Source organism: Pipistrellus kuhlii, unplaced genomic scaffold (genome assembly GCF_014108245.1).
Source record: "Pipistrellus kuhlii isolate mPipKuh1 unplaced genomic scaffold, mPipKuh1.p scaffold_m20_p_15, whole genome shotgun sequence".
Classification (NCBI taxonomy): Eukaryota; Metazoa; Chordata; class Mammalia; order Chiroptera; family Vespertilionidae; genus Pipistrellus; species Pipistrellus kuhlii.
This window is the reverse complement of record NW_023425460.1, coordinates 4,817,207-4,948,325: the sequence shown is the minus strand read 5'-3', so window position 1 is coordinate 4,948,325 and position 131,119 is coordinate 4,817,207. Positions and strand designations below refer to the sequence as shown.

At 46.2% G+C, this 131,119-nt stretch overlaps 2 protein-coding genes across 11 annotated transcripts; one reads left to right on the top strand and one right to left on the bottom strand.

Annotated features, from left to right (window-relative positions):
• Positions 1 to 24,516: 24,516 nt before the first annotated feature.
• Positions 24,517 to 70,113, bottom strand: POLR3A (RNA polymerase III subunit A). Of its 4 annotated transcripts, XM_036438093.2 has the most exons (31): positions 69,932 to 70,112; positions 67,204 to 67,339; positions 66,810 to 66,947; positions 66,040 to 66,211; positions 65,487 to 65,641; positions 63,133 to 63,372; positions 62,849 to 63,011; positions 62,527 to 62,663; positions 60,887 to 60,990; positions 60,335 to 60,476; positions 57,715 to 57,855; positions 53,577 to 53,646; positions 52,702 to 52,829; positions 52,376 to 52,514; positions 49,936 to 50,100; positions 46,871 to 47,043; positions 45,294 to 45,405; positions 43,989 to 44,107; positions 42,260 to 42,397; positions 40,130 to 40,300; positions 39,170 to 39,283; positions 35,674 to 35,760; positions 35,506 to 35,588; positions 34,819 to 34,989; positions 33,028 to 33,121; positions 32,016 to 32,108; positions 30,544 to 30,708; positions 29,933 to 30,097; positions 29,577 to 29,708; positions 28,434 to 28,566; positions 24,517 to 26,446 (listed from the first exon to the last, which is right to left on the bottom strand). In XM_036438093.2, exons 1-31 carry the CDS (start codon positions 69,973 to 69,975, stop codon positions 26,298 to 26,300), a joined length of 4,173 nt encoding a protein of 1,390 aa, XP_036293986.1. In that variant the 5' UTR covers positions 69,976 to 70,112; the 3' UTR covers positions 24,517 to 26,297. The 4 variants fall into 4 exon arrangements, with proteins under 4 accessions (XP_036293986.1, XP_036293988.1, XP_036293987.1 ...); XM_036438095.2 differs by lacking the exon at positions 29,933 to 30,097 and having other exon boundaries at positions 69,932 to 70,113; XM_036438094.2 differs by lacking the exon at positions 39,170 to 39,283.
• RPS24 (ribosomal protein S24) lies at positions 69,970 to 79,532 on the top strand. 7 transcript variants are annotated; one of them, XM_036438099.2, is made up of 8 exons: positions 72,153 to 72,239; positions 73,743 to 73,808; positions 73,901 to 74,110; positions 75,627 to 75,737; positions 75,859 to 75,861; positions 76,353 to 76,370; positions 78,933 to 78,954; positions 79,451 to 79,532. In XM_036438099.2, exons 1-6 carry the CDS (start codon positions 72,237 to 72,239, stop codon positions 76,356 to 76,358), a joined length of 399 nt encoding a protein of 132 aa, XP_036293992.1. In that variant the 5' UTR covers positions 72,153 to 72,236; the 3' UTR covers positions 76,359 to 76,370; positions 78,933 to 78,954; positions 79,451 to 79,532. The 7 variants fall into 7 exon arrangements, with proteins under 7 accessions (XP_045437645.1, XP_036293992.1, XP_036293994.1 ...); XM_036438101.2 differs by lacking the exon at positions 75,859 to 75,861 and having other exon boundaries at positions 72,154 to 72,239; XM_036438100.2 differs by lacking the exon at positions 76,353 to 76,370 and having other exon boundaries at positions 72,154 to 72,239.
• Positions 79,533 to 131,119: the final 51,587 nt, after the last annotated feature.

Genomic DNA, 131,119 nt, shown 5'->3' with positions numbered 1-131,119 from the left:
GCATTATGCTAAGTGAAATAAGCCAGTCAGTGAAAGAAAAATACCACATGATCTCACTCATTTATGGATATAAACTGATGAACAAAAACAGATACAGAGGCAGAGAAGCACTGAACAGACTGTCAAACTACAGCGGGAAGGCTGGGGAGGGTTGTATGGGGGAGGTAAGAGATCAACTGAAGGACTTGTATACATGCATATAAGCACAACCAATGGACACAAGACACTGGGGGGTGGGAGGGAGAGGGCATGTGCTGACGGGCAGGGGAGACTGGGGGAAGGTTAATGAGGGGGGAAAGGAGACATATATACTACTATTTGCAATACTTTAAACAATAAAAATAAATAAATAAAATCGATTTTTAAAAATCCATTCATCTGCTGGTGGAGACTTGGGCAATTTCCAGATCTTTGCTATTGTAAATTATGTTGCTATGAACATAGGGGTGCATATATTTTTTCAAATTAATGTTTTGGGTTTCTTTGGATATATTCCCAGAAATGGGATCATTGGGTCAAAAGGCAGTTCCATTTTTATTTTCTTGAGGAAACCCCATACTTTTTTCCACAGTGGCTGCACCAGTCTACATTCCCACCAGGGTGGCCTTTTCTCCACATCCTCACCAGCACTTAATGTTTGTTGATTTAAAAGCTGGTGTACACAATGGAATACTACTGGGATGTAAAAAAAAAAAAAAAAAAAAAAAAGGAGCTAGAGCATTGGCCTGCGGACTTAAGGGTCCCTGGTTTGATTCCAGGCAAGGGCACATGCCTGGGTTTTGAGCTCCATCCTGGTAGGGTGGGTGCAGGAGGTAACTGATCAATGCTTCTCTCTAATCATTTACATTTTTATCTCTCTCTCCCTCTTCTTTCCTCTCTGAAATCAATAAAAATTTATTTAAAAAATAAAATAATTTTTAAAGGATATTTTACCTTTTGCAACAGCATGAATGAACCTGGAGAGTATTATGCTAAGTGAAATAAGTCAGTCAGAGAAAGACAAATACCATATGATATCACTTATATGTGGAATCTAATGAACAAAATAATTTAACAAACAAAATAGAAACAGAAGTATAGGTATATAGAACAGAGTGACAGTTGTCAGAGTGGAGGTGGGGTTAGGGGCTGGGTGAAAAAAGGTGAAAGGATTAAGCAAAGTTCACATATATATAAAACACATAGACACAGACAACAGTATGAGATAGCCAGAGTGGAAGGGAGGTGGGGGGAGCTGAAAGAAGGCAAAGGTGGGGTATGTGGGGATGGAAGAGACTTGACTGGGTGCATGGCGCAGTGTGCCCATGAGGTTTTTTTGATTGTATGCTTGAAACCTGTATGGTTTTGTGAACCAATGTCACCCCAATAAATTAAATTTAAAAAACTAAATGAATAAAAATAATAGAAGCGTTCCTTAAAACAATGAACTCCTCCAGGATTCTGAAAATGAAGTACTACTTATGAAAATGCCATGTTTCCCACAACCATTTTGGGCTGCTCTGCCAATGAAATGAACATCCCTGTTTAGAAAAAAATTAGTTTACCCTTGGCTATTCTCAAGTCACGAAGACATTTTTCCTCGGGGCTCCTTTTGTTCTTAGTTCAGGAATAGCCCAGAGGCAAATGCCCTAAGATTTTAAAACTGGACATCGGAGAGGGCTCATATCTAGTGATGAATCTGGCTCAGAGTACCTAGTCAGGGCAAAATTACGAGTTCAGAAATTCAAAGCATTTGGGAACCTTAAAATGGATTAATTAATGATTAATAAATAAATAATTAAATAGTTATTGAATGCCTACTGTGAACCAGGCGCCAGGCTAGGCCCTAAGGCTACCACCTCTTTTTATCAATGAAGAGCCAAGGAATTGCCCAAAACCACACAGAAGCCCAGAAAGGATTTATACTCAGCACCTAGATTCATTCACTGCTCTTCGTCCCGGATCCAGGCTTCGGAGTTCTTAATTTCAGTCTTCCTTATTTCTGGATACCACCCAAACTGCCTGCAGCAACCCTGCAAGGCTTACACCCAGCTCCTCCCTCCTCCAGCTCCCATTAAAATACTCCTAAGGTGTAGCTCTTCTACAGAAACCAGTTGGAAGCCGTATTTGGAAAGGATCTGATACTAACTGATAACTTCCTGGTTACTTCTCCCAACGAGTTGGTAGTTTGACAACAATTCGACTGAACCTCAGGTCTGAACAGCCATCTGGGTGAACCCTACTGGGTCAGACTGGCCACACAGTCTCAATCCATGCTCCCTCCACCATTCTTCAGGTCACAATGCTACTTCCTCAAGGGTCTTCGCTAGTTCCCCTTTGCCTGTGGGTGGGTCTATGTGCAGCTCCTTAGGTAGATATCCTAGGCTTGCTTTCTGCTAACTTTATCTCCTCACCTCCTCAGTGCTCCAGGGACCTTCCCATTCTGCCCTCCCCTTGGGAGCCCATTCCTTCTGGCTCCTCTGCAACCTGTACAACCCCCTCGAATACTTTGGGGCCAGGAACCACTCCTGCTCACTTTACCTGTCCCTCCCCAGAACTAGAGATGTGCTTACACCTTGAAGCTCTCTCTCCCATTGCCATTATCTATTGCTTTGCGTTGTTCATCAGTCCCCTGGGATGTGTTTCGCCACCCAAACACACTGGGGCAGTGGCCTAGTCTGCCATTTCTCTCCGATCCCTCGCAGTACGGCTAGGATAGTGAAGACCTAGAGGAGGAACTTCAGAAATACTTGCGATGGAAAGACCCCAGGCAACGGAAAGTGGGCAGAGCAGAGCTCATCTCCAAGAGGCCTCAGTTTAAAGGTCTCTTCTTCAGAAGCCTGCCTGTCCTGGCATCTCCCCAAATGATCAAAATTGGGTTCTATTCCCTTTGAGCAGCCATTTTTCCTCCTGGCATTCATCACATTTTACCTTATTTCCTATGTGATTGTGTTGAGCCTCCCACTGAGCACCTATCCAGTTCACCTCTGCATCCCAGTATCTAGTCTGATGGATGATAGTCTCAAAACTACCTGTTGAAAGAACAGATTAGAGAAAGAGAGGAGATACCTGCCTCTGGTGCCTATAATTGTGCTCAGGAACTCCCTAATGGAGCCCTCCATCTCTCTAGTCTAGGCTTGACTCCAGTCTGGAAGGCCCATATCTGTGGGGTTGCAACAACTCCAGCCACAGAGAAAACTGGCAGTTCCCTTTTCCCCAGTGTTAAGTGCATGGCAGGCACTGCACTGAATGCTTCCCCCTCAGCCCCCAGTGATTCTGCACCACGCCCAGAGGTGCGACCATCAGCTCCGTTTTTTTACGTAAGAGGAGCCTGAGGCTCAACACTCCTACCCCTCCAATCCCCCCTGGCTGTGGTGTCTCCCATCTTTCAGGGAAGAGGATCTGAAGAGCAGGGAGTGGCCCAGAAGCCTCAGAGATGTTTTAAAAATGCACCCAAACTACCTCTTCCCTCAAAGGAATGGAATCCAGCTGCTGGAGAACAAGCTAGAAATCAACAGGGGTCCTGTCTGTGCAGACACAAGTCAAGTAGATGCAAATGGCCCCTGGGCCTGGTCAAGCCAGAAACAGTGCTTGGGGACTCTGGTTTGGATAAATCAGAAACCCATCTGTGCCCCAACCCTTCTGGGGCATTCAAAGTCCTTGAACCCACTCCCTCAACTGTCTCTCCCCTCCACAGAGTGGCGAGTGGCGGTAACGATGCCTCAAGTCCACATGCAGCTCAGAGAAGCAGCCCATTCAGACCCAGGAAGATGGGAAGTGATGGAGTCAGGGTGACATCAACAGCCTCAGGAGCAACTCCCCCAGGTGTGGGCAGAGCCAGACCTCGTTTGTGCCTTTGTGCCGATGTAGCAGCTGGAGAAACAGCTGCAGGTGGAACACTGGCATCCAGGTTCCAGCTGGAGCCACTAGCTTTCCTGGGACGCTCCTTGGTGGGAAAGCCCCGCCAAGGCTGTTCCCCATGCCAACAGCCTCCAATCAGAGCGCACCCCAAGTCCTCCCCTTTTCTACCATGAAACTTGACCACCCCACAAGACACCAAAAGCAAGCCATGGTGTCTGGCTCCCTTGCTCTACCCTGTTTCCCCGAAAATAAGACAGTGTCTTATATTAATTTTTGCTCCCAAAGATGCCCTAGGTCTTATTTTCAGGGGATGTCTTATTTTTCCATGAAGAAGAATACAGTACACATTTATTGTTAAATGAAAATAAAGGAAATTTATTACCTGTATTCGATAGTTGTCAACACAAACCAGACAAACTGTGAATCCTACAGTATCAAGAATTTACTCACTTATTCAATGACAATCATGTCATCATCTTCTGGAACGTCATCATAACCATCCAATTCCTGAATTTCCTGGTGAATTTCTTGTGACTCCATTTCTTTCAGAATCAGTGGACCAAATCTCTCATGTTTAGCCTGGGGGGGGGGGGGCGCTTATTTTCGGGGGGATGCCTCATATTTCACTCAGAAGGAAACCTGTAAGTAGGTCTTATTTTTCAGAGGATGTCTTATTTTCGGGGAAACACGGTAGCAAACTCAGAATGGAGGGCCTTCGCTTATTTCCCTGTGGGTGATCTTCATTTATTTCCATACCTCCTAATTGTCTAATTGCTTTGTGACTCAGTTTTCTTACCTGTAAAGTAGGACAATAACTCTGGGCATCAATAAATCTTTGGGAAGGAAACTGCCTTGGACTGGGGGGAGCTTCCTAATATTAGCCCCTCCCTGGGTCACCTCTGATCTCAATTCAGCTGCCACGTAACCGACGTCCTCTCGTTCTTAGCACACCTGGGGATATTCATAAGTCCGGCTCCTTCGTTGTCCTCAAGAGAGGAACCTAAAGCGCAGGCAGGGAAAGTGCGTATGAGGCCTCTGAGAAACCAGTCTGTCTCCAGTTTCTCCCCACCTGCTCCCAGACTCCAAAAGCAAGTACATGAGCCTTTTCTGGAACTCCACGGGTGTCGGTGTATACACATGGTGAAACGAAGCAGGCTCCAGAGAGCCCAATGCACCCAGGATGAGTTACCAGGAGCCACGGAAGCATCCCAACCAGCGCAGGCCCGTCGTGGCCTGTATGGAACTCTGCCCTCAGCACGCGTTCTCCCTCCTTGGTTCCAGGGCGCCCTCCACAGCCTCCAACCATCTTTTATTCAAGGAGGCTGGCTGGCTCCAGAGAGGTCCCTTCTCCTTTTCCGAGGTCAGCTTCACTCAAGGCTGCCCCACCTTCTCACTGTCAGACAAAAGCGAGAACACAACGGTAACAGTTACCATTCTTTCTAGCACCACGCAGTGCACTATTTTAATAGCTTCACATGTCAACTATTAATCCTCAGAACAACCCTCAAAGTGTGTACCATTATTAGCAGGCCCGCTTCACAAACAGGATGTCACAGAGAAGTCAGATGGTTGCCCAAGGTCACATGACTAGCAAGAACAGTGATGAAAAAAGCATGCCCAGAGCTGAACTCTTCCCGCCTCACTGCACTGCCTCTGGATGTTTTCAGGTTAACTCAGATGCTCACAGAAGAATCCTTTGGGTGTTTCAAAGTTGGGAGCAAGATTTATTGACGCTTCAGAAAAATGCTGGGTTCTATCTCATTCGTTCTTAGCTCACTTTGGATCCACAGATAGAAGGTGGAGAGGATAGAGGCGAATAAGGCCTTCTCTACTGTGGCGGGCCCAGCACTTTCCTGGGAATGAAGAGGCCACCCTGCTGGTTCTCCCATCAATCACGTCTAGGCCTCCCAGATGGTGAGATGTGCCTCACATTCAGAAGAGAAGAGGGCAGAATGTACGTGTCACTGGACAAAACGTGTGACACCAAAGAGGTGAATTTGACATCCGATTCTTGAGTTCCATACTAGACCTGTGAAGCCAGGCCTTCCAGGGCAGAGAGGTCTGAGAACCTGCACCCCAGATGAATCTGGAGACAGTGACCCCAGGCCTGGAACTCTCTGAAGCCCCTTTCTAGGGACAGTCAATGCAGCCTGTGTTTTAAGCTGGAAGAGCTACACACTGACCTATGACCTGCATACGGGCCCTAAACAGCAATCCCCAGGGCTAGGTGGAGAGGGGACAGAGTCCTGGGAAGGCTCCTCTGGGCCCCCAGGTAGATGCCCCTTTAACCTCACCTGTACTAGGATCCAGGCCCTGAAGGCGCGGGGCCAGATGAGGCCAGTTGGTGGAGACCTGTCTGTCCCCCACTACACTCTGAGCTGCAAGAGGAAAGAGGCCAGGTTTGTTCACTTTTGTTAACCTTCTCCTGTCATCCTCTCCCTCCTTCTGACACTGGGACTTTCAGTAATTGTCAGCTGAATGAATAAATTAATGACAGAGGGAGACAGATGTGTTAACAGCCAACAGTAATTCGAGCAGAATGGAGTAACTGCTAAATGGTGGTGGAATGAGTCATTATTGCTGACAGGGAAGGAAGAGGAAAGAGGCATTCATCCTCTATCCCCTGCACTGTCAAAACAGACTCAACTCTGCCTCCCTTCCTGTCTCCCCCACACTCGGGAGAAAGCAGACTAGGCATGCCTAGAGGTTAGACTAACTCCAAAACAAACATCCACATGGTTACCCCCTCTCCTACTCCCGGAGTATGAAGTAGAACCTGGCCAGAACCCCAGAAGCCTCCTGCATTCTCCTCCAGGACAGCCTGTCACCCCCTCTCCGCTCCTCCAAGCTCTGTCCTGAGTCTGCTGTGGCCCATTTTCTCGCCTCTTTTTGTAGATGGGCCATGGATGTATGTCTCGCGGAGTAACACATTGTCTGGAGTTGCCCCGTTTGGATTTTTCATGACGGCACAGTTTCTTCTGTGGCTTGCTTCTGCACAACATGATTTTTTTGGGAGGGTTGCCCGTGTAGATGCCTCGGTGGTAGTTCATGCCTGCTCATTGCTGCTCATTTGACTCTATTATGTAAACACTCCTCAGGTTACTTAGCAGTCCTCTTGTTGGTTGTCATTGGAATGGTGTCCAGGCCCTGGTGATCACTAACAAGGTCTGTGACTCCTAGCCCATGGCACAGGTCTGCTACCGGGCTGTTACACTGCTTCATGGGAGGAAATAGTATATGGTTCCACTTATATGAGAGCAGTCAAATTCATAGACACAGGAAGGAGAAGGGCAGCTGCCAGGGGTTGGGGGAAGCGGGGAGAGGAGGAGTTGTCCTTAATGGGTTTAGTTTCAGGTTTGCAAGATGAAAGACTGGGGAAAACTCACTTTAACTCAGTCCTGTGGGCTCCACAGTTTCCTAGGTGAACAGCGTTTCAGACTTTTCTAAAAGTGAATTTAAAAAAAGTGATGAAACCTTTTTTTTCTTGTCTCTTTCTTGCTAGCTGAAATGTGGCTGCTATGGCTACATTTGGAGTTCTGGAGACCAGTTGGATGACAATGTGAATATACTTGTCAGTGTTTAAGGCTGTGGCCTGTTAAATATCCTGGTGAGTCTGTGGCTCACAGGCATTTTGTGTTGTGGGATACCGTATTTTTCAGACCATAAGACGCTCCGGACCATAAGACGCACCAGTTTTTAGAGAAGGGAAATGAAGAAAAAAAGATTCTGAAACAAATAGTGTCCTAAAATATTTTATGTGCATTAAAACCCAACATCACAGTCATAAACACATGTAATCAACCCTGTAAAGTAAACAGCATTTAGAACCATTTTAGAGCCGGGCAAGCACACAGAGACCACACAGAGCCGGGCAAGTAAAAAAACTTTTTTTTTAAAGTATATGTGTAGGCTATATTTGGACCATAAGACGCAGGGACTTTTTCCCCCCACTTCTGGGGGGAAAAAAGTGCGTCTTATGGTCCGAAAAATACGGTACATGATGCGTGTTCGTTTGTGTAGTGAGAGTATTAGGCAGAGCTACTTGGAAATTCTCTTGTGAGCAAGGACAGCGATGGCAGAGAGTGGTCATTGTCCTGCAAATCCATTATCTCTTCCTCTCTGAAATAAAAATACTTTCTTTAAAAATAAAAAATAAAAATTCTTGCTAAATGAGCTCAGACCCTGACATATCAGAGTGTTTATGGAGTGAATGAATGATGAATTTGACCACCACTGGGTGAGGTAGTTTTGGTTTCCAATGAAGAAATAGTTTCCAATAGGTCGGTGTCTTGTCCAAGGTCAAGAGACTGAATTTGAACTGCAAGACCAAACACTCTGTACAGCTCAAGTTTTCTTCTAGCTCCAGGGGCTTGTTCCTGCCTGCCAGGCCCCAGAGGCCCGTCTCCCATCCTCCTGGTGAGCAGCTCTTGCAGGTGAGGCCGAGGGAGCTCCTTCCTAGAGTCTCCTCTCCAGTCTGGTTCCATCTTGCACGAGGCACACAAATCCAAGAAAAAGAAACCTGCTGGCTTGCAAAATCCAATTACCCCAAGCTGTTCCCCCCGGGGTGGGGGGCCTCCTCAGGGATGTTCTGTGGCTGAGGAGGCTGCAGAAGCCCAGCCAGCTCTCCTCTCCCACCCAGTGCTCTCTCAGCGGGGCAGAGAGAGCCGCAGTTCAGCAACACCCACAGGCCCCCTTGAAAGCTGAAACAAGTGACTGCCACTGCCGGGCAGGGTGAGAACTCCTCCGGATGCCTGCAGGCTTATGCTGGCTGACTCACTTCCTCACCTTAATTCTCCCCTAATACCTTCCCTTTCTCTACAGCTTTACTCCCGGCACCACTGTCTGAGCGTGGAATGTCTGGTGGAGCTGAGCAGGTGGGTCAGCTGCGCTGTCTGTCCAGATATTACAGGCCTGACCCTGACTGGGATAGAGGATGTGGGGGGCGAGAGTGGGGAGAGGCAAAGTAAAGCCAGGATTGTCTGCTAGCTCTGAAGTGCAACCTAACCCCTCAGCCAGTTTGATTCTGCAAGCCTGAGCACAAGTCCTCCAGGCAGGATTCCTGAGGGCTGGGAGCAGGTGGAGGATGGAGCAAAGGATGAAGAGGAGCAGAGGAAAGGGTGGGGAGCCATGGCTGCTTTGGGATCCAGACACTTCCATTCCATGCAGGTTTCCCTGGGGCAGCTCCAACTTGCCATCCCTGAGGGAACAGGGCTGCATCCTGAAGGTCAAATGTAAAAGTTATGTTATGGGTGCAGGTTTCCTGGATGAGTCTAAGGGTCTCACTACTAGTCTGGGTCTGCCTATTTGAGGAAGTACCACTATTCCTCTCACCTATGCTCTTTTTTTCCCTGTCTACTACTAAACCATTCTTTTAGGACCCTGGATTCTTCATCTCTATCTTCTAAGCATTGCTTCCTGAATCTACCTGCCTCAGCTGGTACATGGTAAGAAAGAAATTACAACAAAGTTTTAATTTTTTTTTTAAGTTCTTCATTCATATAGCTCAGAGTCAAATAATGGTGTAAGACAGGAAAAAAAGAGCCCTCTCCCTCATCTATACGCCTTAAATTTTTATGACTCATTCTTTTGGCATTTATCACAATTTCCTAAAAAAAAAAAAAAAATGTAGTTGTCTTACTACTTCATGATTTTTTTCAGTTTTAGGCACTACTTACTGCCTTTCTCATTCCAACACCACTCACACTTCCTGGCCCCCATGCTCCCAACATAGCCCTGTAATAATTTGGTTAGAGCAACAGTCAGTGTTTACATTATTACCACCAGGTAAACACTATTTCCATGTGTTTACACAATAAGCCCTGGGATGGACTATGATTACTTCTCTTTTCATGCACATGTTTTTATTTCCCCTGGAGTTAATAATTATAACCCCTACTCCATTCACTTAGTTTTCTTTGTACTCAATGCCAAATGCTTCCAGTTATTGAAATCTCCCCTTGGTACATTCAGATGACATTCCACCAGTTTTGTTTTCTTGAAGACATCTCTTCTGGGGCTTTCTGACCTAGTATGATTTAGGCTGGCTGCCCTCTAGACTTGTTGCATTGTGTTCAACCTGCAATATAGCCACTAATATCCTGGGGGATTATCTCCTGTGTCAGATTCCCGCTGTCTGTGTTTTCTTGGTTTAATACCTTATTTTGGTGAAACACATCCTCCAGCAACCCATGAGTCCACACAAACACACAATTTTTTTTTTTTTTTAATCTCAAATGACTGAAAATGTTGTTTTCTACTTTCAAACTTGATTGATAGTTTGGATGGGTATAAAATTTGAAATTGGGGGTAATTTTCTTTCAGAATTTTGAAAGCATTGCTTAAGTATCTTCTAACTTCCAGTGCTTCTAATAGACAGTCAATACATTCTAATTCCTGACCTGTCCCCTAGTCCATTGAGAAACTTGTAGGACCTCCTGTTTGTTTTCAGTGTTCTGAATTATAATGATTTGTCTTGATATATGTCTATTTTCATCCATTCTGTCAGCCCCTCAATGAACCCTTTTAATCTGTTCTTTGGTTTTGAAAAAATTTCATGTACTTTTAAAAAATATATATATTTTATTGATTTTTTTACAGAGAGGAAGAGAGAGTGATAGAGAGTTCGAAACATCAATCAGCTGCCTCTTGCACACCCCCTACTGGGGATGTGCTTGCAACCAAGGTACATGCCCTTGACCAGAATCGAACCCTGGACCTTTCAGTCTGCAGGCCGAAGCTCTATCCACTAAGCCAAACCGGTTTCAGCTTCTTCATGTACTTCTTTGATCATTTCCTCCACTCCATTTTCTCTGTGCTTCCCCTCCCCCCCCCTCTTCCTGGAACTCCTATTATTTATAAGGTGAGCCTCCTGGAGAAGCCCTCTGATTTTCCTATCTATTCTCTCCAACTTTCCATGTCTTTTTACTACTTTCTAGGAGATTTCCTCAATTTTCTCTTTTAATACTTTTATTTTTCGTTTGTTTTGGGGGGGTATTTTTTTTTAATTAAAAAAATATATATTTTATTGATTTTTTACATAGAGGAAGGGAGAGAGATAGAAAGCCAGAAACGTCGATGAGAGAGAAACATCGACCAGCCACCTCCTGCATATCCCCCACCGGGGATGTGCTTGCAGCCAAGGTACATGCCCTTGCCCGGAATCAAACCCGGGACCTTTCAGTCCGCAGACCGACGCTCTGCCACTGAGCCAAACCGGTTTTGGCGGGATTTTTTAATTTTTTTTTTTTAAATAAATCTGCTATGGGGGGATATTTTTTAAGAGTTGGTTTTTTGTTGTTGTTGTTGTTTGTTTTAAATATATTTTATTGATTTTTTAAAATATGTTTTATTAATTTTTTTACAGAGAGGAAGGGAGAGAGATAGAGAGCTAGAAACTCGATGAGAAAGAAACATCGACCAGCTGCCTTTGCACACCCCCTATTAGGGATATGCCCGCAACCAATGTACATGCCCTTGACCGGAATCGAACCTGGGACCTTTCAGTCCACAGACCGACGCTCTACCACTGAGCCAAACCAGCTTTGGCTGTTTTATTGATTTTCCACAGAGAAGAAGAGAGAGGGATAGAGAGCCAGAAACATCAATGAGAGAGAATCATCGATCAGCTGCCTCTTGCACAATCCCAACGGGGATGTGCCCGCAACCAAGGTACATGCCCTTGACCGGAATCAAACCTGGGATCTTTCAGTCCGTAGGCCGACACTCTATCCACTGAGCCAAACCAGTTTCGGCAAGAGTTATTTTTTTTTTTTGGGGGGGGGGATATATTTTAAGAGATTTCCTCAATTTTCTCTTTTAATACTTTTATTGTTTGTTTGTTTGTTTTGGGGAATACTTTTTTTAAAAAATAAGTCTGCTATGAGGGGATATTTTTTAGGAGTTATTTTTTTTGGGGGGGATATATTTTAAGAGTTCCTTTTGCCTTTTTTCAATATATTTTTATTGATTTTTTTTTTAAAGGAAGGGAGAGGGAGAGAGAGAAAAAAACATTGATATGAGAGAGAACCATTGATCGATTGCCTCTCACATGCACCCTGACTAAGAACCAAACCTACAACTTAGGCATGTGCCCTGACCGGGAGTCAAACTGGTGACCTTTTGGTGCACCAATTGGTTAAATGGGACAACACTTAACCAACTGAGCCACACTGGCCAGGGCCCTTTTGCCTTTTATTTTATTTTTTTAAATGTATTTTTATTTATTTCAGAGAGGAAGAGAGAGGGAGAGAGAGATACAGAAACATCAATGATAAGAGGTAATCATTGATAGGCTGCCTCCTGCTTGCCCCTGGGAATCGAACCTGCAACTTGGGCATGTGCCCTTGACGAGAATTGAACCTGGGACCCTTCAGTCCACAGGCCGACGCTCTATCCTCTGAGCAAAACTAGCTAGGGTCCCTTTTGCCTTTTGAATGTTCTGCTTAAAAACAAACAAACAAACAAAACCAGTATTATGTTCTTGTTTCAGTTTATATGACATATATAAAATCATTCTAAGGATATTCATGATAAGTTTTTTTTTTAATTTTTTTAAAATATATATTTTATTGATTTTGTACAGAGAAGGAGAGAGATAGAGCGTTAGAAACATTGATGAGAGAGAATCATCGATCAGCTGCCTCTTGCACACCCCCTACCGGGGATATGCCCGCAACCAAGGTACATGCCCTTAACCGGAATCGAACCCGGGTCCTTCAGTCCCCAAGCCGACGCTCTATCCATTGAGCCAAACCGGTTTCGGCGATATTCATGATAAGTTTTGTTTGAAATTTTTTCTTCTTCTTAAGCCATATCCTTCAAGTATTTTTGTGGTTGTTGTCTTCTTTTTTAATGTCTGCCTTTCATGTTAGATATTTTTGTCAGATGTCTGATGATGTTGGTTTTCTGAATGGAAGCACTAAAAAGCTGATTGGAAACTCTGAGCATGTGGCTGGAGCTTTTCGACTGGCTGAGCCATTTCATTAGTGAAGCTGTTATCAGCATCCTTAGGTCTTTGCTGGGTGGGAAGAAACATCCGTCAGTTAGATTCCCCAGGCACGCTTTCATTTACACCTGGAATGGCAGTGTCACTGTGCTGAATGTATGAGTAGGCTGGAGCTCCACATTACCACTGTCAATGTTTCCTTAATCCCACGCCCTCAGTGCAGAGCCCTATGACTAGCTCAGCTGGTAGCCCCTCCTCTAGAGACCGTCTGGTTTAATTTCTCCTGAGAATAAATGCTTAGTTTTCCACTAATTATCTGGGTAGTAAAATAGGAGAGGGCGTTTCTTCCTAAATTTTTAAACGATTTTCTTGCCAAAGTCTCATACCTCAACCAGGTGGGGAACCCTCCTGTGTGGAGCCCTCCTAGGACTTGAAGAACATTCAGAGGTCAGGATAGAAGGGACCTACAGCCCAAAGGTCAAGGTTATAGGCTGCCACTTAGTCACTGGGTGGCCTCTTGACATTCCTGGAGAGGGAGACATTGTGATTGTCAAAGCAACCTCTTGGGGAGGTTGGTACTTAGAATCAGATGGAGCTGGCCCATTATATATATATATATATATATATATATATATATATATATATATATATATATACACACACACACACATATATATATATATATATAAATATATATATAAATATATATGGAAAAGATGCTTATTTTTCCTAACTGGTCCACAGAAGCCTGGACCAGAGTCCCTGCTCAGCTCCCTGTGCAAACACAAGTAACGGTGTATACAGCATGATTGTTTGAGGCCCTGAGGCAGCACAGCTAGGAGCCTGGGTTCATGGATCAGGACAGTGAGGCGTGTTGGTGAAGGAGTTTTCCTGAGGTCATAGAGGTAAGCTTAGAGCCCAGCAGAAGGAGGCCTACCTGGCCGGTTTGGCTCAGTGGATAGATTGTCTGCCTGTGGACTGAAGGGTCCCAGGTTCTATTCTGGTCAAGAGCACATGCCTGGGTTGCAAGCTTAGTTCCCAGTGGGGGGTGTGCAGGAGGCAGCCAATCAATGATTCTCTCTTATCATTGATGTTTCTATCTCCCTCTCTGAAATCAATAAAAAATATATTTTATATAAATCTTTAGCCCTGACTGGTTTGGCTCAGTGAATAGAGCACCAGCCTGCGGACTGAAGGGTCCCAAGTTCAATTCTGGTCAAGGGCATGTACCTTGGTTGTATCCATTAGAAGGTGTGCAGGAGGCAGCTGATCGATGTTTCTCTCTCATCAATGTTTCTAAGTCTTTATCTTTCTCCCTTCTTCTCTGTAAAAAGTGAATTAAAAAATATTTAAAATAAAATGTAGACCTGAGCCCAGCTGGTGTGGCTCAGTGGTTGAGCATCAACCTATGAACATGAAGGTCACGGTTCAATTCACAGTCAGGGTACATGACCAGGTTTTGGACTCTATCCCTAGTGTAGGGTATGCAGAAGGGAGCCGATCAATGATTCTCATCATAGATGTTTCTTATCTCTCTCTTCCTCTCTGAAATCAGTAAAAATATATTAAAATGTAGATCTGATATTTCTTTAGTTGTAGTGGCATTGTAGGGCCACACTGGGAAGCAGCAGCATCAGTGAGGAGGTGGGGGTGGGAGGGTAGGGGGGCGTGGGCAAGAATCTTTTATTTTTTTAATTTTCTCAGGAAGGACAGGCAAGGCAGTGTGAGCAGGTTTAGGATGGGCTGGTCTGAATAATTTCAATGAGCTCTGGGGTGCAGGAGCTGTCCCTGGTTGTCAGTACCTGGCCTGGGGCCGTTAGGGCAGGGGACTAGTGACCCAAAGTACAAGAGCCAGATAAAAAAGGTGATTGGGGTATGGGCTCGAATTTGGTTGTTTTACATATGGAAGATGCGCTCAAAGAGTGGCCTTCACTATCTCTAGGAATTGACTGGCCCTAAGAGGGGCAGTCTCTCTAGAGTCAGCAAGCCCAAGGTCAGAGCATCCCAGCAAAAGCATGCTTCCTCTAGGGCCAATGCTTCCTCCAGGGCCAATGCTTCCTCCAGGCTCTGAATCTCTTTGCCATCCTTCCTTCATACTTTCTTGATGGCTTTCCACTTTTTACTTTTCTCTTCTTTGGGACGTGGCCCCCTTTCTCTAAATCGAATCTCTAGGCAGCTCAGTTGGTTAAGGCATGCTGCTCTGGCCAGGGGCATGGGAGGAGGGTGTGATGTAGAGCCCAGCCACTGAGTACCCACTCATTACAGACGCGGCCCTAGAGGCCCTGCTGGACTCCCTCCAAGAGGCAGAGGGTGTGAAAGGAGGCCAGCCAGGAGGAGGCTGAACCTAAAGCAGCCACTCAGTGGTGGTATGACCTTAGATTAGTACTTTCCCTCTCACTCTTTTTAAAACAGCTTTATTGGGATACTAGAGGCCCAGTGCACAAAATTTATGAACTTGGGGAAGGGGGGTCCTCTCAGCCCAGCCTACGACCTCTCGCAGTTGGGCAGTAAGGACCTCTTCACTCCTTACTGCCCGCCTGCTTACTGCTCCTTATCACTTGGCTCATTGTTCCTTAGTGCTGCTGGAGGTGGGAGAGGCTCCAGCCATTGCAGCTGTGCTCACCAGCCGTGAGCCTGGCTTCTGGCTAAGTGCTTTTTTCCCTGTGGGAACGAACAGCTCCTGTATTGAGCATCTGCCCCTGGTGGTCAGTGCACATTATAGCAAACGGTCATTCAGTCATTTGGTCAATTTGTATATTAACCTTTTATTATATAGGATTATTATATAGGATCATTCACATACCATACAGATCACCCATTTAAAGCATACAATTCAATGTAATTAGAATATTTAGAATATTCAGAATAATGCATCTCTCATCAAAAATCAATTTGAAAACATTTTCATCATGTCAGAAAAGAAACCTCATGCCTAAATTCCCATATCTCAGCCCTAGGCAACCACGAATATATTTTCTGTCTTTGTAGATTTATCTATTCTGGACATTTCATATAGATGGAATCACTTTATTAGTATATATGGGCCTTGGTGAATGGCTTCTCTCACTTAGCGTAATGTTTTTGAGGATCATCCCTATTGTAGCATGTGCCTAGTACCTCCTTCCTATTTATGGCTGAATAATGTTCCATTGTATGAATATACCTCCTTTATCCATCCATCCATTGTTGGACATTTTGGTAGTTTATTGCTTGCTATTATGGATAATGCTGCTATGAACATTCATGGACAAGTTTTTGTGTTAACAGATGTTTTGAATCCTCTTGGGGATATGTCTAGGTGTGGCCTGGGGTCATGTAGTAAATCTATCTTTAATCTTTTGAGCAACTGCTAGACTATTTTCCAAAGTAGCTTGTTATAAATTGAATGTTTATGTTCCCCCATCCCCAACCCAACTCATACTTTGAAGCCTTAATCCCAAAGTGATGATAATTAGGAGGTGGGGCCTGAGGTAGGTAATTAGATTTATCTGCAAACTGGAGGATGGAGCCCCCATGAAAGGATTAGTTCCCTTATAAGAAGAGAGATGCCAGAGCTTCCATTCTCCACCATGTGAAGATCCAGCAAGAAGGCAGCCAGCTGTCTGCAAGCCAGGAAGAGGGCCTTCCATGAAGAATTAAATCAGCCAGCACCTTGATCTTGGATTTCCCAGTGTCCAGAACTGTGAGAAAAAATGTCTATTGTTTAACCACCTGGTCTATGGAATTTTGTCTGAACTATGACTTGACTGCACCATTTTGATCCCCATCAGCAGCGTAGGAAGGTTCCAATTCCTCAGCATCTTCTCAAACACTTGTTCCTTTTTGTTACAGCCACCCCAACGGGTGTGCAAAGAGCCTCATGTCTTGGGTTTGCCTTTCCCTGGTGGCTCCCCTGCCCTCCCTTGGGCCACAGTTTCCTCCTCTGTCATCTAGAGGTTCTTCATGTTCTGGCCTGACATTCTGAGTCTTTTTTTGTTTGTTTGCTAATCCACACCTGAGGCTATTTTCCCATTGACTTTTAGAGAGAATGGGAGAGGGAAAGGCAGAGAGAAACATTGATGTGAGAGAAACACATGGATAGGTTGCCTCCTGCAGGAGCCCTGACCAGGGCCCAGGTTGAGGAGGAGCCTGCAACCAAAGTATGTGCCCTTGACTGGAGTCGAACCCAGGATCCTTTGGTCCTCAGGCAACACTATCCACTGAGCCAAACTGGCTAGGGCCATTCTGGGTTCTTTAAGTGTTTCCTTTAGAACCCTGAGGACCCACTGCTGTGGATGGGGACTAGGAAGGGTAAGGAGAGGAAAAGGAAGAGAAGGATTTTGAACCAGCTCTCAGAAATCCCTCTAAAGAGCCATAGCCACAGGATGCCTGTCAATTAGTGGGACTTTTCCCTTCATCCAGTCCAAACTGCCAAACTCCTTTACAGGTGAGGAAACTGACGTCCAGAGGGGAGACAGTTCCTAAAGGTGCTCATCCTGTGACGGTGGGCCACTTTCTGGACAATAGTTTTGCCATTTGTGTGATGGGAATAATATCAATCTTCTGGAGTTGTTTCAGGGTTTTACTACTCTGTAAATAACTTATTTAATTTTAATTTTGGAATAATTAATATGCCATACCTATGGCAAAGAAATTCAAACAGTATACAGAGAAGCATACAATGGAAAGCACGTTTCTCTTCCCCGCCCCCTTCTCCGGCCCCAGTGTTACTAGTTTCCTGTCTCTCCCTCGGATATATTCCGAGCACACAACTGAAGCTATTATCACACGGGACCCTAGAGTGGGTGGAGATCATTAACTCGCCTGCTTTTCTAGCTGGTCTTTCCCACTCTGCCCCTTCACCCCTTCTCCCTCCCCCCGCTACAGAGAACCATGGGGTTCCCTTATTTGTCTAGCTCCCCCTTCCCCAGCCTCCTCCACCTGGTAATGATTTCCTAGAGAGTCTCCCAGGGGTCTCCATGGGGACGTTTCCTGCTCCAATCTCCATGGAAACTCTTCAGGTTGCCATGGTGACACTTAAGTGATTATTTGGAGGCCCTTAAATAAATCACTCATGGTGGTATATGCTAGAAACATTTGGCTCTGGCTCTTCTGTTTGGGGCCAGGGTTGGGGCCCAGGCCCACAGGCAGAAAGGGGAGGAGGCAGGAGGAGGTTGTCAGGGCCCTGTTGCCCTTGGTTCTGGTGGGGAGAAGGGCCCTCTCTGGGCAAAGGTGGAATTGAGCCTTCTGAGAAGTGGTGCCGGGACAACCAGTCGGTTGTGCAGTCCTTGAAGAGAGATCCTGCAGCAAGGAGGGCACCCTGCATAGGACTGTGGGCTCAGGAGAGGGCAGCTGCGAGGAAGCTGGCAAGTGGCTGAGCAGGGATTCAAATCAGGATCACTGGGCTGCAAGCCCTCACTGCCTGATCCTAATGCTGAGAGGGGGTTTAAGATTGAATTCACTCCATGCACTCAGTCAATATTTTTATTTATTTTTATTTTTTATTTTAAAATATATTTTATTGATTTTTTTCAGAGAGGAAGGGAAAGGGATAGAGAGTTAGAAACATCGATCAGCTGCCTCCCGCACACCTCCTACTGGGGATTTGCCCGCAACCAAGGTACATGTCCTTGACTGGAATCGAACCTGGGACCGCAGGTTCTATCCACTGAGCCAAACTGGTCAGGGCATCAACCAATATTTTTAAAGCACCTACTGCATGTTGGCCACTGTGCTAAGCACTGAGGATGCTACAGTGAATAAAGCAAAAATCGCCGGCTGGTGTGGTTCAGTGGGCTGAGCATCACTCTATGCACCCACAGGTTGCAAGTTCATTGCAGGATTCCCAGTAAGGGGTGTGAAGGAAGCAGTTAATTGATGTTTCTCTTTCATCGTTGTTTCTATCTCTCCCTCTCACTTCCTCTAGCTCTAAAAGAAAAAACAAAACAACATTAAAAAAAAAAAATACCTATCCTCATGGAGCTTACATCCACCGGGGGAGACACAATCAGCACAGTAAGTGATAAAGAACAGAGGCCAGGCGGTGGTTTACGTGTTCGGGAAGGAGCGAGGACTGCGGGACAGGCTGTAGCACACAGTCTGAGGGGCTCGGTCTCTGGGCAGTCTCAGGGTCAGCCTTTGGGACAATTCTTGAAAAGAAGGAGGGCGAGGTAGACTCCATCAGTGGTGCCGGCTCCTCCCTGGGTTCCGGTAACAGTTTAGTGCTTTTCAGGCTCCCGGCTTCCTGGAGGCCTCACACGACACAATGAAGCAGACAGCCTGGCTGTTTACTCTGTTTTACAGACGGAGAAGCTGACCGCAGAGGGGGGCAGCGTGCCGTGGCAACGCTGCTCAGGGCCGAACTTGAGGGGAATGACCAGAACTTGAGTCTGGGCTACCTTAGACCAGGACCATTTCTTTTTTTCCTTTTTTTTAAAATATATTTTATTGATTTTTTTTTTGCCCCCCTCCCTCCCTCCCCTACATCCCCTCCCTCCCCAGAGTTTTGTGTCCATTGGTTGTACTTATATGCATGTATAAAAGTCCTTCGGTTGATCTATTATCTCTCCCAGATCTTCCTCCCCTTCCCGCTGTAATTTGACAGTCTACTTGTTGATATACTTAGACCAGGACCATTTCTGCCAGACAGTGGACTTATCACCACGCCGGCAATTCATTTGGGCACTGCTTTCCAGAGGATGAACAAATCGCAGGCGTTGTACACCTGGGAGACTGGTTAGTGTGCCTGAGGGATTTGGATTATTTTATTTCTAATGCCAACCTCAGGTGGTTATGGTGTGCGCGCTCCCCTGACATGTATGGGATTTATGGCCATGCTCATTGTCTGGTGGTGAGCAGACAGAAGGGCATTTTCTAACCCCTGGCTTCCCGGGAGACAACACCAACACCAGGAAATGGGGAAGGCTGGAAGCACGGGTCCGAGGCACACAGTGCACAGCGTGGATTCCGCCACAGAGCTTCCTAAGAAGGCAGTGAGACTCAAGTCTTCCTACACCGGTCTCTCTCTGCCTTAAAAAATAATGTTTCTTAAAGTCCTCCTCTAAGGATATTGTTCCTTTGCTTTTCAGAGAGAGTAGAAGGGGGAAGAGGGGAAGAGAGAGAAACATCAATGTGAGAGATTTCAGCTGGTTGCCTCCCACACGTGCCCTGACCAGGGTGTGGGGAGCAAACCCACAACCCAGGTACATGCCCTTGACCGGGAATTGAACCCTTGACCTTTGGATGCATGGGCCAACATTCTAACCACTGAGCAACACTGGCCAGGACTTTACCTTTTTTGTGTGAATCATCTACTGTCAAACAGGCCCTGGGTTTTGGGCCAGGTAACAGGCTGTAGAAAATGACTGCTGGACAGTTTAAGCCCCCAGAGGCGCTCATTGGAAAGTTCCTTGGACAGTGAGCGATTTGCTCAGTCTAGTATCAACCTCAAGTAACTACGAGTGTCAGGCTTCAGAAGTCACAGGAGGCCATGGACACTCTGGGGCCTGGGCTCAGCTCAGACTTGTTGAGCTTCTGGGGAGGATGGGACTGGTCCCCTGCTGGTGGCTCTTGGTCCTTGGAGAGTCCCGGCTCCCTCCACAGGGGCTCCCTGCACACTAACCCTTCTGCCTGGAGCACACCCTTCCCCTTGCCCTTCTCAGCCTTCAGGTATCAGCTTCGATGTCACCTCCTCACAGCGGCTCCTTGGACTTCCCAGCCCAAGCAGGCCTCCGCGCTTCCTAGCGCTGAGCTCTTCCCGGGCCCAGAGCAGCCTGTAAGTAGGCATTTGTTTGCTCTCTTGTACTAACCTGCTTTCCAACCTGCACACAAAGCCACTGGCCCCATGCGGCAGCTGAGTGCTTGAAACTTGAGATGTGCAGTTAAGTGTGCAACATACACTGGATTTTGAAAACTTAATATGTAGAGTGTAAAATAGCTCATTCATAATCTTTTTACTGATATTTTGGGTGAGTTAAAGAAAACGTTAAAATCAAGTTCACCATCACCAGTTCTTTTTAAAAGAAGATACTAGAAAATTTAAAATTCCATCAGTGGCTTGTATTGTATTTCTGTTAGTGCGGTGACTGGGTTAACTGACGAAAAGGGGCAAAGGAATGCTCTATAACCAGAGCCTGGTATTGCTCACAGTAGGTGAGCAATAAATAGTGTAGCCAAAACTGGTTTGGCTCAGTGGATAGAGCATCAGTCTGCGGACTGAAGGGTCACAGGTTCGGTTCCGATCAAGGGCATGTACATTGGTTTCAGGCACATCTCCAGTGGGGGGTGTGCGGGAGGTAGCTGATTGTTTCTCTCTCATCGATGTTTCTAGCTCTCTATCCCTCTCCCTTCCTCTCTGTAAAAAAATCAATAAAATATATTTTTAAAAAGTGTAATTTATTGAATAGTCTGACAGTTATATTTTCCATCAGCCCAGATAGTTTGAATAGTCTGCTCAGTGAATGTGACCTAATTTAATAGTCAGGTTAGTAAAAAGAACTCAGGCATAAAAGTTGCAAGAAACAGAGACAAAGGGAGAGGGAAGGGGTCAGGGTCAGTCTCTCTTGTGAAGAGGAAGATGCCGTGGTCCCACCTGCCCCAGCACATTCCAGTCCTGAGGGGCTTAGAGGGATATGCCGACCTCTGTCAAAAAATAAATTAAAACACAATACACCAAAGGCAGAAGCAATTGTTTCCTACTTCCTATTTCTTTTTCGTTGCTAACAGAAGCCCCTACTTATAGGTAAGCACACAGCCACTCAGAACCCAAGCATTTTCCAGCCTCCCTTGGCGCTGGGCTTGGCTAGTGCTGGCCGAGGGGATGTTAACAGGGATGTCAAGTAACTTTTGGGAAAGCGCTCAAAAGTTATGGCTTTCCCTCCTCCTCTTGGCTGGAATGCCTGGGGCTCCACCAGCTCCCTTGGGCCATGAGGAATGAGGCTGGGGTCATACCCTGATGTGGAAGGTGAGGCTGAGCGCGGCCTGGGTCCCCCACAGCTTTGGAAAACTGCTGTTGGCCCTGGAATGCCCCGTTGGCTTTCCGTCAAAAGAAAATCTTAGGTATTTAAGAATGTTAGGTTTTTTTGGTCACCTGATCCTGATAACAATACCTTTCTTCCTGAATATCTGGTGTCTACCTGCTACCACTCAGCTCCTTTCAGAACAGAACACTCAGAACCAACTCAGTTCCAAGGTGACTGGATTTCTCTAGCATCAGATACTGATTTAAAAATAACTGAAAACACCATCAAGTGAAAATTAAGTCTCCTCCACCTGTACCCTTTAGTCATGTTTCTATCCCCAAGGCAACCATTATTACCGATGTCTTTACATAGTCTTTGCTGATGACTTTTATTTTTTAAATATATTTTATTGATCTCTTACAGAGAGGAAGAGAAAGGGACAGAGAGCTAGAAATATCAATGAGAGAGAAACATCGATCAGCTGCCTCCTGCACACCTCCCGCTGGGGATGTGCCCACGACCGGAACTGAACCTGGGACCCTTCAGTCTACAGACCGAGGCTCTTATCCACTGAGCCAAACTGGTCAGGGCTGCTGATGACTTTTAAATAGCAGCTTTTCCTTTAAGAGACAAAGAAAAGTTAAGTCCCCCTCATAGAGACTGAGATCCTCATGGGGCAGACACCTTGTTACATAATAATCTGATATAAATACCAATATCCATCTCTCTCAATTAAAAAAAAAAACACACACACAAAAAACCCTGCCAAAACCGGTTTGGCTCTGTGGTAGAGCGTTGGTCTGCAGACTGAAAGGTCCCAGGCTCGATTCTGGTCAAGGGCATGTACATTGGTTGAGGGCACATCCCCGGTAAGGGGTGTGTAAGAGGCAGCTGGTTGATGTTTCTCTCTCATCTGACATTTCTAGCTCTCTATCTCTCTCCCTTCCTCTCTGCAAAAAAAATCAATAAAATATATTTAAATAAAACAAAACAAAACAAAAAACCCTGTTTTGTTGGGCTTACTGACCATAAACATTTGAGATCACTTTTGCTCTAGGGCTAAACTTCAGTGCTCAGGCCCTTGGCTCCATGACTGCGATGTCAGCCCCTTCCCCGCTCTCCTGTGTGGTGTGAACACTGAAACCTACTAAGGAGCTGAGTGGGCAGGGCTAAGTCAGGAGGCCTCATTCCCAAGGCTGAAAAGCCCAGCTCCACCTGCAGGAATTTAAAAGGGCTAGACTCGCACATGTGTCAAACACAAGGCCCTCGGGCCAAATCCGTCCCGCCAGGCCTTGCAATGTGGCCCGAACCGCGCTGTCATCACTGCACTCCGCTGCGTTTCCATCATAATGACAGTTTATGACTGTTCAGTAAACCATTCGGCCCGCGATTTAGGCTGGATTTTAGATTTTGGCCCCTTCTCTGATTGAGCTCGACACCCCTAGGCTAGAGGATTGGGTTTTAGTTGTGATTTTTAGAGTCTTTTTTAGTAAAAATAGTGAGTCGCAAAAAAAAAAAAAAAAAAAAAAAAAAAAGCAAGCATACTTGATGAGTATATATTCTGTGCCAGGTGCTGCAATATCTTATATGCACAATCATAATGAAACTTCACAATGACCCTGAGTTAGGTACCATTCAAGGTCACCAGACAGGAAAGGGAAATTGGGATTTGAGTTCCAATAGTCTGATCATAGAACCCAAGCTTTTAACACGATGACTGCAGCCAGACAACTGCAACCAGACGGGTAAATCCCAAGTATGCAGGGGCCGTCCCTAAGGGCCCAGCACACTGCCGGGTACAGAGCAGGAGCTTAACCAATACACATGGTCTTCAACATCCATTCATTAACCCTGCAAGTACGCTGGGGTTGGGGAGAGGATGGCAGCACGCTTTCTCAGGGTCTGCAGGCTGTGTCCTCTGCTCAAGTCCACACCCTCTGGCTCCACACCCAAGGGAAAGACCAAACTGGGGGCTTAAAGGGTTCTGAAGGGAAGGCTGGAACCTGGGGTGGAGGGTGCTCTGGTTCAGAGGGACCCTAGTGAGGCCTGGAGTGCTGAGCCTGCCCACAGGAACCAGGCCCTAGATTATGCTAGATGCATTTTCTGCCAAGTTTGATGCAGAACCTCTTTACCCGCTTTGCTGAGCTATTTTAAGAAGCATCTGTTGCTAATGGACCTGTTTCACTGCTCTATTTCTAGTTCTTAGCACAGTGCCTTCGAGATAGGAGGCCCTTATTTGTTGAATGAACAGTTGAGCTGGCACCTAGTCCTGGCCAGGTGGCACTTCCAGTACTTAGGGGGCACTACTGCCTCTGGGTTTGAATCAGCTCCATCAGTGTGGGGTTGGTGCTTACTGCTGACCCCAGCACCTGACAGAGGCCTGCTGCAGGGACATTGTTATTTTGAATCAGAGCCCATCCCAACCAGAGTATATCCCCATCATCTGCTTCACAACCCACAGCAGCGAGGTCCACCCTTCTCATGAGGGCACACATAAACAACTAAAATGCTGTGGCATACCAATATATATATATATTTTGCCAATCAGACAGGGGGGAAAATGGTATAGTTTTGACTCATTCACACCGAATGGCTACTGTTATTGACTGTTGTCTCTGTTTAATTTGTCACTCTCAGGGAAAAGAGGTCAGTGCTCCTGACTAAACGGCCAGGCATTGCAGGCTTTAAAAATTCTTGCAACACACCAGTTGAAATTCGCTGACCTACAGGATGAACTGCTAGTTTTATGTATTTCCATTTTTCCTTCTTTTGAGCTTTGGTAGAAAAATAGAATTCTGCCAAGAGAGAGCAAAAATTTATGAAAAATCATTATACAGTGTCAGGTTCAATCAGACATGAATCAGTGTGAATGCACACAGATAAACCCTGAAGTGGAAACACACCATAATTTAACTGACACAGTGAAACTCGGATGTTTCTCCTTCTCAAAGTGCTGAACACAGCAGGGGTTGTAACGGAGGCAATAGCTATTTTAATCCTTTGTAAAAGATAAAAAAGGGCAAACTGCTAGACAGATGAGGAGGCAGGAACATGTATGTGTGAATGGCTGAGACAGAATATAAACGTTTTTCTTATTTCTTCCAAACAGGCCCAGAGTAAACCCTAACCTATGGATCTCACTCTGGAGAACACAGGGCAATCTGGTCTTCAAGCTCTGTGCTCACTATTAAGTCCAGGGCAGGGAGATGATTCCATTAGGGACAATTTCACCACCCCCCATGGCACACACAGCAGGGAGCACACAGTTCCCAGCCAACATTGGTGTGCCTGTGGACCCAGCAGCCGGCAGGACCTGAGAACCAGTGCCTACAGGACCCTCACTTCTCACTGAGTGGTGAGCTCCCTCACAGGACCCTTCTATCCGGAGACACATGCTGATCCCAATCCATCTGCATCCACCTCAATCCCGTCCCATGAGCGCTCCCAGGTGGCCGGGGCTCCTGGCAATGCGTCTTTGTTACTCACAAAAACACACTGTTGCCGCCATCTTTCCTCCCCCATTTTAAGCAGGTGCCACACAGAGGCAAGTGGGTGCTGCTGGTGTTCCCTCCCGCCACCCTATACTCCAGAGGCCGGGAAACCACGCCAGGGAGGGTACAGTCACCAGCAGAAGATGGCCTGGCATGTGCATCCTATTGTCACAGTATTTACTCTTCGAGGAGTCTGCTGTTGCCAAATGGGGCAAGTCTCCAGCTCCAGCTGACCCCACCTCCTGTTTGGGTGACCCTTTCACCCCTTACAGCTGGCACCTGCTGCCACTGCCCTGGGGCACTTCTCAGGCCACCAGTTCTGCACCCGTCCCCTGCGCACACAGGCGATTATTCAGGAGGGTGGGAGGCCACCCAGGTAGTGCTGGCAGCTGGGCCAGCTTCACTCATCACCTCCACGAACACCGGCAATCCCACCCCAGCAGGCCCAAACGCCAGCAAGGCCTCCGTGGGCCTTGAAGAATAGGCCCCCGACTCTGTCACAGGCAGAGTGACAAGGCAGTGCCACAACCTGAAGGAGCTGGAGGCAGACGAAGCAACGGGGTAGCCAGGACATGAGAGAGCGTTTCAGAGCAGCTGGGGCCTCAGGGCGGCTCGGCTCACTTTCCAATCCCAGACAGGCTCGTCGGCTCAGCCAGTTTTTCCAGACGCTTCAGGGCTGGCTTTCTTGGTTTCTAAGCTTCTGAGTTTCAAAAGTAAAATCAAATAACAAAAACACCAACTTTTTCAAACTGACCAAATAAATAATAGTAACAATATTTACACAAATACATTACACAGAGTCAGGCAGGACCAAGGGGTGGAGAACCTGGGACGGTGCCCTGGCCGTGGGCTCGGGCCCCTCGATCCTGGTGACGGGGGGATGAGTGAGGACTCCTAGCGGGGCCTCCTGGTGTCAGAGGTAGAGGGGGCGGCAGGTGTGGAGAAGCCTCAGCTGTCCCAGCCAAGCACTGTGGGTGGTCAGGGTCACTGGGGGCCTGCCCTGGCTGCTGGCCTGGTGGGGACAGCAGGGCCTGTCCCAAGGAGCACAGCGCCGAGGCAGCCTCTGGTCCCCTCTCCCCGGGGCTATGTGACCAGAGGGATGTGGAATTCCTTTGTGTCGAAGATCAGGGGCCTCCTGGGAGGGCTCGGGTCCCTGTTGGCCTTGTGGAGCAGCTTGAAGAGCCCGGTTCCAATGTTCATGGGGATCCCCATGATGATGCATTCGGACACCCCTAAAAGCAACCAGACGAAGATTAGAGAGCTGCTGACACACAGTGGGTTGTCAGGACAGAGACACTGCTAGGAGCCAGAAACTGGGATTCAAGTCCCAGATCCACGACACATCAACTGGTTGAACCTGGGCTGGCCACTTTACTTATCTATGACAGGGGAAGTTGTGAAGCGCAGGCTGGCACCTGCTCCCAGCTGGTGGAGATTCTTATACTCAGGGGAAGGGCTGTGCCAGCCCACAGCCAGCTCCCGGCTGGAGACTGATGGCTCAGTGGTTCTCTCCCCAGAGCCAGACACTCTGTAGCGTTAACGTAGACAGAAAGGCTAGTGAAGGATGCGCAGGGACTCCTGAGTTTGCCATCCAGTGTTTGCTTAACTTAGGCCCAGAAGAAAAGCAAACTGGACGGCATGATCAGGTGATGATTCCTGGAAACAGCAACAGCAAGCTGCTCACTGTGCTCGGCGCCCAGGCCTGGGCCAGGCTGAAGGCGGCGGCCCCAGCCTTGGGAGAGGCACAGCTCTAGCCGGAAACACTCAGAAGGCAGGGCTCCCTGGAGAGCCACAGAGTAGGGAGGTGGTGCAGATTCTTTCTCTGAGCCCCCGTTCGGCTTTACAAAATCCAGTGCTGGGCTTTGCAGCCAGCTTCTGGCTCTAAAACAAGTGTGTGCCTACTACATTCTGTGCTGGTGCTATCAGGAAACCAGAAAGGCAAAGGCAAACAACCAAACTAAAACCAACATGCAGTGAGGACGACGTTACATTACAACGTGTCCAGGACCAGGAGAGGGAAGATTTCAGTGGGGGTGGGTGGCTGGGCCAGGCCCCAAAGGGGACAGCAGCGGAGAGAGGGGCAGTGGGCAGGCCACAGGCAGGCAGCAGGGCTGCAGCACAGGCCCAGGGCCTCCATCCTGGTGGCAAGGCTGGGGTGCTGGGTCTTAGCGCCCTGGTCAAGCACTCTTGCTCTTACCTTTACCTTGGCTTTGGCCTTCTCTGCCCCAATCCCTGCTTCCTTTTCTTTCACCTTTTATTATCTTAAAGGATTATGTAATTCCTCTTTCCCTTTATCTGCAGCTGATGCCCTTTGAGAGGAGGAAGAGTGCATCTTAGGGTACACTGACTGGGGCTCCACCTGCCCATCACCTGTGTGGCAAATCCACTCAAGAGCAGGAGGTGCTGGGAATGGCCAGGGGGAAGGAGAGCTCTGGAGGCGGAGGCGGCCAGGCCTAGAATCCCTGTGGCTTAGGGAGGCTCCTGAGCCTCCTGCGGCACAGCTCCTCACGAGTTCCCACCTCAGGCCTGCAGGATCTTGGCACGAGAAAGGCTAGAGTAAAGCGGGCTCTTTGTAAAGGAACCAGGAAGAGCCATGTGGGCAGGAGGGACTTTACGGCAGTTCCCCTTCCTTCCTCTCCAGGCTTCCAGGGGAGATGCACTCTGTGATCGGGGGGGCAAGGCCAGTGCAGGGCAAGACTCTGCAGTTGGCAGGGATGGCAGGCAAGTTAGTTTTTCCGTCTTCTTACTTGCAAACAGGTTTGATACAACTCACAGAGGTGCTGAGATATGGACATCTAAGGTGCCCAGAACAGGGGCTCCAAAAAACATAAAAGGCAGGCTTTTCTGCCGGGGAGTCAGGACAACAGGGAGGCCTGGCACTGCCCCTCCTGCCAGCCTTCGCATCACAAGAGGGTGCAGGAGCGGCGCGGCGATTTCAGGGGCTGGAAAGGCTCCTGTACGCGCAGGGTCCATCTTTTCTTCTTGGACCGAAAACTAACTGTCCTGAAAGAGCAGCCTCCTAACAGAAGTGGGGGGGTGTGGGGTGCTCCAGTCAAACTTGGGAGATAAAAATCTACTGGCTCCAGCTCCATGATCTGTGACTTTACTGTTAGAAAACAGAAGCTCTGCCTATTCAGTGTGGTTGCCTCTCAGAAAGCCCCAGCCAGGGTCTAAGCTGCAAACACCCCAGGCCTCGGGTGATGCTCTCAGCACACCTACCGCACACGGAGTCCTTCTGCCCAAAGTAGGCGGCGTCGAAGAGGTGGTCCGCCGTCTTCTCGAAGGAGGCCAGCATCAGCACGCTCTCCTTCATCTTGGCCAGGCCGAACCTGGTGATGCCCAGGACTTCGCCCTGTGTCAAAGGAGAAACCTGTCAGACTGGCACCCACGCCACTAATGAAAGCTCAAACCCAACTGCACCCAAGGCACCTCTTCACAGAACAAGCAAAAACCAGCCAAATGCAGTTTTATTCAAGCCACAACCTCAGGTGTGCGGAGGACGCTAACAGCTACTGTCCCCCCGCCTCAGTGAGGCTGCCAGCCACTGACAACATGGATCCTTACACTCACAAGCAGGGGCCGTGGGACAAAGAGCTAAGAATCTAGAGAAAAGAGAGTACTTTCTGAAGATGTTCGTTACATAAAGAAGAACTTAAAACTCAAAAAGCACAAAGCAGGGATAGAGTTAAGTCTATTTAGGTGTTTTCACCAAAAGGAATATTCTGCCACCATTAAAAAGTATACTTAAAAGCCATGTAACAACATGGAGAATATAGCGTTAAATTAAAAAAAGACAGCATAAAAAACGGTAGGCCCGCTGTTCATTGCAACTGCAGTAACAATATATGCTGCGGAGTAAGACTGAAAGCGGGACCTCAGAGCATGGCCTGGACTCCAGGTGGGAGTGTCCGGCCCTCCGAGTGCAGCACAGTCTGGATGGGAAGGCCATTAAAACCTGTTGTCCCCAGCGCTGCTAGAGGGGAGACTTTTTTTTTTTGGAAAAATACATAACCATATAACCTCAGCCCCACGATCATGTTAACTTAGTCTTTTCCTGGAAATGGCTACAGAAGTGTGATAAATGGTTTCATTGGGAATAAACATCTCGGTTTGCCAGGACACCCCGGCCTTTGGCAATAGCTGGCTTTGGTTTAGGATACATTTCTACCAAGAACAAAACCATTCTCCCCCTCATACCAGGAGGTTGCGGTGTTTGTACTGGCGTTTTACCAGAACACCCAGCCTGCCCGCCAGGCCTTGTTTTGGGGGGATGGTGACGTCTTTTCTCGCAGTGGCCACCACAGCAAGCACTCTGTCTTATAAGCAGGCCGGCTTCATTCTCCTGAGACTGGCCCCACGCACCTTGTAGGTCATGAGGTCGGAGAGCAGCATCACGTGCCTCCGGTCGATGCTCATGCCGTGGTTGACCATCGTGTACTGGATCTCGTTGATGATCGTTGTCCGGGCAGCTTCGATGCCCAGCGTTTTCTCCACCTACGGAGAGCCAGGGTGAGCGGAAGCAGCCACTTCCAGGTGCCACTCCCCTTCTCCCCGCTGCCCTGAAGGTTCACGCTGCCCTGAAGGTTCATGGCAAGCCCCAAGCCCTTTCCAGAATTAGGTCTTCAGTGGCAGAGCCAGAGCAAACAGCTGTCCCAGGAGGCCAGAAACCAGCTGAGGGAGACGGGACGCGTGTAAGGGGACCCAGGTGTGAGCAGTACCTCATACGTGTTATTGGAGGTGGTTCGGGTGCCCTTCACGCCGTGAGTGGCCATGACTGCCCGGAGGTTATCACCCTCCACCAGGAGCTTGTACTTCTCCTTCCCACTCTGCTCGTCGATGTGGATGACAGCTCTGGACACTTCTGGGATGCCCTGCACCACCACCTGGACTCAGAGACACAGACGCTGAGGCCCTGCAGTGTCGTGGCCCCCACCACCCGGCAGCCTCAGAAACCACAGCAGAGAGGAAGTGGACGCCGGGCCCGGGTGTTCCCGGGAGCATCCTGTTCTCAGTGGGGAGCATCAGCGACGTCCGCGCCTGAAAGTCCTGCCCACCGTCCTGAGGTCCGGGGAGAAGGCAGCAGTTCAGGGAACAGTTTTATGAGAACAGAGGAGTTTGACAGACAGAGCTGGTGTGACTGTACTAAGAAAATACCAACTGATTCTTTAGGAGGGTGGCACAGAAGGCGAAACGGGCACCCCCTCAGTCTTAGTAGTGACAGCACTTAGGGTGCACTGGGGCCTGTGTACTGACGTTGGAGGTAAACGCATCCCCTTACAAACTTCCCGGCACTTGGCTGGGCAGGGCCTTAGGGGGACTGTGGCCTCACCTTGGGGAGGTCCTCCTTCAGGAACTGCAGCACGTAGTACATGGAGCTCTTGCTGTTCTCACGGGGGGTGACACACACCACGGCCTCGCCGTGAACGGCCACGTCGCCCGGCTTCACTCGGAGCTTGGACATGCAGATGGAGTACCGCACCGTCTCCGCGTTCACCTGCGGGGGCGGGGCGCCGCACGCCCAGGGCATTACTGACGGTTTGGAGCCTCTGATTCCAGTATTCCTCAGCCTTTTGTCACCGTGCCCCTCTAGGAAGTCTTTTCAGGCTCCCCCCCCCCCCCCCCAATCTCTCTCCCCTCCATGAAATTCTAATACTAGAGATACACTATATTTATTACGTACTGTATGTTGATCTGTGCTTATTTATAAAACAGTTTCTTTTTATAGTCCCTCCACACCCCACTGGAAATGCATGCTCAATTCATGGCAGCATACCCGGGCTCCAGGGGAGTCTGGAGTGCGATGTTGGTTTCCAGGACAATTTAAAAGCATCAGTGCCACTTCCCCTGTACGACCTCACAGCTACTCCTGTCTACACTCCCGATGCGGTCCCGCTCTTATGCTAAAGGACAGAGGCAGGTGGCAGAGCCAGGTGGCCAGAGCCAGCCTGGAGAAACCCCAACCTGGAAAACTGGCTGCTCAATTTGGGTCATCTTTCCATTAAAACACACATGAGGCCGAAACTGGTTTGGCTCAGTGGTAGAGCGTCGGTCTGTGGACTGAAAGGTCCCAGGTTCGATTCCGGTCAAGGGCATGTACATTGGTTGTGGGCACATCCCCGGTAGGGGGTGTGCAAGAGGCAGCTGGTTGATGTTTCTCTCTCATCGACGTTTCTAGCTCTCTATCTCTCTCCCTTCCTCTCTGTAAAAAAATCAATAAAATATATTAAAACACACACACACACACAAAAAAAACATACACACATGAACTAGGTACTTGAGAGAAGGGCACAAAATGTGTGAAGACTAGTATGGATTTTAATTACCCAGAGAGGGAGGAAAGTGCCAAGAAGTTACTCAGTTTATGCCCCGCCTCAGTCTGTCCCTGAGAAGGACTGATAATCTTTCAACCATAAATGCCATATGGTAAGTAATGGTAACCTGTTCACCCAAAAACATTCCCTGAGCCAGCCAGGTGCAGTGCTGGCGCCGGGGCCAGAAATTTGGAAGACACAGACAGCCCTAGGGCCCTTCTAGACACTGGGAAGATGGACAAGACCAATACTGCAGCACTTTGTCATAGTGAATGGGTACGGTGCCTGCACAAAATTTCAACTAATTTCCTGTGTGACGTTCGATGGCAACATCTGTGTCAGGTCAGGTTTAGAAAGAGACCGTGAAAGTGCAACAGACTCACACAGAAGCACCAAAGGCAAGCCTCTGCAGCGCCCGTGCTGGCCTCTTCACCGGCACAGCCTGGGACGGACAGGGGGACTGCCGCTACACGTTTAGTTAACGACTCACTTCCAGCCTCAGGAGTCTGATCCGCTCCAGGGAGAGCTTGACCAGGATAAAGCAGTCGTCGGGGAGGAACACCTCTTCGATGTACTCTGAAATCTGTGTATCAGAAGACCGGCATGTTAGTCAGCCACTTTCCCTTTTTCTAAATGCATTCACTGCATGTTTCTTTCTTTAAAAAGTATGTTTCGAGACCAGTTTGGCTCAGTGGATGGAGCGTCGGCCTGGGGACTGAAAAGTCCCAGGTTCGATTCCGGTCAAAAGCACGTACCTTGGTTGTGGGCACACCCTCAATGGGGGGTGTGCAAGAGGCAGCTGGTCGATGTTTCTCTCTCATCGATGTTTCTAACTCTCTATCCCTTTCAATTCCTCTCTGTGTAAAATCAATAAAATATATTTAAAAAAAATATATGTTTCTATTCATTGAGAGAGGAAAGAAGAGGGAGAAAGAAATACTGATGAGAGAGAAACATTATCCATTGATTGCCTCCTGCACTCCCCTTGTGGGGACTGAGTCTGCAACCCAGGCATGTGCCCTGACTGGGAATAGGACCTCCATCTCTTGATTCCTGGGTTGACACTCAACCACGGATCCACACCAGCTGAGACACTGGCTGTTTCTTGTATGTGTACTGATTGGGGATTGAATTCCCCACCTTGGCGTTATGAGATGCTGCTCTAACCAACTGAGTTACCTGGCCAGGGCCTGCTTACTCTTTTTTTTAAAGTTGATTTTAGAGGGATAGGACAAGGGAGGGGATTTTGTTGTTTCACTTATTTATGCATTCATTGGTTGCTTCTTGCACATTTCCTGACTGGGGATAAAACCTGCAACCTTGGTGTATCTGGATGATGCTCTAACCAACAGAGTACCTGGCCAGGCCTGCTCTCTCTTTTCTTTTAAGGACATTGAATAGTGTGGACACACCGAGTGGCATACCTACAGCACCTGGCTTTTATATTTCCTTGCAATATGATGGATCTAGTTTTTTCATTATTAAAAGGGATTTCTCCTTACCTCTCCCAAGAGAGTTTTCTCAATTCTCCCTTTCACGAGGCGAGCATAATCTGCATCGTCATCCTTGTCTAGCTGAGCCGTGATGATTGGAGTGCTGAGGAAAGTAAAGCAAAAACAATGTCAGCACGAGGAGTAAGCCTGCTCGAAGATGGCTGCTTGTTAAATCTGCACACAAAAGCAACTGCAACTAATTGAACATTTGCTTTGTCAAGCTGCTTCCTCAGACATTCTCATTTATTATTTTAAAATATATTTTTATTGATTTCAGAGAGGAAGAGAGAGGGAGAGAAATAGAAACATCAATGATGAGAGAAAACCATTGACTGGCTGCCTCCTGTACATCCCCTACTGTGGATCGAGCCCACAACCTGGGCATGTGACCTTGACCAGAATCGAATTCAGGATCCTTCAGTCTGCAGGCCAACACTGTATCCACTGAGTCAAACCAGCTAGGGCCAGACATTCTCATTTACATTTACTATTTTTGGAGTCCATGAGGCAAATCACTCTACCAGTGAATGAAATGCCTTCTATGAAATTCTTTCTGACCAAGTCCACCTATCTCTTCCTCTTTGGCCCTAATCAGTAGTTAATTAGTTCTGTTCCCTGAGTAAAATGGCTCTTTGTGTATTATAGCTTCCGCCATTCCTTTTCCCCTGCCCCATAACCTGCTCTCCAGGACACCTCCAGCTCCTCCAACACCCACTGTCCTGATAGTGTCCCCTGAACACACACTCCTGAACGAGACGGAGGCCCCGGAGAAGGCAGGCAGAGCCCCCGCCACTGTGGACGTCTATGGTTGCCATTCCACAGCCACAGGCAGCTTTTCTTCACTTAATGCTATGTTTACTCAGATCACAGATGAATCATCAAATGCACTGTAACATTTTTCTCTATTTTCTAATCTCAGATCACCTACAAATCCTATCATGAAATAACATGGGAGTCACAGAACATGACCACAGCCCAAATGGTAGACACGGGCCTGGTTAGGCTGGAAATACAACATCAAAAATTTGAAACCTGCCCAGCCGTGTGGTTCAGTGGTTAAGTGCAACCAATGCACCAGGAAATTGCCAGTTCGATTCCTGGTCAGGGCACGTGCCCAGGTTTTGGGCTCAATTTCCAGCAGGAAGTGTGTCAGAAGGTAGCCATTCAATGATTCTCTCTCATTGATATATATATCTTTCTTTTCCCCTCTCTCTAAAATCAGTAAAAACATTTAAAAAGAAAAGGGAAACCTAGTCCTGGCTAGGTGTGCAATGGTTAGCGTGTTGGCTTGTGCACCGAAGGATCTCAGATTTGATTCCTGATCAAAAGCATGTATCCGGGTTGCAAGTTCAATCCCTGGCCTTAGCCAGTTCACGTACACGAGGCAACTAATCGATGCGTCTCTCTTATATCAATGTTTCTCTCTCTCTCTCCACCCCCCTCCCACTTTCTAAAAAAAGGGGAAACTTAAAAGATCCTTGGGTAAGGATTACCAAAAACAAAAAAAGTCTGAAATCTTCATTGCCACACTGCTGTCATCTTCCCAGCAGTTCCTTAGGTTTCTCTCTTTCATGTGACCAATGGCCATAAAGAACCACTTTTCAATTTTGACTTTACGTATCTAGTTTCAACTAGTATTTTTTTCCAGAGTTTTTTTAAAAGCTAAAATATGATTAACACAGGCATGCCACTAAAGTTTGAGATACTGCCCATTTAAACAGCACACACGACAAGAGAGTCACTGCTTCTGAAAAAACGAGACAGGCAGTATGGGAGCAGAAGGGAAACAGAGGCGGGCACCTGATGGCCTTGGAAGCATTGATGATCTCTTTGATGCGGGGCACACCCAGGGTGATGTTCATGGAGGCCACGCCTGCAAAGTGGAAAGTCTTCAGGGTCATCTGGGTGCCCGGCTCCCCGATGCTCTGGGCACAGAGGGCACCTACCGCAGAACCAGGCTCCATCTGTGCCCTAGAAGAAAGATATGGATGGAAAGTCCAGTAAAACTGCCAGGGAGAAGCTTCTGGTTATTTCTTTTCAGCAGAAAAAAAATGCCTTCAGGGTCAGGAAGGAATTTCAACGAGCCAAGCTGTGCTGGTGGCAGAGGAGGAACTGGCATAGATCGGTAATACGTGCATACAGGAGACACAATGCCCAGAAGGGTCAGATGATGAAACTGAATACGGTGTGCCTGCTTGTGGTCAACGTGCAACGACTGGGCCCCAAGTCTATTGCCTGAAGAAGCTATGAGAGCCTGCTAACAAATGGAACTGAAGGCAGAGACAGGAATGGCGCCTGCCAAATATATATTAATTTCTCTGTGGGGAGAAAACACTTGGAAATTTCTTTGCAATTCCACAACTTGGAGCATCCGTTTGTACAGGCAATCATTAAGTGGTGTTGGTGCAGAATTCTGTTCCCATGGGCCAAGAGGAAGGCTCTGAGACCCTTGTGACTACCAGTAGTCTAAGACGGTGAGCATCCTACCTCATGTACTTGTCCCTGCAGGTCTCCAGAAACTTTTCTATTTGGGTGGGGGTGATCCGGTCCAACTGGTACAGCACCCGGGGCTGGAGAAGAAAACCAAGTGCAGAATTAGGGCTGGCACCTGAAAATACCCGAGTGTCCGCCCTTCCAGCCGGGAAGGCCATTTACCTCTGTTGTGCCATTGTCGTTGATGCCATATTTATCTCTGGTTTTCTTGATCTTCTCAGAAACCCCCTTAATGAATTCCTTTATTTCCTGAATGATTACATAGCAAATATCAATAATTCAGATGATATGATGTGTTTTATAAACTTCAGTAATAGGCAAGCCATGGTATCACTAACATACTGACAGCTAAATGCATACTTTAAAGTAGGGGTGTCGAACTCAATCAGAGAAGGGGCCAAAATCTAAAATCCAGCCTAAATCGCGGGCCGAATGGTTTACTGAACAGTCATAAACTGTCATTGTGATGGAAACGCAGCGGAGTGCAGTGATGACAGCGCGGTGTGGGCCACATTGCAAGGCCTGGCGGGACGGATTTGGCCCGAGGGCCTTGTGTTTGACACATGTGCTTTAAAGGATACAACATGGATAAAGTTCTTACTACAAAATGTTCTACCAAGGGATAACCTAATCATCCACATCCACAGCGCTCACTGGTTCAGATGTTTCTAGGGCCTTCTTTTCTCCAGTAATGCTTCAGCAATGGCCCACACCATCACTTTCCTGGCCCTGCCATGTCGCCCTTACACTAGGTAAGCCTTCTTACCTTCCGCTGTCCCTTTGCTCTCCAGGCATACACACTGCCTCCATTCACACAGCTCAGAGCAGGTAGAAATGCACTGTTATACTTAGTTTCTAGACTGATTAACTTTAGATTTTCTCCTGAAGTCATTATGATCAATTTAAAAACTAACAGGCTAAAGCATAGCTTTGCAGACATTATGTACATTTCAAAGGAAACACCCCCACACTCAGCTCCCTTACTCTCACCTCAGCCTCACCCCTCAGTCTCCGACTCCCTCCCACATAATCAGAAATTTGGAAGGGTTCCTGGAAACCGCTCTCAGCTAGAATTGAAACATCAGTATATTTGCTATTCCTGCTGCTGTATTTAAGTACTCTCAAAGGACAAAAAAACAAAAAAGGACGGAAGAACAGAACTTTAAGCAGCAGGATGGAGACAAAGTGGAGCAAGGAAGGTGAGAAGTACATCACGAGGAGGGCAGTATTGGAGACCACAGACCTGAGGCAAAGTTTTCTGGCAACCCCCAGAGGGGAGAAAACCATCTGTTTTACAGCTGACAGTGTGTCTGTGAAATAAAGCCAGCGCATTGGTCACTCCCAGGACCAGGACAGCCATCACCTCCTCCCGGCAGTGCTTACGAGGGTGTGCTGCGCTGTGACGCACTGCCCCCTTCAGAGTGCGGCTCCCAGGGGTCACACTTGATAGGACTGACTCGGCACTTCTCAAATGAGCTGAGAGCACACACCACAGAGCAGAGCCCTCCCCCCGGGCGTGACTCTGCCTCACAGGGACTATTCAAAGGCAGCACGCGCTGTGCTGCCTCACTTTTCCTCTATGTTATCCGTGGGAAGAGCCTCTTCCACATTGCTGACTTCCTCCCCGCCTTCTTGTCTAGCCGCTGCTTTTAGAGAAAGCTCCTGAGATCCTCTTGGCTCAGATGCTGCCACTGTCGCCGGGTGTTAAAGGTGCACCACCTGCCGGTGCGGGGAAACTGGAGAGAGATCCCGCGGCCGGGCATCTGGAGGAACTCTGCACACACAGTAGAGAGGACACACCTAAAGCCACTCCCCAGCTCAGGCTCTGGAAACGAACCTTTAGCGGCCACCTACAGGGACCCGCTTCCAGCGGCTTTGCTGAAATGACTTACACAAAAGTTAGACATTCTGGAGGTTAAGAAAAAGGGCTCATTTTGCAGAAATGAAAACTGAAATAAGCTACTAAGAATTCAGCTGAATCAACCCATGCATACTACAGGGAACTCACAACATGGCAAGTGACAGGCGATTAATCACAAGCTTAACTAGCAGTTAGGTTCTCACACCCACACCACAGCAGTCTGTGAGCAGGGGCACCAGCCTCTGGCAGGGCCAGGGCTCAACGCCACTCAGCAGCCGCCTCCGCTGCCTCAGCTCTGGCAAGGCGAGGGCCGGGACACAGCTCAGAGGCGCAGACAAATCTGTCTGGCCAGCGGATTTTGAACCCTCTTGGAAAGACTGAGCTCACCAGATTGTGAGCCACTGAAGGGCAAGGACATGTTTAGTCATCTTTGTGTTCCCAGGACCTGCACAGTGTATGACACAGTGCTGCTCACTGACTAAATAAACACTGAGGTCAGAGGTCACCCATAACCCTTGTCAAAGACAAGCCAGAGGCCAGTCCGAAGTGACGCACAGGAGGCCTGCTTGCCAGCCCTAGGATGAAGGGCTGTCGTCTCCAGAGCTGGCAAGCAGCCGAGTGCTGCTCGGTTCACCCCTCTACGCTCAGCAGCGGCAGCATGCGAAGTGCGTTACCTCGTTATATTTCTCATAGCCTGTCTCAGTAAAGGTCTTCAAGAATAAACAGAGAAATATGTAAGCAAATATGATGATGTAGAAGAACAAAACCATAACTCTAACTTGTTAGTTAAAAAAAAAAAAATCTATGGAAAAACATTAAAACAAAGGCTCCCAGCCTAGCCATACTCTTGATTTAAACATATTACTTTCTGTAAGATTCTTTTTCCCCTTTCACTCCTCAACACATGAAAGAAAGTGAAGCTTCCTTAACTCAAAGTATCCTTGTACTTTCACTCTGTGGCTTTTAAAATGTTTTAAATATATTTTTACTGATTTCAGAGAGAGGAAGGGAGAAGGGGAGATAGAAACATCAATGATGAGAGAATCATTGATTGGCTACCTCCTGCACGCCCCCTATTGGGGATTGAATGCACAACCTAGGCATGTGCCCTGACCTGGAAATGAACCATGACTTCCTGGCTCAACTACTGAGCCACACCAGCTGGGCATGGCTTTTATTTCTGATATACTGAAAGGGATACATTCCTGCTGTTTTTTGCTGCATTTGAATAACCAATCAGTACAAACAAGAAACAACTGGTTCCTGCATCCCTTTGCTTTTGATCATAACCACATAAAGAGAAAGGAGCTGCTTAAACGGGTCAGTGACATTAAAAAAACAAAAACAAAAAACGAACAACAAAAAAAACGCTAAGAGGTACCAGTTCCTCCGAAGAAAAAGCAGGGCAGACTCACAGATTTCTGATCCATACTGGAGTAGGAGAAAGAGTGACTTAAAAGGGCACTGAGACAGCCCCCTACCAATACAAATTACTGGAATTCAGAATGAACAAAGAAGAGCTAGTACACAGGAGGGGTGACGCACAAATCAGTTCTCTAACATTCTTCTAATAGGAAAACACTGTGTAGAAGCCACAAACTAAGAAAGACATGAGATAAATTCTTCACATTGGCTGCAGAGATTTTGCCTCAGCCATTCTTTTGCTTAATTTTTTAAACAAAGAAACACTCTTACACAACCTCCCCCACCCCCACTCCCCATTTCATGAAAGTCCCCGCTGGCCTTGGCCACCACTTTCCGGTGACAGCCAGGGGGGCGATCAGCACCGGAGCTTACCTGCAGGAAGCTCTCCTGGCAGCAGAGGAACTCGTGCTTCTTCATGATGGACTCGGTGCTCAGGACCAGCTCGTTCTTACTGAGCGCAGGCTCGCTCTGACACGGGAAGACTGCCTCAAGTGTTCAAAGGACAAAGCGTGATGTGGGGGGCAACGGAGAAGGGGGAAATATTAAATGAAAGAAGCTACAAGAGACAGGATACTTAGAGGGATCTTCTAGCAACCTGTGATGTTTTTCTCCTTCAAAATGAGTTTTAGATTCTACCTTTATATGAAGGTGGAAACGATAAACTGGTACTCCACTTACACAAAGACTTCTGGGTATTATCACATTGCTCCCAAACTTCACCCAACCCAGATTTGCATAAAAGATACAAATTGTTGTTTTAAAAAATTCCAAATATTTTAAGAGTGAAAATATTCCTCCACCCTCAAGCTCATAGCATTTCCCCAAAGATGTAAGGGCTCCTTATCATCCTAATGCACAGGCAGACCACTATGTATCTGAATTCTCCTCCCTGATGGTCTGCCTCTACCACAAACAGTGCTGGAAAACTCTTGGCACCCTTAGATAATTTCTGCAGGGCTGGTTCCTCTCAGAGGAACTATGGGAGCAAAAGGCACCCACATTTTAATTCAGATCGATACTGTCAAACTACCTTCTAAAAGGCTGCTCTAAATTATGTGAAATGTAACTGCTTTTCACACCCATGACTTATAACACTGGCCTGTTACACAGAAACAAAAGTCCCCTTCTACTGGATTTGATGACTAACACTAGACTTTGAAATTGAGAAAATATTTTCCTTTAATATTGGAAAACTTATACAGAGTAACATAAAAGGAAAATACTAAGCCAGTAGTTGGGTAGATATGATTGAGCATTAAACTGTGTGTGATTTTCCAAAGGGCACCTCCATCCTAAGAACACTCCATCCCCAGATATAACACTAAATCTTACTTTGATGTTGTCCAGAACCCTTTTAAACTCCAAGGGCTCATCTTTTCCCTCCATAGCTGCGGGATCTAAGCCATCTCCCCCATAAATGAACTGTATGATATCTCCCGTAGAGCTTCGGACTGTCAAATCATACTGTGAACAAAGGTCTTCAAGGGACTTCACAAGCCTTCTCTAAAGGGAATGAAACAGAAAACAAAGACTAGTCACATGTGCAGAGGATGAGATTCCCAACTCTAAGTTTCAAGGTTACTAGCCCTTTAAATCACATAAAAACATTTTATTAGAAATCCCTTAAAAAGATCCCCCTAACCCCAAGAATGAGGCCAAGTTGCCTCACTAACCTGTCCAGTGGGGTTTAGAATGTGCCCAACCTCCAGCACTTTGGTGTGTTTTAGAATACCTGCAATTTAAACCCCATCTACCCTGAAGGAATATGCGAACACTGTTTTCCTAGCCTGCTGTGCCTCCTCTCCCTTTCTCCCTAAGGTATAAATTAATGCAACAGCTTTGAATTTCTAAACACAACTTAATCTCGGACCCCCGTGGACTTCAATATGAATTACAGAGGATCAGGTACAGACCCTCTTCTGGGACAGGGGAAGAACAGGGCCAGCATTGTGTCTGAACCAGCAGGCAGCGGCCATTTCTCAAATCTGCTCAGGGAACACCTTCTCCCAGCAGAACCCACTGCAACAGTAATGTGAGGGTGGCTCAGTGAATTAGGGAGAAAGAACTCTTCCTCCAGGCAACTTCAAAACAAAAACCCCTGCTGCCAGAACCAATTTGTTCCAGGTTAACACACTGCTCTGGGAAATCCATATTCTACTCCAAAACGTAAAGACAAAAAATAGAGTCAAAGACATTCTGGCAAGAGTGGTAAAAGCATTTCAGTCCTTGGGCTTTTGACAAAAGCAGCACACTCCAAAACTGAAGGGCAATTTCCCATCAAAAGATGATGAAAAGGGCCGAAGCCGGTTTGGCTCAGTGGTAGAGCGTCGGTCTGCAGACTGAAAGGTCCCAGGTTCGATTCCGGTCAAGGGCATGTACCTTGGTTGCGGGCACATCCCCAATAGGGGGTGTGCAAGAGGCAGCTGGTCGATGTTTCTCTCTCATCGACATTTCTGGCTCTCTATCTCTCTCCCTTCCTCTCTGTGAAAAATCAATAAAATATATTAAAAAAAAAAAAAAAGATGATGAAAAGGGAAATATCAGTAATGACACACCACACGACCTACAGAAGAGGGTAGAGAAGTAGGTGTCTACTGGCTAGAGCCGATTTCACCCTCAGCGGCCTTGTCTGTCTGGCCCACTCGCCCACATCCCTGGTTCCCAGTTTGCAAAGGGCCATGCTTCTCAGACTGGCATCCACAGTGGTGGGAGACAGAGGACACAAAGCTACAGCGAGTTCATGGTCCAGCAACTTGAAGAGTTAACTTTACTTGGTGTTGTATAGTAGGTAAAAACATTAAAACTAAATAAACATATATTACTAGTACAGAGAAGAAATAAAAATTAGACTGGAAAAAAACAAAACACAACGAAACAAAACAAAATCCCTTGCTAAGGATTTTTTTTTTCAGTCTAAGGTAGAACAAAGCAGGAATGTGTTTCCACTCCTCTGCATCAAGGGCACAGGAAACCTCTAGTTTAAATTAACCCCCTGGCCCTGTTATCCTAGACTGCACACACAGTGGGGAGCCTTCCCTCCCAGCTCCCCTGCGGGCACCAAAATGCCAAGATAGATGATACTAATAATGAGTTAGTATACACACAGCTGCAAAGTGAAGCAGAGTCCTCTCCATAGACAGGAGGTATGCACTGCCACTCCCACTGTGTGCATTAGGAAACAGGCTCAGTGAGGGTCAACCCTTATGTTCCAGAATGCACATTCTCCTCCCATAGAGCCTTGCAAAGTGTGGCTCTGGCCTGGTCTTGATCATTCGAGGTACACAGCATTTGGAAGATTAACATTACCCTTTTTTGTTAATTTCTTCTGTTTCTTAATTTTTCCTTTTTATTACCAAACAGGGTACATTTTAGCTCATGCACAAAATATGTAAACACTCAGCAGTCAAAATCCACAGAGCTCTGTCCTACTCTGTTGCCAATGGCCTACATTTCTTCAATTACCTGCATGTATCCCGTTTCAGCTGTCTTTACGGCTGTGTCGACTAGACCTTCCCGGCCAGCCATTGTGTGGAAGAAAAACTCAGTTGGTGTCAAACCAGAATAAAAGCTATTAGCCACAAAGCCTTTGGCAGCTGGGAGCTAAAGAGAGGTAGAAAAAAAGAAAAATCAAACAAAAATACTGGGTCCACCATTCCAAAACCCATTCACATCAGAAAATGCCACCCCTTCCAGCTAGAAATCCTTGGCCATTGCACTCTCTGAAGTGGCAGGCTTTGTATACTCTCCCCTAAATGAGAAATAATTTGGCACAACCCATTCTTACCAGAGACAAGGAGGGTGAGGTCCCCGCCAGGGCTGGTGCTGGTGCCAGTGGCAGGCAAGTGGCTCAGGAGAGAAAACCAAAGCCTGGGCTGCCATCCCTAGAACAGACGGGCAGCCAAGGACCTCGGAGGGCACTCACTGACCGCAGCAGCCAGCCCGTTTCCTGGGAAGTAGTGACTCCCTTAAAGACATCCTTCCTATGCCAGCCTATCCACCTCCAGAACATAGCCATGAGCTGCTACTGTTTATGGGGTTCACTTGGGGTGTGGGAAATGTCCTAAAATTAGATGATGGGGATGATCACACCATCATGTGAATATACTTACTAACTGTACATTCAGTCACTGAACTGTACACTTTGAATGGGTGACTATGACATATACAATGTATTTCAGTGATACTGTTAACAATATGCACATATGTAAAGCACCATGTGAAATGGCCAAATAGCCTTTGGTCTGGATAGTCTATGCTCCTTAGAGGACAACTGAGAAGAACAGACCAACCTCTTGCTTCCTTACTGTGTTTAAGGGGCAACCTGTGGACTCAAAGACCTTTCTACGCAAGCAGACTTCCCCAAGTCTAATCTAGCACTGGCCCAGGGACCGAGAAGTTTGGATGCCCTTGGCCTCTCCTCCAAACTAGTCAGCTGCCCTACAACTCTAAGCCCGACACACAGGCAGGTACCATTCCAGCGACCACTTATTTGCCTGACTGCTGGTGAATTCTGACCAGGAGCAGAGGACCTGCATTGTTCCTGGAGCTACCTCATACCCAGACTCCATACATCTCAGGACAGCAGTGCTGTTTGCCTAGGAGGGGCTGAACAGAAATACTGCAGTTCCAAGTGGCAGGAGCTGTTGGACTCCACACCCAGAATTCACTGAGGGCCCAAATCTACTTTAAGTTCTGTAACTACAGGTTTAACAGTTGTCTGCCCTGAGTCCCAGAACAACCTCAGCACAGGTTTGCCTCTCTCTGCTTACATTAGCGCCCAAACCACAAGGCTAATAGAATTCAGAAGACATTAAAAAGCTGAGTTTGAGAATTCCAGAGGGAGAACCTAAAATTTCTTGTTTGGCTTACGTGTGGTTTAAACTATTTAAAAATCCTTAACTTTTATGTAAATCTCCCCCAAATAAGCAAACAGATTGAACATATATGTAAATATTCATTCTGATGGCTTAAGTTGGATGGGAACCTGAAATCCTCCTCCTCGGAGAGGAACTTCAAAAGGGGCATTGTCCAAGTGTTACCAGGCTCCTTCTACGAGACCCAGTTGGATTGAAGGGGCAATAACGACCCTGAGCAGTGCCAGCCCTTGTATATGGTTGGCAGCTGCAGAGCTCAGCTACTTCTGCACTGCGGATGGCTGTCCTTAAGTTCTGCCTGACCCTCCACGGCTTACCTTTGAGTGTTTTTCAAAGTGAGGCAAGGACCTGTTTTCAAAGCCATCTGGCACTCGGGAGCCACTGATGGCTTGCTGTCCCACACAGGCAATCATCTGTGATATGTTAATGAAGGAACCTGGGGAAACAGGTCAGGAATATAACATCATTTACTGAAATAACACTAACTGAAGTGCAAGCAGATCCTGGAATAAAACAGCTTGTAATGCAGACCCGGCCCCTCCCCACAGTAAGGTCACAGCCTAGGGGAGAGCTCGGTAACAGGGAAGGCGGCGGGGTGAGGGCTAGAGGTGCTTGGAGCAGCACAGCAAGCACCAGCAAGCACGTCAGAGTTGGAGGCAAGACTCTTCAGGGAAAGGGTGAGGCATGTGCAAGGAGCAAAAAAGTAGAATATTGTGGTTAAAGGCAGTAAAGTTAAAGAATTTGAACTTTATCTGTAAAAAATTTTTAGAAATAGGGGAAGCATAGAGGTTTTGAATTTGAGCACAGCACCATGAAACCTAATGTTTTAAGATCCTGGGTAGGTGTGAAATTAAAAGCGTTTTGCTTCATCACTAAATACTATATATTATTTTTTAGCTTTTTAAAAGTTGTTTTAAAGTTGCTCAAAACACCCTCAAACTTAGCATCCCCGTGTGGCCAAATGAACAATAGGGCTGTTTCTTCACCACCTAGAATGTGACAGCTGAGAGCGATGTAAGGGGTCTGACCAAAGGCTCTCCCCACACACATTACCAAGAAGTTCCTCTAGATTAGGGGTGTCGAACTCAATCAGAGAAGGGGCCAAAATCTAAAATCCAGCCTAAATCGCGGGCCGAATGGTTTACTGAACAGTCATAAACTGTCATTGTGATGGAAACGCAGTGGAGTGCAGTGATGACAGCGCGGTGCGGGCCACATTGCAAGGCCTGGCGGGACGGATTTGGCCCGTGGGCCTTGTGTTTGACACATGTGCTCTAGATTAATCAACTCCCCAAAATGTAAATAGTTCTTTTTCTATATACAGCTGACCCTTGAATAATGTGAGGGTGATGGGCATCAGCTGCCTGCAGTCAAAAATCCATATGTAACTGAAGTCAGCCCTTACATACGCAGATTCCCAACCGTGGATCGAAAATACAGGTGTGTTTTTTTTTTAAACAACATATGAGTGAACCTGATTTAAAGAGATATGCCTTTATAAACAAAAGGTCTATTTGAAGTTATGATTCCTACATTTTGCAGAACAGAACCAGCCAGTCCATATGGAGAATACGGCCACTCCATACGGACAATACACTGATCGTGGCGGTCAGAGCACGCACCTTTGGAGCCGCACAGAGCCATGGTGAGGGGGCTGTTGCTCTTGTCCAGCTCCCGGAGGCAGGCGCTGCCCGCATGGTCTCGGATCACCGACAGCTCCTTCAGGATCAGAGCCTGGTGGGAGAGAGGGAGGTGTGGAGTCACCCTCACTGGCTCTGCTGATGACAAATGTACAATTTAAGGAAATGTGAAAATATTTAAGATGTCAGATTTCCAAAAGATAGAGGTTTCAGAGCCTTGGAAGACCAGGATGCCCTTTATGCACAGATCAACATCTTCCACAAGATTCCAAATCAGTGTGTGAGGTAAAGAGGCTTAGTAACAAAACCCCGAGCAACCCTTTCAATGATAGTAAGGAGAATGTGTGTGGCTGTGTGCACAGAACCATACAACACATATCAGCAAGTCTATCGCTGTGCACACACATGCCTGAGTAAATGTGCACAGGGAAAGACAATGCCTGGACTATTTATAAAATGTGTCTAGTTTTTCTTGCCAAGAACACATTTGAACTCCCACAGTGAAGCGTGCGATGAGGTGACTCCCCTGGAATGCTCCAGTCCTCCAGCTCATCCACTCTTGTCCTTCCTCAACCCCCAACTCAGGAGGCTTAGTCACTCAGGGCCATGGTTCCAGTAAAAGTGAGTGCTGCTGCGGCCTCAAGTAATTCTCTAGATCAGTGTTTCCCAAACTTTTGACATATGTGTACCCCTTCTATAATTTTTGTAACGCTGAGTACCCCTTGTACTCATGAGAACGTACAATTAGGCACAGCTAAGCACAGTGCAGTGCATATCCCCACCAAACTCTTCCTGTACCCCTGGGGGTACGCCTACCACACTTTGGGAAACACTGCTAGATGAGAACCTCCCATTTCTCCCCCCAGCCCTCTTTCAGACTTAAGTGAGATTAAGGATGAGCTAGAAAGGGTGATAACCTCACACAACCTGCTTTAAAAATTCACTTGATCAGAAAACTTCTTACTGCTTACAGAGCCCTTCCTCTGGAGAACCAGGCAAACCCGGTGCAGACAGACTGCTGACCGGGCTGCTTCAGAGAACACGCAGGGCTCTCAAAGGATGGTTGTGATTCTGACTTGGATATGTGCTGGTCTTGTTCTCAGCTAACCTAGTTCCCAAAGGGGGCAGAGGGGCGGCACTCTGGTACATGACTCTTGACATGAATTTTCCATCTTCTGTACCCAAGTCTCTTTCAAAGACCATACATTTAGACAGTGGCAGTGCCAGCCTGTAGGCGAAGGGTGTGGGAAACAGACATGGCAGAAGCACTTTACCAGCTCCAGAAGGGCCAAGTGTGATGTCTGAACACAGCAGCCCCGTGTGGCCAAATGAACAGATAGGGCTGTGTCTTCACCACCTAGAATGTGACAGCTGAGAGGGACGTAAGGGGCCTGACCAAAGGCCCTCCCCTCATTAAATACACACAAGCAGCACAGGGCCAAGACGAGGCTGAAGCCACTGCCTCTTCTTCCCTCTCCCCGCAGCTACCTTCTCTCTGTGGCTGACAGCTCCTCCCAGGAGCACGTGGCAGAACTGACTGCCCGAAGAACCAGACTCACCTCCAGCGTCTCCTCCGCGGTGCAGCCAGGCTGCTGCTGCAGCTTGCCCGTGTTTAGGGCTTCGATGTACTCGTCACATTTTTTGTAGCCAGCATTCAGCAACTCATACTTGGCTTTTAGCAGTCCTTGACCAGGTGTGACGTCACCAATCCCAATTGAGAATCCACGGTTTGCTGTGGAATAGTTGACAGGTAAAGAAGATTGAGTCATGGATGTCAATCAAACTACTATGTGGAAACAAGTTTATACCTTCAGAGGATCTGTCATAATTAAACTACATTAAAAATTACTGTATCAGCCGAAACCGGTTTGGCTCAGTGGTAGAGCGTCGGTCTGCGGACTGAAGGGTCCCGGGTTCGATTCTGGTCAAGGGCATTATCTTGGTTGCGGGCACATCCCCGGTGGGGGGTGTGCAAGAGGCAGCTGGTCGATGTTTCTCTTTCATCGACGTTTGTAGCTATCTATCTCTCTCCTTTCCTCTCTGTAAAAAATCAATAAAAATATATATTTTTTTAAATTACTGTATCAAACAAGCAAAAAACTTACTGTATCAGTCCCTAGAAACACAATCCAGACTAAGACTCACTTCTCTCAGAGATTACAATTTAGTGGGAGTACGGTATGTCCCACCTACCAATGGAACATCTGACTTCTGGTTCTCCAGTAGCATCACAGGGACTTAGATTCTGCCCCACACCCCCCAATTCTGGTTTCTCTTTCCAGGAATCATCCCAAAACACAGAGAGCAAGAAAAAATGTAAACTCCACCTTGCTGGAACCATACGCCATCAATGATCCTAGTCCCAATATATGTAGGAAGTGAGCAGATGAGAGGTTGGGAGTAAGATGACTACAAATGCTATGGAAATGAGGACCAATGGAAAGGCTCAGAAGCTAGATCACCAGGCTCTGCAGGTGTTAGAGCTGGTGTATGTGTTGGAAAGAGAAACCCAGTGTAAAATCTGCACAAAGAGCAGGCCCAGGGCCTTACCCCTGTGGGAGATGGGAGTTTACTACACAAACAAATGCAAGTAGAGAGAGTCTGGATGGGGGATACTGGGTGCAGACAGATGGGGATGGCTACAATCAGACTCTAAGGGAAGGTCTTCATAGTCCATGGCGCAGGTTCCTCAGCCCTTTTCCTGTCCAGCTCCCAGAATCCCAGCAGCCTGGTCTCCATCCTAGGGAAGGAGGTTGAGATAGAAAGAGGTCTCTGGAGAAACCAAGTCTCTCTGGAGAAAACATTACTAATAGGGATACTGGGTAGTTCCTCAATCAAAAAGCTGGTTTCCAGCTCAATTAATAAACTGAGATATCTATCAGCCAATCAACTCCATTTCCAATCAGTGTTTTTGTGCCTCACTCATAAAATATAAATGACAGCCAGAGAACCAGATATTTGAGGAAACTCATTACCATGGAAGACAGAAGGCAACAAACACACAGAAAAAAGAAACTATAAGAATATTCAGAGAGCAAATAAAATAAAACTGAGCAATATTCTCTCAAAGTGATAGAGAGGGTATATCTGGGTAGTAAGAATAGGAAGCCTTGCCCTAGCCTCTTTGGCTCAATGGACAGAACATCAGCCTGCGACTGAAGGGTCCCAGGTTTGAGTCTGGTCAAGGGCCTGTACCTCGGTTGCAGGCTCCCGGCCCTGGCTGGGGACATGCCAAAGGCAACCAAATGATGTGCCTCTCTCACATCAGTGTTTCTTTCTGTCTCTCTCCCTTCCACTTTCTCTAAAAGCAATGAAAAAAATATCCTCAAGTGAGGATTTAAAAAAAAAAGAACAAGAAACTAAAAAAAAAAAAAAAAAAAAAAAAAAAAGCCCAGTCAGTGTAGCTCAGTGGTTGAGCATCAACTCAGGAATCAAGAGGCCACCAGTTCAATTCTTGGTCAGGGCACATGCCAGGATTATGGGCTTGGTTCCCAGTAGGATGCATGCAGGAGGCAGCTGATCAATGATGTTTCTCTTTCATCAATGTTCCTATCTCTCTATCCCTATCCCTTCCTCCCTCCCTCTCTCTCTCTCTCAAAAAAACAACAACAACACAAAAAACAAAAAACAAAAACAAAACATAAAAAAGATAAAAACAATGGTTGGAAATTAAATATATGATAGTGAGAAGTATGTTTAAATAGAAGTGTTAAAAGATAATATGAAAACAAAAAAATAAACAAGGAAAAGAAGATTAAATCAGAGAGAAAGTCAATCCAGGAGCTTTAGTAGATAATTAATAGAAATGCCAAAAAGAAAGAAGGAAGTAAAGCAGAGAATATTATCAGAAAAATAATAGAAGAAAATTTCCAGAACTGAAGTCAAATAATTGTAAATTAAGAGAGTTTATAGAGTGCTCAGCAACAATGAATGGTAAAATACCCATACTACCAAAGATGTATGTATCACTGTGAACTTTTAGAATACCAAAACCAAAGAGAGGATTCTTAATGTTTCCAGAATAAAAAGACAATTCAATACAAAAATTTGGGTATAAAAATAGAAATACACTTTAATAGCAACTCTGGCAGCTAGAATAGAATAAAATAAAGTGCTATCCTCAGAATTCTGAGGTAAAATAATTTTCAATTTTCAATTCTATACCCAGCCAAAGAATCAATCAAGTGAGTAGACTAAAGATGTTTGGGGGCAGTAAAGATCTCTTGACTCATGACATGCTCAAAACATGAGCAAACACAGAAAATAGAACAGTGCCAGGGTAGTAGGGAAGAAATCTGGTAGGGCTGAATCATGGAAGGCCCAGAGGGTACAGTGAGTGCATAGAAACCTTGGAAGCAGCCCACACAAGGCCCTTTATGTAACCCAATCCTATCTGGTAGCAACAGGGAGCCCTATAGATTAGAGAAGAGACTGAAAAGGAATGCAAAGATGCCGTCTATGAGTCAGTATCACATTCATTTAACTGAAGAAAGCATAATGTTTAGCTTAGAATAGATATGCTTTTCTCTGTGTGTGTATGTGTGTGGAGTGAGAAGGGAGATGAAACAGTAGCAGAAGAAACCCCAGCAAATACAGCATAAAACGAGGATGCTGAGATACTCACAGAGGTAGACAGGAGCCAGCCTGGCAAGCCTTGACATGGCATCGGCAGCTTCATTCTGTCCCCAGTCTCGCAGCAAAATGTAAAAAATATTGTTCTTGGATCCTGATCCCAGTGTTCCTTTGTCCATGCTGCCACTCATCAGCTCACTGTTCTGGATAGTGACGTCTGCAAGGGTGACAGTGACTATGCATGTAACAGACAATTAACATACCTTTCTTCATTCCAAAAAGCATTGAAGGCAGTTGAGAAAACTTGTTCCCATATTTAAAGTTAAAGCAGAGCAAATAGAAATTCTCTTCAAAAAGATAAATCTAGTGTTTTTTAAAAAGCATTAAAGGCCCAATTAGTTACCTTACACTTAACTCTGAAATGTACTAGCTGACCCTCATTCTCTTCATCTGTGAACTGTGAAAGGCAGTATCAAGTACTTGCCATCTCCATGTCATAGGGGCATCAATGACATTGTGTATAGCATAATGCTTTGTAACCAAAGTGTAAAGTGCTGTGTTATTTGGCTAAGATATTGGAAACCAACAGGGGCATCATCATGAAGAGCTTATGCAACCAAAAGAAGTGAAATTCTTATCTAGAAAAACACACACAAACAAAACAAAACAAAACAAAACACAATCTAAAACATCAAGCTAGCCTTAGGTAGTTTTGCTCAGTGGATAGAGTGTTGGCCCACAGACTGAAGGGTCCTGGGCTTGATTCTGGTCAATGGTACATACCCAAAAAACAAGAGGCAAAATAAAAAAAATTGCATTAAAATGGCAGGCTCAATCCCAAGCCCTAGTCTGGGTGGGGCAACCAATCAATGTGTCTCTCTAACATCGTTTCTCTCTGTGTGTGTCTCTCTGCCTCCATTCTACTCTCTAAAAAAAAAAAAATAATAAATAAAAATAAATAAATAAATCAATGGAAAAATATCTTCAGGTGAGGATTAAAGTAAATAAATAAATAAATAAATATCAATAGATATCACGATGCTTTAAAAAATAATAAAAACCAAAATAAAACAACAAGCCAAAATATTTAAAAATCCTGGGAGTATATTTTCAAAGTAATGACTATAAATCTGAGAAAAATCAATGCTCTAAAAAACATTTCACCTCCGGAGAGAAACCAAGATGGCGGCATAGGCTAGACACCCGAATGCAGCCTACCACAACAAATTTGAATTTAGAACTGAAAAACAGGGGAGGCATTGCCCTGAAGCGCCAGACGGCTGGCTGAGAGGAGGCTCTGCCATCTGGGAAGGAGAGAGAAGGCACGCTGAACCTCAGCAACTGTGAAGGTACGGAGAACTGTGTGCGCGAAAAGGTGCTGGCTTAATCCCGTTGCGGAGAGGAAGGGCCGGACCGAGATTGCTGCTGGCTTACTCCTGGCTCGGAGAGGGCGAACAGCTAAAAAACATTTCACCTCCATTACAAGACAGTAGAAACCTTGACCTTCAGAGGGACTTCACAGAGTCCTATAGATCCATTTCCTGTCACAAGGCCTTGCTAGCAAAGCCCATTCCTGTAAGCAGCCTAAGATAAACTAAGGAGCTCATGCCAGAAAGGAAATGCTGGCTCGATGGCACTGGTCTGTAGACCAAACTTTGAGCTGCATTCCTCTACATGTCTCAGCTGGCTTGCACTTACTAGTAAATAAATCTCTCTGTTACACCTGATCTTCACGTTATCAAAAACTTTACTAACCAGGTGAGGCAGGGAAAACACTTCATATTTTTTGTTATACATTTAAGTCATACGTTAGTCAATGAACACATTTTTTTTAACATAAAATAAGAAATTATATATAATGAGACTCTGGTTGATGAAAAAAAACAACAAAAAATAACCCCAAAAAACAAAAGAGGCGGAATAAAAGAAATTGTATTAAATGAAAGAAACTAAACCAATGTCACCTCAATAAACTAAATTAAGACCAAAAAAAAGACAGAAACCAGTCACCTAAGACAAAAATGCATGTGTAGAAAAACATTCTAATCACTGGCCCATGTGTCTATAAGATCTCTACCTTTGAGAAATAAAAAATCACATCTGAGCCGGGCCAGCTTGGCTCAGGCTCAGTGGCTGAGCACTGACCTATAAACCAGGAGGTCACGGTCCAATTCCCAGTAGGGCACATGCCAAGGTTGCAGGCTCGATCCCCAGTGGGGGGAGTGCAGGAAGCAGCCAATCAATGATTTTCTGTCATCATTGATGTTTCCATCTCTCTTCCCCTTTCCCTTCCTCTCTGAAATCAATAAAAATATATTAAAACAAAACAAAACAAAACAAAACAAAACAAAACAAAACAAGGAAATCATACCTGAGAGGAGAATCATCAGCTACATTTCCCTGAAGAACAAATTTCCTATCTCAGGCTAAGACCTTAGAGAAACACTGAATTTGCTTTTCTGACTCCCCCTCCCTCGTGTGCTTTAACTCACAGGAATCATTGACACAGAGGTCTTCTCCTTTGCCACAGTACTGCTTGCCCTTGGTTCGAAGGTTGGCCCTCACTGGATTGTCATCACTAGGTCTGAGGATGACACTGAAGATTTGCTTTCCTGTCCACAGGGTGACAGGCTGGAGGAGGAAAGGAAGGCAGAGTATCAACTGGCCAAGCCTGGTCTCGACCACCTTTCATGTAAATAAGACAAGACTACAGCAATCACATGCAAACCCAGCACTGGCTCGGGTACATCCATATGGGCATATGGGGATGGACACACACCCACACTTGTGTACATACACACACAGCTCCTGCACAAACCTTCAATATTGTAGGAGGCGGGAGACGAACTTTAATTTTCTCATCTTTGCCCACCAGTATTGAAGCAATGATTTGGCATGCCTTGGCTCGGTCAAAGAAAGTGTCCTTAAGAGTAAGGAGATAGGCACCTAAAAATGTTAAACACACACACATAAATGAGTGAAACTGTGAGAAAATCACATTTCAATTTTAAAATTGAAGTTCCTGCCGAAACAGGTTTGGCTCAGTGGATAGAGTGTTGACCTGCAGATTGAAGGGTACTGGGTTCGATTCTGGTCAAGGACATGGACCTTGGTTGCAAGCACATCCCCAGTGGGGGGGTGTGCAGGACTCAGCTCATAGATGTTTCTCTCTCATGAATGTTTCTGAATATCTCTCTCTCTTCCTCTCTGTAAAAAAATCAATAAAATATATTAAAAAATAAATAAAATTGAGGTTTCTACCAGCATCTCCTATTGATGTTTTTATCTTTCTCCCTCTCCCTTCCTCTCTGAAATCAATAAAAATATATTAAAAATAAATAAAATAAATATGGACTATTATTAAAAAAGTGACAAACCATACAGCTGCTTACCGGCTCTCCCCTCCAGCTAGAATTTAGGCTCTGTGAGTAAACGCAGTTTGATTTGCTCACTGCTGTATCCCCAGGGCTGAGAAACATGTTTGGTCTACACAGGAGCTCAACAAATGCTTGTTGGTTCAATGAATAATCACCCATTACAAAACATTTCCAACAGGTTCACAGTTAAACTTAGTAAACAAACAACAGAATTAAACACAGGCAATTAAAGAGCTTTGCAAGTTCTCATATAAAACCATTGTGAATGAGAACCACTGTTCCACAGCCTCCTTTTAAGTGAATTTCACAAACCCACCTGTTAGAAAGTCCTGAATAGCAGCAATTAGTGGTTCCCCGTTCCTTGGAGTTACAAGATTTGCTTTAGTCTGAAGGAAAAATGGATACAGTAAGTTAGCCATCCTTGGAGGCATGATGCAGTCCAAAGCTCTGCATGCTAAGGCTGAGAAATCAAGCCAGGGGCCTTAATCCCAGCTATGTCATCAATTTCCAGTTCCTCATCTGTCGAGCAGAGGAAAGAAATACCAGCTAAACAGACCTCAGAGGTTCCCATCAGCACTAAGGTAAAACACCAAGTTAAGCTGTTTCGGATTTCTGTAAAGAACTCTACCATCCAAGACTTTATTGTTTTTAATACATGCGCTTCTCCAAAGAAATTCACTTCTACAAATGAGTAGTACTGTGTCATCTTTGAAGTGAATCAATTTCACACTTCTTCACAATGATGGCAGAACTGTTCAATTTCTCTTGAGACAAAAAATTCTAACAACAGCCGAAACCGGTTTGGCTCAATGGATAGAGCGTCGGCTTGGGGACTGAAAGGTCCCGGGTTCGATTCCAGTCAAGGGCATGTACCTTGGTTGCGGGCATAGCCCCAGTAGGGGGTGTGCAGGAGGCAGCTGATCGATGACTCTCTCTCATCGATGTTACTAACTCTCTATCTCTCTCCCTTCCTCTCTGTACAAAATCAATAAAATATATTTAAAAAAATTCTAATAACAATTTAACAAGATTTAACTAAAATTCAATGAGTGTCACAGTGGACAGAAAAGGGAGCTGTTGTTCAACACGTGGGCAGGTTTACAGAAGGTTCTGTGTCAGAGTGCGCTGCACACTTGGGTATTCTGGGCCTCCTCACCCACAGTGAAAGGCCCTCCAAGGCAGAGACCATGCCTGCCTTCTTCTGAACCACTACCAGGGCAGTGACCGCACCTGGGCAGGAGACGGCTGCTCACTGCTGGTTAAGAGAATTTCTCTGGGGTGGATAGCAAGTGGTCTGGGTGGGAGAGGGTGTGCAAGCCCATACGTGCACATTTTAGAGAAAGTTTCCTGGGCAATTTGGGCCACATTTAAGCTCGAGCTCCACCTGCTCCACGGGGACAGGACTGCTGAATCAGTGCAGGAGATCAGCAGTCGCCAACCGGCGGTCTACGGACCACTGGCGGTCCATGAGGTCCGAAAGATTGGCGACACTGCAATAGGCAACTTTCTCACAGAAACTGAGGGATTTGTCCAAATAGTAACTATGGATTCTTCCACCCAATATCCTTGAAGTCTGCATTTTAGTGTTTTCATTTTTAACAAATGAAATATGTTGTTATAACAAAATGTCTAACAAGAAAGATCTATAATAGCAAAGTCAATGGCAAAGTCTAACTGTTTGGCTGCAGGTTGATACTATTATCACTAGTAACATTCTAAACATTACTTTTCAATTACAAAAAATAAGACATATCCATTATTAAAAAATCTAAAAAAAATATAGGCCATAAAAAAATCAGTGTCATACTGCCAAGCAAAAACAACTACTGTTTTAAGTCTTTGATTATAACCCTTCCAACTTTTTGCTATAAACATTTTTACAAACATATAGGCAACTACTTATCAAACAACTACATATACAATTATGTCATTTTTAAGAGAACACAAAGGGTTTTGTTGTGTGGATGTGACATAATTTAACAAAATCAATTTTTCTTCTTCTGAGCATTGCTTGTGTTCTGTGATTGCAAATAATTTTGCAAGTCTAATTACTTCCTCTGGAGAGCTTCCTAGAAATGAGAGGGCCAGTCAGGAAGAATGACTGCACTGACCTACTCACCCTTTGACTATAGGAGCGCAGAACAAGAACTCATTCATGGCTATCCATCCTCCACCAACAACATACTCATCAACCATCTTGTCCTGTTGTATCAACCACCAATTCCCAAACAGCACTCATCACCACTGCTACCGACACCGAGGCACAGGAGAAAACAGGCTACCTTCTTGCTTCCCCAAGTGAAATTGTACCACAGGGCCTTTGCAGCTGCTGCTCTTCTGCTTGAATTACTCTTTCCCTGACAGACTCACTGATCATCCTCCCACTTCTTTCAAAACCTGGTTCATATGTTACTGTTCTCATGGACCTCCCAGACTATCCTAAAATAGGACCCCCTTCATGCTTTCATCCTTACCCTGCCTGATCCTTTTCTTCCTAGCACTTATAAACAAACCTGACATTTTGTATTTGTTACTAGAGGCCCGATGCACAAAGACTCGTGCACGAATAGGCCTTCCTTCCCCTGGCTGCCGGCACTGCCTTCGCTCCAGCCAAGAGCTGCCTTCAGCCTCTAGCCTTGTTGCATCAATTTGCATATTCCCTCCTTATTGGGCTATGGGTGCCATCATCTTCGTCACTGAGTTACAGCAATTTGCATATTCCATCTTTATTAGATAGGATTCTCTCTCCCCATTTGAATAGGAAGAAAAGGAAGAACTTGACTTCCCCACTCACTGCTATGTTCCAAGAGTGCTTGGCACACAGTAATACTCATCAACATCTACTGAACCCTTTTAATAGGCCAAGAAGTCCAGAGAAATAATGCAAAAGAAGACTCTCAATGCACAAAGATGGCCCTTGAGGGACTAATTCTCAAAACAAAACAAGAAAAGCACCCTAAATTTCAACACCAGAGGGAATATGAATCATGGTGTGCTAAGGTGGTGAAATGCTGCAAAGCCATTATGATCAATCACCAGGACTCTACAGTAAATTGGTATTAATAATACGTTAAGCAGAAAAAAGGAAAACAAAGCCCATTTAACCATGACAACAACCATCTATATTCATGGATAAGGAACAAACTGATAAGAGATGGAAATAAAGAAAGCTGTGATGTGTAGAAATTGTACCTTATTTAAATAATTTCCATTACTTTGCTAGAATGTTTGAATAATAAGAATCAATGTTTCAAAAAAGTTGAATACTTCAGCCTATTTTTAGCACATAAATTTCTCAGAATTATTGAATTCTCCAAAGGATAATTTAAATATGTATAAACAATACATGATAAATTAAATAGTTCATTTATCAGAAAAGATATGTCACCCAGCTAGAGTTGCTGAGTGGCTGAGCTGGATTGATTCCCAGTCAGGGCACATGCCTGGGTTTGCAGGTTTGATCCCTAATAGGAGGCATGCAGGAGGCAGCCAATCGATGTTTCTCTCTCATCGATGTTCCTACCTCTCCATCTCTCTCCCTTCCCCTCTCTCTAAAAATCAATAAAAACATATTTTTAAAAAAAGCAAAAAGATATGTCAACTCCTGCCATGAAGAACTCTAGCAAAGGCTACAAATGTAATCCCTTCTTCCTATCCCACCAAATCCACATGGACTTTAACATTTAATAGATCTGCTTGCAGAACCTAATCGCCTTTACCTCAGAATCACCCTAAACCAAAATAGATTAGAAGTATCATATCAGAAATAGTATTTTTGGAGGAAGGAACACTTAAAACTACAAAATACATCCGTTCATAATACAGAAAACTAGAATACTACAAAAAAGAAAGGCCTAAGTTCTAAAAACCCAACAGGTGGGAAGAGCCTACCAGCAGGCACCGGGGCCACTGTAGTATGGTGGGTTCAGGAGCAAACAGCACACAGTGCAAGAGTTAGAGCCCAATTGTGACACCTCAGGACCAGGCACCAGCCTCGCTCATCACCAGACTTTCCCTGGCACTGAATGGGCACGCCTACTCGCTAACAATAAAATGGTGACAGGAGTCATTACAAAAATGACTGTTTATGGTGTACCCTTCAGGAGACAAAGAGGTATTGCTACATTTTGGGAAGGTTTCCATTCAGACTGTTCGATCCAATATATTGGAGCTTAAAGAATCTTTAGCCACTAGAATATCCACGTATGCAGAACCATCTTTTCCCATGATACCCAACAGCTGATTGCTACGCTCTCTCATCTTTTCATAAGTAGTGCTCACATATACATTTTCTCTCAGGAACCTACATTATAGGTTAGGAAACATCAACTCCCCCCAAAAGCTCCTATTACAGACACTAACACACTTACATACTAGAAGGTGTTTCCCAACAGGGCCTGATCCCTTTTCCCACCCTCATGGAGCTGTAAGCTGGGCTGCACCGCCCTACGTACCCCCATTAGAACAAGGGCCTCTGCTTTTGCTTCTTCTGTTTGTGGAAGGTGAAGGTTCATCTCATCGCCATCAAAATCCGCATTGTAGGGTGTACACACACACTCGTTAAATCTGAAGGTCCGATGGGGCTTGACCCTGGCCTGTGGAACACAAAACAAAAGGAGGGCTTAGTCACTGATCCCAAAGCTTCTTAGTTATTAGAAAATGTAGGTTAAGGAAATAAACCTCTAGTGTGTTCTGTTGGGTGACACATGTCACCTGTGGACTCACTCACCATAGCCAATGTCAGGAACTTGTTTTACCGCTGGAGGCAAACATCAGCACTGGAGCCACATGGAGGCCCCCGGCCCATGACATGACTGTTTGATATCAGTAAAATTTGTGGCAGTTAATTAAAACACAGACTACATAAACACACGAGTTTATAATGACAATGAAGGAAGGAAAATCTAAACTAAGCAAATAAAGCCAAGACCGGATTGGCTCAGTGGATAGAGCATCGGCCTGCAGACTGAAAGGTCCAGGTTCGATTCTGGTCAAGGGCATGAACCTTGGTTGCGGGCACATCCCCAGTAGGTGTGGTGCAAGAGGCAGCTGATCGATGATTCTCTCTCATCCATGTTTCTAACTCTCTATCCCTCTCTCTTCCTCTCTGTAAAAAATCAATAAAATATATTTAAAGTAAAATAAAATAAGCAAATAAAGAATCTAAAATAACCGAATGGGAAGTAACTGAGCACAAACTTTTTACTTCCCAAACTGACAATAAAGGAAAAAGAATTAGATATGTAGGCTGCTTTTCCTTTATGAATTGTTTCTAAACAAGCAGATAACTCTAGATTTTTTAATATAAAAATCCTTTGTATTAAATGTGAAATAAATGATAAATTTCACCACTTTGCAGCCCTGAAGAAATAATGTAGGCAATGACCATAGAAGAATGAAACTATTGGAAAAAAGGTTGATGAGGAACCTTTCTAAGACATCAGAAGACTCCTTATACTTTTCAGCTTAAGAGAGGGACATTCAGATAACACGTGCTCCTCAAATAAGGCCTCCTGGTAGTAGCTCGCACCACCCACAGCCATTCTTGTAAAAAAGTTGAACCTGCATCTGATCAAGTCTTGGGAGTTAATTTCCAGTTTACAGAAATACAAAGAAGAACGAAGAAACACTTAACTCCATACCTATACAAACTGAGAGCATGGGACACTCTCTATGACAAATAACATGGTTTTTTCAACAATGACATTACAATTTAAAAAAGGACTGTTCCAAATCAACAGACCTTAGCTATGTATCATCCAAATGTAACACGTAGACTGCATCCTGATCTGAACAAACCAGCTGTGAGTCTGTTGAGGCTCTGGGGGACTCTGACTGTGAACTGGGCACTAGACACTGCCTGAGAGTGTTCATTTTGTGTGGTATGACAACGGCACTGTGGTTCCTGTGTGCGCCTTACACAGTAAACTGAATACACATGGGAAAAGACATGGCATCTGGGCTCATCAAAGAAAAAAGGAAGATATACAAGTGAGGCCAAATCCAGAAAACTGAGTAATGAGGATAAGAATATGAGAGTTAATGCCGAAACTGGTTTGGCTCAGTGGTAGAGCATCGATCTGCGGACTGAAAGGTTCCGGGTTTGATTCAGGTCAAGGGCATGTACATTGGTTGCGGGCACATCCCCTGTAGGGGGTGTGCAAGAGGCAGCTGGTTGATGTTTCTCTCTCATCGACGTTTCTAGCTCTCTATCTCTCTCATTTCCTCTCTGTAAAAAAATCAATAAAATATATTTAAAAAAAAAAGAATATGAGAATTCACAATAGTATTCTTTGAATATTTAAAAATATTCAAACAAAAAATTCCTTTTCAAAAGTTTCTAGAAAAAGAGGGCTTCTGTTTCCCCTAGATCCCAAAATCATATTCTCATAAATCATAAACTGCTGCTTGGTATTTCACTGTTAAGGTAAAGACTGATGCAATATATTCACAAACTACTGAAAAATAGAATCGAGAAAAACCTGATTTTCAGAGCCTTTTTAAACACTGTTTACAAATGCTCAAGGTTCAATGGCTTTGAAGATAGGAGAACTGGTGACTATTTAACAAATTAAAGTTGCACCTCAATTCCATTTTAAATTTCCAGAAAAAGAAACTGCTGCTGTTGCAAAATGAAATCACCAAAAAAATATGGCTTAGGGTCCTAGTTGGAGGACTATTGCAAAGAAAAAAATATTTTAAGCTAGTTTCTTGGTTAACATGCGAAGTTAAATCAAAAGTCAATTTTTTAAATCATATCTATTTTTTACATAAGTTTGTGCACATATATGTGTATATATTTTAGTTTGCAAGTGAAATCACGCTAGTCACTTCCACACTAATTTTCAATTAGTTCCTCTCTGTTTAAGTGTATGAATATTACATTATAAATATTAAAAACATTGAAGAAAAGCTTGAAATTTAAGTTTCCCTCAAATTAAAAAGTGAAAGCAAAGGAAAAGCAGGTTATGAAAATCAGAGATGACTGGCAATTTTAATTGTAGAAGTCTGGAAGTTAGCATTGTGTACAGCACATTTCCACTCCACAAAAAATCAGACCGGAAATGCACTCACCAGGTGCGCCATGATGCTCAGCTTGTGCAGCGAGGGCTGCCGGTTGAACAGCACCACGTCCCCGTCTATGAGGTGTCTCTCCACAATGTCCCCGTACTTGAGCTCCTGAGCCATCTTTTCCCTATTTCCATATTTCAAAAACCTGAACACACAATAGTAAACGTATGTGAGAGCAAGGTCTCCTCACCACGTTTCTCCCTCTTCATAACAGAATTCAAATTCTAAAATGATCATATTTCATTGACTCTAAGGTGCCCCCAGAGGTGTCAATTAAACTATGACAAACTGATAGTAAGACACAGATTCATTTATCCCAATGTACTTTGTCCACCTAGATTCATTAACACTAAATGCTAGGAAACAAATGAACACTTCATGTGTATTCAATCACCAAATGGGGCAAATGGTATACGTAGACTCACTGCAATTTAAACACATATTTTCCACATGCTAAAACTCCCAAAATTGTACTCAGGACTGCATTCTGTGGCTAACCATGGCAACAGTGACCTTGGTCATGAGTTACACCCAGCTAGACTGGGAAAGTGTTACCTTTTCATCTGCGTGTGTCTCTGCTGAATGAAATTGGCTCCTGGGTGAACTTCAGGTCCGTTTTGAACCAGTTTCCTCAAAAAGTTAATGTTTGCTTTGTTTACCTGCAGGACCACAATGAGATACTATTAGATTATACTTCCTACACTTCTACTAGTTATTCAATACACTGAACTGTGCCTCAATCTTCACTTCCTGCTGCCTAGGGTCATGTGTGCAATGACAATGGATTGGCATACAGGAGCCCAGGTTCTAGTCCGAACTTGGTCACTCACTCCCTGGATGACACAGCCAAGTCCTTCCCTCGCCTTTGGTATCCCCACAAGAAGAGCATGGGCTGGACTGATCTGTAGGAACATTCCAGAACATACTGTGACCTTCAAAGCAGGTGGCCATTTCATCTGCCATGATTTACCATGGGCTTCTAATATTTCAAAGTGGTGATATCAGCACAGAGGACCTGGTCTGCAACACTGTGTCCTACAACCTGTTGGACTACAGGCTCCTGGATCACCCATCTCTGAGCAGGCAACTTTGGATCATCAGTAACTCAACTGAGGACACCCCCCGTAAGTTTTACCAGAACCGGCTATGATCTGGCCAATTAGGAATCTAAGGCAAAGCCAATTCATAGCCTCCTGTTATTAGGCCTTGCACACCTCAGTTAAAAAAGGGCACTGTGTATTTTACACTCATGGGGAGTGTGCACTGAGGCAGAGCGACGCAGCCTTTCTGGTTATGCATCAGTAGCCTTAAAATGCTCAAAGCCTTGATGCAGTGATTCTAAGGTTTTAAAAATAAAAATCCACCCCTCTCTGGCCAGTTTGGCTCAGTAGATAGAGCATCAGCCTGTGGACTAAAGGGTCCGGGTTTGATTCTGGTCAAGGACACATACCTAGGTTGCGGGCTCAGTTCCCAGGGGAGGGGCATGCGGGAGGCAGACAATCAACGATTCCCTCTTATCATCGATGTTTCTATATCTCTCTTCCTCTCCAAAATCAATAAAAAATATATGTATTTAAAAAATCCGCCGAAACCGGTTTGGCTCAGTGGATATAGCGTCGGCCTGCGGACTGAAAGGTCCCAGGTTCGATTTCGGTCAAGGGCATGTATGTACCTTGGTTGCGGGCACATCCCCAGTAGGGGGTGTGCAAGAGGCAGCTGATCGATGATTCTCTCTCATATTGTAGATGTTTCTAACTCTCTATCCCTCTCTCTTCCTATCTGTAAAAAAATCAATAAAATATAAAAAATCCTTTCACTTAAAAAATAAATAAAAACCCATCCCAAGAAAATTAAATGTGTGGTGTTTATCATTTAGCTCCTTTAAAACATGAATTATGAAGAAACATAGAAAGATGTTAAAGATGATAGTACTTGGGGGGAAAAAGTTGCAGAACAGTTATTTAATGTGTCTGTGAGTACATACACAGTTCTGCTTATACATGCTACAGATATTACATATAGCGATGCATGTATAAAACATGAATCAAACAGGAAAGATACCTATACTAACACATGCCAAATTGTGCATTGAAGGGGACTAAGGAGTTTTTCCACTGTCTGCTGTTTGAAATCTTAAAATATAATGTAAAGGACTGGATTCAAAACACAGAATCAAGCAACTGAATGGTACTTACTTTCTCAGGAAAAGTTAGAATTTTGGCCACATGAACTGGCACAGCTACCTCATCAATCCGGAGGTTGGGGTCAGGTGAGATGACAGTTCTGCCAGAAAAATCCACCCTCTTTCCTGAGAGATTGCCTCTAAATCGACCTAAATAAACAAAAATGTGTCACATGTCTCCATGACACAAGGTGAGCCATTTGGGGTAATGTGGGCAGAAAGACAAAGGAAAGTCTGTGATCCCCAATTAGATAAGCTGGACATGCGCTCAAAAACAAACAAGCAAGCAAGCAAAGGCAGTAAACTGTCTCCTGTGCTTGTGGTTGGCAGCATACCCTGTTTTCCCTTCAGGCGCTGGACAAAACCCCGGGTCCATTTTTTGGGCGCCATGTTAAGGGGGATGCCCGAGAGCTCGCTGTTGATGTAGAGGGCACACTGCAGCTGTAAGAAGTCCCAGTCTTCCATGATCATCTGGGTCTTGGCTCCTGATATCCGATGCTAAAAAGGAGCAGAGAAGGAACGAAAACGTGCCTCGTCATCTTGACTTTCTCGCTTACAAGTGTTTGCATAGAGATACTCTCAAATGTAGGGCTTGCCAATGCCAATGGGAAGCACTGACCTTTTTAATGACATCATTTAGGAAAATGATCTCTGTCAATTTCATCGTCAGATCGTCTTCGTTGGTGCCAGACTTCAAATCGCTCACGACGGAGGGCCTGATGCACAAGGGGGGCACTAACAGTCGCGTGAGGATCAAATCGGAGGGCTTTCCGGCTTCCGGGTTCATCAGAAGGAGAGGGACATCTTCAGCTGGGATTTGCTTAAATAAATTCAGAACGACTAAGGGATTCAAGTTTTCCTATGGACAGAAAAGAGATACGTTAATTTCCATGGGCAAGGGCTTACTCTCCATACTCTCTAGCCTACTCACCACTTGGACTCTAAGTGTAAGTGATGACAGATTTCTGCTAATATGTTATAGTGTGAGCGCCCTTAAAGTATGCATGCCTGCCCTAGCCGGCTTGGCTCAGTGGATCAAGTGTCAGACTTCGGACTGAAGGGTCCCAGGTTCGATTCCGGCCAAGGGCACATGCCTAGGGTGCAGGCTCAGTCCCCAGTAGAGAGCATGCAAGAGGCAGCCAATCAATGATTCTCTCTCATCATTGATGTTTCTATCTCTCTCCCTTCTTCTCTGAAATCAATAAAGAAATATATTTTTAAAAATATGCAGGCCTTTTATTCAATTATTTAAATCAATAATTCCACTCCTCATAATTATTCAAAAGGGGATGATTAAAAATTAACATAAAAATGATGTTCCCTAAAGCTGTTTTTAATAGTGAAGTTGGAAACAGCCTGACTGACAGGTTACTGGCTAGATAAAATCATACATCGAAAATTATGAAGCCATAAAAAAAAAAAAAAAAAGACACTATAAAATGTAGCTATTGCCATGAAAGATGTTCACAAAATACTGGTAAATAAAATAGGCATATGTATAATATGATCTCACTTAGGATGTACGTGTATACAGAAAAGAGGAAATGGAAGAATTTACCAAGGTTTTAACAGCTGTCTTTCAGTGAGTGGAATTCTAATCATTTTGCTTCTATTTTTACATTTAAATTTTCTGTAGTGAACTTACATTGGTCTCTATTAACTCCATTTAGTAGAAGTGCCATGCTGTAACACTTACTCATAATGTAAGAACTAGGCAAATTGTCAGATAGGCAAAGATCAAAGGGAAGAATGATCAGTTTGTGTCTTGTTGCTGCCTACTGATTTTTCTTGGAATCAAAGATCATGTGATTATGAATATATGCTACATGCAGAATTTGCTCTGCATAACTTACTGAGAAGAGGAAGAAAGTTAAGGAAGAAATGTCTGAACAGCTTCTGCCTTCAGAACAGTGCCGCAAAAGAAACTACTGCCATCCCATCCTGGAGGAAATGGCAGTACAGTTTGGGAAGAAGGAAGCTATTCCAATCCACATCCTCCCCCCGAAAAAGAATCCCTTTTTCCCTTTCATCATGGTGTCTTTTCAAGAGCAGCCATGTTTCGAAACTTCACCATTTATTCATTCCCTCCCTGCTCAAAGCTTTCGGTGGCACCACACGCCCCCGAGCAGGAGGCCCCTGCCCAGTGCTCTCAGCTGGCCGTTATGGGCCTGCAAGCCAGCTGCCTTGGCAAGAGCTCCTGCTCCCTCCGCACTGTCCTCTTGGGCAATGCCGTCCCGGAAGTTTATTGTGAGGATTAAGTACCAGTACAAGGTGGGGCAAAGCAGGCTTACAGCTGTTTGTATGGAAAATAACACAATCATCAGTAGATAGCAATAGCTGTACAAGAACAAACTTTTGCGTATTCAAAGCTATAATCCTCCTTCTGTGTGAGCTAATCCATCTAAAGAACTCTAAAGAACAGTGTCGGTGCGTGACAGCAGTCACTAAACACAAGGTGCTTTTCCATCGCTCCCTGGTTTTTCAGAGAGAGCCCCCACCTCAGTGAGCCTAGACCCTGTGAGCTGCACAGCCCGAGCTCTCTGCTCGACTCTCTTAGCCCACTAGCATTTGCACCAGATGGAAGCACATCTTTCCGCAATCTTCCCTAACCGAGTCCAAAGTGACATTTTCCTCCTGATTTCTCACTGAACTCACCGTCCTGGCCATTCTTATGAATCAGCATTGCAGCCTATTTCACAGATGAATGGCTACCTACACATCTACACTGTGGGATCCTTGAGAGTAGACCCAGTGGTGGCAGCTCCTAATGCTCCCCCACCTCATCGAGTTTGGAACTCAGTAGCCACTCAACTCATTTGTTAGCTTTATATAGTATCTATTGTAGATAGTACTATATGAACTACGAACTAATCAAGCTCCGAGCAGGGTAAAAATAAGATACTTCAGCGGAAGCAGAGAGAGCAAGTGGGGCAGGGGAGGCAGGCAGAGGGCAGGCCTGCACAGCAGACTCACCTGTGCCCTCCCCAGAAGGGGCTCCACTTCTTTGTTGTGCTCGATGGCCGTTTCAAAAGAATGAAGGAAATTCGATACGATAGGATCTACCACTTTCTTGTTGGTCTTGTATTTCTCATGAATTATCTTCAGTAAACCACACTTCTTTACAGTACCTGTAGGAATTTATTGCTAAGGTTACATAAAAGGTTATTAGCTAGGCTGCCCTGAGGTTACTGAAATTCCTCAGCAATGAAAGATGAGATGTGCACTCTGGCCCGGTAGCTCAGTTGATTGTTGACTTGTACACCAAAAGGTTGCAGGTTTGATTCCTGGCTGGGATGTGCACAGGAGGCAGCCAATCTATGTTTCTCTCTCTAAAAAATCAATACAAACAAAACAAAAACCAAAGCATATCCTTGAACAAGGATAAAAACAAAAACAAAACAAAAATAGTGCACCAATTGTTGGGCTCTATAGCCTAATTTGAAAGAAAAAGTTGACTTAGAAACACTGCATAAAGCTAACAGGCTACACAGAAGAGGACGAGTGGAAAGGGTTGCATTCTGCTCACCATTGAAAGCGCCACAGTGGTGGCAGATGTTTTTCTTCCGGCATTTATCAGAGATTTTCTTCTTCAGCCCTCGCTTCTGGAGGTAGGTCAGGCCAGGCCTCTTGAGATAATCCAGAAACTGCTTCTTCTCCTCTTGGGACAGCATGATGTGGCAGCAGGTTTTGCAGATCATCTTTTAAAAATTAAACAAAACAGATAAGAGAGGATGAAAAGCCTTCTTTTTAAAATGGCACCCCACGCCTGGCCAGGACACTGAGTGAACATGCACTGAGGGACCTATAAGAAAATCTGCAGAGGCAGCCCTGGCTCATGAGGAAACTGGCCATCAGAGCTGACCAGTAGGATCTTTAACTTCTATCTCTTTGTCATTCTTTATGACTTGAATTATTATTTTACCATCTTTTACATTGCACTAGAGGCCCGATGCATGAAATTCGTATAAGGGGCTCGGCCCTCGCAGATGAGGCAGCTGCCTCTGCCTCGGCCCTGGTAGCCGAGACTTCGTCTGGAAGGCTGCCCAGCTGTTCAATCTAATTAGCATATTACGCTTTTATTATTATAGAAGATCACTACCACTTACTCAAGGAAGTTCAAGAAACAGAGAATACTTAAGCAACTTATTTATTGAAGATAAAATATTATGCGTTTGGTATAAAAATCTTCCCTTAGATGTGTCTCCCACCTCTCACAACTCCTAAGACCACTCCAATGTCTCTAACTCTAACTGGTAACTAAGTTCATGCCTGGGAGAGGAGCACACATGCACTTACCTGCAGGATGCCTATGACGGCGCGGAAGTATCCCACGTGGAAACAAGGCAGTTCCAGGTCAATGTACCCGTAGTGGCCCAGACAGTCAGCCAAGTTCTTCCCACAGGTCTCACAAGGGCGGTCCTTCTCACTGGTACCCTTTGGATAAAAAGCACAGCCAGTCATCAATGAGGACTGCCGGGCAGCAAAGCGGGAACCAGTCCTCACAGAATCAGAATCACATGGGAAGCTAAAGTGTACTCCCATCCAATTGGCCGAAGGCTGGAGGCCCTGGGATGTGTGTGCAGGGGAGCAGGGTGAATGGAAGGAGGCCTGGTTTCTACCAGTGCGATAAAGGCACCAGTTTCACCCGCAAGTCAAAACACAAGGAACCCGGAAGGTGTGGGGGTCTTACCATCCTGTGGTCAAGCACCCCGTACAGCAAGGGGGCGTGGTTGTTGTCCTGGCTGTACAGGTTCTTACTCACAACCTGGATGTGCGCCTGCTGGCGCATCTCCTCGGGCGACTTCATTCCAAAACAGATGTGGCTTCTGGCATGAAAAGAAACAGGGGAGCAATTACATCAAAACCACTTACCAAAAAACGGTGATTCCATCTGTGAGCCACCATATCCTCCCAACCCCTATAGGCTCTGCGCCCCCATTATTATATTTTGAAACCGCTCTCATTTTTCCTTGGTAAGCACCCTTCATCCTGCTGGAATTGTTCCCCCTTTATCAAAGGAAGTGGGGCTCTCCGAGGTCACCTGCTGGTTGCTAAACCTAGGGAGAGCACTCTCCTTTACCCAGGGGCAGCATTACCCAGCTGCAGTGCGTCCTCCGTGCCTGGAAATGCTGTCTCCTCATGGCTTTGGCGACACCATATACTCGCAGCTTTCTTCCCTTCTCTGGCTGATGCTTTTGTGGTCTCTTTTTCTACTGCCTTCTCTTAAATACTGGCATCTCCTCCTACCTGGGGTGATAACCCTCATCCTCTTTTTTCATTCTACACATTCCTTCTGAGTGATCCCGGCATTTGAGTAGATGTTAATGTCTGTCTAACCTTTAGCTGTAGGCCAGGTATTTCTATTCATCTGGAGGCCACAGACACCTGTTCTGGACACCCATGCCTAATGCACTACAGGCACCTCAGACTCACCTCACACTTGTAAAACAGACCCCAAGACCTCCTCCCTCAGATCTGTTCCTTCATTCATCTCCCCTCAAATTGGGGGTTTACAATGTGCCAGGCACCATCGTGAGGAGCTGAGAGCACAGATTAAATCAGACAGACAAGGTTCCCTGCCAACATGGAGCTCACAGTCCAGGGTAGGCAAGACAGATAATAAACTGATCCACAAAACTGAGTAAAAGCAGAGAATGAAATGATGTGACGTGACGTGAAGGGGTAGAGTTTAAAGAGCCTACTTTATGTTGTGTGGTCAGGAAGTTTCTGTGTAAAATTGACTTTTAAGCTGAATTTTGAATAAGAAGGAGCCAGCAATAAGATGATCCGTTGGCTGAGCATTTGAAATAGAGCATAATAGGGCAAAGGTCGCAGGACCAGCACAAGCTTGGCATTTTCTTTCTTTCTACAGATGTTTTATCTTATTTCTAGATTTGAGGAGGACAGAGATTAGTTGTCCCATTTACTGATGCAGTCATTGGTTGATTCTTGTATGTGCCTTGACTGTGTATCAAACCTGCAACCTATGTGGGACGATGCTCTAACCAACTGAGCTACCTGGCCAGCCTGGCATTTTCAAGGAACTGAATGAGAGCTGTGTACCAGAGCACAGAAAGCTAACGGTACAAGATGAAGCCAGAGAGGTCACATGGGGCTCCTATGATAGGGAATTTAAATGTTAGTGCAACAGAAGCTGCAGCAAGATTTTAAGCGGCAGTGTCAGGGATGTAATTTGCATCTTAACAGTCACTGGGGTAGCTTTGTGAGAAGAGATTACATCTGAATAGAGATGGGGGTTGGGGTGGGTGTGAGAGGCCAGGGCCAACTGGGAGAGACAGCCTGGAAGGGTTCATCCAGGCAAGACACACTTTCCCATCCCGGGGAATGGCAACCATCCACTCAGCTGCCCGAGCAAGAAATTCTGTGCCATCTCATTTCTCTCTTCCTCATCCTGACCCAAACCCTTTTGGAGTACCCCAGTGCAGGCCATCATCCCCTGCCCAGATCCCTGCCCAGGCCTCCAGGGTCCCCCCTTATCCTGTCCCTCTGAATGACCAGACCTTTCAGGAGAACTCTGATCCAGCCTCTCCCCTGCTTAGTGAAAACCTTCAGAGGTCCCTCACTGCCTGCAGGATGACTCCGGAACCATGCTTCCTTTTCATCACCCACCTTATCCCTCCCTATGGTCCTGGAAGAAGGCTGCCTGAACCCTTCACATTTGGCGCAATCAGAAGCCCCTAGGCCCAGCCTTGCCCTTGCCCTTGTCCCAGCCGGCGCTGCCTTGTCTACCTTCCGCAACTACACTGGCAGTGAGGTCTTGATCCCCGTCCCATCTATAAGGCCCATCCACCGGCCCGAGCACATAGCGCCTTCCTCGTTAAGTGCCTGCTGCCAGGCCGAGTGATTTTCATTTTTCTCCTGGGTGCTCTGAGCGGGCAACGGCCTCTTCAAGCAGCTCTGGGGGAGCAGTCCAGGACAGCAGCCTCCCCTCCGAGACTGCCCATCCCGGGGGCGCAGCCTCTAGCCGACAAGGCTGTCCTCTGGGGCACTGCTGCCCCCCGTCCTGCGCTCCACAGCCAGACCGGGGTTAGTCCCCGCCCAGAGGCTCCCCGCGCTGCAGAGGCAACACGTTCGTGGGGATACAGGGAGCATCGCGGGGATACAGGGAGCATAGCCGGGCCTCGGGACAGCTCGAGCTGCGCCCACGGGGTGCGCACCGCCCAGGCCCACGCCCCTCCGCCCGAGCCCGGGACCAACCCGGCCTGCAGCCCCCTCGGTGCAGACGTGCTCGCTCCGGGTCAGGACTCTCTGACCCACCGGGATCTGACCTCTGCCCACCTCTTCGGCTGATTCCCAGCCGCCCCTTCCAACCTCAACCCCTTGCAGACCCGGACCCCTGGCCTCGGGCCCCTCTGCCCCTTCTCCCTCCCTCTGTAGCCAGCCTTGCTCCATCTTACATTTTCTTGGCCACATCCGTCTCCCGGAACTGCTCCTTCACCATGGTGACGGCTGCCGGGGTAGCGCCCCACGCTCGGGGAGCTGGATCAGAGAAACGAGGTTCCCCACTCCTCCGGGGAGCGCTTCCAGACCCCGCAGACACAACCCGGCAGCCTCCCGGCCACCGTAAAGCGTCCCACGTGGCCGCTTCCGCTTCCGCTACTCGCAGGCCGTCTGTCAAGAGAGGCTGCAGGGAACACCGGTGTTTTCAGTTCTACACCCACTGCCATCTTGTGGCGCCTCCTTGAAATTGCAGGGAGGTAGGCACTGCATTTTTTTTTTCTTTAAAAAAATATTTTTATTGATTTCAGAGAGGAAGAGAGATGGAAACATCAATGATGATGATGAGAGAATGATTGCCTGCGTCCTGTACACACACCCATCCTCCCCCCACTGGGAGTTGAGCTTCTACCCGACAAGGATTCCAACTGTGACCTCCTGGTTTACAGGTCGATGCTGTATCTTCAATTGACCCCACAGTGCCTTAATTTTAGAGTTGGTGGGATGGGTAAGTGGTATAATGAAAGTAAAAGTGATTAGAATGTAACAGGCAATCATTCAATGAATATGAACTATTCTTATTATTCTGAAGCATACAGGAAAGCTACCCTCAAAGCCTGCATCCTGGTCTCCTGGTCTGCAATAACCTTTGGGAAGTTCTTTCCTAATGCTTCTCTTTGAACAACCACACTTAAATTCTTTATCTTTACATGTCTCTTTCACTTTGAATAACTAAATTTCTGCACCAAGCAAGTACTCATTAAAAGCTAATTTTTTGTGAGAACTAAGATTTGCCAAAAAAAAAGTTATTTATTTTTTTTAAATATATTTTTTATTGATTTCAGAGAAGAAGGAAGAGGTAGAGAGGGAGATAGAAACATCCACGAAGACAGAGAATCATGAACTGGCTGCCTCCTGCAAGTCCCCCAGTGGGGATCGAGCCCACAACCCAGGCATGTGCTCTTGACCAGAATTGAACCTGGGATCTTTCAGTTCCCAGGCCAACGCTCTATCCATTGAGCCAAACTGGCTAGTGCGAGTTATTTATTTATTTATTTAAAAAATATATTTTTTGATTTTGTACAGAGAGGAAGGGAGAGAGACAGAGAGTTAGAAACATCGATGAGAGAGAGTCATCAATCAGCTGCCTCTTGCACACCCCCTACCGGGGATATGCCCACAACCAAGGCACATGCCCTTGTCCGGAATTGAACCCTAGACCCTTCAATCCCCAAGCCGACGCTCTATCCATTGAGCCAAACCAGTTTCGGCAAGTTATTTATTTTTAATAAGAACATCAACAGACAGGAGTGTGAGAGAGAGACAGAGAGAGAGAAAGAGAAAGAGAGAGAGAGAGAGAGAGAGAGAGAGAGAGAGAGAGAGAGAGAGAGAGAGAGAAAGAGGTGGGGGGGAGAACATCAACAGAATCTCACAAAAGTGCTAATTAGCAGTAAATCTAAACAGTAGTTTGAGCAGTTGAAATAGCAAAGGTTTTGAGTCAGGGTTTCTGCAGTTTATTTAGCTGTAAAATGAGGAGACTGACATACGATGTCTTTCAGCTTTACCAACTTCTAACTCGGCTGGAGGTAATTTTCTTCTTTTTATTTATTTTTCAATAACAGTTTACATGAACTATTATTTTATACTAGAGGACCAACGCAGGAAATTTGTGCAAGAGTAGGGCTTCCTTCCCGCCTTCGTCCAGTCTAATTAGCATATTACCATTTTATTATTATACTGACTATATTATCTATGCTTTGCATTCCCTATTTTGTAACTACCAATTTGTACTTCTTAACCTCTTCAGTCTGCCAAGTCCTCCCCTTTGGCAACCACCAGCTGCTTTCTGCGTTCATGAGTATGTTTCAAATTTTTTTGTTCGTTAGATTCCACATGTAAGTGAAATAATACGGTATTTATCCTTGGCTGGAGTTCATTTAAACTATAACTTGGTTTACAGACATTTTAAGTAGGGATAATCAGGTAGTAGTGAATTGAATTGAAATTGAACACGTGCTTAAGTAAACCTAGTAATCGCTGAATTGTTCCGTCTCCCTATTGGTTAGTTCAGGATTCTGGGTGTGGCCAGAGATGGATGAGGCGGGGCCTTAGGCACTTTCAATCCGGCATTGGCGTGGCCAGCCTCGCGGTATGGCCACGCCCCCACGCCGGCGCCGCCGGGGTCCTTCCGTACGCGTTGATATGATTGGCTAAGGAAGAGCGGCTCTCTTTTCCTCCCTGGCTGCTGGAAGCTAAACCTTCATCATGGTGAGTCTCCCGTACTCACGCAGCCATCCGCCGCATATCTGAGCCATCCTTCGTCCCCCCGCTCCCCGCGTCTGCGCTACGGCCGCCCGGAGCCCGGCTGCTCTTCCCTGGCGGGTCGGACCGAGGCCTGTTGCCGAGTGCCCCGGAGCCGCCGGCGGGGTTTCCAGGCTGCGCTGCCGATCCGGACACGCCGGGCGTCAGAGTCGAGGGCCTGGGGAAGGAAGGAAGGAGGGAGCGGCGGCTGCTGCTTTGTTGGCTTCGTAAAGCTCAGGATTGGGGGCAGTAGTCGCAATGTGGGATAGGCGGCTTGGGGCGGATGAGACCGCTGTCATGTGTGAGCCAGAAGATTGTCAGCTGCTGGGGTCCTTTCCTTACGCGTTGGGGATACTGCTGCCTGGGAAGAGATGCAGCATCCTCAAGTTGTGACTAGTTAGGGCCATCATTCGAAAGGGTCGGCACCAGTTTTTTTGTTGTTGTTGTTTTTAAGTTCATTCCACTTTACGAGCCTTTTCCCCCTGGCCCTTGACTTTCATAACTAGAAACTGGAAGTGAACTTTGGTGTAGTTTTTCAAACACGTGGAAATCTAGCAACCAGACGTAATGCGAAAGCATCCCCCTTCCCCATCATTTTGGTAAAGATTATTACAGTGTAAACATGCTAAGTGTCCACACCCCTTGGTAGTTAAGAGAGTCCTTGGGCCATTCGGAAGAGAACCCGGCTTTATGGGCCGTGGAGTTGGTCACTGAAGAAAGGTAGTTGGCAGCAGGCAGTGCAGCGTGTGTCAGGTTGGTGCAGGATGCTGGTGACTGGAGCACTGGGTGAGTTTTCCTCCAGAGAATGCTCTCAACTGAGGGTGACTTTTGCCTCAGAGGGGACAAAATCTGGAGACGTTTTTGGTTACAACTGGGACGTGGGGATGCTCTGGGCACCTGGTGATTAGAGGCCAAGGTTGCCACCAAAACATAGTAGAATGCTTAGGACAGCCCCCACAAGGAGGTATTCCTGGGACCACAGTATCCGTAATGCAGAGGTTGATACCATGCTCCAGGTGGTTCCCAAACCACAGGGGAGGAATGCAGGTTCACATGCACCTGCTGGCTGCCTTTTCTTGGTACTTTGCTTGTGTGTTTGGGTCCTGTGAGCTAGGCGCACCGTGGGAAGTGGGTTAGGAGGAGATGGGAATTTGGGCCTTTTTTCTTTATACTGAAGCTTTCCTGTTACTGAGTCCCTGTGGCTCTTGAACACTTGAACTGTGGCTCCTGCAGCTGAGGAATTGCATTTTATTTATTTATTCTTAAACTTTTAAAATTAAATTATCTGTACATATTTTACCATTGCGGCACCCCCCCCCCCCCCCCCGGAATTGCATTTTAAATGTTATTTAACTGTCCACACATGGTGAGTGTCTACTAATTTGGACAGCACAGTTCTAGATCTTGGGAAATGACCACAAGGCCAAGAAAAGGTTGAGTAGTTTTATTAACTAGTGTTAATATTTTCAGAACGACACGGTAACCATCCGGACCAGGAAGTTCATGACCAACAGACTACTTCAGCGGAAGCAAATGGTACGGAAGGGGCACATTAAGGTTTGGTTAATTCTCCATTTTTAAAGACGTGTTACATTATAATAAATACTAAACTTGACATTTCCTTTTAGGTCATCGATGTCCTTCACCCTGGGAAGGCAACAGTACCCAAGACAGAAATTCGGGAAAAACTAGCCAAAATGTATAAGACCACACCTGATGTCATCTTTGTGTTTGGATTCAGAACCCACTTCGGTGGTGGCAAGACCACTGGCTTTGGCATGATTTATGATTCCTTGGATTACGCAAAGAAAAATGAACCCAAACACAGACTTGCACGAGTAGGTATCTTCATTTTGTTACAGCTGCTGAAGACCTTTTTCAGTAGCATTGTATTGTGGGTACAGCAAAATAAGCAAGAGCAGGCAGTCTGGGGAGGGACAACATTCAGACTTAACGTATTTTCCGGTGTATAAGACGACCCCCCTAATTTTACAGTTAAAACAGGTTTAGGCCTATATTGGCTGTATAAGACTATCCCCCACTTCAAAGAAAAGACTTTGCCATCAAGCTCTGCAGGTAATTTTTGTGCAATTTTGGTCTTTTGCCCCCGATTTTCGGTTGACTTTTCTTCGTTTCAAAAGCCTTCTTATACGCCGGAAAATATGGGGTTAAGAGAAGATTTGAAATGGAACAGGGAGAGCATGGGGGTTCAGAGGTAGAGTCTGCAGCATTGCAAGGGATAGCTTTTGAGCTGGGTCTAGAAGGGCAGGTAAAGTACTTTCCCTGGAGATAGGAACTGGAAGTGGGGGTGAGTTTGGAAAGATAGGTTGTTACCAAATAGAGTGAGATCCTTTGTACCAAATGATAGTTTGGACTTAACTCCCATAGGTAGCCAGGAGCCAGAGTAGTATTTGGGTAGTAAACTAAACCAGCAAGGGGATCAGTGCTCCCCCCCCCCCCCCCCCACCCGAGGATATTTTCCCACTGATTTTTAGAGAGTGGAAAAGAGGGAAATACAGCAAAATATCAGTGTGAGAGAAACATGGATTGGTTGCGTCCTGCACGCACCAGCACCAGCACCAGGGCCTGGGCAGGGGAGGAGCCTGCAGCCCAGGTACATGCCCTTGACGAATAGAACTTGGAACCCTTTGGTCGCAGGCCAACACTATTCACTGAGCCAAACTGGCTAGGGCTGGATTGTTATTTATTTATTTTTTTTGCTATCCTCTTAAGCCCTTTTCCTCCTTGTTATTAGGTAAATGTTCTTAGAGAAGAGCTGTGAGGGAAATTATTGTGGTCTGGTAGATGTTGCACTCTTATCTACTGGGTGCTGGGAGGTGTTGAGGTGACACTGAAGCTGAGATCCTTGTAAAGATATGGAAGCAGCGTTTTAGGCAGTAGGAACAGTAAGTGCAAAAGTGAGCAGAGTGAAGAGGAGTAGATTATAGCAGTCTCCATGGAGGGTGGGTGGAACTCATGGAAAAGGCTCCTTTGTCATATGGGAATAATAAATCTGGAGATTAAAAGGAAGAGACTGAAGAGAAGGCAAGTGTGTGTGTGTGTGTGTGGGGGGGGGCGGGTGCAGTTTTGTTAGCTGTAGGTTCAAGGCTGGACAATAATAGCAGAACCCCCCAAACTTAACTTGCAGGGAGTGTTGAGTGAACATTTGTTTCCTGTGTTATTTGTACTCATTGTTTCTTAATTTCAGACCCTTTCTGTTGAAGTATTAAATGCACTTGAAAAGTTTGATTTGGGAAGCTACATTTCTTGAGCTCCAGCTTGGTGGTTTTCCTACTAGATTAGTGGGTAATGGATGTTTTGCAAATAATCTATATACATTCCTTTTTCCTTCAGCATGGCCTATATGAGAAGAAGAAGACCTCAAGAAAACAGAGAAAGGAACGCAAGAACAGGATGAAGAAAGTCAGGGGGACTGCTAAGGCCAATGTTGGTGCTGGCAAAAAGGTATGGTGCATCAAGGAAAATACAGAGGTGTCGACTGCAGGTCTTTAGTTTCTAGAAAAAGTTTTTTTTCTTTAATAATTTTTCTTAATGTTTCTTCCCTCCCACTTCTTCGGGATTGCAGAAGGTAATGTGTTTTGAGAAGCTATCTAATGTAGTATCTTAACACCACGTCAGTAGAGTAGCTTCTCCCACAGTAGCTTCGCCACAGCTCACAGATTAGCACCCCCCGGGGGCCACATCGGTTCAGTGAGCACCCTGGTGGGCACCTTGCAAGCCCAATCCTGAGTTCTCATTTTACCAATTGGCACAGGCTCACCAGGATGCAGATCTAGTTTTCTGAGATTGAACTTTAAAATGCACAACTGGGTTTAAGAGGCAGTTGAATCAATGTGGCCCTCATTTTCCTGGCATGCTGGAGAGGCAGCTGAAATCTGAATTACCTCTCCAGTTAGCCAAGACTTAAGTGATTTTAATGATGAGCAGCTTTTTACCAGCTTTGCCTAGCTAATTCTAAACAGTTGAATTAAGGTGTTGGGTTGTTAAGTTAACAAATAATCAAGTGTGTTTTGTGAACTTTTTTTTTGCCTTTTCCATCTTGGATTTCTTGTTCATCAGAAATGAAGTGTCTGGCAGGTACAGAGATTCTGAGCACGGTGTGGGATGCATCATCTTCACTGAGTTTGCTTTGATGCTTTGCATGTTGGCTTTTGAACAGCAGAGTTTCACAGTATGGTTTATTATAACACCGCTAGAGGCACAAAATTCGTGCAGGAGTAGTCCTTCCGTACCCCGGCTACCAGCACCGGGCTTCCTCTGGCACCCAGGACCTGGGCTTTCTTCACAGCCCTGGTTCGGAAGGACATCCAGTCTAATTAGCATATTACGCTTTTATTATTATAGATTGCTATGCTTTAAGATACTTTGTACTGTGAACAAAGGAGGAAAGGTTTTAATCACGCTTATTTTGGGAATTCAAAAATGCATGTTAATGGTATGAAGTGGAGGAAGGTAGATATCCTACTTAGTAGGCTCCCTTTAACTTCACTTGGAAAGCTGTGTGTCTGAAAGTTACATACTCAGGAAATGGCTTCACTTAACACAAGGCTTGGGAAGTGTCCTCTCCACTTATGCAGTCTTTTCCTTTGGGACTTTGGAGACTGGTCCATCCTCGGCAGCTCTGGTAATAAACTGGCCCAGGAAAGTTGGCAAAGCCTCTGTCCTGGGATCATCCACTCAAAGCTGCCTTTTATCATGCCATTGTTTTTTACTCCCAACTTTTCATCTGATGAATAAATTCTATATTTATTGAATTTTCGACAGAGGAATGGGGGGAAAAGAGAAAGAAACATTGATTTGTTCCACTTATTTATGCATTCGTTGGTTGTTATTGTATGTGCCCTGACCAGGAATCAAACCCAAAACCTTGGTGTATCAGGACGACACTAGCCAACTGAGCTACCTGGCCAGAGCTGATAGATATTTAAAAAAAATTTTTTTTAGATTTCAGAGAGGAAGGGAGAGGTAGAGAGAGGCAGAAGCATCAATGATGAAAGAGTCATTGATCAGCTATCTCTTGCATGCCCCACAGTGGGAATTGAGCCTGCAACCGGTGCATGTGCCCTGACCAGAAATTGAATCATGACCTGGTTTATAGGCCAGTGTTCAACCATTGAGTCATGCCAGCTGGGCGAATATATTTTTTTAATTAAAAATTTCTCAATATAATTGCATATTCACATTAAAACCTTTAATGAATATGCTTTCCCCACACATACTTAGTCAGAATGTTCCCTTACCCGATTTTAAACACATTTTGCATATTTGAGCAGTGTAAACCAGTTGTAACATGGCTGAGCCTGGGCTGGAAGTAGTAGGATTCTGAAATGGGTGGTCACTGGCTTGTGTGCTATGACTTCACCTTCTCTCCCCCCAGACCAGGCATTAAACGGGTTCTGCCTGCACAGAACTCCGATCACTGACTTCCCAGTGCCATGGCTAACATTGACAAACTGCCAGAGGAGCTACTTGCCACTTAGAGCCACTCTTTTACCAGCTGACAGAATTTCTGCAGAAAAAAATCAGTCAATGTATTTGTCTTCTGATCTAGATCTGAAGGATGATTAACATTCTTTTTTCTTCATTTAGCCTGAGTCTCGTGTTAGTGCTCAGTGGTGACAGGTACACAGGGGCCGCCTGTGGGGACCTGAGCCATCACTGTTCCTACTTCAAGTTGTACTTCAATCATTTCACTAGCACTGCTCTGAAAAGCCACCTGGAAAATGAATGCATAAATGAGCATGTGCATTTTCTTTTTACTTATTGGTGAAAGGGAGAGAGAAGAAAACATTGATTTATTGACCCATTTATCTTTGCATTCAATAGTTGCTTCTTGTATGTGTCCTGAGCAGGGATCTAACCCCAACCTTGATGTATCCGGATGATGCTCAGTCAACTGAGTTACCCCAAGAGGGCGAGCAAACACATACATTTTTTTTTTACTAAAAAAAAAAAAAAAAAAAGGCATATTAGTGTTCCTATTGTTTTAGTTTTTGTTTAGGTATTGGAATTGGTATTTCCTTTTTACCTTTTGAGTGCAATGAGTTATTATAAATTAAGGAATAAATATTCTCATGTTCGAAGCATTTTTACCTTAGCTAAATTCTGCCTCTTAATACTAATTTGCACTACTTTTGCTGTGAATGGTGGCTTTTTAAGTATTGAGCTGAGGCAAGTTTTAAAACACTTAGCTTGATCCTTTAGAGCTCTCCTATTATGGCTCAATTAGACTTTAGACTGGGATGATCACCAAGTCTGTCGATTGTGCTCAGCACAATGTTGCTAGGCAGTGCAGAAGGCCTGGGGCTTGGGTATGCTTACTTCCATCATAAGAAGGCAGTGGCAGCCTGGGTTGGGATTACCATTATACTGATCTCTTCATTGTAAAGTCATTATGCCACCTTGTTTGCATAAGAGCCTGAGTAATCAGGCAAGGGATTCTCAAAAATTGGGAGTAATAAAATCAGTGAGTGTGTCTAAGGAGTGTTCTATATACATTCTGCAAAGAGCAAAATGATCGTCTTTAAGGTATCTGATTGCATGCACTTAAATGCAGATTATTTTGTAGTTTAAAAAGGGACTATTAATGAATATCTCTTCCCCCCTTCCCTTTTCCTTCTTTCCTTGCCACTGATTCAGTGAGCTGGAGATTGAACAACAGGTATATATGATTCAAGCTTTTCATTTAGAGCACTAGACTTCATTTACTGACACAGTAATTTAAAAGTAGAGCATGCAAAATAGATGTAGAAGTAGATTTATAAATGTGCTCAAGAGTTGTGTTTTAAATACAATACTAATAGTGACATGGCTTTGTTTTTAAAATTTAGAAATATTTAACTCATTGTTTGTTTTCTAACTTTAATGTTTTATTTTTTAAGTTTTTTTTTATTGTTTGAAGCATTATAAATAGTAGTACCTTCCTCCAACCTCCCCATCCCCCACCCCGCCTATGCCTTCACCTGCCCTCCCAATGTTTTATTTCTTGATGCTTATGTTGTGTTGTGTTCATACAAACCTAACATGATTCTAGGTTACTAATAATTGTTCTGCATGAATGTCATTAATTTTGGAGTTTGTTGATGACTTTGAACTTGAATTTTTAAAATTCCATACAGTTCAGTTGCTAACTAAGTTTTATTTTCTTTGATTTACAGAAGGAGTAAAGATTCTTCGGTGACTATCTGTGATGGTTGTGCAGATTTTTTTGTGAGAGAACTAATAAACTATAAACTTTTATGTGTCTGGTTGTTTGATGTTGACTGGGAGTATAACTAGTCTTTTGATTAGCAGGCTTAAGATTGCAGACCAAGTTCACAAGTTCCATTAATCTAATTTGCTGAAAACTTGGTATGATGGGGTGGTGCTTATCCTTCCGTTTAACAGCACAGAGACATCCGTTAGAGCAGTGTTTCCCAAAGTGCGGTACGCATACCCCCAGGGGTACGGGAAGAGTTTGGTGGGGATATGCACTGCACCGTGCTTAGCTGCGCCTAATTCTACAATATGTTCTCATGAGTATGAGGGGTACTCGGCGTTACGAAAATTACAGGAGTACACATACGTCAAAAGTTTGGGAAACACTGAGAGGATGGGCAGCGTGGGAGCATGCAGGGCCAGTGCGTAGTGCTCATTTTACTATTTGCCATCAGTGCGGTTGGTGTGTTTCTGAGAACCACCTAAAATCTAATTCCTTTTTGTTTTGTAGAATCCTGCTTAGTTCTTGTTACTGAAAAGATTTGCTGACCTCCATGAAAATTAAAATTATTAGGTCACATTTTTATTGATCCTGACTAGGATCTATCAAAATAGTTACCTGTGTGTTGCAGGTACATGCTTATGGGATAAGTGAGTGGTTTATTATGAGTAGGGGATTTTTGTTAATCCATCCAAGGCTATTTTTTTCATTGGTTTTTAGGCTGGGAGGGGAGACAGAAACAGAGTAAGAGACCCATTGATTGGTTACCTCCAGCATGCACCTGGATTAGGACCCTGGGGATCAGAAGAGAAACCCTTTGGTGCATGAGCACTCTAACCACTGACCCACATTAGCCAGGGCTGTAGAGCTTTGTTATTGGGATGTTCTCAGGGAGAGTAGTTAGTAGCCATAGCCTCTTTGGAGAAGGAAATTGTGATTAACTATGGCTGGGCTGGATGTTGTGAAAGACACAAATTGGCTGTCCTGATCTGTAAGCTTTTTTGAACATGCAGAGCATTTTGATTTTACATAAAGATCCAGATTCCTATCCACGAAATATCCGCAAGTATCCATTGGCCCTGCCTGCCTGGGGCAGTTGGAAGGGTTTACAGGTAGGCTACAAGCCTCAGGACACGTGTTCACATGGCCACTATTGCAGCTGGTTTGCACCCTCGTCTACTGGGGTCTTGTGTTCCCTCTGCATGCTCCCACCTTGTCCAGCTGAGGGGGCAAGTCACTTGGTCCCCTGATTGGGTTTAAATTGGGCCTCCCAAGGGTATTTGCTCTGCTGACCTGACTCGAGATGGTTTTGATGCGCAATAATACATCTTTGAAACGTGCTAAGCAAGTGTGACTGGAAGCAAGTCGTTGCAGAAATTCATTTTAAATTGTGGGCAATTGTGTTACTGAACTTCAGGGTTCTTGGAGATGTAGCACTTCCTTGGCCCCCACAGTAATCAAACTGTCAACAGGTTTTGAAAGCCTCCATAAAAGGGAGGGCATTTATGGGAGGAGGTGGGGGGCAATGGTAAGATATGGATGATGATTTAATAAAATAAATTTAAAAAAATGAAAGCCTCCATAAAAATGCAAGGCTGCTTTTACTAATAGGGAGAGCACATCTCCCCCTCAAACCTGCTACTAGAGTGTGGTGGTGGTGGTGGTGGTGGTACGGACAGGTGGGTGGTCTGAAGCTTGGGGAGAGGTAGCAGGAGTCCTTGGAGGATGGTGAGAAGAGAAGCTAGAGGTGGTTCTGAAGAAGGCTGGAGTCCAGTGAAGAGTGGGGTACTTTATAGCTTGCTTTAGAACTGTACCCCTGAATTCCTTTTGTAGCTCCACATGCCAGATTATCAGGCAGCTTTAAATGCTCAACTCTTTCTTGAAAGCTGATTATTTTTGGCTCTCCTTAAAAGCACCATCTTCCCCCTTCTTCCCCCTTCTTCCCCTGCCCCTTGATAGCTCTCCTTGCATCTCCTGCTGTCCTGAATCCAACTCCCCATGAATTCTTTACAACTGAGCTCCTAAAGTGTAAAATCCACACCATTCTGCACCAGCACACACCTCTCCTGAGTAACTGCAGTTCCCTGGCCACCCTCCGCATTCCTGTTCTCTAGTCTTTATGCAGAGAAGGATCTTTTCACAACTCGAGTGTTTTCATGTTAAAACTTCTCTGTGATGTCCCAGAACTCTTAGATTAATGACCATAATCTTATCATGGTTAAGGAAGATTCTGTTTTCCAAAAATCTGTGGCTTCCTGCAACCAAGCCCTGCCTCCAAGCAAAGTTGTGATAGAAGGGTGGAGGAGGTGGTGGAGGTGGAGGAGTTGGGCTTCAGGGGCAGCCCGGAGGATATGTGTGTGGTGTCGCCACAAAGCCGCTGGGAACAGGATGATTGGGTGACAGCAGCAGCAACCAATCCTGTGAGGTTGCAGCATTGTCCCCTGGCAGGGCCCATCCTGAGAGCCACACTTGGCTTGGGAAAAGCAACATCTTAAATACAACATACTCTTGGAGTCAAGGCAGCTGCTGTTAACTATAAATTACCTCCTTTAATCTGCACAATAACCACCAGACCGTGTTGGAGAGGGTTTTGAGTCCCACCAATTTAGTGATGGAGCTGAGATTGGACTGCAATTGTATGACTCCAGAGTCTTGGTTGAGCATTTATTCATTCACTCAAATATTGAGTAGCTGTTTTCTGCAGGACATACAATAGTATATAAGACTCATGATTTATATGCCTACTATGTGCTCAGCAAGGTGTCTGTTGCCAGGGGATCATTGAACAAGTTGTTAGATGGCTGACTGAATTCCCCATTTATTACTGAGCTGTGTGCTAGTCCCTGTCCTGGGAGATGGATGAAGAGGCAGTCCCTTCCCTCGAAGCTCACAGTGGTTTTAGCAACTTGAATCAGTCTTAAGGCCTGGCTTCTGCTCCTTACAGGAAGCACCAGACAGTGTGTAATTGCTAAATTGTGTCATAGGGATCCAGAGGCGAGAGCATCAGTGCAGGGGGGCTGGGTATTGGCTGGCTTCTGAGAGAACAAGTGGGGCAAGACACGGGGTCTGATCTGGACACAGGAGCAGGGGTCCCACGTGGCACCATGAAAGGTGGGAAGGAACACGGGGCTGGGAAGAGCAGGCAGCTATGGTGTGAGGCAATACCAGTCGTTCTGCTGAGGGAAGAGGGGACCGGATTGGGGAGGGTGGGGAGCACAGCGCAGGTAGGCATTTTCTTATCAGTGAGCCGGAGGCCCTGCGGTGACGGGTGGCTTCCAGCAGCTTGTACAATGCATCTCTGGTAGGAGAAATTCCATTTCAAAAATAGAATTCAGGTTGGCTGCCAGAGTACAGAGGCATCCCACTTTGACTCGTTTGTGCTGACAAAGCAGAGGCTTTCCCGAATTCTAGAGCTCCAGTGTGAGTAGGGAGCCAGCAGACTCCCACACTTTCATTTGACCTTGCACGTCCACTCACCCTTAAACGCCTGCAGGCCAGATATTGCAGCAGTGAGACCCCCAGAACAACAAACTGTCTATGGTCTGGTTGGGCATTAGGGTACAAGCGAGGTTCTGGTGGGAAATGAAATAGGAGAGCTCATCAGGGAAGGGGTCAGGGAGGACCTGTATGCCAAGGATTTCTCTCCAATAACGTGGTTGAAGGAACCTGTTGGAGAATTAGATGCTCAACAATGGATTGAGTGTCCTTGGCACACGTGGCATTCCTCGGCATGGGAGATATTTGAGCTGTTGGGCTGCTCACCATGTATGCAGGAGAGGGGATTTGCGCAGGAGGTTAGGGGTAACTGAGATGGCATCCATGCAGTTTAGCTTGGGAAAAGGCTAGACTGGCATCTAGAGATCTACTTTCTGATCCCCACCCCTCTTCCAGCCAGTTGGGGTCACGGAATGGCAGGGGACTTCCTTTTCTGGGCCTCCATTTCCCTGTCTAGGTGAGATACAAGGGCTAGAGAAGTGATTCCCAAGCCTGGCATGTAGAGGCTTGTTCAAAATACAAATGCCCAGGGCCCCTGGTCCCAGGAGCCCAAGCATCTGAGGCTGAACAACTTCCAGATTGGGATGCTGATCAGCTAGGCTAGGGAAACTGAACTGAAAAGTCTAAAGTTCCTTCTGCCTATGAGAATTGTGTGTCTTTAAGTAGGAAACCTGGTCTCTGGCCACAAGAAGCTGGCACATAACCAGTGATAGTACTATTACTTCTGCTAATAAAATTGCGATGACAGCAAAATAGTTTTCTAGGTGCCAAGTACATAGTAAGCCTATTATGCAAACTATCTTATTTACCTTTTATAACTACTCTATGAGGGAGCTACTATTATCCTTATTTATTTACTAAAGGCCCGAGGCACAAAACTTGTGCATGGGTAGAGTCCCTAGGCCTGGCAGGCGATCAGGGCTGATCTGTGGGGCGACTGGCAAGGTGATTGAGGGGACCCCCACTGGCACCTACCTTGGCCAGCCTGGGGCCTGCAGGTTGGGGGCAGCTCCTGCATTGAGCATCTTCCCCCTGGTGGTCAGTGCACATCATAGCAACTGATTGTTCTACCAGTTGTTCTGCCGTTTGGTCGATTTGCATATTAGGCTTTTATTATATAGGATTTAAAAAAATCTGTATTTACTTATTTTTTAAATATATTTTTTATTGATTTCAGAGAGGAAGGGAGAGGGAGAGAGAGATAGGAATATCCATGATGATGCTGAGTGAAATAAGCCAGTCAATGAAAGAGAAACACTACATGACCTCACTCATTTATGGATAATAAAGAACATTATAAACTGATGAACCAAAAGATAGTTATAGAGACAGGAAAGCAACAAGCAGACCGTCAAATTACAGCAGGTAGGGTAGGGAGATCTGGGGGAGATAATAGATTAACCGAAGGACTTGTATACATGCATATAAATACAACCAATGAACACAAAACTCTGGGGAGAGAGAGTATATGTAGGGGGGGAGGGCAATGTTAAAATATGTACATAGATAATTTAATTAAAAAGAAAGAAAAAAAGAAAAGAAACATCCATGATGAGAGAGAATCATTCATGGTTATCTCCTGCACACCCCCTACTGGGGATCAAACCTGCAACCCAGGTATGAATTCTTGACTGGAATCAAATCAGGCCTCTTCAGTCTGTAGGCAGATGCTTATCTACTGAATGAAACAAGCAAAGGGCTCTTATCCCCATTTTATAGACAGAGATTGAGGCTCAAAGAGGTTAAGGCACTTGGTCAAAATGACAGAAACTTGGACATTCTGTGACACATCTCTGGACACTCGTGGAACTTCTAAGGAGCTTGTACTGAGCCTTGATGGTTGCAGAGAGATTAGTAGGGCAGTGCTTCTCCCAAAGGGGTCCTGAACAGGCAGGCAGCACCAGCAACTGGGAACGTTTAGAAATGCAGGTTCTTAGGCCCATCGTAGAACTAATCAGAAATCGAGGGTGGGGCCCAGCAGCCTGCATGTTAACGAGTTCTCCAGGCGATTCCGATGTGGGCTGAAGTTTGAGAAACATGAACTAGGGGGATCGAGGGGAAGACATTCCAGGAGAGGCAGTTGTGGGGACTAGAAGGGTAGGGCTATACCTTCCCTTTGGCGGAATAAAGAGGTCTGATAAGCCACACGAACTCCCACGAGGGGGCGCTGTGGGCACAGGCTTGGATGCTGCCTGCTTTGTTGTCAGGGCTGTACCCTTGCAGAAGCATGAAAAAAGCCTTGTGCCACATCAACTGGAGAGGTCACTTTCTTCTTAGAGAAGGTCTAATGGGGGTGGTAATCTTGTTTATAGGATTCAGCCTTCACAGGGAAGCTGAATCTGCAGGGCTTTCTGCTGTTCACATGTGCGTGGTGATGCCCACCCAGCCGTGCTGCAGTGTCTCTGCAGAGCCTGCGCGCACAGCATTCTCTGGTAGCTAGCTGCCCAGCCAGGGGCTTGCAGTTTCTTGGGGAGGAAGACGGCTGGAATCCCCGAGGCCAGCCCTGGTTCAGCGCTCTCCCTGCAGGGCCATGCCTCTGTCCTGCTCTTGGACAGCTTGGGTGGGGACTAGAGTAATGGGTACAAGCCTATCTTCAAGCCTCACCAGTGCCCAGCCATACTTCGCGGTCTCATGCATACCCTGTCTCTGGGCCTTGGTTTCCTACTCCAAGATAAGGTTTTGGCTCTGAGAAGGTAGCTTTCTGCACTTCCTCTTCGTCAGAGGTGGAGAACCTCTTTTCTGCCAAGGGCCATTTGGGTATTTATAACATGAGCCTTACAAAATGATCAACTTAAAAATTAGCCTGCTATATTTAGTCAAGCATTTAATGAACTCATCTCTTGTGCCTTGGCAGGGCCAGACCAAATGATGTCGTGGGCCTTACACGGCCCCGTGGGCTGGATGTGCCCCACCCCTGCTCTATGCAGAGAAAATGCTTCCCTGGGGATTGAGGAGGAGATAGACCCGTCCTACTTGAGGATTGCAAGGCCAGCTGCAAGCATCTGTCTCCCGTGTCCCTTTAAGTTAGCCTCGGCAGGGACTGGTGCAAGGCAGTAAGGTGGAACCTGGCAAATTGGATTTTTAAAAAGTCCACATCTTTGGACATCAAGGATTTGCCTCTATAGATTTCTGTTCTGCGTTGCTTGGCGGGAGGAAAGATTTACACCCTGTTCTCTGAGCTGCAGTGTATATTTCTTCTGAAAATACAGTGCGCAGAGGGAGGGGCTGCGACAGCCAGGGGCCTCAGCATTCCTCATTAATCCGGGGATTGGCGTCCTGTACCTCACCCTGGCCGCTCTGCCTGGGCCGTTAGTCTCTGGGACTGTGATTTCAGAAAGCTGCAGACATGTGCATCACAGAGCCAGGGGATTAGAGAGAAGGACTGCTCCAGCCCCTGTTGGCTCCTACTGTCTACGATGATTCAGGGAGTTTGGTTAGAAATGGCACAACCAGGAGGCAAACACCCTAGAGTGGCAGTTCTACTTGGGGAGGAAATGTGAAATAGGACACCCCTTGCCTCCAGGTCTCCTGGCAGAAGGGGAGGGAGCGCCTCTGATGTAGTACCTCCATTGTGCATGCTGGTAGCACTGCGTTTTCTCTGCTTCCAGATGAGACCACCAGGCAGAGGGGTCAGGTGACTTTCCCCCAGTCCCTCAGCCCTTTTGCTATTGAATTGTGTGAGTTCTTTGTACAGTTCAGGCGTTAGCCCCTTACCCAGGATACTGTTTGCAAATATCCTCTCCAGTTCAGTACATTGCCTTTTTATTTTGTTGATGGCTTTTCACCTTAACCTGGGCCCCTCCTGACTTCTGATGGCAGGTGAGCTATTGGCTACTCAGCTGCCATTTCCTTTCTTATTTTATTTGAATGTTCTACCCTTAGGATTTTTTTTTTTTTAATTTCATTGGTTAATAGTATAATGATTTGCCGAAACTGATTTGGCTCAGTGAATAGAGCATTGGCCTGCAGACTGAAAGGTCCCAGGTTCGATTCTGGTCAAGGGCATATACCTTGGTTGTGGGCACATCCCCAGTAAAGGGTGTGCAAGAGGCAGCTGATCGATGATTCTCTCTCATCAATGTTTTTAACTCTCTATCCCTCTCCCTTCATCTCTGTAAAATATCAATAAAATATATTAAAAAATAGTATAGTGATTTGATATATGTATATATTGTGACATGATTACCACAGTAAGTCTAGTTAATATTTATTATCTCATAGTTACACATTTGTTCTTGTGATAAGAACTTTTAAGATCTATTCTCTTAGTAAATTCCAAATGCACAATACAATATTGCTAACTGCTCCACTCTCTTAGTAACTTCTAAGTGTACAATACAACATTGCTGACTGTACTCACTGTTCTGTACATTATAGCTCCAGAATTTATACTGTGAAGTTGTCCCTTCTGATCACTGTCACCAATTTCACTCACCTCCACCCTTCCTTGTCTCCCACCCCTGCCTCTGGCAACCACCAATCTGTTCTCTGTTTCTATGAGTTGTTGTTTTTAGTGTTTTTTTAGATTATACAATATTTGTTAGTGAGATCAGGCAATATTTATTTTTCTCTCTCTGACTTATTTTACTTAACATAATACCTTCAAGGCTCATCCATGTCAGAAGTGGCAGGATTTTCTTTTTTATGGCTGAATAATATTTCTGTGTGTGTGTGTGTGTGTACATATATGTTTTTTTAAAATATATATTTTATTGATTTTTTACAGAGAGGAAGGGAGAGGGATAGAGAGTCAGAAGCATCAATGCGATAGAAACATCGATCAGCTGCCTCCTGCACACCTCCCACCGGGGATGTTCCCACAACCAAGGGATGTGCCCTTGACCGGAATCGAACCTGGGACCCTTTAGTCCGCAGGCCAACGCTCTATTCACTGAGCCAAACCAGTTTCCGCTACACACGTTTTCTTTCCCCATTTCTCCTTTCTTGGGCACTTAGGTTGGCTGTTGTAAATAATGTAGTGAACACAGGAGTGTAGATATCTTTTTGAGATTCCGATTTCATTTCCCTTGCATATCTACTCAGGAGTGGAATTGCTGGGAGGCATGGTAGTTCCATTTTTAGTTTTTGGAAGAACCTCCATACTGTATTCCATAGTGCACCAGTTTACCCACAGTTCCCTTTTCTCCACATCCTTGCAAACACTTACTATCTCTTGTGTGTTTTAAAAAAAATATTTTTATTTATTTCAGAGGGAAAGGGAGAGAGAGAGAGAGTTAGAAACATCAATGCTGAGAGAGAATCATTGATCAGCTGGCTCCTGCACACCCCACATTGGGGATTGAGCCTGAAATTTGAGCAAGTGCCCTTGACAGGAATTGAACCTGGGATGCTTCAGTCTGCAAGCCAACGCTCTATCCACTGAGCCAAACCAGCTAGGGCACTCTTGTGTTTTTGATGGTAAACATTCTAACAGGTGTAAGTTGATATATATATCTCATTGTGGTTTTAATTTGCGTTTCCCTGATGATCAGTGACGTTGAGCACCTTCTCATGTACCTGTTGGCCATCTGTATGTGTTCTTTTGGAATAATGTTTATTCAGTTCCTCTGCCTGTTTTCAATTATTTTTTTAACTTTAAAAATTTTAAATTTCTCAATTACAGTTTCCATTCAATATTATTTTGTATTACTTCCAGGTGTATAGCATAGCAGTTAATCATAAGCTTTACAAAATATTCTCCCAATATTTCTGGTATTCATTTGGCCCCATACATAGTTATTACAATATTATTGGCTGTATTTTCTATGCTGTGCTGTACATCTCTGTGATTATTTTATAACTACCAACTTGTACTTCATCTTTGTCATTTAGTCAAACTTTCCTCCTAACTTTCCTCCCCTTTTAAAACATCAGATTGTTTGTTTCTTTGCAATTCGGTTGTGTAAATTCTTTGTACATTTCAGGCACTAACCCCTTACCCATGATATTGTTTGCAAATATTTTCTCCCATTCAGTAGATTGCCTTTTCATGTTGTTGACGGCTTCCATTGCTGCGCAGAAGCTTTTTAGTTTGATGTAGACCCACTTGTTTATTTTTGCTTTTGATGCCTTTGCTTTTGGCGTCAACTCCAAAAACATCGTCACCAAGCCTGATGCCAGGGACCTTACTGCCTATATCTTTTTCTAGGAGCATTCTGGTTTCAGGTCTTACGTTCACCGCTTTAATTCGTGCAGCTGATTTTTGAGGATGGTGTGCGATAGAGGTCCAGCTTCATTCTTTTGCATGTGGCTGTCCAGTTTTCCCAGCACCATTTTCCTCTGTTTGCAAGGTTACAAAGCACTCAGCGCTGTCCGGGGTCTCCATGCTGTTCAGCTCGTTGCCCTGTGCTGCCTCAGTGCTACGGCACGGAGTTATTCCCCGGAGGCCGAGTGCTGAAATGCCTACAGTTGGTGCTCTCTGGGATGCTTTGTCTTTGGTTTAGATCAGAGGTCCAAAAGGTTGGCAACCTCTGATCTAAACCAAAGATAAAAATCCACCATAAAGCGGACCACCAGTTGGTGACTGTGCTCCAAAGGTTTCCTTAAACCAGTGATTGTCAACCTTTTGGACATCACGGACCTCCAGTGGTCCGAGGACCACTGGTTGGCGACCACTGTTTAGATTAGGGGTGTCGAACTCAATCAGAGAAGGGGCCAAAATCTAAAATCCAGCCTAAATCGTGGGCCGAATGGTTTACTGAACAGTCATAAACTGTCATTGTGATGGAAACGCAGCGGAGTGCAGTGATGACAGCGCGGTGAGGGCCACATTGCAAGGCCTGGCGGGACGGATTTGGCCCGCGGGCCTTGTGTTTGACACATGTGGTTTAGATAGTGTGCTGGGTAGGAGGCCTTCAGCTGCAAGGAACTGAGAACTCACCGGCCCTGACCAATGAGGACATTTATTTGCTTACACAGAAGCCATCTAGATGCATAGGGACTTCAGCTGGATTGATACGGCAGTTCCACAGTGTCCCCAGGACCTAGACAGTTTCTCTCTCCGATTTTTACTCTCAGTGTTGGCTCCGTTTTGTAAGATGGTTGCCAATGACAGAGGGAGCCCGCAGGGCTGGGACTAGGGCACAGCAATGAAATGCTTGGGACTCAAAGGAGGCGTGCACTCAGAGTGGGACAAATGAAGAGACAGCACTTTCGTGACCCTAAGAGTCCCTCCCATTACATAGGCCTGGCCCTGGGGCTCCTGGCCCTTCCTGTTGGTGGGAGAGTCTGCCTGCCTGCCTGCCTGCCTGCCTTCATTTACAGCGGCTGCACTGTAAGGAAGAGGTCCCCAAGGCGAAGAGCATAATCACAGCACACAGTTAGTGTTAACTCTCCTAGTAGTCCCGGGCAGGGCAGTCAGGTCAGCAGGAAGCGTTCCTTCCAGGTCTCCCCGGAGGCCTGAGCAGAAGTTTCTGTTCCTGTTCCAGTGGCTGACTGCAAGGGAGGCCGGACTAGCTCCAGCCCAGGCACAGGTGAGGAGAGGGTTTTGGAAACATCGGCCAGTCTTTGCCATGGCAGGAAGAAGTAAATGGATACTACACAAAGACCCTTCCAACAGAAGTCTCTCAAGCAAAAAGGGGAATTTATTGGAAATCTGGGAGATGTCAACCAACCAAAAATATAGGCAATGCTGGCAGCCTTTCTGAAATTGGAACTGGAGAGTATTCCAGTATAAACCAGCTTCTCCTCCTCCCTCCTCCCCCCTTTTGGATGCTCCTCCACTCTATTGGCAGGCTGGCTATTTTTGTCCTTCTTTGCTCAGCCACCACACCAGGCTTCCCATTAGTTCCCACTGAATGCATCCACCAACATTAATTAGACTCTGTATCCTACTTGTCGCTTCCTGGGAATGAGATGCTGCCTGGCCCTGCCCAGGAGAGGGGTCTCATCTCGGTCCTGCCAGCTCATGGGTACCATTTCCACTTCCCCGTGGCTGAGGGAGCACTTGCTGAGAAGGGGGAGGGGAAGAGGCTGCTAATGTGGCCACAGCAGCTGCCCTCCTGTTGCTAAGACTTCTGCCTTCTCTCCTCGTCACCTAAAAAAACCAAACAACTATTTTTATATTTTTCCAGATGTTTCCATGTGGATCCCTGTAGACTTATTATGTTATGTAGCTGCAAAGAACTATTTTTAAAAACTTTATTTAAAAAGTAGCTTTATTGATATATAATTTATATACTAAAATAATCATCTTTTAAAAGTATACAATGCAGTGGGATTTAGATATTTTTACAGTTTAGTAACCATCACCACCACCCAATTTTGAACATTTTTGTCATGTCAGAAGAAACCCTGTGCCATTTAGCAGCTACTCCACATTTCTTCCAACCTCTACCCCCTGACCCTGGGCAGCCATCCATCTTCTTTCTGCCCCTGTGCACCTGCCTATTCTGGACAATCTATTGTGTATAAATGGAATCAATGAATATGTAGACTTTTGTGACTGGATTTTTTCAGTTATCACATGTTGTTAAACTTCACCCACATTGTAGCATGTATTAGTACTTTATTGTTAAAAACAGCTTTTTGAGATATAATTCACATGCCATAGTATTTACCCTATAAAGTGTATAACTCAATTGTTTTCAGGATATTCACCGGGTTTGTGCAACACTCACCAATAGCTAGTTTATGAACATTTTCATCACTACATAACAGGAAACCTCTTTCTGGTGAGCAGTTTCTCCTCATTCTCCATCCTTCCAGCCCCTGACAGCCATGAAGTCTATATGAATTATTCTATTCTGGATATTTCATATAAATGGGATCATACAATGTGTATGATTTTATGCCTAGCTTTTTACACTTAGCATAATATTTTCTAGGATTATCCATGTTATTGTATACTACAGTATTTCATTTCTTTTCATTGGCAAATAATAGTCCATTATATGGATGTAACATATCTATTCATTCATCAATTGATGAACTTTTTGGCTATTAAAGATAATTCTGGGGCCCTACCTAGCTGGTTTGGCTCAGTGGATAGAGCATTGGCCTACGGACAGAAGGGTCCCAGGTTCGATTCCAATCAAGGGCACATGCCCAGGTTTCAGGCTTGATCCCCAGTAGAGGTCATGTAGGAGGCAGCCGATCAATGATTCTCTCTCATCATTGAAATTTCTGTCTTTCTCTCTCTCTCTCTTTCTTTTTTATTTTATTTTTTTAAGAATATTTATTTATTTATTTATTTATTTATTTTTTAAATAAAATTTTATTGTTCATATTATTACAAATGTTCCTTCCCCCCCACCCCCCACCATTGCTCTCCTCCACCAGGTTCCCACCCCAATCTCTGCCCTTTCCCCACTCACCATTGTCCTCATCCATAGGTGCACAGTTTATGTTCAGTCTCTTCCCACATCCCCCTCTCCCCTTTTCCCCAAGAATCGTCAGTTTACTCCCCTTCCATACCTCTGATTCTATTATATTCAACAGTTAATATTGTTCATCAGATTTTTTTTTTAATTTTCTTGGTTTTTAGATTCACTTGTTGATAGTTATGTATTTGTTGTTCATAATTTTTATCTTTATTTACTTTCTCTTCCGAAAGAACCCCCTTCAGCAATTCATATAGTTCTGGTTTGGTGGTGATGAACTCCTTTAGCTTTTTTTTTTATTAGTGAAGCTCTTTATCTGACCTTTGATTCTGAGTGATAGCTTTGCTGGATAGATTATCTTTGGCTGTATGTTCTTACTATTCATCACCTTGAATATTTCTTGCCATTCCCGTCTGGCCTGCATGGTTTCTGTTGTGAAATCAGCTGACAATCGTATAGGTGCTCCTTTATAGGTAACTACCTGCTTTGCTCTTGCTGCTTTTAATATTCTCTCTTTGTCTTTTGCTCTTGGAATTTTAATTATGATTTATCTTGGTGTGGTCCTCTTTGGATTCCTTTTGTTTGGAGTTCTGTGTGCTTCCTGGACTTGTAAGTCTAATTCTTTCACCAGGTGGGGGAAGTTTTCTGTCATTATGTCTTTCACTATGTTTTTGATATCTTGCTCTCTCTCATCTTCTGGGACTCCCATAATTCTGATGTTGGTTCACTTGAAGTTGTCCCAGAGGTTTCTTACATTATCTTCAATTTTCTGGATTCTCTTGCCTTCTTGCTTCTGTGGAGGAGTGTCTTCTGGCTCTTTATGTTCCAAATCTTTGACTTGATTCTTGTGATCTTCCATTCTGTTTTTAGGACTCTGTATAATATTTTTTATTTCAGACAATGTATTCTTTATTTCTTGTTGATTTCTTATTAATTCTAGTGATCGCTTTTCATATCCTCATAGGTCTTATCGATCTTTTCTAGGAAATTCTTGAAAAACCTTATAAGCTTAGATTTGAACTCTATATCCAGTCGCTTTTTGTCCTCCATTTCTTTCGTTTGTGATCTATTTCCTTGTCACATTTCGCAGCTACAGATGGGGCAGGGATTCATGGTGGAGGCTACAGCCTTGGCTTCCGTCAGCCCCGCCCTATGCAGCTCCTGGGTCTCAGGGTCCTTCAGTACTCACTGCAAGCACCTCTGAGAGAAAGGTGCCCTCGATTTTCGCCTGCTACCAAACAGTCTAGGATCTCCCCCAATGAGCCCGATATCGGGGTTCAGTTCAGTTGGAAGTGGAGTTGGAGGGGGCGTTCAGAGCAGTCTGGAGCCCCTGTCTCCTTCCCGCCAGGGCAGTCCCGTGGCACAGCCAACCGTCCCTTCTCTGCGCGCAGTGTGCGTGCCGCCGGGACCTCCTTTCGCCGCTCCCCTGGGGTTCTGCCTTACAGCCCTGGGTCCCCAGGGTCTGGCCTAGAACTAGGGTTCAGAGCAGTCAGAACTGGGATCCAGCACAGTCGGAGCTTTTATCTCCTTCCCGCTAGGGAACGCCAGCCAGGCACTCACCCTCCCTCCTCTCTGGCTCCATCCTCTGTGCGTGCGCCGCGTGTCTCTGTACGTGCGCCGCGTGTCTCCGTACCTTAGGCTTTTACAGCTCATCTGCGCTTCCTTCTGGTTTTCTCCTTGCTTCTCGTTGTAGAATTTCCAGTTAGTCGACTTTCCTGTAGTTCTGGGTAATGTCCATTTTATATTTTAGTTGTATTTTATTGAAATTGTTGTGTGCGGCTGCGGCTAGGTGTTTACCTGGGCAGCCATCTTGGATTCTCATCTCTCTCTCTTTCTTTCTGAAAGCAATAAAAAGCATTTTTAAAAGTTCTATTTAAAAACATTCTGCTGTTATGTGTTATTTAAAGAGCCAAGGTTTGGAAGCAACCCAAGTACCAACAATAGATGAGTGGATAAAAAAGCTGTGGTGCACCCCCCCCGCCCCCCCCCAACAAAATCAAAGTGTGGCCAGTGTGGCTCAGTCAGTTGGAATATCCAGTATACTGAAAGGTTGTGGGTTCGATCCCCAGTGTGGCTCACACAGAAGGTAACCGATTGGTGTTTCTCTCTCATATCAATGTTTTTGTTTTTTTCTCTCTCTCTACCCCTTTCTTTCTCTCTCAAAATCAATAAAAACAGATCCTCAGATGAGGATTAAAAAATGTATTGGCAAGATTGTGTGGACATATGCTTTTCTTTTCTCTTGGGTATATACCTAGAGTGGAATTGGTGTGTCATAGTGTTACTCTATGTTTAACATTTTGAGGTGCTGCCAAACTATTTTCCATTTTATGTTTCTACCAGCAATTTCTCCACATCCTTGTCAACATTTATTATTCTCTGCACTTTTATTTAGCCATCTACCTTGTGTGAAGTGGTATCTCATTATGGTTTTGATTGACATTTTATAATAACTAATGTTTTTGAGCATCTTTTCATGTGCTATTGACAGTTTATGTCTTCTTTATAAATATCTAGTTAAGCCTTTGCTTTTTTAAAATTAGGTCATTGTCTTTTTATTGTTGAGTTGTAAGTGCTCTTCATATATTTTAGATATTAGTTTCTTGTCATATATATGCGTTGTGGCAAGAGACTAATATCTAAAATATATGAAGAGCACTTACAACTCATTCTCCCTTTTTGTGGGTTGACTTCTCACTTTAAAATAATATATTTTTATTGATTTGAAGAGGAAGGTAGGGGAAAAAACATCAATGATGAGAGGGAATCATTGATTGGCTGCCTGCTGCACCTTGGACCGAGCCCGAAACTCAGGCATGTGCCCTTGACTGGAATCAAACCGGGACCCTTTGGTCCTCAGGCCAACGCTCTATCCAATGAGCCAAACCGGTGAGGGTTATGGTGTTCTTTAAAAGGCAAAATTTTAAAACTTTGATGAATTCCAAATAATCTTTTATCATTCATATTTTTGATGTTTTATCTAAGAAACTATTGCCTAACTCAAAGTCACAAAGATAGTTATGTTTTGCTTTATGAGTTGTATAGTTTTAGCTCTTTCATTTAGGTCTGTGATTCATTTTGAGTTAATTTTTATATGGTGTGACAGAGGCATCTGACTTCATTCTTTTGCATGCAGCTACTCACCTGTCCCGCCCTCTTGCTGAAGAGACTGTTCTTTCCCCACTGACTTGTACTGGCACCTTGTGGAAAATCGGGGGCTGTGTTGCCACTTCTTGGGTTTTCTGTCCTTGAAACTGCTGTCAGGGCTCCCAGGAGACTTTGAATGTAACAATAATGCATTTCTTTTATTAATCACCTACTATTGTTATGCTAGGCACATTATAGACATTCTCCTTTGTCCTCACAACAGTTCTGCAAGGTTTAATACCAACAAGTGTTATTGCCGTCAGCTCAGAGATAAGCAAATTGAAACTCAGGATTTCAGCCAGTTGCTAAGGGTTGTTCAGTCAGTGGCACAGCTGGGCCTTGAACTCAGTCAGTGTGGCTCCAAGGCCTCGGCTCGTCCATTTACTGTGGTTCTCTGCTCCCGGAGGTTCCACCAGCTTGGACACCCTTTCTGGGATTCTTGGGGTTTTGCCTAGCCAGATACAGTGTGGCAGGGGTTATTGTCTGAAACCTAAATATAGATTATGATTTCCCAGTTGATCTGGATGTTACAGAAAGCCTTTGTAGGAAGCAGGCACCCAGAGGGAAGCAAGGGTGGGTCCTGCTCTGTCCTGTCCTGTCGGGCCACTGCTGGAGGCTGTGTTAGATTTGGAAGCCATTGAGCTGGAGCCCATTCAGAAAGGAGCATCAGGGTGGTGGCCTGACCTCAGGTGATGACCTGTCCTCAGGTGATGGCCTGCCCTCAGGCGACGGCCTGCCCTCAGGTGGTGGCTTGTGAGGCCTATTTGAAAGGCCTGGAGATGAGCAGAGAGAGGTGCTTGGTTAAGGGCTATTATGTGGAAAAAGGGTAGAGCTTGTTCCGGACTGTGGAGAGGATGGCAAGGTGACTTGGTTGGAAAGGAATAAGTTTTCTAAAAATTAGAGCTGATGTAAGAAGGCAGGGCTGCTTTGGGGAGCGTCGCGCTTCCTGTCACCGATGACGTACCAGCAAAGCAGAGCGCAACCGCTGGCTTTGTGGGATTGCTGGCGAAGATGATTGGCCTCCGGTGAGGTGTAGGCCTGAGGATTTTTACGGTCTCCTTTGACCCCCAAAGCCTGAATGTGGTGCTTCTGGTTTAGTCAGGACATCCTGTCCACGCAGCTGGGATTACTCCCAGCTCGGATCCGTCAGGCCTCACTGATCCTGAGGGCTAAATTTGGAATTTAATAACAACGCTTTGGATTTATGTAGCCTGTTTCCTTGGAGGCACTGCATCTGTTATCCCACTGATTCTCATAACACATCCCTGGGCGGAAGGTGAAGGAGGGAGACAGAGAAGAAGGGATCTCTCTCTGGGTTCCTCACATCCTGGAGGTGAGAGCAGGTGGCTGGATTAGAAGCAAGCCCAGGGAGTGGCCTGGATCACAGCTCCTTGGGCTTGCCCCCCTGAAGTACAGGATGCTCCTTTGGTAAGGCGTGCATCTCCCAGCTGAAGGCTTGTATCTTGGGCACAATACTGTATATTGGTGACCTGGTTCCATGAAAAGTTTAAGGCACATCCTCCATGCAAAAGGCTGTGGGTCAACTCTGCCAGGAGTAGGAGTGGATGGCATGGAGGTGAGGAAATGGAGTCTGAGCCCCACGGTGAAGGGAAGATCCATGTGTCCACCCTGGCTGGCTACAGGGGGAGGACTTGCAAAAGTGAAAGTCCCAAGGCAGCAGGAGGGCTTGCTCAGGGAGGGATCTGAGCTGAGTTTGGAAAGAGCCCTGGAGAGAGAGCCCTGGACTTGGGCTTGCAGCCTGGATGGAGCTCAGGGATTGAGCCTGGTTTTCCCACCTCCCAGGCATGTAATGTGGGCAAGGTCCTCGTCCCTCTGTCTCACTTTCCCCAGGGGAGGACTCTCGTAGGAGCCAGGGAAGAGTTGCTGGAATTCCGGAAGGATGAGCCCAGGTGGGAGGAAGGTACCCCAGAGGGAGGACTCTGCTTGGGCAAGGCACATTGGCTTGGGTTCCTGTCTACTTCAGCCATCCTGTTCGTTACCTCTACTCAGACTCATGGGCACCTGGCATTTTATCGCTTCCAAGCCCTTTCCCTCCCAGCCTTGGCACTTGTTTTTCAGGCTGGCAGTTGGCAAATGCCCCAGCCTATAGTGGGGCCCCTCTGGGCTGGACTCTGACTGTTGCTAGTTTTCCAGGCACCAGGCAAGTGGGTGGGGCTCAGAAACCCAGGGCCACGGACCACAGTGGGGAGGTCCCTCTTTTCATTTGAGGGAAATGGGGCTCAGAGTAGCAAGCCCAGGGAGACATTTTCCAGGAAGAGAGACGGGCCCCATGTCAAATCTGTCCTCAGGTCTTTTGGCTCGTACTTCAAAATCTGTCAAGGAGCTGACCACTTCTCACCACCCCCACAGCTTCTTTGGTCCAAGTCCCCATGTTTCACCTTTTTATGCCGAGGTCCCCTCATGTGCTTTGATTGCACCTCTGCTCCTCAGTATCTCCACGCAGCAGCTGGCACGGGTGCACTCACTCCTGGGTTCAGAACCCTCTCTGGGCTGCACACCCCCTTCAGTGAGACACCACAAGGCCCTCTGAGCCAAACTGGTTTTGGCCTGCAGACTGAAGGGTCCCAGGTTCGATTCCCGTCAAGGGCATACACCTTGTTTACGGGCACATCCCCAGTAGGAGGTGTGCAGGAGGCAACTGATTGATGTTTCTTTCTTATCGATGTTTCTAACTCTCTATCCCTCTCCCTTTCTCTCTGTAAAAAGTCAAAATATATTAATAAAATAGTTTTTTGTACATCTTCCTAATTTGCTCTCTGCTGTATCCTAAGCATCTAGAACTGTGCCTAGTTCTCACCAGGATAGATAAATGCTATTGCTGAATGGCCAACCAAATAGTGGTTGGGAAATGGTGGCTGGAGGCAGTGAACAGGCTGGGGGCAGGGCCGGAATGGAGCAGGGAGAAAGCTGGGAGGCTGTGCAGGATGAGACGGGAGGGAACAGGTTCTTGCCTACAAGATGCCAGGGCTTGGAAGCGTGAGCTGTGATGCGTGAGCTGTCGATTGAGAAGAGTGTTTAGGGTTAGTTTGTCCAGTTCTCTCTTTGACCACGTGGGGAAACCGAGGCCTACACAAGGAATTCCCCACTTAGTTAGGGACAGAACCCAGCTTTTCTGACTGAGCGGGGCTGCTGGTGTGTTGAGGGCCTGTTGGGTGACTGAGCACATGTATGAAGTGCTTTTCTCACTTGGGGTGTCCAACCTTGGGGTATAAGATGGCGCCTGCTCCAGGTGCTGCCAGTTAGGTTGGAAGCTGAGTTACCTGCTTAACAGTTTGTGTAAAGAGATCCTGGAGGCTCTCCCAGTAGTGTCACCAAACATCCATTCTATCCCCTTCCCCTCCCCGACTTGTCAGTGCAAGGACTTGCCCCTGGCTAATGTGACTGAGGGAGGCTGGGTCAATCTGAGCTGCCAGAAAGGCTTCCTTTCAGTGGCAGGACCTGTTCCAGGTCGTGGGAAGTGCAGAAATGAGGCATGGAGCTGCCACAGACATGTTGCTACCAGGAGGGAAGCCAGATTGAGGGCAAAATTTAGATTTGGAGCTGGGCAGAGCTGAGAGGACTGCAGGGACACAGCCAGAGCCCCACAAACCTGCCTGAAGCACTAGTTCTGGCCTCTAGTTATGGGGCAATTTCATGCTGTCTACTGGTTAAATTTGAGTCGGCTTTTCTTTCTTTCTTTCTTTTTTTTCTTCTTCTTCTTTAAAAAAAAATATATTTTATTGATTTTTTTACAGAGAGGAAGGGAGAGAGAAAGAGAGCTAGAAACGTCAATGAGAGAGAAACATAGACCAGCTGCCTCCTGCACACCCCCCACCAGGGATGTGCCCACAACCAATGTACATGCCCTTGACCGGAATCGAACCTGGGACCCTTCAGTCCGCAGACGGACGCTCTACCACTGAGCCAAACCGGTTTCGGCTTGAGTCGGCTTTTCTGTCCTGCTAATCGAAGAGGCCTAATTGGTAATTGGGTGATGGGGACATGACTGGATGGTGAGGACCGTGGTGACTTTGATGAAATCTGTGCCACAATCCTGCCCGGTCCCTGCTCCTCTGGGAAACCTCTGTCCTCCAGGCCCAGAGGGCTAGGGCCAGGAGATGTTCTCATCCATTTCTCCCTGGAAGGGGGCCTGCTTGGGCAGTCCTCATAGTTTCTAGCTCCCCTGGGACCACAGGAGTAATCTGTCCTCGAGAGTCACTGGCTTGTTAACCTTTGCCTCCTATGGACATGTGCCCCCTATGGAATCACGCCTCTGCTGGAGGTCTGTGCACAGGTCCATGTGGGAGCCTTCTGGACCCCAGGCAGCTGCCTGCCATCCCCATGAGAACCTTTACCTTTTCTTTGTCCCTGAGTGGGATGCTGACCAATGGGTTCCTTCCTAGAATTTTATAAAATGCATAAAAAACATGAACTAAGAGAGAATTTTATAAAATACATAAAAAACATGAACTTAAAGAGAATGTACCATTCAGGTACATTTAGCAAAATATTTAAATTTTTCTGACAAAGTATCATATGTTTTTAAAAAATTTCTTTACTTATGTGATAGTAACAGTACCGTGGCAGATCTAATAACTACAATTCAAGGTAGCGATAAAGAATGGAATGGGCATTTAGAGGCAACTGTAATGGCCATGATGATATTTGAAAATATCCATGATTTCTGCTGATAACAATGTTACTGGAACTGATCAGACTGCTGGGGTTTGTGTCTACATTCATAATTGAAGAAAGTTAAAGGTTAGTAAAGAGGTGATCCCCACCCCATCTAAGTTCATGGCCTCCCTGCATTCTATTCATGAACCCTGAGTGACAGGGAGTTGTAAAAAAAAGCAAAATCCTTTACACACACACACACACACACACACACACACACATACACACTCACATACACACACACCCACCATACACACATGCACACATGCACGCACAATGTGGATGCTATGCATCTATACACTTCCCAGGATCCTCATGCTGCATACAGAGCTACAAAGAATCCCTTCTACCTTCCCAGGTGAACCTGCTACGCATGCACACACACGTACAGCTGCCGGCACTGATAGATGTGCATACGCACATACGCATATCCATGAGTGCACAGCTCCCCACAGAAGTGCATACTCATGCTCACACTTAAACATGGCTCACAACAAAAGTATGTGGACATGCATCTTGCTTTGTACCCAGAGCCTCTGTATAAACACATGCACAATCCTAAATCCCAGGGTCGATGAGCAGAGTCCCGGGCCTGGCATGGCCATGGCATGGCAGTAGTGCTTGGGCAGCAGAGGTCAAGCTCATGCTATCTGGACATTGCTAGCCAGTCCCCCAGGCATCATGGAGGCTCAGTCCACGAGGGTGAGGATTACACAGGGTGTAAACCAAGGAACCAGGAGGCCTCTGGAGTCTCCCTTCTCTCCTCAGTGATGTCCTAATTCCCCAAATGGGTGATGGGGATTTGGCTGATGTCTTGGTGTCACCAGGGAGCCCTCGGCTTGGGCTCTCCGAGCTGGTGGGAGCAGGGGGCAGTGGGCCCAATACCAGGCAGGGGTGTCTTCAAAGGAACGCATTCTTCATTGGTAATGAACATTTTGTCTGGAGAAACTAATGGCCCAACCTCCTATTCAGTTTATGTAAAATAAGACAGGCCATATGTTGGTGCTTTCAGAGTTTGGGTGTTTAAATTAAATGTTGTTTAATGAATATTCAAACCCATTTGCTTCAAAGTTGTGCTCAATGTGGTGGCAGCTTTCTCTCCCTCCTTCCTCGCAGCCCCCATCCTGCTCCGGTACCCAGGGTATTAAGCCATTAAAACGGGGTGTGAACATCCAGGCATCTGTCTTTCAACGGAAAGTTGGATATTAAAATGCTGCAGCAGATGACAGTATAAATAAAGACATACAGTGAGAGGCTCGTCTGGTTAGTTTTTTGTTTGGTAATTAAGACTGAGGAGGTTCTGACTTGAGTTCTGTCTTACTGAGACAGAGGTGGGACCGAGAGCTCCTGTCCCCTAGTCCCTTTGCTTGGGAGCCCGGGGAGGGCCCGCACTGGCTGCTGTGGAACTGGGGTATTGACCCGTGTCACCTTGGTGGCACAAGGACAGGGGATGGTTTTATTTTCCCTCCAGTTGCTCTGAACTCCATCCAGTTCCCTTCACCATCAGCTCCAGAGGAAGTCATAGCTTTATGGTCACTGGAAGTCCAGGCTGGTTCCAAACTGCCTGCTCACACCTGGGCGATGGTAGGACAGATCTGTGCTGGGAATATGCGAGTGGGGCGGGTGGTGCTTGCTCTCCACTCCTCCTCCCACTGCAGAGCCTTGAACCTCCCCAGGTTTGGGGCAGGGATGGTGGGCTGTGGAGGCGGGCTTTCCATCTCTACCTTGGCTTCCATCATGGCTGAGCCGGTGGTCTCTGTGCAGATGGTGGCTGTGTCCATGGACAGAGCCCAGCACCAGCATCACCAAGGATGTCCCTAGGCAGAGGCAGCATTCTCCCTTCAGCCCTGTGAATGGGCAGCCCCAGTCTCCTTGTAGGGTGGGGTGCTGCTTCCTGAGCTGCCCTGGTTCCAGCCCCTCTTCTCCCCTCTGCACCTCCACGTGGCAACACAGGAGTATCTGTGATCCTTCATTGCTTATGGGGTCAGGGGTGCAGATACCCCCAGTCTTCCTTGGCGCTATATTGCCTGGTCTTCCTTATGCTGCTGGTTCTGTGGGCTCCAACATGCCTCTGCCTGCAGAGAGCTCTAGGGAAGTTCTGTGCTCAGGTTTGTCCTTAAGCTCCAGAGGCCTGAGGCAGCCTCAGCCACACTCCCTCCCGAGGCTCTGTTCCTCTCCCCTGGCAGTGTCAGGGTGGGGCTGCAGATCTGGAGCTTAGCAAGCGCCCAGCTGGGGAGGGAAATGACAGCTTCCCCATCTCAAGGGCACCCACCAGTTCTGAGTGATTCTCTGGAGCCCCTTGTATCAAAACAACGTGTTCTCTACATGATCCATTTTCCCAGTGGCCCTCTGCTTTCTCTCCCCTCCCCAGTCTTTATATTTAGAGGTTATGTGTGAGAGAGGGGGCTGGCATTGGGGTGAGGTCTGGTATTACAGGGCTGGGTTCTTTCCTTCTTTATGAGCCTTTTGGGGGTGTCTGCTGCTGGTGGCTCTTTAGATGTGTGATAGTGAGCCTCCCATTGCTCTTAGCTCCAGTGGCTAGTTCAGGGGCTCTGGTAAATATCCTACTGACATCCTGTGCCACATTTAGAGTGAGGGCTTGTGTATGGCTGGGACAATTTTAGGAACATCATGTTGTTTTCCATCCTCTTCTCCTACCCCCCAAGCACTTTACCTAAAGCTCGAATGCTCCCATGCTTCTGATGATCACCTCCCTTTGGGATACCCCATGCCTCTGTCACCAGCCCTGTGCCCTCTCTGCGGCTTTGTCTTCACTTGGACATCCCACCAAATTTCATTGTGTTCCTATCCAATGTCCTCATTTCTTTCCCTTCTCTCCTACGCAGTCCAAACCAGTGTTTTCTCTGTAGTAAGAATTTACTCAACAAGTACTTAATTGAGCAGCTACTATACACCTATCCCTGTATTGGAGATTCAAGGATGACCAAAAATGGTGCCTATCCTCAGGGAGTTCTTGGTCCATTGAGGGCCACAGACCTAAGGAGAGACTCTTGGTATGCAAAAGAGCTCAGTCAAACATGGGGATGGAGACCTCTTAGATGCCATTTACTAGCCTTTGAGTAAGTGAGCATTTAGGAAAGGCTTGAGCTCAGTCTTGAATTGTAATGGCCATCAGGGTAGGAAATGCAGGAAGGGCATCCTAGGGAAAGGGATAGCAAGAAGAAGACAGTGGGGGATCAAATAGCATAGGGTGTGCTGAGAACGTGGAGCTGTTCTGGGTCTAATGTGCCTGGTAGGGAGTGGTAAGAGTCCTGCTAGATTCCTGTCTTTGTTCCTCCTAGTCCTTCAAGTGCAGAGTTGTGGCTGAATCCTCTTCAGCAAACCTACACCCCTGCTACCCATCCCACTGTATGGTGAATGAGGGAGTGGGGTGGCTGGTTGCATGGTACCTTCATACTTTGTTATCATGTCACCAGTATGTGTTTATGGTGCTGTTTCTCCCACAGGAGGTGGCAGGCTGTTCGAGGTAAGGCAGCTACCCTAAGGCTGCACCCTGTGTCCTGACTGACCTTTATCTGGGCTTAGTGCTTGGTCTAAATTTGAATCTCCTTGATGTGTGACTTCTCTCTCTCTCTCTCTTTTTTTTTTTTTGGTCCTTGAGTTTGCTCCAGAATATGGCTTCCAGATTCCATCTGGTCCCTTGAATAGGACCCATCTTAATTGGCACTGTCCCTGGCTCCTAATCACCTATATGTGCATTAACCACAGCGCATGGTGTGTGTGTGTGTGTGTGTGTGTGTGTGTGTGTCTCCATCTTGTGTGGAAAGAAGTCCTAGTCTCAAATCCATGACCTGTCCTTGGACTCTCCTAGGCGACAGGTGTGGACTCACAGAATGAATTTTCATGATAACCATGGCCAAACAATTACAGTGCTGAATGTGCTGTAAGGAACCCATTCATTTGCTTCTTCAGCCTTCAAATCAGTGCCAGAGCTTGCGCTGGGGATTGAGGGTAGCAAGAAGAATAAGGCACAGCTCCTGTTTCTGAGGGCTTCATGGTCTAGTGCAGACCCGAAGCAGGTTTGTGATGTGCATGTTTAATGGCACTGGGCATCACAGCCAGTCACCTCCAAAGGATGAGGAGGGCCAATGTCTGGCAGGTGCTTGCCATGTACCTTCTTGAGGCTGCTCCTGAATTATCTAACTTCACCCTCCCAGCTTTCTGATAAAATTCCAAAGGAGAAAACATGCCCAGGAAGGGTAAGCAAAGCATCCAGGGTACACAGCATAGAGCAACAGGGATAGGCTTTATATGTGGAGAGCTGCATTCTAGAGATTCCATTCTTAATTCCTGGCAGCTTCCAATATACTTGTGGAGGAAGGATGGCCTACATAATAACTAGAGTGCATCAGACTAAGGGCCCTTGTTGTGTGACACAGACAGAGTTGGAGAGATCCCCCAGGAGAGAGAGACCCTGAACTTCACTGAGAGTGGTTCTGGAGTTGACAGAAATGATCTGCCATTCCACGGGGCAGAGGCTCCTGGCCTGGCTTTCTGAGACCCACAGAGATAGGTACCCCTAACCCTGGACCTGTTCTATGGGCTCTTTCATACCCAGAGGCAAAAGGAAGCAGCTCCAACTCTTGAGACCTCCTGTAGTCCTGCACACGGAGGAGACAGAGCTAGTTAGAGGATAGGGCAACTGGTCTATCTGTTCTACTCAGAGTTCCTTCTTGTGCCTCCTGCAAGAATTGAGTCATCGTGATGGGGAATGGAAAGGCAATGGAGAGTCAGTTGAGGATAGTAATTCTGCCTCCCCTTGCATCCTGGAGATGAGCATGTGAGACAATGTGATGAGCATGTGAAAAAATATTGTTGAGAAATGTCAACTTCTACAAAATATTTCTCACACTTCTACCTGAAGTTTTCCCATTTCAGTAGGGTTTCCCCTATCATTAATGGGTTTCTTAAAACCAACCAACCAAGCAGCTCTCTCACCCATCACAATACATTTATTTTGTACCTGGTTGTTGGCAGTCACTTGTAATAAAAGACAACTAACAATGGACAGACAACCTTGTATACCACATGTGTCAAACACAAGGCCCGCGGGCCAAATCCGTCCCGCCAGGCCTTGCAATGTGGCCCGCACCGCGCTGTCATCACTGCACTCCACTGCGTTTCCATCACAATGACAGTTTATGACTGTTCAGTAAACCATTCGGCCCGCGATTTAGGCTGGATGTTAGATTTTGGCCCCTTCTCTGATTGAGTTCGACACCCCTATTGTATACTATTTTACACTATTTTAAATTAGATGCATTCTTTTGCTGAGTCCTTTTCAGACCACATAGGCAGATACTGACTCCATAGGAGATGAAAAACTTGCCCCAGGTCAGAGCTGTTAAGTGGCAGAGCAAACATTTGGACTCACATTTTTTTTTTTTTTTTATGCCAAATGGCTTGTTGGCTGAGGATGCAGTGGCTTTGAAGGTGTATATTTTTAGTTGGTGGAGGAGACTCTTTCAGTTCCAGGAGACCAAAACAAACAATCTGTCATGTTGTGGTTACACCGAAGCCTCCTTGGTAAAGGTCAGTAACTCTAGACTGTTTTATAGATTTCTCATCTTATCTGTAGAGACAGCTCAAGCACAACACCTGGAGTCCTGTCGCAGGCCAATCTGCATACTTCCCGGGAGCTCGGGGGTTGTCCTTGTAGGCACATGGGGTTTGGGCCCCTGGAAAAGAAGGAGAGGTGGAGAGAAGGAGACAGATATGGAGTCAAATCCCTTAGGAATATGAACCTCTGCTCCTTGGTGGATGACTCTTGATACAATAATTGTAGGTGAGGATCATTGGGTTGCATGGAACACAATCCATGTGCGCCAGCTCAGGAACCAGGGTTTGGGCACAGGGCATGGTTATTGAAGCTGTACAGGGGTTTTAGAAGGAAAGCAAGGCCAGCCAGCTCATGGGAAGTGTATCTGGGAGGCCACAGGGAGAGGGGCCTATTTCTGTTCTCAGTATCCATCTGTCTTCGGCTGAATGGCCTTTGCTCTTTGCCTCTCTCTCTGCCTCTGTTCTGTTTTCCTTTCTGTAGCCAGGATTCCTCTGCTTATGCATGTCTTTTCTGCTCTGTATACCCCTCCTCAAGCTTGTTTGCTACAGGGCCAATCTTTGCCATGACTCTTCACATCCCCAAGTGCCCATCACTATCTAACTTGATCCAAATTCTTGAGACAAAAAAACCTAATTGGTCACTGGTTAGCCAATGAACTTGATGTCCTCAGGTCAGGTATCCATCTCTGGCCCAACCAGAGGAGAGTATGTGATACAAAAATGGCCACTTAGGGCTGGCTGCTCCTTCATCTGAGGCATAGACCAAAGGCAAGCTGAAGCCATTTGTCCCGTTCTAGACCAGCGGTCGACAACCCGTGGTCTGCAAACCACTGGTGGTCCAAGAGGTCCAAAAGGTTGGTGATTGCTGTTCTAGACCATGGCAGGAGGACAGAACCAGGCTTAGTCTCTTGTGGTCTTATTTTTGTTGAGTAGGCAGCTGACTTCTGAAGGCTCTGAGCAGAGACTGTGTCCTTGGGGAGGCCTGCAAGACCACAGTTCACTGCTGGGTTTCCACCTGACTTCAAGTCATTTGAGCCCACAAGGAAGAGAGCATGCTGTGGGAGACATATACCCACATTAGTGAAGAGTCTAATAACACTCTGTCCTGAGCATCTCCCATGTTCTAAGTACTGTGCTCAACATTTTACCCATGGACTCTCATTTAATCCTCATAACTCTGACAGGAAAAATGGGCCCAGTTATAACCACTCAATGATGATGTATTCATTTGTTCATCAAGTATTTATTGAGTGCTTACTGGTTGCCACAGCTGTACTGGGTGCTGGGGATATAATGGTGCACATTGGCTACCATTACTGTAAGCTAACTGTAACCAGAGATCATGTGAGGGAGTTAGTAATATAGTCATCCCTTTCAATCATCAGAACAACCCTATAAAAGAGTTTCTGGCCGAAACCGGTTTGGCTCAGTGGTAGAGCGTCGGTCTGCGGACTGAAAGGTCCCAGGTTCGATTCCGGTCAAGGACATGTACCTTGGTTGCGGGCACATCCCTGGTAAGGGGTGTGCAAGAGGCAGCTGGTCTATGTTTCTCTCTCATTGACGTTTCTAGCTCTCTATCTCTCTCCCTTCCTCTCTGTAAAAAATCAATAAAATATATATTAAAAAAAAAGTTTCTGTTTTCTACTCTTTTTGCAGATAAGAAAATTAAAGTCCAGAGAAGTCTAGTTCCTGTAGAAGGTCACACAGCTAGTAAGTGACATAATCTGAGTTTGAACCCAGGCCTAATGGCCTCCTCTTATGTACAATAATTCAGGAATTTTGGGAAAAGACAAATTTTGTTCTGCAAGTGTCACCTGTCCTGGAAAATGATGTTCTCATGGCCTTTGCCTCAGCTGGTTACTTCAATTTCCAAAAAAGTGGTGGGAGGGGAGGTGGTTCTTGGATGTGCGCCTCCCACCTTCCTGCTTTAATTCTGCTTCTGGCCCCGTTCCTGCTCCTCCCTATGTGGAGTTTCCTATTCCAGGGTCACAGAGACTTGGCTTTCACAGGCCACATTGTCGTAGCATGTACTGGTTGTGTCAGATCACAATGCATATGTTAAAATCATAGTCCCCAAGGGGATGGTATTTGGAGGTGGGGCCTTTGGGAGGGGTTTAGTCAGGAATGTGGAACCCTCATGAATGGAAGCAGTGTCCCTATGAAAGGGGCCCAAGAGGACCCTCTCACCCTTCACCTTGTGAGGACACAGCGAAGTCTGTGACCTGGAAGAAGAGCCTTATCTGACCATGCCGATGCCATGTTGTTGGACTTCCAGCCTCCAGAACTCTGAGAAATAAATTTCTGTTTCTAAGCCACACTGTCTGTGGTGCTTTGATATACTAGCATGAATGGCCAGGACACTGTGTTTGGTCTGGGAATCTGCTGGCCCCCAGGGCTGAGCAGGGCCATGTTCATCTTGGCTGCCCCTGCCAACAGTTTCCCTCGTGCTGTGGACCTCCCCTATGTCTTACAGAAGAAACAAGCTGTGTGTGTGAGAGACGGAGAGGGTTAGACATGGAAGGAGATGTATCACCAGGGCTTTTAATGGGCAAAGTGACAAGATGACTGCCCTTAATTGGCTACCACAACAGCCACTGGGTCAGGCCTCCTGCCTCCTTGCAGATCAGCTATGTTAGGTTAGGGGTCATGTGACAGCCAACTGTCAGAGCTCAGCTGGAATTGGCTGGGGCTGGGAAGCAAGGGACAGCCTTCCTCTGGCTCAGAATCAGGAGACAATCAGCAGGGTCCAACGGGCAGGGCCAGCTTTCTAGAATGGGCCCTTCTTCCTCTGCTGCTTGAGTTCATCAGTGCACAGAGGAGCTTCTGGCTGGGGGTTTGTAACTCCTAGGCTGTCATAACTCATTTCTTTCTTTTTTTAAAAAAAATATATTTTATTGATTTTGTACAGAGAGGAAGGAAGAGAGATAGTTAGAAAAATCGATGAGAGAGTCATCAATCAGCTGCCTCTTGCACACCCCCTACTGGGGATATGCCCGCAACCAAGGTACATGCCCTTGACCGGAATCGAACCCGGGACCTTTCAGTCCCCAAGCCAACGCTCTATCCATTGAGCCAAACCGGTTTCGGCCATAACTCACTTCTTATGTTATAGTGAACCCAGAAGTCAGCAGTGAGAGTATTGGGAAGGAACAGTCCTATTCGGGATGAGCTGGGAGAATGAATGAGGACCTTGGCCCAGGACTAAGACTTCCATTTTAACGGAGGAGAGAAGACAGGGCAATGTCAGAGCATTGACCTGGCAGAAAGCTTTCTGGCTCTGACATCATGGAAAGAGAAGAAATATAGGAGTTGGCGGCCTTGGAGCCAAGTTCTAAGGAGATAGTAGCTAATAATAACATGACACTTATTGCGGGCTGGGTATTCTTCTAAGCACCTTCCAAGTTTTAATTCATTTTTCACAACAACATCATTGGCTCTATTTTACAGTTGATAAAATTGAGGCACAGAGAGGGTACGCGGCTTTTCCAAGGTCCTGTTTGTGGCTGAGCAGACAGTCATGACCTGTGCCAGCCTGCAGCATGCCTGGGGCAGGCCCTGGGCCCCTTTGCTAGAATGGCTGGTCTGGTGTCACCTGCTGTGTTTGACACCACAGTCTGGCCCATGTGAGATGGTGAGGGGTAGAGCTTCCCTTCCCAGGGGACAAAGGAATTGCCCCGATGATGTCATCACAAAGCTGCAGAGCCAGCCTTTCCTGGTTGATCACACTCCTCATTAATCCCCATGTAAAACAGCGTGGGACCAGGCTCCTGACCCATAGTCACTGCCATGTTTTCACAGGCCTGATAAACGATTCTGCTGGAAGGGGCTTGAAGAGCATCTGCAGAAAGTGGTTGTGAGCAAGATTCTTTCAGACCTTTTACACATTCCCATCCGTTCTCAGTCTGCCCTGGGACCAAGAAGAGAATGCTCACAGCAGCGGGAAGCCAAGCTCCCGAGGTCTTTGGAGTCAAAGGAAGCCTGAAGGTCTTCTCCCAGGAAATCAGGGTTGGGGGTGGAGTGGGGTAGGGTGGGAGTAGGTGGTGGTGGTGGTAGGCTTTAGATAGTGGCTAGTCCATCTTTTTCGCTGCATTGGGAGATTCTGGTCCAGATACAAGAAGGAAGTGGCTCAAGGTTGATCAGCATTAGTCCCAGTGCTAGGACTCAGTGCTAGGTCTCCCTCCCCTCCTAGCTAACACATGTGGAAACTTACAGCGCTCTGCATGCATTTTCTCCACTTAATCTCCACACCAACCCATGGAGATGGGTGCTATGAAACCCATTTTACACAGGAGGAAATTGAGGCCAAAGTGGCAGAATTGGGATTTGGCCCCAAAAGCTTCCTTATTATTCCTTGTGCTTCTTTTTAATGTAAGATCTCTTTAATACATATTTTCCAGTGCACTTTTTCTTTCATGCACAGGCTGTCTGATGGCCATTATTTCTGAACCCACCATCAGGATGACCAATCCAACTTCAGACAGTCTGGGTTGAAATTCCAGCTCTTTCATTTACCACCTGTGGCCTTCAGCAAGTCATGCAGTTGTTGAAGCCTTGGTTTCTATTTTATAAATTGGGGATAACAATGTCCAAATCACAGGGCATTTTTAGGGTAAAATGAGATGATCCTTTGGAGATACTTTATCATGATACCAAGTTAATAAATAATAGTAACAATTTTTAAGGAAGAATATTTGATATTGAGTCTTGTTCTAAAGATCTGGAGTTGAGTTTGTTGTAACCATATGCTAAAACTTCTGACTGTTTCTGAAGAAGGAAAGGCTATTAGGGTTTCATCTATTAAGGTTTGTGGAATCTCAATGAAAACTATGAATAATGGGACCCTAATGTCCATGCCCTAATTCTGGACTCTGTGACATGTTACCTTACACAGCAAGAAAGATATTGAGATGGGAGATTGTCCTGGATTATCTGAGTGGGCCCAATGTCATCATAAGGTCCTTAAAAGAAAGAAGCAGGAGGGACAGAGAAGCAGATATGATGGTGGAAGCAAAGTTAGAAGAGAAAGAGATTTGAAGGTGGTTTGCTGCTAGCTCTGAAGATGGAGAAAGGGACCACGAGTCAGGGAATGTGGGCACCTCTAGAAATGGGAAAAGGCAGGAAATATTCCCAAGGGCCAGAAAGTATGTGGCCCTGACAACCCTTCCAGGACTTCTGGCCCATAGAACTAGGGCTAGTAAATGTGTGGTTCAAAGCCATCAAGTTGTGGTAATTTGTTACCGCAGCAGTAGGAAATCAATACAAAATTCTTATTTAATACTAGAGACACATTGCATGAAATTTGTGCATGGCGGGGGGTGGGGTGGGGGGTCCTGTCAGCCCAGTCTGCACCCTTTCTAATCCAGAACCCCTCAGGGGATGTCCAATCCCGGGGATTGGGCCTAAACCTTCAGTTTGACATCACTCTCACAAACTGGGACTGCTGGCTCCTAACTGCTCACCTGCTTGCCTGCCTGATTGCCCCTAACTACCAATATCCCCCTCCCCCCCCGCCAGCCTGATCACTCTTAACCTCCTCTGCCTGCTGGACTGATTGCCCATAACTGCCCCCCACCCCCCATTGGCCTGGTTGTCCCACGCAGCCTGCTGTTCAGTCATCACTGTTATTGTGACGATGACGTCCTGGAAAATTTGCATATTCCTCCATTATTAATATAGATTTTCCATTCAGATTCCACAGGCATTTCTAAGCTCCTCCTCTAGGCCAGGCACTGCGTTGGCACTTATATTAAACGTGTTTCTGTGAACAGCATGATGAGTGTGTGGAGAACGTGGGCTTTGATGTAGATTTGAGCAGGAATCCCAGTTTTCCTGCTCATTGGTGGTATGATCTTGGACAGTCACCCAACCTCTCTGAGCCTCAGTTTGCAGATCTGTAGAGAGCTTAACACGTGAGAAATACTTGATGCAGGCTTGGCACTCAGTAGATTCTAACCCAATTAATGATGCTACTTACTTCTAGACTTGGATGCACCATAACTCTTTTCCAAGAGAGCTCTCTTGTCTGGCAAATGCAGCCTGCCATCTCCCAGGCCCTCCCGGCAGCCTGTCCAGCAGCCTGAGGACAGAGTGAGAGCCAGGCAGTGGGGGAGAACTCACTTTCAGCCTGGCTTTCCAGAGGTGGAGCAGCTCCTTGCTATCCTCCTTGTTTGTGGGGGGACTCAGGTGTTATGACTGCCTTCCCCAGAGCCTGACCTGTGTGTGCCACCAGGGCCTGGGAGGGACATTTGGCTTGGGCCTCACACTGTGAAGGGCTTCAGATGTGGACTTGTGATAACGTTACTGCTGAGGTCACATGCAGTCACAGAACCCGTGGTGGGACTGCAGAAGAAATGTGCACCTTGCAGTCTTGCCCCTGTGGCTCGGTCCTGCCTCACTCCCTGGTGCTCTGTGCTTCTCAGGAGGGCGGCCTTCATTTCACATCTCACAAGACCACATTGCAACCCAGGTGGGGTTGGCTGGTAAAACATTTTGGTAAAGGTACACATTGCAAGTTTTCCACTTTTTCTCTTTCTTTTTTTGCATTGGTGACTTTTCATTTTTCACTCTCCTCTAGCTTAAAGAAATGGCAGTAGCCAAGTTGATTTTTAAAAATATATATTTTATTTATTTTTTTTACAGAGAGGAAGAGAGAGGGATAGAGAGTTAAAAACATCGATGAGAGAGAATCATCAATCAGCTGCCTCTTGCACACCCCCTACTAGGGATGTGCCTGCAACCAAGATACATGACCTTGATCAGAATCGAACCTGGGACCTTTTAGTCTGCAGGCTGACGCTCTATCCACTGAGCCAAACCGGTTTCGGTTGATTTTTTTTTTTTTTTTAATCCTCACCCAAAGACATGATTTTATGGATTTTAGAGAGAGAGGAAAGGAGAAGGAAAGCGAGAGAAACATGGATTGGTTGCCTCCCATATGCATCCAGACTGGGGATCAAACCCACAACCTGGGCATGTGCCCGACGGGGAATCCAACTCTGACCTTTTGGTGCATTGGATGGTGCTCAACCAATTGAGCCACAGTGGCCAGGGCCCAGTTGATTTTAACCTCATGAAGGCTTTGCCTGCAACCATATATGAAGAAGAAATAAAAAATATAAAAATATCCTATCTCCCAGATGTGAACACAAGCCTCCCTCTTTGCGGCCCCATCCCATTCATTCACTAGCTCTGGCAATGCCCTCCCCGGCGCTCTGAGGGAGGTGTTCTTAGTCTTTTGATCTGACAGTTAACCGGGATTAACAGGCTTGGGTACAGGCTGTGCAGACATACTATGCGCCCATGGGTCTGATTGTTTCCCACCAACATCCATTCTGATTGCCCAGTGCATGTGCTGCACTGATGGTTACTTGTTGGAACAGGACCCCTGTTCACCCCCATTTTACAAATGGGAAAACTCAGAGAGGAGAAGGGTGAGTGCAAGCTCTGAGGACTCGGGCTCTGAGGAGCCGTGAGCTTCCCCACTGCCCACACGGCCCCTCTGTGTGGCAGGTTACATCCTGCTGGCTTTAAAGACCCACTACAATACCTGGCTTCCTTTTCTTTTTACTACCTCGGAAGTGGCTGTAAAAATATTAAAACCAATTGCTGTCATCTTCCAGACGGCTGCGTTTATGAGATGTAGCTTTCACATGAATGGAAATAACAGGAAACCCTTCCCACCCCATTCTGAGGGACAGTTCAGAGTTATACAATATCCCTGAGAGTGCTTATAATAGGGCATATGCACTTAGGGCATTAATGAAGTCGGCTCAGGGCTGGCTGTTCTCATTTCATGGAGCTAATTGTTAAGTGTTTTGCATACTTACAATTGACTAAATTATTCCAAGCTAGCTGGTTTCAGGAAGTGTTAATTATATTTCAGTAAAGAAAAAAATCAAGGCTCAAAAAGCATCCACTTAGAGCTTATCTATTTATGAACATCTCATTCTGGAGATCTCAAACATATATTTTAACGCTGCGTGAATATTGAGATTAATATTTCTTCCCCAAAGGAGCCTTTATTCCCTCTTCACTTCTTTGAAGGGGACACCCCCATCCCATCCCTCCTGCTTTATTCAGCAGCCTCGTCTGGAGGCTGAAAAGCCTTCCTTTGTGTTTCTGGCGCCTTGAATCTTTAAGCTGGATGCCAAGAACAGCATTAGCTCCATTCATCCCGAGACCAACTGGCCTTCTGTAAATGATATTAAGTAATTAATTTATGGGTCCTGCACAGGCCATTTAGGACCAAGGACTCCCTTGCTTCTGGGGTTCTTTCTTTGAGGAAGCTGTTTAGACTGGAGTTTTCGCCGGGGACATGGGTTGGAGAGGCTGAGTGGGGGGCCATTGCCACTCAGTTCTCAGGACAGGGAGAGGAGGGGGAGAGGATAAGGGGTCCACATCGCCTGCACTGTGCATTCACACGGCTCTTCCTGCTCAGGGGATTGGGTCTGGATGAATGCCCAACAAGAAGTTCTAGTTTCTTTTACATATGTTGCTCAATTTCTTTTCTATTTCTTTTTAACTTTCTTTTCATTCACTCATGCATGCCTTCATTCGCTTATTCGGTGCACACATACAGAGCTATGGACAGCCCATCACACAAGAACACTGGACCAGGGGCTGGGCATGGAGAGCTGAGGATGGCAGAGCCCTATCCTCGAGAGCCCTCCTAATACACAAATAGACCAGGGTGTTAGAGCTCCACCAGAGTTTCTGATTCAGAAGGTCTAGGGAAAGATGATAATTAGTAAATTTAGCAGGTTCCCAGATCTGAAATATCATGGCTGACATGTACACATAAGGAACTCTTTGACATTGAAATTGGGACTCAAAAGAACTGTTGGTCCAGAAAGGAACTCACTACAGACTGATTCATTTGCCTCTCAGCATAACCATTATGGCTTGTCTCAGTTTCGGTTCTTACATTATTTCGGTTCTATCACATGATCTCACACATCTAGGGGAAATAATGAACAACATAAACTGATAAACAGAAACAGACCTGAAGACAGAGAAGCAGCGATCAGACCATCAAACCTCAGAGGGTAGGTAAGGGGGAGAGATCAACCAAAGGATTTGTGTGCATGCATATAAGCCTAACCAGTGGTCTTGACAACAGAGGGCGGCAGCGGCGGTGTGTGTGTGTGTGTGTGTGTGTGTGTGCATATGTGGGGAGGAGTTTGGGATGGGAATGGGGGGATGAGGACAATTATGTGATACCATAATCAATAAAGAAATTTAAAGAAAAATTTAGCAGGTTCCCAGATGATGCTGATGCTGTGGCCCAGGGACCACCCTCTGAGAACCACTGTGGGAGCCTCATGGGATTTTATATCCTGAGGCCATCTTGATGTGCCTCTAAATGTACATGTATCACTATCACAGAGCCTTTTTTGGCTGGCAGATAAGAAGGATATTTTTTTTTTTCACAAGTAAAGTTTTTTCCATTAAAAATCCCTTATCTCATAAATAATGAATAGGGAATAACAAATATGTCCTGAGCAATAGATGTCGAGTGGTGAGTTGGGCTTATGAAACAGCTGCACAGGTCCCTTTGTATGCCAGCCTTCCAGAATGAGATTCAAAGCCACACTCGTGCAAATTACTCCTTTGCAGAGGCCTCCAGGAATGCTCCCACATGTATGGGACCTCGGGTGGAATTAATATTTAAACAGCAGCGATCTTAGTGTTAAATCTATAAATGTCATTGTAGTGTTAAATCTACACATGTCCAGGTGTGCCCAAAGCTCATGTAGGCCTGGGCCTGGTACGTGGGCCCTGAATGAGAATGGTCAGCATGGAGAGAGAAGATCAGGGAAGGTCACAGGGAGGTGGGAAGGTGACAGTCCAGTGGGGGTTTGAAGGATGAATAGAAGTTTGCTAGCATTGCAGTGAGGGTGGGGTAGAGCACACTTTGGGCAGAGGGAGCAGCAGTGCATGCAAGGCACAAGTGAGAGGAGGGAAGGCTTGGACAAAGAGCAGAGAGAAGGGTGCAGATGTTGCTGTTTGTCTGTGTTCAGAGCAAGAGGAGGGAGGAAAGGAAGGAGATGAAGCAGGAGGACCAAAACCTTGACTGGTAGGTGGAAAAGTAACTTGACTCTGAAATGCAGGTGGTAGAGGATCTATAATGCAGGAGGTATAAGACTTTATTTTATACTAGTTTGGGGAGTTTCTCAAGGGTGCTGATGGGTGGGGGTGGAATTAAAAAGGAAATCTGGCAGGCTGGGAGACAAATTAAATTAATTAAGATAAAATAAAAGTTTCAGTTCCCCAGTAGTAGCGGCCATGTTTCCAGGATTCCTTTGCTGCAGGTAGCTAGTGGCTACTACAGGATGGTGTGTATAGAACTTCATCACTGCAGACTGTGCTAGTCTAGAAGGATCCATGTGCCTTCTTGGATCCATGGACAGCTTACTGCATGGAGAGAGGGGTGCAACAGAGGTGGATGCTAGCCGCCCAAGTTCAAGGACAGTATGTGGGTGGAGTCGAAGCCATGAGATTCTGCTAATATATATATATATATACTAGGGGTGTGCCTGCAACCAAGGTACATGCTTTTGACCGGAATTGAACTTGGGACCTTTCAGTCCGCAGGCCAACACTCTATCTACCGAGCCAAACCAGTTTCAGCTGCTAACAGATATATTGAGCAGAGGCAGTAGCTAGAGGAGCCACAGTCAGGGGTCACAGAAAGGATGGCTCAACTCAAGCTGAGTCCTGGAAGCCAAGAAGGATAGTGTGGGGAGTGGAAGCCACTAGTGAGCCTAATACGAGCAGGGGGGTCAGAGGGCTCCACCTGGGCCTGCTGTTTCCTTCTTCCTGGGAACATGAACTGGGACACAGAGACAGAGTCCATTAACCGTGAGTGCTGAGTTGGAAGGCCATTGCGCAGGGAACAGAGCCTGAGGCTGCATGTTTGGGAGGCTCACAGACTGCATGCAGAAAGACGAGGACCCTGTCTATGGAGAGAAGGGAAGAGGCCCAAGCCCCTGAAAGCGACAGAGGCAGAGAGAGTGTGGCTCTGATCATGTTCTATTATAGTTCCCGCGAGGCCCTCTCCTCTCCCTGTGACACCTGGGTGTCGTCTTCACAACAGTGCTGTCCCCACCTGTAACCAAGGGAGTTTCTGTGGGTTCTCCTTTATGATGACCCGAGGATCTATGGACACATCGCCTCTCCACTGCTCAGCCTAGGACATGGCACATACCAGGCTCATCAAAGCGGGCTAAGCTGTTGAATGTGGGAGATTTGACCAGTGGACAAGACCGAGCCAAGCAGAGGGAAGGAGAAGGCCAAGGACCGCCTCTTCATTCTGATAGACGTTCCCCCCTTTGGCACCTGGAATATGGTGCCCCTCCTTCCTCCTCCCAGAGGCCACATGTGTGGCTGGCACTATCTATTTTTGATGTCTCTCTATGCATCACCACACTCTCACATCAATTCAGGTGGTGGTTTAGAGCCAATTAAAATTTATAAGCCACAGGTAGTGAGTAAAGTCCCAAGGATTAATTTGCTCAGTGGAGTATTAATCTGTGTAATGTCATGGGCCCTCCTTCAGCAAACAGGGCAAGATGGAGAGGGAGATACATCCCCTCCCGTGTTGTACTGTAAATGCTCTAATTGGTCCCACTGGGCTGGAGGTGGCATGTGGCTCCGCCTCCTCTGTGCACTGCGAGAGGGCAGAGTCAACTTCTGGGGAGAGTGAGGGGGCCCAAAAGAGCTGCTCAGAACCCAGCCCCCTCCTCTCCTACCCCTTCCCTCAACTGGTAGACACGTTCTCTCCTGCCAGCACTCCCTGTGCTCTGTGGGTTGATCCCGACAGCACCCAGGACTTGCCACTTTCTAGGACTTTGTCACTAGAATGCTTCTCAATGAGGAGGTGAAGTGAATCAGCATCCAACCTAATGCTATGGCACTGCCCACCTGTCTAGCCAGCCACCTTGCCTCTAAGACAGTCAAAGCGCAGGAGAGAGGATTGATTCATGCTGAGACTAAAAGACCAGGGCTCCGTGGTTGGCTGGGTGTGGGCCTGTCCAGCGGGCTTTGGTGCTGGGGTTTGGGATGCCTGGCTTCTAATTAAACTTCTCCCCTGACCAGAGCTTGGGTCAGGAGAGCTTTGTCTCAAGGCTGCTGGTTCCCTCTGGAGAATCTAAACTTTAATTGGTGACCTTAGGGTCCAAAGGGGCTTCAATGACTTGTCCAGAGAGCCAGCCAGCAGCAGAGCAGTGGGAATCCATTTAGTGTAATGAATGGTGAAGAGTTTTAGACCTGGAGCCAGATGGACCTGAATTTGTTACTTTGCAGCTGGATGCTTTTAGGCAAGTTACCTAACCTCTCTGAGCTTGTTTCCTTATCATCAGAATGTGTATCAACATATCTGCCTTGTCTGGCTGTTGTGGTTCTGTGGTTGAGTATGGACATATGAATGGGGAGGTCACGATTCAATCCCAGTCAGGGCACATGTCCGGGTTGCAGGCTCAATCCCCAATAGGGAGTGAGAAGGAGGCAGCCGATCAATGATTATTTCTCTCTCTCTCTCTCTCTCTCTCTCTCTCTCTCTCTCTCTCTCTCTCTCTCCTTCTCCCTTCCTCTCTGAAATCAATAAAAATGTATTTTTAAAAATCTGCATTGTAGGGTTTCATGATGTAGATGAAGTATTTAGTATAGTGCTTGCAAATAGCCAACTCTTAACAAATGGTAGCTTTTATTATTATTTTAATAACAGTGTTAAACATTAAAAAAAAACACACCCTCAGATGTCCTGAGTCCCAGTCTCTATCCTGTCCTTTACCTTGGTTTCTCTCAACCTTACCTGGTAATAGCAAGACCTGCTCTGTCTACCTCCCCTGTGCCTCCTTACAGGAGGGGACAGCTTTGAAAAGGTCATTGGTGCTTATGCATAAGGCATTATTACTAATAAGCTATTATAAGTTGAAGGCTACAGAATCATCTAGGGATTTTAAATAAAAAGTTTTTAGTATTATGTTTATCGGTGGCAAACATTACATTTTTAAAAAATATTTTCTTGATTTTCTTACAGAGAAAAAGGGAGAGAGAGAGAGAGCTAGAAACATCGATGAGAGAGAAACATCGACCAGCTGCCTCTTGCACACCCCTTACTGGGGATGTGCCCGCAACCAAGGTACATGCCCTTGACTGGAATCAAACCTGGGACCCTTCAGTCTGCAGACTGATGCTCTACCACTGAGCCAAACCGGTTTCGGCGGCAAACATTAAGTTTTACGTACATTTCGTAGGAAGAAACAATTCCAGCATAAACAGTTAAGTCGAAGCAGTACTTATCTTGCAAGGCTACATACTTTTCATCTGGGCCACATGCAGACCTTCCTCCAGGAGGGTGGGCTCACTCTGATGACAAGAGGGAGAAGTTCGAACAGAAGTTCCTTTGGCTTCAGAGGATTCTGCGTTAGTCCAAGTTTGCAGCTGCCAGCATCTGAAATGATCCCCGGCTGGTTTAATAGGAAAGGAATTTGTTGATAGAAAATATCAGAGCATCCTCTGGAAAGCTGGGAAATCAGGGCCAGGTTGACAGGGCACCGGGACCACAGTCTGAACTGTCCTGCAGGGAGGCTGGGCGTGGAGTGGTGCTGTCCCTGTCCTCACTGTGATGCGTGGGGACACCAGAGCTGCCTCGCCCTCTGGGAGGATCCTCTCCTGACCCCGCCTCCGTGCCACATGCGGGGCATCTAATCTGCTCTTCCTGGTGACACACTGGACTTCAGCTGCAAAGAGGAGCAGGCAAGTATCAACCAGCTGTCAGACCTGTGCTGCTCTGAGTTAGGAGGCGGGCTCTGCCTCCTGAAGATTCACACAGTAGGCTATTTATTACACAGTGAGAGGACGCAGTTGTGGAGCGGCCATCAAATGATGTATGTCAATGACAAATGCTAGAGGTTTTCAAATTCCTCAGCCACCATGCTGCGGAAACCTTATCTGGCATGTTTTGGGTGTATTTCTGCGTTGCCTGGTACTTCTGTGCCTCCTGCTGTGTTGAGAAAGGGACTTGGGCTCCTGGAGGTTGAGCCTCAGATCTTTTTATTTTTTTATTTTTTATATTTTATTGATTTTTCACAGAGGGGAAGGGAGAGGAATAGAGAGCAAGAAACATCGATGAGCCGAAACCGGTTTAGGTCAGTGGATAGAGCATCGGCCTGCGAACTGAAAGGTTCAGTCCCGGGTTCGATTCCAGTCAGGGGCATGTACATTGGTTGAGGGCATATCCCCAGTGGGGGGTGTGCAGGAGGCAGCTGGTCGATGATTCTCTCTCATCGATGTTTTAACTATCTCTCCCTCTCCCTTCCTCTCTGTGAAAAATCAATAAAATATATATTAAAAAATTTATATATATATAAAAAAGAAACATCGATGAGAGAGAAACATCGACCAGCTGCCTCTTGCACACCCACTACTGGGGATGTGCCCGCAACCAATGTACATGCCCTTGACCGGAATCGGACCTGGGACCTTTCAGTCCACAGACTGACGCTCTACCACTGAGCCAAACCAGTTTTGGCGAGCCTCAGATTTTAATAAGACACCACGGCAGGCTCCTGGGGAGGGAGGGAATCAGAGATGGTGGATTATCCCTGCCTTTAAGGCAGCTGGTCAACAAGTTCAGGCCCAGGGCAGAGTCCAGCTGTCTGGGGCACCAGTGGTCAGAGCCGAGCTTTCAGGACAGAGAGAGAGCCGGCAGTGTAGCCACGGTGGGACCCGCCATGCTGCCTTTCTGGGAACACACTCGGCCTGTGACACCTCCTCGCTTTGTGATGTGGAGTGTCCAGTGGGGAGGAGATAGGAAAAGGCCTTTTCCTGCTCTGACAGTCTACCTCATCACCCAGGGACTCCCCCCTCTCACTCCCCAGCCTCACAGTGGGTGACACCCTGCTCCAGGGAAATGAAGTGTAGCTTCTCACGGCCAAATGATAGGGACTCTCCAGGACAGCTTCCGGTCCTTTTCTAACCACAGTGTGTAAGCAGTCAAACACCAATAAAAAACAAAAGCTAATCTTACACAACAGAAAAAAGTAGTGCTGCTTTGTTCAAATCATGGGTGGGCAGGTGGCTGGGTGGGGCCCAGGACCCACACAGCCTCCCGGCATCACCTGAAACAGCACCATGAACCCTGAGGATGGTAGTCTCTGTATCAACAGCTTCAACATGGCCTGGGAACATGTTAACAATGCAAATTCCAGGACTCACTGAACCAGAAACCCTAGGGCTGGGGCCAGAACTCCTTTCTACAAACCCTCCCGGGCCTTAGGATTTTGAGACGTGCGTTGTCTTGAAGGGCCTCACTCTCCCCAGCCATTAAATCGGAGCGTTTGAATTATTTTTTTAAACTACAAATTCAGATAATTCCACAGAGAGGAAAAACCTGGGCTCCTCACTCTACCCCGCTGTCAATTAGCGGAGGGCCACGGGTGAGACACAAAACCTCTGTGGCTGTTTCCTTGTCCATCAAAGGAAAGGCGTTCAGACGGCTTCTTGGGCGCGGTGGTACCCGAGGCTTGGACTGGACGAGATGACTTCTGGGGCTGCCTGTGGACCGGGTGCGTAGGACCAGGCATGCTTGCGCGGTGGCTTTTCGCAGCCCTGACTTTCAAAGCACCAGCCTGGAAACGGCTGTCTCCACAAGTCGGCCGCTGGTTAAGGAAATGAGGGTTTGCCCGTGCAATGAAACACTCTGCACTGTCAGAAAGGATGAGGAGAATGTGTATGTACTGATTTAGGCCGATCTCAGACACATTAAGTGAAAAAAACCAAGGCAGAGAACGTCATGTATATGATGCTAAAACATCATGTATGAAAAGGAACGTATGTAAGAGCGCTGGCCACCTGAGATGCCTCCTGGACAGGGAAGGCTACAGATGGGTTGGACGGGGAGGGGAGGAAGACTTACCTGTCACTACATCCCTTGTGGTTTGAGTTTTTAAAGCACATACTCATACTACTCAAAAAATAAAAATGTGCCCTAGCTAGTCTGGCTCAGCGGATAGAGCATCGGCCTGCAGACTGAAGGGTCCCAGGTTCAATTCTAGGTAAGGGCACATGTCTGGGTTGCGGGCTTGATCCCCATTGTGGGGTGTGCAGGAGACAGCCAATCAATGATTCTCTCTCATCATTGGTGTTTCTCTCTCTCCCTCGCCCTTTCTCTCTGAAATCAATAAAATACATTAAAAAAAAAAAAAAAGCAACATAAAGCAGCAACAGCAGAGAACCACAGTCCTGTTGGGCCCTCGTTTACTTTGATCCTTGGCATACTGGCAGCCAGGCTGAAAGTCAAAGATGGAGAAGGCTGGTGTGGTACCTGCGAGAGGAGGAGAGGGCAGTGTGGCGGTAGGTGTTGGCAGCGTTCACCTTTACACATGTAGGGATGCCCAGTTTCTGGGCCTCTGTCTGCATCTTGCACAGGGAAGGGGTCATGGAGATGGAGTGGGTCCCTGCTTACAGGCTGTGTACTGAGCTGGGCAGGGAAGCACTTAGGGCAGAGCTGTGCTTGCCAGGCAGCCAGGGCACCAGCCTCATGGTAGACTGCAGCCGGGTACCTCTGTGATGGAGCCCAGGACCCCAGGCCTGCCAGGGGGTGGTGAGTCTATGCTGAGGACAGTGCTCATCGCCGGGGCTTGGCATCCACACTGTCCTCTCCCGGCACAACCTGCATCTCAGGCAGGCCCGAAAGGTGATTGTTGTCAACCCCTTTCTGCACAGGAAGAAACCGGGGCTCATGTCTCTCAAACCTGCCCAAGATCACATCGCTGATCAATGGCTGAATGAGCTGGGATCAGAACTCAGCTTACTGGCTCCAAACTCTGCGATGAATGGTGGAAAGAGTGGTTGGTTGTTAATTGCCTGGTAGGGAATGGTCACCCCCTGTTTATGGTCCAGGCTGGAAGAGCTCAGAGGTCCCAGGTGCGAGAGGTGGATTGGGGGGAGCTGGCCACTCTAGCAGCTGCTGACCTCAGGATCTTCCTTAGGCAGCGCTGCTGCTGCTTCCTCAGAGGAGGAGGAACACGCCCCTGTGACCCAGCGGGAGTCTCTGGTCCCTCTTCTCATTGCCAAGTGCTATTCAGGCCGATCAATGAAGAAGATAACGTTCTCTGCCTTTGAAATCCTGTTATTCCTTCAAGATCCCGCTCACATGCCCATCATCAGGAAGGATCTCTGAGCAGCCCCAGGCTGGGTCTCTTCTTGCTCAGCCGGGACCAGGCAGAGTGAGACCGTCAGTTTCACTGGGAGCTGCCTGTGGACCTGGAGCCAGGAGCCAGGACTAGATTCCTTGTTATCACCCACCCGAGGGTAAACGGTAAGTGCACAGCCATGTTCTGTGAAGGCTGAAAGGTCTTGGCTCATTTCTCTCTTTGACCTTTACGGTGTCTAGTCTCATGGCTGGAGCCAAGGGTGCATGGCTGGGAGCAGCCAGACTAGACAGCGCTCAGCGCGCTGGGGCTGGTTGTGGAGGCCCTTTGTCCTGAGGGAGACTTGACCTTGGAGGTCCTGGGAGAATCCACAGGAGCTGTCAAATGAACCAGTGTGGTATCTCAGTGGTAAGAGCCGCAGGGAGAGACCCTGGATGTGAATAACCAGGGGCTCGGCAGGCAGAGGGCACTGGCTGGGTCTGAGTTAGGCCATCAGGGTGGCCTTGTGTAGCCAGATCTGGAATCAGCTGTCAGGATGAAGGAGGAAAAAAGGGCGGAGGGGCCTACATTGCCCAGTGGCCTCTGATGAGCCCTGGCGATGGGAATACAGAATTTTAAGTGAAAGGAGGGCCAGAGGAAGTCTCAAAAACCAAGGGGCACACCCTTTTCAAAAGGAGGAGTGATGGCCCAGTTGCGAGGACTGGCAGAGTGGCTGGAGCGGGTGGTGAGGCAGAGGCATTCATCTGGGCTGGGAGTGGGTGCCCAGCACACACAGGCTCACCGATTGAGAGACTCTGCTGCCTGAATAGCACAGAGAGCCGGAAATGAGAGCATCGCCAGATCCTGCACGGAGCCCTGGCATTGCTAATTACCCCGAGGTCACTCCCTGCCAGGGACCAACTACATTGTGCTCAGTTCCAGCTGAGCTACCTGAGCAGGGCAGGCTGGCCTGGCTACCCACTGACCCCTTGCCCCCCCAGCTCCCAGTTCTCCATGAGAAATGCCAAAAGCAATCACCCAGCCCTGCCTCCTCGTCCCACCTTCCCAAGGCACCACTGCTGAGGTATTCCTAGTTAAGAGGGGGACTCATTTGTGTAATAGAAAAGTCATGGAGAGAGAATGTGGTGTAAATGTTAATCTTTTTTTTTTTAACTTCACATTATGTGATCCGTTAACATTAATATTTAATTTAATGCAGTCAAAAGATTAATGCTTGTGTTGATTTCTAAAAAAAGGCAAGGATGCTCCAGGCTGCTTTTCAGCTTGGTTGAGCTTTGGGAGAAAAAAAAATAAAAATCCACCCAGAACAGAAGAAATGTATTCATGCCGTAGTAATACAAATACCCTCTTCCCCCCCCCCCCCCAACCCGCTCTCCCTCCTTGGTTCCTAAAAATAAGCCACAGGGTTCTAATGGGGACACTGATTAAATATTCGGCTCTGTAATTTATGCCCAAGTGAATCCCAACAGGAACCAGGGGCTCTGGAAGTCTGTTGTGAAATAATTATCCTGAATGACATTGTCGAGATGGTCTGCAAGGGTGCTGTCAATAATGCATTAGCCCAAATCTGTTTGAAATACAGCAAGAAAATTACATGATATTCATGGGAACTTGAAAGAATTATCAGTAAACAAATTTAATCAACTTGATGTTATGCATACCACTCAACCTCTTATTATCTGATCATCTAGGTTTAGAACACGCAGGGGAATTGAATGAGGCGAGATGCGGGGCTGAGTGTGTGTGTGTGTGTGTGTGTGTGTGTGTGTGTGTGTGTGTGTGTGTGTGTGTGTGTGTGTGTGTATGTGTGTGTGTGTGTGTGTGTGTGGTGGAACCAGCCTCAGGTCTCAGCATTTCTCATCCTTAGCTGCATTTCATTTGCATTTTTCTCTAAGCCTAATTGTTGGCTCCCAGCTCTCACCTCAGCCTGGCCTTTTTTTTTTTTTTTTTTTTTTTTTTAAATCCTCACCCAAGGATATTTTTTCCATTGATTTTTAGAGAGAGTGGAAGGAAGAGGGGAAGACAGAGAGAAACACTGATGTGAAAGAGACATCAATTGGTTGCCTCCTGCACATGCCCCGACCATGGCTGGGAGCCTGCAAACCAGGTACGTGCCCTTGACCAGAATCAAACGCAGGATCCTTCAGTCCATAGGCTGACACTCTATCCACTGAGCCAAACTGGCTAGGGCTCAGCCTGGCCTTTGAATTCTCTTTCTTCGCCCCATATCAGAGCTCTGCTTAGAACAGTCAGCTGACTGCCACCCATCCCCCATGTGCATTTTTCTCCCCTCCACCTCCCAAAGAAGTGGTGGTTACCCTGCTGTTGAGCTCAGAAGTGAAGAGGTTGGATGGAAAGGAGGTGAGTGCTATTACCTGGTTTAGACTAACAAGCCCTACATGAAGACGTGCCAGTAACTTGCTGAGTGATCTTACCTAAGTCCTGCCCCTGAAAAATGAGCCTTGGCCTGGCCAGTCTGTACGACTTTGTGAAATCTTGGTAGATACTCAGGAGCATCTCATTTACTTGGCTTCTGCTCCTTGTCCTCGAGACGAGCCTGATGGGAACCCATGGGGAAGGGGCTTCCTCAAGGCCACATGGGAAGTTGGAGGCAGAGTCAAGAGAGTTTTCACTTCTCATGACCCCTTTGCATCCCCAAGCCAGAACATTGCTTTCATCTTCAAAAGGCATGGAAAGCATCCTGAATCTTTATTTCAGAGCTAAGACCTAGGTTCTGTGTCAGGGAACTGGGCCGCCTTCTTGAGGGTACAGTCACTTTCCATGTCCAGGCCTCAGCTTCCCCACCTGTGCAGCAAAGGGGTTGGATGAGTGACTTCACATATGTCTCTTATTTTAGTTTTGATACTTCAAGTGGTTACCTACTTTCTAACTTCCTCACTGGTTTTGGCTTTATACCTTGAAGAGGAATCTAGCTTTTATTTCTAGACTGTAACCCTCCCTTCTAACTTATTTGAGAAGTAAGATTGCATTCCTGTTGAGTGTCTGCTTGGTCAGTGCCCATGACCAGGCCTTGCGGTGGGGAGGATATACTTATTGAGTCCATCTTGTGCCTAGCCCTGGTTCTGGTATTGACATAAGTTGATGGAACTCAGGAAGTTCTCCTTGGGGACTAAATAAAAGCCAATTCATTTAACAACTACTCCCCCCCCCCCCCCCATAGAACAGTAGTAACATCTGTGAATACAGACCATGTACTACGCACTGAGTTCAGCACTTCACATATTTAAGACCATGGTGAATGAGACTCCCATTTCTTGGGAATGGGCCATCATGAAGTAAAGGCAGGGATGAGAAGCAGAAAGCAACTGTGTTATAAAAAATACACCTCCAGAAGCTGCTGAATGTGTTCTTCTACCTCCATCAATCTCTGCATCCTGGTCCCTGGCCCCACACTGGCCTCACACTGGCCTGTTCAAATTAAAGTCTAGATTTGGCACTATTCAATATGGCAACTGTGGCCCCAGGTGACTACTGAGCATTTGAAATGTGGCTAGTCCTGATTGAAATGTGCTGAAAGTGTAAAATTTACACTGAATTGCAAACATTTAGTACAATAAATGGATGTAAAGTATCTTAATAATTTTTGTATGATTATATGTTGAAATAATATTTTGGATATATTGAATTAAATGAAATATATTATTGCAATTAATTTTACTCATTTATTTTTGCTTATTTTTAATGTGACTAGTAGGAAACTTAAAAATATATGTTTTATTATTCTTTTGGAAATACAAATAATTAAATGTTTTCAAAGAATACTGGAGCTCATGAGGTCAGGGAATATTGGAAGGGTAGTGGCTTTCCCTTTCCACTTCTTATGGGGGAGGCTAGAAGGGAATTTGTCCTTACTCCCTACAAGAAGTTCTAAGACAATTGCTCATGGAAATGGAGGAGCGAAGATGAGGGAAGATTGGCATCTGATTTCCTGGTTTGACTTTTCTTTGTAGAGGAATTGCTGATCTGCTCCTTGTGCTTATTTGAACGGGGGGAAAGATGATTGGAGGCAGAAATATGCCCCGTCAAAGATATCTACATCTTAATCCCATTAACCTGTGAATGTTACCTTCCTGACAAGAGGGACTTTGCTGATTTGACTGACGTTAAGGACCTTGAGTGGGGAGATTATCTTGAGTTATCTAGCAGGGCATAACCTAGTCACACAATTTCTTGAAAGTGGAGAACTTTTCCTGGCTGCTGTCAGAGCGAGATGGGATGACTGGGATGGTGGGAGAAGAGGCAGGGAAAATTAGAAGTATGGATGAGGTTTGTCTTGTCATGGCTGGCTTTGAAGTTGGCGGAAGGGGACCATGATGCGAGCAGTGCAGATGGCCTGTAGAAGCTGGGAACAGCAAGGACACAGATTTTCCCCAGAGCCTTTAGAAAGGAACACAGCCCTGCCAACCCCTTTCTTTCAGGTCAGTGAGACCTGTGTTGGATAATACATCTGTGTTGTTCTAAGCCACTGTTCATGGTAATTTGTTAAGGCAGCAATGGGAAACAAATACAGACAGAGACAGTGGGTTGAAGGGAGGGCCCAGCATTTTGGCATAATAGAATTGTATGAGTTGCTCATGAGTTGAATATAGCCTTGGAATATAGCCAGGTTTGAGGCAGTCTACCAAGGACCATCCAAGAGCCTGGATGCAGGGGAAGGAAGCTCAGCAGCAAGAGACTTTGGGGTAGACCACCAAGGGTAGTAGTTGAGGGGGTTCAGAGGATGTCAGCTTGGAGTAGCTCTTAGAGAAGTGTAGTGGCGAGCTCTCCCTTCTGAAGGGTCTCCTGAAGAGCTCATGCATGCATTCAAAGATCAGTTTGGGACCTACCTCATAGAGATTATTACCAGAGACAGTGAAGATTGGGCCATGAAAGAGCTATTAGCCACTTGTATCAGTTAGAGGTTAGGTTATGCTAAGTAACAAATGGCACCAAAATCTTAGAGCTTTATGACAATGAATATATATTCCTAGTTTGCTATTCATGTTCATCTCTACTAATTCTACTGGGACCTGTGTTCATGTATCATTTGCTACAGCAGGCCACAGGGTTCCACATAATTTAAAGGGAACAGGAAATTGTAATCTTTCTGTGTGCCTGGGGTTAGGACTGCATATTTTTATTGACCCACACTATGCTCCTTTCTATCCTTTTTGCTAGGCCCAAAAGCTCCATAGAGAAAGGGCCCCAAGAGAAGAAAAGCAGAGCATGCGCCCTCCCTAATGGCAAGACTCAGGTTGATGCTTCGCTAGAATGGGAAGATGGGGGGATATAAGTGCTAAATTAGATATGCAGTTGGGATTTTAACCAAACTGGGCTTTCCATTTAGCTACTGAAAATGAAAGGAGACATGTCGTTACAAAATGGGAAATTGAGCTTTATCAGCGCATGGGTGAAGGCAGTACTTAGAAAAAAAAAACCTAAGCTGTATTTTGCTTCACTAATTTCAGACACTACCTAACCAACTATTCATGCATTTAATTCTCAACAATCTTTTAAAGTAGTCACTATTATTACTTTTTTTTTACATGTCACAAAGCTGAGGCTCAGGAAGGTGAAATAATGTGACTAGTGGCACAAGCTGGCCAAAACTCAAATTCAGATTAGTCTGACTCTCAGGATACTTTTGGAAGCCATTCTTGCTTTATGTGCAATGCTGCTCTAACTGACCTCCTGGAGCAGACAAGGAAGGCTGCTTACATTGTGAGTTAGCCCTTTGTGGGTAAGAGGGTCAAATTAGAAAAATTCCCCAGGATGTAGCAAAAGGGATCTGACATTTCTGGGACCCCTCCCATGTGCCAGGCCCTTCCACATACTTGGCATGCATTACTTAATTTCTAGGGCAACTCTGTAAGCTGAGCAATTCCATTTCAATTGTGCAGATGAGCTAAATTGAGGCATCAAGAGGTATGTGACTTGCCAAAGGTTAAGCAACAAGTTCTGTCTGTTTTTCCAAACCCTCTCTACCTGGCAACAATTTCCTGAAGAATGAGTCTGGAGGAGTTAGAGGAGGGGGCACTGTTGGGTGTAACAGTCTCCAGGATGAGAGGATGGGATAGACACAAGGCAGGTGGAAAGGGAAGGTACAGTGATGAGAGCTCGGGGATCAAGAGTAGACAGGTCTGATTGTCACTGAGGCAGTGGGGGCAAGTGGAAAGGCAGGTTGGGGTTAGGTGGGGTTTTGTTTGGAATGCTGGACTGAAGCAGTTGGATTTGTTCCCTGAGGCCAGTGGTCAGCAAACTGTGGCTCAAGAGCCACATGCAGCTCTTTGGCCCCTTGAGTGTGGCTCTTCCACAAAATACCACACCGAGGAGAGTCTGTTTTGAAGAAGTGGCATTAGTAGAAGTTTAAGTTGAAAAAAATTTGGCTCTCAAAAGAAATTTCAGCCAAAACCGGTTTGGCTCAGTCGGCTTGGGGACTGAAAGGTCCCGGGTTCGATTCTGGTCAAGGGCATGTATCTTGGTTGTGGGCATATCCCCAGTAGGGGGTGTGCAAGAGGCAGCTGATCAATGACTCTCTCTCATCGATGTTTCTAACTCTCTATCCCTCTCTCTTCCTCTCTGTACAAAATCAATAAAATATATTAAAAAAATTCAATTGTTGTACTGTTGATATTTGGCTCTGTTGACTAATGAGTTTGCTGACCACTGTCTTAGGCTATAAGAGACCATGTGGAGTGAGGTCTGATGCATGGCTTGAAGGGGGAATAGGAAGCTCAGAAGCTCAGAGTGTGGGGTTTCTGGGCTGCCCTGAGCCTCAGTGCTGGGCTTTCTGCCCATAAAGTCATCATCCCCCAGCAAGTGGAAAACAAGAAGAGGCTAGAAGTGTTCCACAAGACAAAAGCAGGGTTGGCAGAGTCAATGGGCTTCAGACACAGCAGGACAGATAACTGAAGGCACCGAGGCAGGGAGGGGGCAGAAGACAGTAGAAGGAATGTGTCTTCGGCATTTGACAGACCTCTTTTAGGTCCAGCCTTGTCATTTACTGTCTATGTGACCCTGGGCAGTACTTTTGCTTTCATGATCCTGAAATCAAGTGAGACCTGGAATTAATGGGAACCTGCAACTTCCTCACGTTAGTTAAACATGCTCTGAAATGTAGCCCCGTTGGCTTATTCAGTGGTCGGCAAACTCATTAGTCAACAGAGCCAAATATCAAAGTACAACGATTGAAATTTCTTTTGAGAGCCAATTTTTTTCAACTTAAACTTCTTCTAACGCCACTTCTTCAAAATAGATTCGCCCAGGCCGTGGTATTTTGTGGAAGAGCCACACTCAAGGGGCCAAAGAGCTGCATGTGGCTTGAGAGTGCAGTTTTCAGATCACAGGTTTTCCTGACCTTGATGAGCCCCTGTCCTGCAGGGGGACAGGGAAGCCTAACTGCCATTGCCAGTCTAGTCAGTCTCCTTTTCGTGAACATGTTGCCCTCTTCATTTCCATCTTCTTATCAGTGCTGGCTTCAATAGTCCCTTGGGATTGCTGAAGAACTCAGAGTGAATGTTCAGTCTTTCAGAACTCTATCCCTTCCCCTTCTTCTCTCCAAAGTGGCACCTGAGTGTCTGAGGGGCTTATTGCATTCTCCAGGCAGTAGAGAGAGGGGCCTTCGATCTGTAGGGAACAGGGCCTTTGAGCTGTGTGGTGTCTGTCCTTCAGCCCCAAGAGCTAGTCTGGTCTACTCCCTGGGCTGGTGGCCACTAAGGAATGACTGGTCTCTTCCAGTCTTCTGTGATTTTGGCCACGTGTCCTCAGGTTACAGGGTGGCTTCCTTCTCTGGATCCTAGGCCTCTGCCCTGTCAGCACCTTTGCATTTTTTCTGGGTCCCCCTCCTTAGGTTCCCTCCTTGATAGAGTCAGAGGTGCTGCCTCAGACTCCTTCCTCTGGTCATTCCTGTGGTTGCTGCTGTGCCCTCACTCTCTGCCAGATGGGAAGCTTTTATAAGTGGTGTGTCCTAGAAGCATACAGACTCCTGCTAGTAGATATATGAAGTGGGCCTTTCCATGGCCTTGGCTTTATCCTCCACCTATCTAATTTATCTCTTCAAGGTGAGGTTGCAGTTAGAGGCAGAAGGTAGAACTCAATCACCTAAACTCCAGCTTTTCCATCCCCTTTCCTCCTTCTTTCCATCTTTTCTTTTCTCACAATTTCTTGAATGTGAAGGCATAAACACCTGATTTTTACTTTGGGGAAATACTAGGTGATGTGGTTTGGGGTGTTGACTACATACCTAAACTCCAG

Coding starts and splice junctions, on each gene's coding strand:
- RPS24 (XM_045581689.1), top strand. Junction 73,809..73,900: donor TACTTCAGCGGAAGCAAATG/GTACGGAAGGGG, acceptor ATTTCCTTTTAG/GTCATCGATGTCCTTCACCC. Junction 74,111..75,626: donor CCAAACACAGACTTGCACGA/GTAGGTATCTTC, acceptor TTTTTCCTTCAG/CATGGCCTATATGAGAAGAA.
- POLR3A (XM_036438093.2), bottom strand. CDS start 69,975: ATGGTGAAGGAGCAGTTCCGGGAGACGGATGTGGCCAAGAAAAT. Junction 67,340..69,931: donor ACGGATGTGGCCAAGAAAAT/GTAAGATGGAGC, acceptor TTTTCATGCCAG/AAGCCACATCTGTTTTGGAA. Junction 40,301..42,259: donor CTGAAACGGGATACATGCAG/GTAATTGAAGAA, acceptor CATTCCCTTTAG/AGAAGGCTTGTGAAGTCCCT.